At 52.4% G+C, this 136,136-nt stretch overlaps 1 protein-coding gene across 1 annotated transcript; it reads left to right on the forward strand.

Moving 5' to 3' along the window:
• Positions 1 to 9,381: 9,381 nt before the first annotated feature.
• FHIP1B (FHF complex subunit HOOK interacting protein 1B) lies at positions 9,382 to 113,225 on the forward strand. Its single transcript, XM_063950798.1, has 13 exons — positions 9,382 to 9,468; positions 38,015 to 38,307; positions 44,556 to 44,777; positions 45,416 to 45,808; positions 68,220 to 68,378; positions 68,460 to 68,546; positions 68,626 to 68,793; positions 84,389 to 84,468; positions 95,900 to 96,069; positions 96,738 to 97,814; positions 108,304 to 108,482; positions 109,307 to 109,469; positions 109,783 to 113,225. Exons 2-13 carry the CDS (start codon positions 38,179 to 38,181, stop codon positions 110,076 to 110,078), a joined length of 3,123 nt encoding a protein of 1,040 aa, XP_063806868.1. The 5' UTR covers positions 9,382 to 9,468; positions 38,015 to 38,178; the 3' UTR covers positions 110,079 to 113,225.
• Positions 113,226 to 136,136: the final 22,911 nt, after the last annotated feature.

The raw sequence follows: 136,136 nt of genomic DNA on the forward strand, positions 1-136,136 counted from the left end.
CATCTATTTTGCATCTTTTGCCACAAAAAAATGTTTTCGATGCAATGTAATGCAATCGGATGCACAAGCAGCTTCTGTCGATTAAAATGATATGCAGTATGCCTATATTCTGTGTGACTGCGTCTGTATCTGCATACAAAATGTTGTGCTACAGTGTTTCCTGGAAAACACTGTAACGTTTAATTTCGGATGCAGACAGAGTCGCTATCACACAAAGAATATAGGCATGCCGCATATCATTCTAATCAGCAGAAGCTGTTCGTGTGTCCTATTACATTACATTGCACCTAAGGCGCATTTTCTTGGCAAAAAAAAAACCGCCAAAAAAAAGCTTGCCGCTACCGAGTCCTGCCACGGTATGGCGCGACTTGAAGGGCTGTTTAGCATGACTGCAGCAAGGATGAAAGAGGACACATCTGTAGGTGAAGATAAATTCTATGTACTTATATGTTGTAATATCTGCTGTCCCTTATGTGCAGAGCAGTGAATAAGGGATGAGAGTCTCACAGCAAAGGCTCAGTAAGGGAAAAAGTCAGCTGCATGTGCCGTCAGATCTCTGTCCACTATAAATCCCCTGCAGTGCAGGGTAATAAATCCAGGGGAGCTCCTGAAGAGAGTGCAGGGAAAATAAATAATACCTGATAGTGTCAGCCGCAATCGCCAAGGTTGTGGTGCAGGAGGCGGGTCTTTTGTGCGCACAAGAGTGCCTCTGGGGGAAGTAACGACAGCTGTTTCGCCAGTGTCTCAGAAGTGTCTCATATGCTGGGACTGAAGTTGTGGGTAGCAGTGAAAACACAGGAACTCTGGGATGCAAACCATAAACCATGTGCAACAGAGAAGAAGAGGATGACTCATGATAACGATGAATGTGTGAACTCTGGCCAAGGAAGCAGATTCTCATTTTGAGAAGTTTAGAAACAGATTTGAAGAAATATTTCCAAGTCCTCATTCACTCTCAGTTTTCCCATTGGATTGAGGATGGTATGCTGAGGAGATATTAAGTTTAAGACCTTGACACAGAGACCACTTGGCTACAAACTGAACTCATCTATCTAAGATAAACTCCTCAGGCAGACGTGCAGATGGAATTTTTCTTTGATGAATAACCGGGTGCAGATGGAAGAGCTTGGAGAGGGATAAAATGAGCCACTTTGGTAAAATGGTCAGCAATGACCCAAATAGTGGTGAAGTTATCAGATTTAGGCATGTCGGTAATGAAGGCCATGGAGATATGAGTATAAGGTTTGACAGGAACAGGCAGGGGCAGGAGTTGCCCATCAGAGGACTGTTGAGGACTTTCATGTTGGGTGCATTTAGCGCAAGCTGCAACAAATAGTTAGATGTCTTGAAGAAGAGTGGGCCACTAGTAGCTTCTTTGAAGAAATGATCTTGGAACAGTGGGCCCACTTGAGGAGTTTCCTCCTTGGTTTCTCTGGAACAAATTTTTCCTTTGGGATATTATCAGCCTTTGTGACTGCCATATTGAGAGGACTGAGGAAGGGATGTGGATCAGTGGTAACAGAATCATCAGCCTCCGGCATAGAATGTGACAGAGCAAAAGCCTTGCGATTCTGCAACCAAGATGAAACATAACATGGATATCGAACCTGGAAAAGAATGGTGCCCATTGGGCAAGATGCGGATTCATGCACTGATCATTTTTTAGATAGATAAAGTTCTTATGATCAGTATACTGGATACCAGGCTCCTATCTCCATTCTTCAAGTGCTAGCTTGATGACAAGTTAATCTTTTTCTTATGGCGTACTTTCATTTTACTGGTGGGAACCTCCAAATAAAACGGACTGGATAAGTCAGGTGTCTGAGAATAGATGCAAAGATAAAGGCTTGTGTCAAAGTATGGCCAGTTGAGCTTCTTCTGATCATCTGGTGGCATTAGCTCCTTTTTGGGTCAGGGCACTGAGTGGAGCTACTACAGTAGAGTAATCCTGATGGACTTACTGTAGTAGTAACGAAGACTAGAAGGCACTTCAATGCTCTTGAAGTGGAAGACAGAGGTCAGTCAAGAAAGGCTTGTACTATCTCTGGGTCCATGCAAAGACCTGTTTCTGAAATTATGTTCCCTAAGAAGGTGGAGACAGTCCACCTCAAAAGTAATTTTTTTCATTTTACAGAATAGCTTGGTCTTCATGAGGTGAAGACGTCCCTCCTGTACATGTACATGGCACTGAACGTCTGCAGAAAAATAAGAATTTACTTACCGATAATTCTATTTCTCGTAGTCCGTAGTGGATGCTGGGGACTCCGTAAGGACCATGGGGAATAGCGGCTCCGCAGGAGACTGGGCACAAAAGTAAAGCTTTAGAACTACCTGGTGTGCACTGGCTCCTCCCCCTATGACCCTCCTCCAAGCCTCAGTTAGGATACTGTGCCCGGACGAGCGTACACAATAAGGAAGGATTTTGAATCCCTGGTAAGACTCATACCAGCCACACCAATCACACCGTACAACTCGTGATCTAAACCCAGTTAACAGCATGATAACAGAGGAGCCTCTAGAAAAGATGGCTCACTACAGCAATAACCCGATTTTTTTTTTGGTAACAATAACTATGTACCAGTATTGCAGACAATCCGCACTTGGGATGGGCGCCCAGCATCCACTACGGACTACGAGAAATAGAATTATCGGTAAGTAAATTCTTATTTTCTCTAACGTCCTAAGTGGATGCTGGGGACTCCGTAAGGACCATGGGGATTATACCAAAGCTCCCAAACGGGCGGGAGAGTGCGGATGACTCTGCAGCACCAAATGAGAGAACTCCAGGTCCTCCTCAGCCAGGGTATCAATATTGTAGAATTTTACAAACGTATTTGCTCCTGACCAAGTAGCTGCGCGGCAAAGTTGTAAAGCCGAGACCCCTCGGGCAGCCGCCCAAGATGAGCCCATCTTCCTTGTGGAGTGGGCATTTACAGATTTTTGGCTGTGGCAGGCCTGCCACAGAATGTGCAAGCTGAATTGTACTACAAATCCAACGAGCAATAGTCTGCTTAGAAGCAGGAGCACCCAGCTTGTTGGGTGCATACAGGATAAACAGCGAGTCAGATTTTCTGACTCCAGCCGTCCTGGAAACATATATTTTCAGGGCCCTGACAACGTCTAGCAACTTGGAGTCCTCCAAGTCCCTAGTAGCCGCAGGCACCACAATAGGTTGGTTCAGGTGAAACGCTGAAACCACCTTAGGGAGAAACTGAGGACGAGTCCTCAATTCCGCCCTGTCCGAATGGAAAATCAGATAAGGGCTTTTACAGGATAAAGCCGCCAATTCTGACACGCGCCTGGCCCAGGCCAGGGCCAACAGCATGACCACTTTCCATGTGAGATATTTTAACTCCACAGATTTAAGTGGTTCAAACCAATGTGACTTTTGGAACCCAAAAACTACATTGAGATCCCAAGGTGCCCCTGGAGGCACAAAAGGAGGCTGTATATGCAGTACCCCTTTTACAACGTCTGAACTTCAGGGACTGAAGCTAGTTCTTTTTGGAAGAAAATTGACAGGGCCGAAATTTGAACCTTAATGGACCCCAATTTCAGGCCCATAGACACTCCTGTTTGCAGGAAATGTAGGAATCGACCCAGTTGAATTTCCTCCGTCGGGCCTTACTGGCCTCGCACCACGCAACATATTTTCGCCAAATGCGGTGATAATGTTTTGCGGTTACATCCTTCCTGGCTTTGATCAGGATAGGGATGACTTCATCCGGAATGCCTTTTTTCCTTCAGGATCCGGCGTTCAACCGCCATGCCGTCAAACGCAGCCGCGGTAAGTCTTGGAACAGACAGGGTCCTTGCTGGAGCAGGTCCCTTCTTAGAGGTAGAGGCCACGGATCCTCCGTGAGCATCTCTTGAAGTTCCGGTTACCAAGTCCTTCTTGGCCAATCCGGAGCCACGAATATAGTGCTTACTCCTCTCCATCTTATCAATCTCAGTACCTTGGGTATGAGAGGCAGATGAGGGAACACATACACTGACTGGTACACCCACGGTGTTACCAGAGCGTCTACAGCTATTGCCTGAGGGTCCCTTGACCTGGCGCAATACCTGTCGAGTTTTTCCCAACGGTTTATAATCATGTGGAAGACTTCTGGGTGAAGTCCCCACTCTCCCGGGTGGAGGTCGTGTCTGCTGAGGAAGTCTGCTTCCCAGTTGTCCACTCCCGGAATTGCTGACAGTGCTATCACATGATTTTCCGCCCAGCGAAGAATCCTTGCAGCTTCTGCCATTGCCCTCCTGCTTCTTGTGCCACCCTGTCTGTTTACGTGGGTGACTGCTGTGATGTTGTCCGACTGGATCAACACCGGCTGACCTTGAAGCAGAGGTCTTGCTAAGCTTAGAGCATTGTAAATTGCCCTTAGCTTCAGGATATTTATGTGAAGTGATGTCTCCAGGCTTGACCATAAGCCCTGGAAATTCCTTCCCTGTGTGACTGCTCCCCAGCCTCGCAGGCTGGCATCCGTGGTCACCAGGACCCAGTCCTGAATGCCGAATCTGCGGCCCTCTAGAAGATGAGCACTCTGCAACCAACACAGGAGGGACACCCTTGTTCTTGGTGACAGGGTTATCCGCTGATGCATCTGAAGATGCGACCCGGACCATTTGTCCAGCAGGTCCCACTGGAAAGTTCTTGCGTGGAATCTGCCGAATGGGATTGCTTCGTAGGAAGCCACCATTTTACCCAGAACCCTTGTGCATTGATGCACTGAGACTTGGCTCGGTTTTAGGAGGTTCCTGACTAGCTCGGATAACTCCCTGGCTTTCTCCTCCGGGAGAAACACCTTTTTCTGGACTGTGTCCAGGATCATCCCTAGGAAACGAAGACGAGTCGTCGGAACCAGCTGCGATTTTGGAATATTGAGAATCCAATCGTGCTGCCGCAACACTACCTGAGATAGTGCTACACCGACCTCCAACTGTTCCCTGGATCTTACCCTTATCAGGGAATCGTCCAAGTAAGGGATAACTAAAATTCCCTTCCTTCGAAGGAATATCATCATTTCGGCCACTACCTTGGTAAAGACCCGGGGTGCCGTGGACAATCCATACGGCAGCGTCTGAACTGATAGTGACAGTTCTGTACCATAAACCTGAGGTACCCTTGGTGAGAAGGGTAAATTTGGACATGAAGGTAAGCATCCTTGATGTCCCGAGACATCATGTAGTCCCCTTCTTCCAGGTTCGCAATCACTGCTCTGAGTGACTCAATCTTGAATTTGAACCTCTGTATGTAAGTGTCCAAAGATTTTAGATTTAGAATCGGTCTCACCGAGCCGTCCGGCTTCGGTACCACAACAGTGTGGAATAATACCCCGTTCCCTGTTGCAGGAGGGGTACCTTGATTATCACCTGCTGGGAATACAGCTTGTGAATGGCTTCCAAAACTGTCTCCCTGTCAGAAGGAGACATCGGTAAAGCCGACTTTAGGAAACAGCGAGGGGGAGACGTCTCGAATTCCAATTTGTACCCCTGAGATATCACCTGAAGGATCCAGGGGTCTACTTGCGAGTGAGCCCACTGCGCGCTGAAATTCATTGAGATGGGCCCCCCACCGTGCCTGATTCTGCTTGTAAAGCCCCAGCGTCATACTGAGGGCTTGGCAGAGGCGGGAGAGGGTTTCTGTTCCTGGGAACTGGCTGATTTCTGCAGCCTTTTTCCTCTCCCTCTGTCACGGGGCAGAAATGAGGAACCTTTTGCCCGCTTGTCCACGAAAAGACTGCGCCTGATAATACGGCGTCTTCTCATGTTGAGAGGCGACCTGGGGTACAAACGTGGATTTCCCAGCTGTTGCCGTGGCCACCAGGTCTGAAAGACCGACCCCAAATAACTCCTCCCCTTAATAAGGCAATACTTCCAAATGCCGTTTGAAATCCGCATCACCTGACCACTGTCGTGTCCATAACCCTCTACTGGTAGAAATGGACAACGCACTTAGACTTGATGCCAGTCGGCAAATATTCCGCTGTGCATCACGCATATATAGAAATGCATCTTTTAAATGCTCTATAGGCAAAAATATACTGTCCCTATCTAGGGTATCAATATTTTCAGTCAGGGAATCCGACCACACCAACCCAGCACTGCACATCCAGGCTGAGGCGATTGCTGGTCGCAGTATAACACCAGTATGTGTGTAAATACATTTTAGGATACCCTCCTGCTTTCTATCAGCAGGATCCTTAAGGGCGGCCATCTCAGGAGAGGGTAGAGCCCTTACAAGCGTGTGAGCGCTTTATCCACCCTAGGGGGTGTTTCCCAACGCACCCTAACCTCTGGCGGGAAAGGATATAATGCCAATAACATTTTAGAAATTATCAGTTGTTATCGGGGGAAACCCACGCATCATCACACACCTCATTTAATTTCTCAGATTCAGGAAAACTACAGGTAGTTTTTCCTCACCGAACATAATACCCCTTTTTGGTGGTACTCGTATTATCAGAAATGTGTAAAACATTTTTCATTGCCTCCATCATGTAACGTGTGGCCCTACTGGAAGTCACATTTGTCTCTTCACCGTCGACACTGGAGTCAGTATCCGTGTCGGCGTCTATATCTGCCATCTGAGGTAACGGGCGCTTTAGAGCCCCTGACGGCCTATGAGACGTCTGGACAGGCACAAGCTGAGTAGCCGGCTGTCTCATGTCAACCACTGTCTTTTATACAGAGCTGACACTGTCACGTAATTCCTTCCAACAGTTCATCCACTCAGGTGTCGACCCCCTAGGGGGTGACATCACTATTACAGGCAATCTGCTCCGTCTCCACATCATTTTTCTCCTCATACATGTCGACACAAACGTACCGACATACAGCACACACACAGGGAATGCTCTGATAGAGGACAGGACCCCACTAGCCCTTTGGGGAGACAGAGGGAGAGTTTGCCAGCACACACCAGAGCGCTATATATATACAGGGATAACCTTATATAAGTGTTTTTCCCCTTATAGCTGCTGTATTGTTAATACTGCGCCTAATTAGTGCCCCCCTCTCTTTTTTAACCCTTTCTGTAGTGTAGTGACTGCAGGGGAGAGCCAGGGAGCTTCCCTCCAACGGAGCTGTGAGGGAAAATGGCGCCAGTGTGCTGAGGAGATAGGCTCCGCCCCCTTATCGGCGGCCTTATCTCCCGTTTTTCTATGTATTCTGGCAGGGGTTAAATGCATCCATATAGCCCAGGAGCTATATGTGATGCATTTTTTGCCATCCAAGGTGTTTTTATTGCGTCTCAGGGCGCCCCCCCCCAGCGCCCTGCACCCTCAGTGACCGGAGTGTGAAGTGTGCTGAGAGCAATGGCGCACAGCTGCAGTGCTGTGCGCTACCTTGTTGAAGACAGGACGTCTTCTGCCGCCGATTTTCCGGACCTCTTCTGTCTTCTGGCTCTGTAAGGGGGCTGGCGGCGCGGCTCTGGGACCCATCCATGGCTGGGCCTGTGATCGTCCCTCTGGAGCTAATGTCCAGTAGCCTAAGAAGCCCAATCCACTCTGCACGCAGGTGAGTTCGCTTCTTCTCCCCTTAGTCCCTCGATGCAGTGAGCCTGTTGCCAGCAGGTCTCACTGAAAATAAAAAAAACCTAAAACTAAACTTTTCACTAAGCAGCTCAGGAGAGCCACCTAGTGTGCACCCTTCTCGTTCGGGCACAGAAATCTAACTGAGGCTTGGAGGAGGGTCATAGGGGGAGGAGCCAGTGCACACCAGGTAGTTCTAAAGCTTTACTTTTGTGCCCAGTCTCCTGCGGAGCCGCTATTCCCCATGGTCCTTACGGAGTCCCCAGCATCCACTTAGGACGTTAGAGAAAAACTAGGATATCATCCGAATACACTACAACAGAATGGTAAAGCAGGCCTTGGAATATTTCATCGACACAGTTCTGAAAAACCGCTGGGGCACTGCTCAAACCAAAGGGCACGACAGACTACTCCTAGAGCCCATCCCTAGTATTAAAAGCGGTCTTTCATTCACCTTTCTGTCTGATATGAATGATATTGTATACCCTGCTGAGGTCAAGTTTAGAAAATATTGTGGGTTTTTTCCCCCTGTCAGAGAGTTCTGTGATTAAAGGCATAGGGTAATGACTATTAATGGTCATTGAGTCCACGGTAGTCACAGGGACATTAAAAAGATGGTGACACCTGCAGGCAAAAATGAAGGACGGATAATTCCTCTCTCTAGGTTTTCTTTGATATAGTCGGACATGGCTTGTGTCTCAGGGATGGAAAGCGTAGAGACTCTGCCATGAGGTGGTGTCTTGCATGGAATAAGGCCAATAGGACAATCCCATTCATGATGAGGTGGGAAGGTTTCAGCGGCCCGCTTACTAACGACACATAGAAAGTGTCTGTATGGTGGAGGAACTGTCTGAACTATCGCTCATCCTCATGCAAAACGAGGTACAGCTGGGAGGTGCGGTAAGGGACCCCTCATTATCACTGAGGTGATGGAGGCCGTACCCGCACAATGGAACAAGACTTTCAAAGCTCTTACTCTAAAGTGAATGTCTACACAATTACATACAGTGATTACCTCATCCAGACTGCCTGGAAACACTTGTCTAGTATGTACTGTATAACATGTAAAGACAGTATATAATATTAGGGCAGTATATAGTGTAAGGAGTGGACAGTATATATTATAAGATATATTGTAAGAGCAGCTCCTATATAAAAGCAGTATAAAATGCAAAGACAGTATCTAGTGTAAGGACAGTATATTATACAAAGGCATTATATAAGGGCAGTATAAAGCTGCATAAGGACAGTATATAAGGAGAGTTTAGAATATAGTATATAGTGTAATGCAGTATATAATACGAAAACAGTATATGAGGGCTGTATATAATATTGGGGAAAATATATGAGGACAGTATATAATATGGGAATTATATAATATGAGGGCAGTATATAATAACAGTGTATAATATAAGGGCAGAATATAATATGTGGAATATACATGAGGGCCGCATATAACATGGGAAATATATATGAGGGCAGTATATAATACAAGGGTAGCATATAATATAAGGGCACTATATAATATGAGGGCAGTATATAATATAAGGGCACTATATAATATGAGGGCAGTATATAATATGAGGGCAGAATATAATGTATGGACACTGGACACTGACAGGATCTATAACACACTACGTTAATATGGACACTTCCCCCAGCAGCCGGCAGGTGGCAGCGTTACCTCCAGTCTGGGTGAGTACCTGTCTCACCGCACAGCACGCCGGGAGATGTAGTTCTCAGACGGTCGGAGACAGCTGCGCTGGCAACCAGGAAACTACAACTCCCGCCGTCCTCCCTGGTCACCCTGTGACTGAATTTAGAACTCCATCTCCCGGCATGCCACATACGCCGCGCCTGCGCAGTAGGGAGTGGGTGGTCCGTCTGCCTGCACCTACAGGGAGCAGAGGAAGATGGTGGCCGGGAGCTGCTAAGGGGACAGGTGAGATCCCCACTTCTCTCATGGCCCGGAGCCCGAGCTGTGGTGTTGGGGCATGTTACTGGGGCGACTTACCTGTCAGGCATGCGTTATATGGAGGCTGCCCTGTGTGTATGTGCATGTGAGGGTCACCTGTCAGGGCATGTATTATATGGGGGAGGGTATATGTTGTATGGGGGTCACCTGTCAGGGTATATATTGTATGGGGGTCACCTGTCAGGGTATATATTGTAAGTGGGTTACCTGTCAGGGTATGTATTATATGGGGGAGGGTATATATTGTATGGGGGTCACCTGTCAGGGTATATATTGTATGGGGGTCACCTGTCAGGGCATGTATTATGTGGGGGAGGGTATATGTTGTATGGGGGTCACCTGTCAGGGTATATATTGTATGTGGGTTACCTGTCAGGGTATGTATTATATGGGGGAGGGTATATATTGTATGGGGGTCACCTGTCAGGGTATATATTGTATGGGGGTCACCTGTCAGGGCATGTATTATGTGGGGGAGGGTATATATTGTATGGGGGTCACCTGTCAGGGTATATATTGTATGTGGGTTACCTGTCAGGTTATGTATTATATGGGGGAGGGTATATATTGTATGGGGGTCACCTGTCAGGGTATATATTGTATGTGGGTTACCTGTCAGGGTATATATTATATGGGGGAGGGTATATATTGTATGGGGGTCACCTGTCAGGGTATATATCGTATGGGGGAGGGTATATGTTGTATGGGGGTCACCTGTCAGGGTATATATTGTATGTGGGTTACCTGTCAGGGTGTGTATTATATGGGGGAGGGTATATATTGTATGGGGGTCACCTGTCAGGGTATATATTGTATGGGGGTCACCTGTCAGGGCATGTATTATGTGGGGGAGGGTATATATTGTATGGGGGTCACCTGTCAGGGCATGTATTCTATGGGGGATGGTATATATTGTTTGGGGGTCACCTGTCAGGGTATATATTGTATGGGGGATGGTATATATTATATGGGAGTCACCTGTCATGATATATGGTACATGGGGGGTAACCTGTCGGGGTATGTATTATATGAGGGAGGGTATATATTATATGGTGGCCAGCTGTCAGGGTATGTATTATATGGGGGTAACCTGTCAGGGTATGTATTATATTGGGGGGGGGGGCACCTGTCAGAGTATATAGTATATGGGAGCTACCTGTCAGGATATGTATTATATGGTGGAGGGTATATATTGTATGGGGGTCACCTGTCAGGGTATATATTGTATGTGGGTTACCTGTCAGGATATATATTATATGGGGGAGGGTATGTATTGTATGGGGATCACCTGTCAGGGAATATATTGTATGGGGGTCACCTGTCAGGGTGTGTATTATATGGGGGAGGGTATATATTGTATGGGGATCACCTGTCAGGGAATATATTGTATGGGGGTCACCTGTCAGGGTGTGTATTATATGGGGGATCACTTGTCAGGTTATGTATTATATGGGGAGAGGGTCATCTCTTAGGGTATTTAGTACATGGAGTGTCACCTGTCAGGGTGTGTATTATATGTGGGGGTCACCTTTCAGGGTGTGTATTATATGTGGGGGTCACCTGTCGGGGTATGTATTATATAAGGGGGGTGGGGGTTACCTGTCGTGTTATATAGTAATATAAGGGAGGGACGGTCACCTGTAAGGATATGTTTTATTTGGGGCGTGTCACCCTCAGGGTATGTATTGTATGGGATAGCCAGGAAAGATATGTTTACTGTACAGAAAAGGTGACTGAGGGGATCTGACTGATATTTATAAATGCATTGGGGGGTAATATAGGAAATGAATCGGGTGATCTGTTTATTGAGAGATATGTACACAGAAGGTGTGGCCCCTCTTAGGGTTAGAGGAGGTGTCGCACCCAGGGAAGGAAGGGTTCCTCGCAGTCAGGGCGGTGAGGATATGGAATTCTTTGCTGGGGATGGCTGTCATGGCTGACTCAATTGATAAGTTAAACAAGGGTTGGACACACTTTTATCCAGAAGAAGAATTCCAGGGATACAGCCTCTAATAATGAGATTGTATGTAGGGTCAACCCGATGGACAAACTCTCTTTTTCAACCTCCACAATATGTATGTATGTAACTATGTATGTATGTATGTATGTCACCTATAATGGTATAGAGTATATAGGGGGGGGGGGGGTCACCTGTCAGGTTATGCATTGTGTGTGGGGAGGTTTCCTGGTACAATGAGGTTATTCTTTAGCTGGGGTAATGCTCTGCTTATTACATACCTCCCAACATGACCCATTCCTGGAGGGACAGAGACCCTCATTCAGGTTCAATCTTAAATTGCAAAAATCGAAGACGGGCGCTTTTCAGCCATCTGCGCATATGCGACGTCGGCGCTGAGCGGACTTTCTGCATTGCGATTGTATCCTTGAAGGATGCAATCGCAATTTGATTGACATTGGCGTGCGGCGTTGTTGGGGCGTTGTCCGGACAACGTAGACGTGTCCAGACCGTTTTAGGGGCGTCCGTGTGATGTCACATGTGGCAGCTGTGCCTGCATACGCAGCCTGTTTCTGATTATGCGATCGCAATTGATTTGTGATCGCAGCGCAGAGATTAGCATGATGGGCGGCCGCCAGCAGTAGCAGAATCTGCTACTGAAGCTGAATAGGGGCCAACGTGCTCTCTACCTGGACTTTCCTCTTCATGTATGATTGCAGTCACCTGTGATGAGACACCTTTCTTATCCACTACCTAGTTCTACACAGGTGACGCCAATCATGTACTAAGAGGGAAGTCCAGGTAGAGAGAGAGCACTTGTCCCTCAGTAAGTGGAAGTCCAGGTAGAGAGAGAGAGCACTTGTCCCTCAGTAAGCGGAAGTCCAGGTAGAGAGAGAGAGCACTTGGCCCTCAGTAAGCGGGAAGTCCAGGTAGAGAGAGAGAGCACTTGTCCCTCAGTAAGCGGAAGTCCAGGTAGAGAGAGAGAGCACTTGTCCCTCAGTAAGTGGAAGTCCAGGTAGAGAGAGAGAGCACTTGTCCCTCAGTAAGTGGAAGTCCAGGTAGAGAGAGAGAGCACTTGTCCCTCAGTAAGTGGAAGTCCAGGTAGAGAGAGAGCACTTGTCCCTCAGTAAGTGGAAGTCCAGGTAGAGAGAGAGAGCACTTGTCCCTCAGTAAGTGGAAGTCCAGGTAGAGAGAGAGCATTTGTCCCACAGTAAGCGGGAAGTCCAGGTAGAGAGAGTGCATTTGTCCCACAGTAAGCGGGAAGTCCAGGTAGAGAGAGAGAGCACTTGTCCCTCAGTAAGCGGGAAGTCCAGGTAGAGAGAGAGCACTTGTCCCTCAGTAAGCGGGAAGTCCAGGTAGAGAGAGAGCATTTGTCCCTCAGTAAGTGGAAGTCCAGGTAGAGAGAGAGAGCACTTGTCCCTCAGTAAGTGGAAGTCCAGGTAGAGAGAGAGCATTTGTCCCACAGTAAGCGGGAAGTCCAGGTAGAGAGAGTGCATTTGTCCCACAGTAAGCGGGAAGTCCAGGTAGAGAGAGTGCATTTGTCCCACAGTAAGCGGGAAGTCCAGGTAGAGAGAGAGAGCACTTGTCCCTCAGTAAGCGGGAAGTCCAGGTAGAGAGAGAGCACTTGTCCCTCAGTAAGCGGGAAGTCCAGGTAGAGAGAGAGCATTTGTCCCTCAGTAAGTGGAAGTCCAGGTAGAGAGAGAGAGCACTTGTCCCTCAGTAAGTGGAAGTCCAGGTAGAGAGAGAGCATTTGTCCCACAGTAAGCGGGAAGTCCAGGTAGAGAGAGTGCATTTGTCCCACAGTAAGCGGGAAGTCCAGGTAGAGAGAGAGAGCACTTGTCCCTCAGTAAGCGGGAAGTCCAGGTAGAGAGAGAGCACTTGTCCCTCAGTAAGCGGGAAGTCCAGGTAGAGAGAGAGCACTTGTCCCTCAGTAAGTGGAAGTCCAGGTAGAGAGAGAGAGCACTTGTCCCTCAGTAAGCGGGAAGTCCAGGTAGAGAGAGAGCATTTGTCCCTCAGTAAGTGGAAGTCCAGGTAGAGAGAGAGAGCACTTGTCCCTCAGTAAGTGGAAGTCCAGGTAGAGAGAGAGAGCACTTGTCCCTCAGTAAGTGGAAGTCCAGGTAGAGAGAGTGCATTTGTCCCACAGTAAGCGGGAAGTCCAGGTAGAGAGAGAGAGCACTTGTCCCTCAGTAAGCGGGAAGTCCAGGTAGAGAGAGAGCACTTGTCCCTCAGTAAGCGGGAAGTCCAGGTAGAGAGAGAGCACTTGTCCCTCAGTAAGCGGGAAGTCCAGGTAGAGAGAGAACACTTGTCCCTCAGTAAGCGGGAAGTCCGGGTAGAGAGAGAGCACTTATCCCTCAGTAAGCGGGAAGTCCAGGTAGAGAGAGAGAGCACTTGTCCCTCAGTAAGCGGAAGTCCTGGTAGAGAGAGAGCATTTGTCCCTCAGTAAGCGGAAGTCCAGGTAGAGAGAGAGCATTTGTCCCTCAGTAAGCGGGAAGTCCAGGTAGAGAAAGAGCATTTGTCCCTCAGTAAGCGGGAAGTCCAGGTAGAGAGAGAGCATTTGTCCCTCAGTAAGCGGGAAGTCCAGGTAGAGAGAGAGCATTTGTCCCTCAGTAAGCGGGAAGTCCAGGTATAGAGAGAGCATTTGTCCCTCAGTAAGTGGAAGTCCAGGTAGAGAGAGAGAGCACTTGTCCCTCAGTAAGCGGGAAGTCCAGGTAGAGAGAGAGCATTTGTCCCTCAGTAAGTGGAAGTCCAGGTAGAGAGAGAGAGCACTTGTCCCTCAGTAAGTGGAAGTCCAGGTAGAGAGAGAGAGCACTTGTCCCTCAGTAAGTGGAAGTCCAGGTAGAGAGAGAGAGCACTTGTCCCTCAGTAAGTGGAAGTCCAGGTAGAGAGAGTGCATTTGTCCCACAGTAAGCGGGAAGTCCAGGTAGAGAGAGAGAGCACTTGTCCCTCAGTAAGCGGGAAGTCCAGGTAGAGAGAGAGCACTTGGCCCTCAGTAAGCGGGAAGTCCAGGTAGAGAGAGAGCACTTGTCCCTCAGTAAGCGGGAAGTCCAGGTAGAGAGAGAACACTTGTCCCTCAGTAAGCGGGAAGTCCGGGTAGAGAGAGAGCACTTGTCCCTCAGTAAGCGGGAAGTCCAGGTAGAGAGAGAGCACTTGTCCCTCAGTAAGCGGAAGTCCAGGTAGAGAGAGAGCATTTGTCCCTCAGTAAGAGGGAAGTCCAGGTAGAGAGCGAGAGCATTTGTCCCTCAGTAAGCAGGAAGTCCAGGTAGAGAGCGAGAGCATTTGTCCCTCAGTAAGCGGGAAGTCCGGGTAGAGAGAGAGCATTTGTCCCTCAGTAAGCGGGAAGTCCGGGTAGAGAGAGAGCATTTGTCCTTCAGTAAGAGGGAAGTCCGGGTAGAGAGAGAGCATTTGTCCCTCAGTAAGCAGAAGTCCGGGTAGAGAGAGAGCATTTGTCCCTCAGTAAGCGGAAGTCCGGGTAGAGAGAGAGCATTTGTCCCTCAGTAAGCGGGAAGTCCGGGTAGAGAGAGAGCATTTGTCCCTCAGTAAGCGGGAAGTCCAGGTAGAGAGAGAGCATTTGTCCCTCAGTAAGCGGAAGTCCAGGTAGAGAGAGAGCATTTGTCCCTCAGTAAGCGGAAGTCCAGGTAGAGAGAGAGCATTTGTCCCTCAGTAAGCGGGAAGTCCAGGTAGAGAGAGAGCATTTGTCCCTCAGTAAGCGGGAAGTCCAGGTAGAGAGCGAGAGCATTTGTACCTCAGTAAGCGGGAAGTCCAGGTAGAGAGCGAGAGCATTTGTCCCTCAGTAAGCGGGAAGTCCGGGTAGAGAGAGAGCATTTGTCCCTCAGTAGGCGGGAAGTCCAGGTAGAGAGAGAGCATTTGTCCTTCAGTAAGCGGGAAGTCCAGGTAGAGAGAGAGCATTTGTCCCTCAGTAAGCGGGAAGTCCAGGTAGAGAGAGAGCATTTGTCCCTCAGTAAGCGGGAAGTCCAGGTAGAGAGAGAGCACTTGTCCCTCAGTAAGCGGGAAGTCTAGGTAGAGAGAGAGCATTTGTCCCTCCGTAAGCGGGAAGTCCGGGTAGAGAGCGAGAGCATTTGTCCCTCAGTAAGCGGGAAGTCCAGGTAGAGAGCGAGAGCATTTGTCCCTCAGTAAGCGGAAGTACAGGTAGAGAGAGAGCATTTGTCCCTCAGTAAGCGGGAGGTCCAGGTAGAGAGAGAGCATTTGTCCCTCAGTAAGTGGGAAGTCCAGGTAGAGAGAGAGCACTTGTCCCTCAGTAAGCGGAAGTCCAGGTAGAGAGAGAGACCACTTGTCCCTCAGTAAGAGGGAAGTCCAGGTAGAGAGAGAGCATTTGTCCCTCAGTAAGCGGAAGTCCAGGTAGAGAGAGAGCATTTGTCCCTCAGTAAGCGGGAAGTCCAGGTAGAGAGAGAGAGCATTTGTCCCTCAGTAAGCTGGAAGTCCAGGTAGAGAGAGAGAGAGCACTTGTCCCTCAGTAGGCGGGAAGTCCAGGTAGAGAGAGCGCATTTGTCCCTCAGTAAGCGGGAAGTCCAGGTATAGAGAGAGCATTTGTCCCTCAGTAAGCGGGAAGTCCAGGTAGAGAGAGAGAGCATTTGTCCCTCAGTAAGCGGGAAGTCCAGGTAGAGAGAGAGAGAGAGCACTTGTCCCTCTGTAAGAGGGAAGTCCAGGTAGAGAAAGATAGAATTTGTCCCTGAGTAAGCGGGAAGTCCAGGTAGAGAGAGAGCACTTGTCCCTCAGTAAGCGGGAAGTCCAGGTAGAGAGAGAGCACTTGTCCCTCCTGGAAAGGGCCATGTAGGGAGGTAAGTAATTATTATTATTTATTATCCTTTATTTATATGGCGCCACAAGGGTTCCGCAGCGCCCAATTACAGAGTACATTAACAAATAATAAAACAGGAAACCAGCAACTTACAGTTGATGACAGTATAGGACAAGTACAGGGTAAATACACATAGTTACATCAGCAGATGACACTGGAATAAGTATCGGGTGGCAGAAGACTGCTGGATGTGGTACAGTTGAAGATTATTAAAGTAAGACAAAGGATAAGCACATGAGGGAAGAGGGCCCTGCTCGTGAGAGCTTACATTCTAAAGAGGAGGGGTAGACAGACAGTGGTGACACAGATGGGGTAGGAACAGAGGGTTAGGATGAGATTTGGCTGGGTTTGGTGAAGAAGCGTGTCTTGAAAGCCTGTTTGAAGCTGTTATTATCATATACATATGTCATTGCTCTGTCTGCCTCCACGTTATATAGGAAGAGGCACTGACGGATCTATATCTGTATAAACACATAGAGTTGTGTGTCAGGACGAGTATATGACCCGCGATTCGCAGCTCTCTGAAAGGGGTGGAGCCAAGTGCCGGAAGGGGCAGGGCTTAAATCACGGGGCGCTGCAATGGCTCCTTTACATAACAAAAAAAAATTGGTTTGTCAGGGAGGTTTCTGGGTACTCAGAAACCCCCCCTGCGTGCACCAGTGGCTGTACCCTACGTGTGACATCTGAGGATAGGCACTGTGCATGTAACATTCAGATGTAGGGATCACTGGGGGTAATGTGTAATAGATCAGAGTATACGGTCGCACATCCGTCCTCTGACACAGGGCATTCATTTTCAGTGACGCTGGCTGAGTCCTCACTCATTTCCGAGTGATTCCTCATAGAACCCCAACAATGCATGTTTTCTAGATCACCTAGCTGGAGCACAGGTGTGTTAATTGACTAACACAATTGATCTACAGGTGGTACTAATTATCCCTGAGTATACCTTGAAAACATGGACTGTGCAGGGTCCATAAGGAGTGAGAAACACTGATCAGTGGCTGCTATGGGAGGTGCGCTATTTCCAGACACACACATACGCCGGGCACACATTTGAGCGATGCCGGCACGATATGCCGCTTCGTAACGACATATTGCCTGCATCGCTCAGTGTGTACGGGGGATTGCGCGCTCCCGCGGTCGCTAGTGACGGACGTTTGGCTGAATGTGCTGCACATCCAACCAAGCGTTGTCACTAGCGTCCTGTAGTGTGGTAATGAAGGACGGAACATGTTTGTGCCGACCTTCATTAGCGTCGCCCCAGTGTGTACACGCCATCTAGGGCTGACAGGGATTCATTCCAACGTCGGCACGAATCCCCGTCGCTCTAGTGTGTTCCCGGTATTAGTGTTATAAACATTTACTATCTGTGATCTGGGCGTGGATTGTTAGGTCAACGGTCGGCAGGGTCAAAAGGTCAACATTGAATAGGTAGATAGTAGAAAAGGTTGATAGTGTCAGAAGGTCGACACAAAAAAGATAGAATTACAATTGGAAATAACAATGATATAACATACTGGGTAATAAACAGTCATAGAGGTAGGAGGGCCCTGCTCGCAAGCTTACAATCTATAGGTTTTTTTAATACTTTTTTGGGGGAGTTTTTGTCACTTTTTTGCCACAAACAAGTCCTATTAGTGTACCACGTCCCCTGGCCATGCCCCGCTATTTCCAATCATAGTTCACGTGGATTGTAAAGTAGGAAAAGTTGAAAAAAACAGAAAAACTTGTGTTGACCTTTTGACCCCGTCCCTTTGACCTTAATGCATGCAGGCCATTAGTGGCGGGCCTATAGACTGTAGCCGCCCAGTGATCTATAGTGCGGTGATCTGGACACGTGCAGGGCGTTACTAGGCCCATGTGTCTTCACTGATGTGGACGAGACGTGGGCTACCCGGGTGTGGTAAGTCCGGGCATAGAATCCAGACGTGTCATCCACTGATGTGTACAGCCAGGTGCGCTGTAGATCCGGCGTCCTTTTCCTTAGCGATGGAGCGTTATGCTCCTCTGTGTAATCTTATTACATATGTACATGTATTTATCTCACGTATTCGCATTTATTGACATAGCGCCAGGATATTCTGTCTCGCTGTACAATCCGGACCCCTGGGTATTTACACCCCGGCACCAGCTTCCAAAACGTCTACTCTGAGGCACCAAGCACTGTACAACTCTTACAGCTGTGTGTACAGAATGCGCACCTCCCGGTACAGTAATACCCCGTTACCACTAGCTCGCACGGGGGCGCACATTTAACCAGGTTTTTTGGCAGTGGAAAAGGCTCCCTCTGAAAACACCTGGGTTAAGTGACCCGGGAATCCTACCCAGGTAGCTACCTGGGTTGGACCCGGGAATGACCCGGGTAAGGGTAGTGTAGTGTAATCGGGATACCTGGGACATGTGACCCGAGACCCGTTTACAGTATGTTAAGAGCCCATACCTCCCTTACTGCAGGGTCTCGCGGGCAGTCGGGAGGTTGGGGGGGACAGAGCATGCTATGCAGACAGTAGCGCTGGCCGGGAAAGTGTGTGCCGGAGCGGTTGGCAGCCCAGCAGCTTCCAGAGTGCTGGCCTTGCCCCCAGTGTAACGGTGGGCAGCATCGCATTGGGGGCCTAACGGGATCGAGGCCATGTACCGAGGGTCCCAAACGGCCAGTTTTTTGGTGATGATGTCATCTCCAAGCGCCGGCCAGAAGACACTGCACCCGTGTACATTGTAAATGGCGCCGACCTGGGATATTCCCGGGTCGGCGCCGTTGTGGAAAAGGGGTCCGTCTCGGGTCTGACCTGGCTTGGAACCGTGTTCCAAATCCCGGGTCAGACTTGAGACTTCTAGTGAAAAAGGAGGTATAATGGTGACTGAGGTCATATGGAGGTCGCTGAGGTTCAAGAGGCACTTGTGTAGGCTGTGTGGTTTATGGGTGATGAGATTGGGGTGTTGTGCTGGTCGCTCCTGTCCTGTACATCCATTGATGCCAGTGTTACGCCGTGCCAGGCACCTGTTACATAGAAACATAGAATTTGTCGGCAGATAAGAACCACTTGGCCCATCTAGTCTGCCCCTTTTTTTTTTTTATATTATTTTTTATCACTAACCTTATTTGATCCTTATTTCTTTGTAAGGATATCCTTATGTCTATCCCATGCATGTTTAAATTGCTCTACTGTCTTAGCCTCTACCACCTCTGATGGGAGGCTATTCCACTTGTCCACTACCCTTTCTGTGAAATAATTTTTCCGCAAATTTCCCCTGAACCTCCCCCCCTCCAGTCTCAGTGCATGTCCTCGTGTCCTATTGCTTCTCTTCATTTGGAGAATGTTTCCCTCCTGGACTTTGTTAAAACCCTTCATATATTTGAAAGTTTCTATCATGTCTCCCCTTTCCCTTCTCTGCTCCAAACTATACATATTGAGATTTCTTAGTCTTTCTGGGTATGTTTTGTGATGTAGGCCATGCACCATTTTAGTTGCCCTCCTTTGTACAGTTTCTAATGTATTAATATCCTTTTGAAGATATGGCCTCCAGAACTGAATACAGTATTCTAGATGAGTTACCAGACTGATGTTCAGATACTCCTGATTTAATCTGTAGAAGTTACTAGGAGTGGGCATGGGCTCGCTCTGTGGATGCCATCAGGTGTGCCCGCTGGTGCCAGATCTACATACTGACAGCTCTATGTCATATATAACACGTGTGTGTGGGTATGTATGTATATATATGTGCGTGGACTGTTGCCATTTCCATCTTGTAATACCTGTGCTTGGTGGAGGTTGGTACCTTGCAGGGTGCTGTTCAGCTTGGGGCTCTTCCCCTGGGCATGCCACGTTCTGTGCAGGGGGGGTGGTGGGCACATTTTGGGAAATGTAGCTTGTACAGGAACATCTCCTATATAATAGCCCAGATCTGTGACTCTGTGCCTGTGTGGATAATGTTGGGTGTGGCTAGGAGCTCTCATTGGGTTAGCAGCAGGTCTATCACACCCAGTCCACAGCTGATTGGGCGAGAAACGCCCTCCCACACAGGTTACATCCAATGGGAGGCTCTGCCCTTTGCCTGCTGTGTTTTCACAGAGCAGTATTAGCAATGGGGCTGATGGAGCTGCAGCTCCAGGTCCACACCCCAAAATAGCCCCACTGCATCTGCAGCATCACACCCTCCAACAATTTACACATAAACATTGATACACATTCGAAAAGGGCCACGCCTTTTTTCCTATACTTTCAATGGATGCTTGGAGAGCCAAAAATCGGTGCAGACCATAAAAAAAAAAAAGGGACTGTACCTGACAAAAAGGTGCAGCTGGAGGGTGTGCCACTGCATCTGCAGCAAGTCTCTGCACTGGAGATAGGGGGAAACATCCTTTTACTGCAGCGTCCTATGGGGGTCATTCCGTGTTGTTTGCTCGCTAGCTGTTTTTAGCAGCCGTGCAAACGCTAAGCCGCCGCCCTCTGGGATTGTATCTTAGCAGAAGTGCGAATGAAAGGATCGCAGAGCGGCTACAAAAAAAAAATTGTGCAGTTTCTGAGTAGCTCCAGACCTACTCCTATCTTGCGATCACTTCAGACTGTTTAGTTTTGGATTTGATGTCACAAACACGCCCTGCGTTCTCCCAGACACGCCTGCGGTTTTCCTGGCACGCCTCCCTGAAAACGGTCAGTTACCTCCCAGAAACACCCACTTCTTGTCAATCATTCTGCGGCTGCCATTGCGACTGAAAAGCTTCACTAGACCTTGTGTAAAATTACTTAGGCCGTTGTGAAAGTACATCGCGCGTGCGCACTGCGCCGCATGCGCAGAAGTGCCGCTTTTTAATTTAATCGCGGCGCAGCGAACATTTTTATCTAGCGATGAACTCGGAATGACCCCCTATATCCTGCTGCCAGTCCGCCTGCCCCCTCCGGCATCAACAATCCCCACTCCCTAGCCGCGGCGCAGGTGGAACAAAAGCTGCTGCGGCCACCGGCATAGATGTGTATGAAAGCAGCGCAGCGGAAGGCTTTCATAGGCCTCCCTGCGCCACATACTCTCTGAGCCCCGGAGCCTCCTCTGCGCGTGATGTCACAGAAGTGCCTCCCCGCCACAGCCGCGCCCAGATCCACAGAGGCCCTGACTCCGCAACACAGCACCTGGGCTGCCGGCCTGGAAGCCCCGAGATGGCTAATGTAACGGATAGAGTGGGTGATATTGCGGAGGGTAATGTATGGACGCTGAATCAATGTAAAAGGTGACAGTGCTGTGCAGTACAGTGGGTGTGCAGTCAGGGCCAGTGCTAGGGTGTTCGGCGTCCCCCTACAAACTATAAATTTGCACCCTCGTATACTTTACAAAGGCACAGCGCACATAATACCGCCTGTACTAGAGACACTTACACACGTAACGCCTCCCTGTACCAGTGACACTGACACACGTAACGCCCCCCTGTACCAGTGACACTTACACACGTAACGCCTCCCTGTACCAGTGACACTGACACACGTAACGCCCCCCTGTACCAGTGACGCTTACACACGTAACGCCCCCCTGTACCAGTGACGCTTACACATGTAACGCCCCCTTGTACCAGTGACGCATACACACGTAACGCCCCCCTGTGCCAGTGACGCTTCCACACGTAACGCCCCCCTGTACCAGTGACGCTTCCACACGTAACGCCCCCCTGTACCAGTGACGCTTACATACGTAACGCCTCCTGTACCAGTGACGCTTACATACGTAACGCCCCCTGTACCATACGTAACGCCCCCTTGTACCAGTGACGCATACACACGTAACGCCCCCCTGTACCAGTGACGCTTCCACACGTAACGCCCCCCTGTACCAGTGACGCTTCCACACGTAACGCCCCCCTGTACCAGTGACGCTTCCACACGTAACGCCCCCCTGTACCAGTGACGCTTCCACACGTAACGCCCCCCTGTACCAGTGACGCTTCCACACGTAACGCCCCCTGTACCAGTGACGCTTACATACGTAACGCCCCCGTACCAGTGACGCTTACATACGTAACGTCCCCTGTACCAGTGACGCTTACATACGTAACGCCCCCTGAACCAGTGACGCTTACATACGTAACGCCCCCTGTAGCAGTGACGCTTACACACGTAACGCCCCTTGTAGCAGTGACGCTTACACACGTAACGCCCCTTGTAGCAGTGACGCTTACACACGTAACGCCCCCTGTAGCAGTGACGCTTACACACGTAACGCCCCCTGTACCATACGTAACGCCCACTGTACCAGTGACGCTTACATACGTAACGCCCCCTGTAGCAGTGACGCTTACACACGTAACGCCCCCTGTACCAGTGACGCTTACACACGTAACGCCCCCCGTAGCAGTGACGCTTACACACGTAACGCCCCCCGTAGCAGTGACGCTTACACACGTAACGCCCCCCGTATGCCCCCCTGTACACACGTAACGCCCCCCGTAGCAGTGACGCTTACACACGTAACGCCCCCCCCCCCCCGTACCAGTGCCGCTTACACACGTAACGCCCCCCCCCGTACCAGTGCCGCTTACACACGTAACGCCCCCCCGAACCAGTGCCGCTTACACACGTAACGCCCCCCCCGTAGTAGTGACGCTTACACACGTAACGCCCCCCGTAGCAGTGACGCTTACACACGTAACGCCCCCCCCCGTACCAGTGCCGCTTACACACGTAACGCCCCCCCGAACCAGTGCCGCTTACACACGTAACGCCCCCCCCGTAGCAGTGACGCTTACACACGTAACGCCCCCCGTAGCAGTGACGCTTACACACGTAACGCCCCCCCGTAGCAGTGACGCTTACACACGGAACGCCCCCCGTAGCAGTGACACTTAGACACGGAACGCCCCCCCCGTAGCAGTGACGCTTACACGCGGAACGCCCCCCCGTAGCAGTGACGCTTACACGCGGAATGCCCCCCCGTAGCAGTGACGCTTACACGCGGAACGCCCCCCCGTAGCAGTGACGCTTACACGCGGAACGCCCCCCCGTAGCAGTGACGCTTACACACGGAACGCCCCCCCCCCGTAGCAGTGACGCTTACACACGGAACGCCCCCCCCCCCCCCCGTAGCAGTGACGCTTACACACGGAACGCCCCCCCCCCCCCCCCCCCGTAGCAGTGACGCTTATACACGGAACGCCCCCCCGTAGCAGTGACGCTTACACACGTAACGCTCCCCCGTAGCAGTGCCGCTTACACACGTAACGCCCCCTGTACCAGTGCCGCTTACACACGTAACGCCCCCTGTACCATTGCCGCTTACACACGTAACTCCCCCTGTACCAGTGCCGCTTACACACGTAACTCCCTCTGTAGCAGTGCCCCTTACACACGTAACGCCCCCTGTAGCAATGCCCCTTACACACGTAACGCCCCCTGTGGCAATGCCCCTTACACACGTAACGCCCCCTGTGGCAATGCCCCTTACACACGTAACGCCCCCTGTGGCAATGCCCCTTACACACGTAACGCCCCCTGTGGCAATGCCCCTTACACACGTAACGCCCCCTGTAGCAATGCCCCTTACACACGTAATGCCCCTTACACACGTAACGCCCCCTGTACCAGTGCCCATTACACACGTTATGCCCCCCTGTACCAGTGCCGCTTACACACATTATGTCGCAGTCACTCACACACACACACACACACACATATACACACACACAACAGACACATACGTATGTATATATATATATATATACACACAAACACACACACTGTACATACATTACAAACATACACAGTCACACATATATACAGTATACACAGACACTGTATATACACACACTCACTCTCTTTCCAGACACTTACCTTATGACGTCTGACTGGCCGAAGCTGTAGCAGCTCATCCTCCTGCTGCAGCCTGGTCCCGTCTAGCTCCGCCCCTTATTCCCATCTAGATCCACCCCTTATTCCCATCTAGCTCCGCCCCCTTTGGCTCCCGCCCGGCCACTGAATGTCTCACAGGGGAGTGGGGGGAGAGAGGAAGTTTTGTGCTGCCGGCGCAGAGGGAGAGAGGAGGTTTTGTGCTGCCGGCGCCGCTGCATGTGTGACAGCAGCCGCCAGCAGTAGCAGGGATAGCAGCAGCAGCTCAGCACAGAGATGCAGAGCAGGGAGAACGCCTTTCCTTCCTGGTGCCTTCCTGCACTGCATCCCTTTGCTGAGCGGCTAGCGCCGGACCTGTGTGCAGTGTCACTGACACTGCGCATCACTCTCACCTTTTACATTGATTCAGCCAGTCACTCAGTTCTGCCGCCCACTCACTATTGTTAGCATCAGTGTCCCAACGCGCCGCATTACAGGGAAGTAGATACACTAAATAAACTACAGCTCCCAGCAGCCCTTACCACCAAAGCATTCCGGCCCTTAGGGCTGCTAGGAGCTGTAGTTTATTGAGTAAATCTTCTTGCCTGTAATGCGGCGCATTGGGACACCGGCGCTAACAATAGTGACTGGCTACCGGGGGAGCCACTGCCAAAGGGAGGACAGCAGCTTAGCCGCTGACAGGAGGAGAAGCAGGAGAAGCATTACCCGCCCCTCCCCCACTCACAGTACCTCCGGGTACCCCCACACACACCCTCCAGCACCCACGGTAGCTCCGTACCCTCTCCCCCACCTGCAGCAACCCCGCACCCGCCCCTCCCACCGCATTCGCCCCTCCCCCATCCGGGGCAACCCCGCAACTGGTCCTCACCCACTCGTGATGGCTCCGGACCCCCATCTGCGGCACCACCGCACCAGCCTCTCCCCCCACCTGCGGCACCCCCGGATCCCATCCGCGTCTTCCCCGCACCCGCCACTCCCCCAACCACAGCACCTACTAGGTGATTCATCAGGCCCTGCGTGCGCTGTTCACGCCATTGCAAGGAGCTTCCACCCCTTAACCATTGCACGCCCTTTGTCTGTGCAATATTTAACCACTCACACAATTATGATTGGTGGTAATACTCCATACAATAAAAATATTGCACACCACAAGGGTGTGCAAGGGTTACGGGGGCTTAGCCCCTTACAACGGTGTGAAGAGCGCCCGTAGGGCGCGATGAATCACCTAGTTATGTATAATTGTATTACCGCCTGTTTCTCGTTGCACAGCGTTAGACATTATTGCACAGGCTGAGGTGTGTCCTGCGTCTGATATGTGAGTTTTCCGGGCAGAATATAATGCAGGACATGCACCACAGATACCAGCGTGCCCTTACAGTGACCATATCGTTTACTAGATTATATTACTTCATCGTACCGCTAATAACTGTGCTCCTTACTTTCCAGTGTGATGTTGTGTGCTGTGTCATGTTGTGTGTGTGTAGTGTAAATGAGACGGTGGGTCACGTGTTACTCCAGCAGAACGTCCGGTGGTTGCAGCTGTCCCCTTGCCCAGGCCAGACACTGAAGCCCAGACATATAACGTGGGATGCAGCATTCCCGACCAGTGGTGACAGGCAGCCCCTCGCAGCTAGTAGATCCTGTCCGTCACATTGCACACTTACACCTCGGCCGGAGCTTGCAGCAAGTTATATTGCCGCTGGGCTGATCTCCGAGTAGTAAGGAAAAGGACGGATAGCTTCTAATATACATACTTTATATGAAGTAATATAAAGTCACTTTCCAATACAAGAACCAGCATCAGGCCCCATACATCAGTCAGCGTTCCCCCATTTCCCAATCTGATCCGCTTTACCCATCAGAAACGCAGTTCAGCTGCCATCGATGTTTGGCGGTCTGTCGGGGAATCGGGAAAATTCTGCATGTTAAAATTACACAATTTGCCAATCCTAATAATTTTTGGTTGGGATTGGCAAATCGGAGAAATTCAGCATATTGAATCTTCCAGATTCCTCGAACCAGGCATCAGTGGAATGGGAGATCGCCCCAATTATGGTGGCCGATCCCGGGATTTAGGGCCAAAAACGTCCGGGATTCAATCCCAGGAATGGAAGGTCCAATCCATTGTAGATGAATGGCAGTCTGAAGACATTCAGGCCAAATCTATGATAAAAGTCAAATGCATGAATTTATTAATGTGCTGAAAAACTTTTACCCTAGTGCCGAGGATGCAGTGTCACATATACAGTTACATAAATCGAAAACCATTCTCTAGCCCCATAGATGTGAAATATAATATAGTCCATCAATCCAGAAGCTGCTATATCCATCCAATAACTAGTCTCGTAGCTAACATTGGGCTTTATTAATGGTTGTTAGCAAACCAAAAAAGTTAGCATTTTGGCAAAACCATGTGCACTGCAGGTGGGGCAGATATAACATGTGCAGAGAGAGTTAGATTTGGGTGGGTTATATTGTTTCTGTGCAGAGTAAATACTGGCTGCTTTATTTTTACACTTTAGATTTCAGCTTGAACACACCACACCCAAATCTACCTCTCTGTCTGCACATGTTACATCTGCCCCCCCCCCCCCTGCAGTGCACATGGTTTTGCCCAATTGCTAACTTTTTTTGTTTACTAACAAACCTTTATGTGGCAGACCCTCTGGTGTCGGTGTCACTGTAGCGGGACCCTCTGCTGTCGGTGTCTCTGTAGCGGGACCCTCTGCTGTCGGTGTCTCTGTAGCGGACCCTCTGCTGTCGGTGTCTCTGTAGCGGACCCTCTGCTGTCGGTGTCTCTGTAGCTGGACCCTCTGCTGCCGGTGTCTCTGTAGCGGGACCCTCTGCTGTCGGTGTCTCTGTAGCGGGACCCTCTGCTGTCGGTGTCTCTGTAGCGGGACCCTCTGCTGTCGGTGTCTCTGTAGCGGGACCCTCTGCTGTCGGTGTCTCTGTAGCGGACCCTCTGCTGTCGGTGTCTCTGTAGCGGGACCCTCTGCTGTCGGTGTCTCTGTAGCGGGATCCTCTGCTGTCGGTGTCTCTGTAGCGGACCCTCTGCTGCCGGTGTCTCTGTAGCGGGACCCTCTGCTGTCGGTGTCTCTGTAGCGGGACCCTCTGCTGTCGGTGTCTCTGTAGCGGACCCTCTGCTGTCGGTGTCTCTGTAGCGGGACCCTCTGCTGTCGGTGTCTCTGTAGCGGGACCCTCTGCTGTCGGTGTCTCTGTAGCGGACCCTCTGCTGTCGGTGTCTCTGTAGCGGGACCCTCTGCTGTCGGTGTCTCTGTAGCGGGACCCTCTGCTGTCGGTGTCTCTGTAGCGGACCCTCTGCTGTCGGTGTCTCTGTAGCGGAACCCTCTGCTGTCGGTGTCTCGGTAGCGGAACCCTCTGCTGTCGGTGTCTCTGTAGCGGACCCTCTGCTGTCGGTGTCTCTGTAGCGGGACCCTCTGCTGTCGGTGTCTCTGTAGCGGGACCCTCTGCTGTCGGTGTCTCTGTAGCGGGACCCTCTGCTGTCGGTGTCTCTGTAGCGGGACCCTCTGCTGTCGGTGTCTCTGTAGCGGGACCCTCTGCTGTCGGTGTCTCTGTAGCGGACCCTCTGCTGTCGGTGTCTCTGTAGCGGGACCCTCTGCTGTCGGTGTCTCTGTAGCGGACCCTCTGCTGTCGGTGTCTCTGTAGCGGGACCCTATGCTGTCGGTGTCTCTGTAGCGGGACCCTCTGCTGTCGGTGTCTCTGTAGCGGGACCCTCTGCTTTCGGTGTCTCTGTAGCGGGACCCTCTGCTGTCGGTGTCTCTGTAGCGGGACCCTCTGCTGTCGGTGTCTCTGTAGCGGGACCCTCTGCTGTCGGTGTCTCTGTAGCGGGACCCTCTGCTGTCGGTGTCTCTGTAGCGGACCCTGTGCTGTCGGTGTCTCTGTAGCGGGACCCTCTGCTGTCGGTGTCTCTGTAGCGGACCCTGTGCTGTCGGTGTCTCTGTAGCGGACCCTGTGCTGTCGGTGTCTCTGTAGCGGGACCCTCTGCTGTCGGTGTCTCTGTAGCGGACCCTCTGCTGCCGGTGTCTCTGTAGCGGACCCTCTGCTGTCGGTGTCTCTGTAGCGGGACCCTCTGCTGTCGGTGTCTCTGTAGCGGGACCCTCTGCTGTCGGTGTCTCTGTAGCGGGACCCTCTGCTGTCGGTGTCTCTGTAGCAGGACCCTGTGCTGTCGGTGTCTCTGTAGCGGACCCTCTGGTGTCGGTGTCTCTGTAGCGGGACCCTCTGCTGTAGCGGACCCTGTGCTGTCGGTGTCTCTGTAGCGGGACCCTCTGCTGTCGGTGTCTCTGTAGCGGACCCTCTGTTGTCGGTGTCTCTGTAGCGGGACCCTCTGTTGTCGGTGTCTCTGTAGCGGGACCCTCTGCTGTCGGTGTCTCTGTAGCGGACCCTCTGCTGTCGGTGTCTCTGTAGCGGGACCCTCTGCTGTTGGTGTCTCTGTAGCGGGACCCTCTGCTGTCGGTGTCTCTGTAGCGGACCCTCTGCTGTCGGTGTCTCTGTAGCGGACCCTCTGCTGTCGGTGTCTCTGTAGCGGACCCTCTGGTGTCGGTGTCTCTGTAGCGGGACCCTCTGCTGTCTGTCTCTCTGTAGCGGGACCCTCTGCTTTAGCGGACCCTCTGCTGTCGGTGTCTCTGTAGCGGGATCCTCTGCTGTCGGTGTCTCTGTAGCGGACCCTCTGCTGCCGGTGTCTCTGTAGCGGACCCTCTGCTGTCGGTGTCTCTGTAGCGGACCCTCTGCTGTCGGTGTCTCTGTAGCGGGACCCTCTGCTGTCGGTGTCTCTGTAGCGGACCCTCTGCTGTCTGTGTCTCTGTAGCGGGACCCTCTGCTGTCGGTGTCTCTGTAGCGGGACCCTCTGCTGTCGGTGTCTCTGTAGCGGGACCCTCTGGTGTCGGTGTCTCTGTAGCGGGACCCTCTGGTGTCGGTGTCTCTGTAGCGGGACCCTCTGGTGTCGGTGTCTCTGTAGCGGGACCCTCTGCTGTCGGTGTCTCTGTAGCGGACCCTCTGCTGTCGGTGTCTCTGTAGTGGGACCCTCTGCTGTCGGTGTCTCTGTAGCGGGACTCTCTGCTGTCGGTGTCTCTGTAGCGGATCCTCTGCTGTCGGTGTCTCTGTAGCGGGACCCTCTGCTGTCGGTGTCTCTGTAGCGGGACCCTCTGCTGTCGGTGTCTCTGTAGCGGGACCCTCTGCTGTCGGTGTCTCTGTAGCGGACCCTCTGGTGTCGGTGTCTCTGTAGCGGACCCTCTGGTGTCGGTGTCTCTGTAGCGGGACCCTCTGGTGTCGGTGTCTCTGTAGCAGGACCCTCTGGTGTCGGTGTCTCTGTAGCAGGACCCTCTGGTGTCGGTGTCTCTGTAGCGGACCCTCTGCTGTCGGTGTCTCTGTAGCGGGACCCTCTGCTGTCGGTGTCTCTGTAGCGGACCCTCTGGTGTCGGTGTCTCTGTAGCGGGACCCTCTGGTGTCGGTGTCTCTGTAGCGGGACTCTCTGGTGTCGGTGTCTCTGTAGCGGGACCCTCTGGTGTCGGTGTCTCTGTAGCAGGACCCTCTGGTGTCGGTGTCTCTGTAGCGGACCCCCTGGTGTCAGTGTAATGCAGAATGCTTCCTTCCTCCTCGGCGATGTTGTATTTCCATCATCCTGTTTCTGCTGTCGGTGTCTGGTTGCTGGTTGGGAGTTCCATGCTGCTGCCTGAGGGATGACATTCCCCATGGGAGCCTGTAGTGTACAGTGTATGTGGTAGGACTGGCAGCACACGTTGGCATTGGGTGTGGAACATTTGCTGTACAGGTTTCTCTCTGTCCTGCTGTGAGATGAGATCCCCAGCACCTGGATAGCTGCAGAACTTCTCCAGGGAGCTGGATCGTAACCCCCCGCGTGCTCCTCATAGAATGGTGCCAGCATATGCCATGGCGCTTCACAGGTCAGAGCAAAGCAGTAATGAAACTATATAGGCAATTCATACATTAGATACTACTGACCCTATAACTGCATTGTAGACCCTAATATATCCCGTATGTAATCTGTGCCCTAAAGTGCCAGTGTTAGCTGTGATACTCACCCTGGTGCCAGCTGTTAGCTGTGATACTCACCCTGGTACCAGCTGTTAGCTGTGATACTTACCCAGCTGTTAGCTGTGATACTCACCCTGGTGCCAGCTGTAAGCTGTGATACTTACCCCGGTGCCAGCTGTTAGCTGTGATACTTACACCGGTGCCAGCTGTTAGCTGTGATACTTACCCCGGTGCCAGCTGTTAGCTGTGATACTTACCCTGGTGCCAGCTGTTAGCTGTGATACTTACCCTGGTGCCAGCTGTTAGCTGTGATACGTACCCCGGTGCCAGCTGTTAGCTGTGATACTCATCCTGGTGCCAGCTGTTAGCTGTGATACTCACCCTGGTACCAGCTGTTAGCTGTGATACTTACCCAGTTGTTAGCTGTGATACTCACCCCGGTGCCAGCTGTTAGCTGTGATATGTACCCTGGTGCCAGCTGTTAGCTGTGATACGTACCCCGGTGCCAGCTGTTAGCTGTGATACTCGCCCCGGTGCCAGGTTTTAGCTGTGATACTTACCCTGGTGCCAGCTGTTAGCTGTGATACTTACCCCGGTGCCAGCTGTTAGCTGTGATACTTACCCCGGTGCCAGCTGTTAGCTGTGATACTTACCCTGGTGCCAGCTGTTAGCTGTGATACTTACCCTGGTGCCAGCTGTTAGCTGTGATACTCACCCTGGTACCAGCTGTTAGCTGTGATACTTACCCAGCTGTTAGCTGTGATACTTACCCTGGTGCCAGCTGTTGGCTGTGATACGTACCCCGGTGCCAGCTGTTAGCTGTGATACGTACCCCGGTGCCAGCTGTTAGCTGTGATACGTACCCCGGTGCCAGCTGTTAGCTGTGATACGTACCCCGGTGCCAGCTGTTAGCTGTGATACTTGCCCCGGTGCCAGGTTTTAGCTGTGATACTTACCCTGGTGCCAGCTGTTGGCTGTGAAACTTACCCTGGTGCCAGCTGTTAGCTGTGATACTTACCCCGGTGCCAGCTGTTAGCTGGGATACGTACCCCGGTGCCAGCTGTTAGCTGTGATACTCGCCCCGGTGCCAGCTGTTAGCTGTGATACTTACCCTGGTGCCAGCTGTTAGCTGTGATACTTGAGCCGGTGCCAGCTTTTAGCTGTGATACTTACCCTGGTGCCAGCTGCTAGCTGTGATACTTACCCCGGTGCCAGCTGTTAGCTGTGATACTTGCCCCGGTGCCAGGTTTTAGCTGTGATACTTACCCTGGTGCCAGCTGTTGGCTGTGAAACTTACCCTGGTGCCAGCTGTTAGCTGTGATACTTACCCCGGTGCCAGCTGTTAGCTGTGATACGTACCCCGGTGCCAGCTGTTAGCTGTGATACTCACCCTGGTACCAGCTGTTAGCTGTGATACTTACCCAGCTGTTAGCTGTGATACTCACCCTGGTGCCAGCTGTTAGTTGTGATACTTACCCCGGTGCCAGCTGTTAGCTGTGATACTTACCCCGGTGCCAGCTGTTAGCTGTGATACTCGCCCCGGTGCCAGCTGTTAGCTGTGATACGTACCCCGGTGCCAGCTGTTAGCTGTGATACGTACCCTGGTGCCAGCTGTCAGCTGTGATACTCGCCCCGGTGCCAGGTTTTAGCTGTGATACTTACCCTGGTGCCAGCTGTTAGCTGTGATACTTACCCCGGTGCCAGCTGTTAGCTGTGATACTTACCCCGGTGCCAGCTGTTAGCTGTGATACTTACCCCGGTGCCAGCTGTTAGCTGTGATACTTACCCTGGTGCCAGCTGTTAGCTGTGATACTCACCCTGGTACCAGCTGTTAGCTGTGATACTTACCCAGCTGTTAGCTGTGATACTTACCCTGGTGCCAGCTGTTGGCTGTGATACTTACCCCGGTGCCAGCTGTTAGCTGTGATACGTACCCCGGTGCCAGCTGTTAGCTGTGATACTTGCCCCGGTGCCAGGTTTTAGCTGTGATACTTACCCTGGTGCCAGCTGTTGGCTGTGAAACTTACCCTGGTGCCAGCTGTTAGCTGTGATACTTACCCCGGTGCCAGCTGTTAGCTGGGATACGTACCCCGGTGCCAGCTGTTAGCTGTGATACTCGCCCCGGTGCCAGCTGTTAGCTGTGATACTTACCCTGGTGCCAGCTGTTAGCTGTGATACGTACCCTGGTGCCAGCTGTTAGCTGTGATACTCGCCCCGGTGCCAGGTTTTAGCTGTGATACTTACCCTGGTGCCAGCTGTTAGCTGTGATACTTACCCCGTTGCCAGCTGTTAGCTGTGATACTTACCCCGGTGCCAGCTGTTAGCTGTGATACTTACCCTGGTGCCAGCTGTTAGCTGTGATACTCACCCTGGTACCAGCTGTTAGCTGTGATACTTACCCAGCTGTTAGCTGTGATACTTACCCTGGTGCCAGCTGTTGGCTGTGATACTTACCCCGGTGCCAGCTGTTGGCTGTGATACTTACCCCGGTGCCGGGTGTCATGCGATACTCACTCCGGTGTCGGGTGTCATGCGATACTCACCCCGGTGCCGGGTGTCATGCGATTTAGTACAGTACATAACACTGGCCATATGCAGTGGATGACATGTCAGAATTGTTAGGAAATACATATTAATAAGGAATATATGCCACCCTTAATAAACCTATAAACCTCAATGAAATAAAGTAGATGATAAACCTCTTACCAGCCGCAGTGCCGTCTCCCCTGGTAACCACCTGCCGGGTACAGGGGTTCTGCTGTTGTGTAATGGGGCACAATGGGTTACACGGAATGCTGATATCACAGCTGGGGAGTTCCGCTCCCTTTATCTAATGGAACAATCAGTATCTCCATGGAGACTGATTGATTGCCGGCTACATGTAGAGTTACAGGATGGTAAGTAGTCATCCACAGTGGGCAGTTTCGGGTGTGCAGGTGGGAGGGGGAGGAATAATATATTAGGAATGACCAATCTAATGCAGATAGAGGAGCGAGAGCATTATGGGAGTTAGAATGTCTGGATATCACAGTCTTTGTATAAAGTAAATGTACAGTTACACATGGGGCTCGTTATGTTTTCTGTAAATGCTCATATTGCCAATTACTCATATTTGTCAGATCCTGGATGCTGCTGATGTAATCATTGGGGCATGGCAGGTTACCCTACTGCTCCAAGGGGCATATTACCTGTCATGCAGCTATTCCAAGGGACACATCTCGGGTCTTGCCTCCTATGACGTGTCACCCCGCCATTCTAAGGGACGTATATCAGGTCTAGCCTCCTATGATCTGTCACCAAGCCATTCCAAGGGACGTATCTCAGGTCTAGCCTCCTATGACGTGTCACCCCGCCATTCTAAGGGACGTATATCAGGTCTAGCCTCCTATGATCTGTCACCTGGCCATTCCAAGGGACGTATCTCAGGTCTAGCCTCCTATGATCTGTCACCAAGCCATTCCAAGGGACGTATCTCAGGTCTAGCCTCCTATGATCTGTCACCAAGCCATTCCAAGGGACGTATCTCAGGTCTAGCCTCCTATGATCTGTCACCCGGCCATTCCAAGTGATGTATCTCGGGTCTAGCCTCCTATGATCTGTCACCTGGCCATTCCAAGGGACGTATCTCAGGTCTAGCCTCCTATGATCTGTCACCTGGCCATTCCAAGGGACGTATCTCAGGTCTAGCCTCCTATGATCTGTCACCAAGCCATTCCAAGGGACGTATCTCAGGTCTAGCCTCCTATGATCTGTCACCAAGCCATTCCAAGGGACGTATCTCAGGTCTAGCCTCCTATGATCTGTCACCCGGCCATTCCAAGGGACGTATCTCAGGTCTAGCCTCCTATGATCTGTCACCCGGCCATTCCAAGGGACGTATCTCAGGTCTAGCCTCCTATGATCTGTCACCCGGCCATTCCAAGGGACGTATCTCAGGTCTAGCCTCCTATGATCTGTCACCCAGCCATTCCAAGGGACGTATCTCAGGTATAGCCTCCTATGACTTGTCACCCGGCCATTCCAAGTGATGTATCTCAGGTCTAGCCTCCTATGATCTGTCACCTGGCCATTCCAAGGGACGTATCTCAGGTCTAGCCTCCTATGACGTGTCACCCGGCCATTCCAAGTGATGTATCTCGGGTCTAGCCTCCTATGATCTGTCACCTGGCCATTCCAAGGGACGTATCTCAGGTCTAGCCTGCTATGACATTTCACCCCGCCATTCCAAGGGACGTATCTCAGGTCTAGCCTGCTATGACATTTCACCCCGCCATTCCAAGGGACAGATCTCAGGTCTAGCCTCCTATGACGTGTCACCCGGCCATTCCAAGGGACGTATCTCAGGTCTAGCCTCCTATGATCTGTCACCCGGCCATTCCAAGGGACGTATCTCAGGTCTAGCCTCCTATGATCTGTCACCTGGCCATTCCAAGGGACGTATCTCAGGTCTAGCCTCCTATGATCTGTCACCCGGCCATTCCAAGGGACGTATCTCAGGTCTAGCCTCCTATGATCTGTCACCCGGCCATTCCAAGGGACGTATCTCAGGTCTAGCCTCCTATGATCTGTCACCCAGCCATTCCAAGGGACGTATCTCAGGTATAGCCTCCTATGACTTGTCACCCGGCCATTCCAAGTGATGTATCTCGGGTCTAGCCTCCTATGATCTGTCACCTGGCCATTCCAAGGGACGTATCTCAGGTCTAGCCTCCTATGACTTGTCACCCGGCCATTCCAAGTGATGTATCTCGGGTCTAGCCTCCTATGATCTGTCACCTGGCCATTCCAAGGGACGTATCTCAGGTCTAGCCTGCTATGACATTTCACCCCGCCATTCCAAGGGACGTATCTCAGGTCTAGCCTGCTATGACATTTCACCCCGCCATTCCAAGGGACAGATCTCAGGTCTAGCCTCCTATGACGTGTCACCCGGCCATTCCAAGGGACGTATCTCAGGTCTAGCCTCCTATGATCTGTCACCCGGCCATTCCAAGGGACGTATCTCAGGTCTAGCCTCCTATGATCTGTCACCTGGCCATTCCAAGGGACGTATCTCAGGTCTAGCCTCCTATGATCTGTCACCCGGCCATTCCAAGGGACGTATCTCAGGTCTAGCCTCCTATGATCTGTCACCCGGCCATTCCAAGGGACGTATCTCAGGTCTAGCCTCCTATGATCTGTCACCCAGCCATTCCAAGGGACGTATCTCAGGTATAGCCTCCTATGACTTGTCACCCGGCCATTCCAAGTGATGTATCTCGGGTCTAGCCTCCTATGATCTGTCACCTGGCCATTCCAAGGGACGTATCTCAGGTCTAGCCTCCTATGACTTGTCACCCGGCCATTCCAAGTGATGTATCTCGGGTCTAGCCTCCTATGATCTGTCACCTGGCCATTCCAAGGGACGTATCTCAGGTCTAGCCTGCTATGACATTTCACCCCGCCATTCCAAGGGACGTATCTCAGGTCTAGCCTGCTATGACATTTCACCCCGCCATTCCAAGGGACAGATCTCAGGTCTAGCCTCCTATGACGTGTCACCCGGCCATTCCAAGGGACGTATCTCAGGTCTAGCCTCCTATGATCTGTCACCCGGCCATTCCAAGGGACGTATCTCAGGTCTAGCCTCCTATGATCTGTCACCCGGCCATTCCAAGTGATGTATCTCGGGTCTAGCCTCCTATGATCTGTCACCTGGCCATTCCAAGGGACGTATCTCAGGTCTAGCCTCCTATGACGTGTCACCCGGCCATTCCAAGTGATGTATCTCAGGTCTAGCCTCCTATGACGTGTCACCCGGCCATTCCAAGTGATGTATCTCAGGTCTAGCCTCCTATGACGTGTCACCCGGCCATTCCAAGGGACGTATCTCAGGTCTAGCCTCCTATGACGTGTCACCCCACCATTCCAATGGACAGATCTCAGGTCTGGCCTGCCATGACATGTCACCCCGCCATTCCAAGGGACAGATCTCAGGTCTAGCCTCATATGACGTGTTACTCCCGCCATTCCAAGTGATGTATCTCAGGTCGAGCCTCCTATGACGTGTCACCCCGCCATTCCAAGTGATGTATCTCAGGTCTAGCCTCCTATGACGTGTCACCCGGCCATTCCAAGGGACGTATCTCAGGTCTAGCCTCCTATGACGTGTCACCCCACCATTCCAATGGACAGATCTCAGGTCTGGCCTGCCATGACATGTCACCCCGCCATTCCAAGGGACAGATCTCAGGTCTAGCCTCATATGACGTGTTACTCCCGCCATTCCAAGTGATGTATCTCAGGTCGAGCCTCCTATGACGTGTCACCCCGCCATTCCAAGTGATGTATCTCAGGTCTAGCCTCCTATGACGTGTCACCCCGCCATTCCAAGTGATGTATCTCAGGTCTAGCCTCCTATGACGTGTCACCCAGCCATTCCAAGTGATGTATCTCAGGACTAGTTTCCTATGACGTGTCACCCCATCACGTATCTTAGGTATTTAAAAAAAATATATATATATATATTTGTCAATCGTGAAATTTGAAACCGTGATTCCAATCATGAAATAAGTCACAGCTGACTGAGTACAATATTGAATATATAAGAAAAGCTTTTTATTTATATGGCATCACCAAATGTCCATCGCGCTATAGGGAAATGACAGTGTTGGAACAGCGCTAATGTTCATACCGTTATGTTGTGTCCATGATACTCTCCTCTGAGTGTGTGCTCTGCGTCTCATGTATAATAAGAGAAGTAGGGTTAGCAGTCGCAGAGCCTTGTTCTACGTCAGAGGTTCCGTAGTGTGTGTACAGGGTACCCTGTCCCCCTGAGGCTCCGTCTATGGCTGTCTCTCTAGGACGGTCAGCCTCCATGTTGTGTATGAGGTGTTATGGAAGACACGCTCTCTGTGTACCTGGAGCTTTGTGACGTGTGTCATTGCTTTGGCTTCAGTGTTGTGAGCAGTGTCCCTAGCTAGTACAAAGGTCGGGAGTAGGCTGACACACCCTGTCCATATAGTAATGTGTTTTCCTGGTGATGGGGCAGAGTCCAGCCAGGGAGAAGCACCTCCTACAGTCATTGTACTGATCATACATCAGGGTCGCCCTGGTTACGTTATTCCCAGGATCATACACGTCCCAGAACGCCCCTTTCTGTAGATCGTGTCCGCACTTGTGCCTCATTGCTATCATCCGCTCCGTGCACTTTCGTGGTTCTCTTACACGCCGTGTTAATGAGCATTTTACTATTAAAGTTTACATTTTACAAATGCATCTGCTGCGTTCACTGCTGTTGTAGGATATTTTTGTAATGGGCGCAACTCGCCATACAGCCCTAGGTGCGTGTAGTGATGTCTGTGCCTCACATTTGCTCTGTGTTTTTTCCTTGCTCCTAGTTAGGGCCCATGCTGGGAAATGGCTCACCCTGGCTCCTGCTCCTTGCTAGGGCAGCTGTATCCCCTGACAATGCCACAACGCTGCAGGATCACATGCAGTTCTAACCTCCTAGGGATTACTGAAGCTCCCTTCAGTGGTCAAGCCAGGGCTGCTCTCCTAACCAATCAATGGCTTCCTTTTGGTCTCTAGCTGTGCCCGATTGATTCCTGTAACTGCATCCATAGATGAACGGTGACGGAAGCTTCAGTAAGCTGGCGGCGGGAGTGTAATGTTTTGTGTCGTTGAAACAGATTGCTAATATAAAATGTTTTGGTTCTTCTGCTATACACCACTTGTGGGCTACTGGCACATCTTATCTATCTAATGAGCTTCTGCAGAGACTGTGGGTGAATTGATGTGTGGTGATTGCCTCCCATTCCAGACTCCAGCTCATATAGGAAATGTGCACTCTTCTGCATTTCTCCAGCCAGGCTTGTGGTTGCTATTAATGAGTAATTACATCTTCCGCCTTTTCTCCAGGGTGCAAGGAGACAACATGGAGCAGCAGGCACTGCAGACAGGATGAGCTGGTCTTCTGAGGTCCTTTCTTTACCAAGATCTTCGGTCTTCTCACTCGTCTGCTTATGGGGCAACTCATCCTCAGCTACCCCTACGTTACGTGACCCCTTCATTGACACACAAGGATGAGTTGGCTCAGTAAACTGAACCCTCGAGCTTCTGGCAGCAAGGCTGGGCGCAATGTCAGCCTCCAGCCATTGGTAACAGCTGACCCCGAGACTTGCCTGATGGTATTCAAGAATCACTGGTCTCAGGTGAGCCCAGAGGAACAAAATAATACCATGTCCATGAGAATGGGAGCAGTTAGTGTAATATCATGTCCATGAGAACCGGGAGCAGTTAGTGTAATATCATGTCCATGAGAACGGGAGCAGTTAGTGTAATATCATGTCCATGAGAACGGGAGTAGTTAGCGTAATATCATGTCCATGAGAACGGGAGCAGTTAGTGTCATATCATGTCCATGAGAGCCGGGAGCAGTTAGCGTAGTGTCATGTCCATGAGAACCGGGAGTAGTTAGTGTAATATCATGTCCATGAGAACGGGAGCAGTTAGTGTAATATCATGTCCATAAGAACCGGGAGCAGTTAGTGTAATATCATGTCCATGAGAGCGGGAGCAGTTAGTGTAATATCATGTCCATGAGAACCAGGAGCAGTTAGTGTCATATCATGTCCATGAGAGCCGGGAGCAGTTAGCGTAGTGTCATGTCCATGAGAACCGGGAGCAGTTAGCGTAATATCATGTCCATGAGAATGGGAGCAGTTAGTGTAATATCATGTCCATAAGAACCGGGAGCAGTTAGTGTAATATCATGTCCATGAGAGCGGGAGCAGTTAGTGTAATATCATGTCCATGAGAACGGGAGCAGTTAGTGTAATATCATGTCCATAAGAACCGGGAGCAGTTAGTGTAATATCATGTCCATGAGAGCGGGAGCAGTTAGTGTAATATCATGTCCATGAGAGCGGGAGCAGTTAGTGTAATATCATGTCCATGAGAACCAGGAGCAGTTAGTGTAATATCATGTCCATGAGAGCAGGAGCAGTTAGTGTAATATCATGTCCATGAGAACGGGAGCAGTTGGTGTCATATCATGTCCATGAGAACGGGAGCAGTTAGTGTAATATGTCCATGCGAACGGGAGCAGTTAGTGTAATATTATATCCATGAGAACTGGAGCAGTTGGTGTAATATCATTTCCATGAGAACGGGAGCAGTTAGTGTAAAATGTCCATGAGAACTGGAGCAGTTAGTTTAATATGTCCATGAGAATGGGAGCAGTTAGTGTCATATCATGTCTATAAGAACGGGAGCAGTTAGTGTCATATCATGTCCATGAGAACGGGAGCAGTTAGTGTAATATCATGTCCATGAGAACCGGGAGCAGTTAGTGTAATATCATGTACATGAGAGCGGGAGCAGTTAGTGTAGTATCATGTCCATGTGAACGGGAGCAGTTAGTGTAATATCATGTCCATGAGAACCGGGAGCAGTTAGTGTAATATCATGTACATGAGAGCGGGAGCAGTTAGTGTAATATCATGTCCATGAGAACGGGAGCAGTTCGTGTAATATCATGTCCATGAGAACCGGGAGCAGTTAGTGTAATATCATGTAGATGAGAGCGGGAGCAGTTAGTGTAATATCATGACCATGAGAACGGGAGCAGTTAGTGTAATATCATGTCCATGAGAACGGGAGCAGTTAGTGTAATATCATGTCCATGAGAACCGGGAGCAGTTAGTGTAATATGATGTCCATGAGAACGGGAGCAGTTAGTGTAATATCATGTCCATGAGAACGGGAGCAGTTAGTGTAATAGCATGTCCATGAGAACCGGGAGCAGTTAGTGTAATATGATGTCCATGAGAACGGGAGCAGTTAGTGTAATATGATGTCCATGAGAACGGGAGCAGTTAGTGTAATATCATGTCCATGAGAATCGGAGCAGTTAGTGTAATATCATGTCCATGAGAACGGGAGCAGTTAGTGTAGTATCATGTCCATGAGAATGGGAGTAGTTAGCGTAATATCATGTCCATAAGAACCGGGAGCAGTTGGTGTCATATCATGTCCATGAGAGCCGGGAGCAGTTAGCGTAATATCATGTCCATGAGAACGGGAGCAGTTAGTGTAATATCATGTCCATAAGAACCGGGAGCAGTTAGTGTAATATCATGTCCATGAGAGCGGGAGCAGTTAGTGTAATATCATGTCCATGAGAGCAGGAGCAGTTAGTGTAATATCATGTCCATGAGAGCCGGGAGCAGTTAGCGTAATATCATGTCCATGAGAACGGGAGCAGTTAGTGTAATATGTCCATGCGAACGGGAGCAGTTAGTGTAATATTATATCCATGAGAACTGGAGCAGTTGGTGTAATATCATGTCCATGAGAACGGGAGCAGTTAGTGTAATATCATGTCCATAAGAACCGGGAGCAGTTAGTGTAATATCATGTCCATGAGAACGGGAGCAATTAGTGTAATATCATGTCCATGAGAACGGGAGCAGTTAGTGTAATATCATGTCCATGAGAACGGGAGCAGTTAGTGTAATATGTCCATGCGAACGGGAGCAGTTAGTGTAATATTATATCCATGAGAACTGGAGCAGTTGGTGTAATATCATTTCCATGAGAACGGGAGCAGTTAGTGTAAAATGTCCATGAGAACTGGAGCAGTTAGTGTAATATGTCCATGAGAATGGGAGCAGTTAGTGTCATATCATGTCTATAAGAACGGGAGCAGTTAGTGTCATATCATGTCCATGAGAACGGGAGCAGTTAGTGTAATATCATGTCCATGAGAACAGGACCAGTTAGTGTAATATCATGTCCATGAGAACCGGGAGCAGTTAGTGTAATATCATGTACATGAGAGCGGGAGCAGTTAGTGTAATATCATGACCATGAGAACGGGAGCAGTTAGTGTAATATCATGTCCATGAGAACGGGAGCAGTTAGTGTAATATCATGTCCATGAGAACGGGAGCAGTTAGTGTAATAGCATGTCCATGAGAACCGGGAGCAGTTAGTGTAATATGATGTCCATGAGAACGGGAGCAGTTAGTGTAATATGATGTCCATGAGAACGGGAGCAGTTAGTGTAATATCATGTCCATGAGAATCGGAGCAGTTAGTGTAATATCATGTCCATGAGAACGGGAGCAGTTAGTGTAATATCATGTCCATGAGAATGGGAGCAGTTAGTGTAATATCATGTCCATGAGAACGGGAGCAGTTAGTGTAATATCATGTCCATGAGAACGGGAGCAGTTAGTGTAATATGATGTCCATGAGAACTTGAGCAGTTAGTGTAATATGATGTCCATGAGAACGGGAGCAGTTAGTGTAATATCATGTCCATGAGAACGGGAGCAGTTAGTGTAATATCATGTCCATGAGAATGGGAGCAGTTAGTGTAATATCATGTCCATGAGAACCGGGAGCAGTTAGTGTAATATCATGTCCATGAGAACGGGAGCAGTTAGTGTAATATCATGAGCATGAGAACTGGAGCAGTTAGTGTAATATCATGTCCATGAGAACCGGGAGCAGTTAGTGTAATATCATGTCCATGAGAACGGGAGCAGTTAGTGTAGTATCATGTCCAAGAGAATGGGAGCAGTTAGTGTAATATCATGTCCATGAGAACCGGGAGCAGTTAGTGTAATATCATGTCCATGAGAACGGGAGCAGTTAGTGTAATATCATGACCATGAGAACTGGAGCAGTTAGTGTAATATCATGTCCATGAGAACCGGGAGCAGTTAGTGTAATATCATGTCCTTGAGAACGGGAGCAGTTAGTGTAGTATCATGTCCATGAGAACGGGAGCAGTTAGTATAATATCATGTCCATGAGAACGGGAGCAGTTAGTGTAGTATCATGTCCATGAGAACGGGAGCAGTTAGTATAATATCATGTCCATGAGAACGGGAGCAGTTAGTGTAGTATCATGTCCATGAGAACGGGAGCAGTTAGTGTAGTATCATGTCCAAGAGAATGGGAGCAGTTAGTGTAATATCATGTCCATGAGAACCGGGAGCAGTTAGTGTAATATCATGTCCATGAGAACGGGAGCAGTTAGTGTAATATTATGACCATGAGAACTGGAGCAGTTAGTGTAATATCATGTCCATGAGAACCGGGAGCAGTTAGTGTAATATCATGTCCTTGAGAACGGGAGCAGTTAGTGTAGTATCATGTCCATGAGAACGGGAGCAGTTAGTATAATATCATGTCCATGAGAACGGGAGCAGTTAGTGTAGTATCATGTCCATGAGAACGGGAGCAGTTAGTGTAATATGATGTCCATGAGAACGGGAGCAGTTAGTGTAATATCATGACCATGAGAACGGGAGCAGTTAGTGTAATATCATGTCCATGAGAATGGGAGCAGTTAGTGTAATATCATGTCCATTAGAAAAAGAGCAGTTAGTGTAATATCATGTCCATGAGAACGGGAGCGGTTAGTGTAATACCATGTCCATGAGAACCGGGAGCAGTTAGTGTAATATCATGTCCATGAGAGCGGGAGCAGCTAGTGTAATACCATGTCCATGAGAACCGGGAGCAGTTAGTGTAATATGATGTCCATGAGAACGGGAGCAGTTAGTGTAATATGATGTCCATGAGAACGGGAGCAGTTAGTGTAATATCATGTCCATGAGAATGGGAGCAGTTAGTGTAATATCATGTCCATGAGAACGGGAGCAGTTAGTGTAATACCATGTCCATGAGAACCGGGAGCAGTTAGTGTAATATCATGTCCATTAGAAAAAGAGCAGTTAGTGTAATATCATGTCCATGAGAACGGGAGCGGTTAGTGTAATACCATGTCCATGAGAACCGGGAGCAGTTAGTGTAATATCATGTCCATGAGAGCGGGAGCAGCTAGTGTAATACCATGTCCATGAGAACCGGGAGCAGTTAGTGTAATATGATGTCCATGAGAACGGGAGCAGTTAGTGTAATATGATGTCCATGAGAACGGGAGCAGTTAGTGTAATATCATGTCCATGAGAACGGGAGCAGTTAGTGTAATATCATGTCCATGAGAGCGGGAGCAGCTAGTGTAATACCATGTCCATGAGAACCGGGAGCAGTTAGTGTAATATGATGTCCATGAGAACGGGAGCAGTTAGTGTAATATGATGTCCATGAGAACGGGAGCAGTTAGTGTAATATCATGTCCATGAGAACGGGAGCAGTTAGTGTAGTATCATGTCCATGTGAACGGGAGCAGTTAGTGTAGTATCATGTCCATGAGAGCGGGAGCAGTTAGTGTAATACCATGTCCATGAGAACCGGGAGCAGTTAGTGTAATATGATGTCCATGAGAACGGGAGCAGTTAGTGTAATATCATGTCCATGAGAGCGGGAGCAGTTAGTGTAATACCATGTCCATGAGAACCGGGAGCAGTTAGTGTAATATGATGTCCATGAGAACGGGAGCAGTTAGTGTAATATCATGTCCATGAGAATGGGAGCAGTTAGTGTAATATGATGTCCATGAGAACGGGAGCAGTTAGTGTAATATCATGTCCATGAGAACGGGAGCAGTTAGTGTAATACCATGTCCATGAGAACCGGGAGCAGTTAGTGTAATATCATGTCCATGAGAACGGGAGCAGTTAGTGTAATACCATGTCCATGAGAACGGGAGCAGTTAGTGTAATATGATGTCCATGAGAACGGGAGCAGTTAGTGTAATATGATGTCCTTGAGAACGGGAGCAGTTAGTGTAATATCATGTCCATGAGAACGGGAGCAGTTAGTGTAATACCATGTCCATGAGAACCGGGAGCAGTTAGTGTAATATCATGTCCATGAGAACGGGAGCAGTTAGTGTAATACCATGTCCATGAGAACCGGGAGCAGTTAGTGTAATATGATGTCCATGAGAACGGGAGCAGTTAGTGTAATATGATGTCCTTGAGAACGGGAGCAGTTAGTGTAATATCATGTCCATGAGAACCGGGAGCAGTTAGTGTAATATGATGTCCATGAGAACGGGAGCAATTAGTGTAATATCATGTCCATGAGAACGGGAGCAGTTAGTGTAATATCATGTCCATGAGAACGGGAGCAGTTAGTGTAATATCATGTCCATGAGAAACGGGAGCAGTTAGTGTAATATCATGTCCATGAGAACCGGGAGCAGTTAGTGTAATATCATGTCCATGAGAACGGGAGCAGTTAGTGTAATATCATGTCCATGAGAGCGGGAGCAGTTAGTGTAATATCATGTCCATGAGAAACGGGAGCAGTTAGTGTAATATGATGTCCATGAGAACGGGAGCAGTTAGTGTAATATGATGTCCATGAGAACGGGAGCAGTTAGTGTAATATGATGTCCATGAGAACGGGAGCAGTTAGTGTAATATCATGTCCATGAGAAAGGGAGCAGTTGGTGTTATAGGTGTGGGGGTGTGAGGAAGAGATGTACTCTCGTCTATACCCAGTGTCCGTTCACACTAAGTCTGTCGCTGGGCAGGTCCTCCGGATACTGGAGCGTCATGGGTCCACAGAGAATGTCACCATGGATGACCTGAGCTGCGTACGTAACAATACCTACCAGATGCTGAGCCTGTTAGCAGAAGAGCGGCCTCGGGATGGAGAAGGGCCGGGAGCCATCCTGGGCTACATGGCATCGGAGGGCATACTGGAGAGGCTGCTCACGTGGCACCTACAGAGAGACTTCACTGAAGAGAAGAAGGTGATTTACACATACAGCAGACTAGTGATGTCACTGCATGACGTGTTATACACTGCGCTATAGCGAGTGTGAGAGGCGCCATTCTCCGCCCCGTTCCATTCTAGCACTATAGATGTCATTATTCCACCTATACATACGTTAGTGTATCGCTGCCTACCCACACCTAGCTGGCGTCCTGATCCCCGCTGCGCGGAGCCCTCTAATCTGCGCTGAGCGTAGCACTGCAGAGTCTAGGAGTGACGTTCCGCTTTGTATATATATATATATATATATAATCAGGTGCTGGTTATTAATAGATAATCCGGACACATGGGGCGGCGACATTCTGCTGGTTGTGTAGAGGGGTAGTTATACGACGGTGTCATTTCTGGGTGGGGCAGCAGGTGCCATGACTTTTCTAGGCTTTCCTCTTCTCATTGTGACCTGAGACCAGGACGGTGTACCAGTGGTGTAATGAGCGAGTTGTATATGGAACCTGGTTCCTGACTCTCCTCCCGGCACCTGGTATATGACACTTCAATGTCTATCACATGTTCCATTTACTGCTAATTAGGTGATAGTCTCTAGATCCATGATACATGCGAGGTATGGCAGTCCATGTAATGTTCTATGTGTGTATTCTCATCCTTCTACTCCAGGTGGAACAGCTGAAGCTGTATGAGATGTTAATCAGCCAGTCCTGCCAGCCACTGCTGCGCTACCAGCCGGTACTGCGCCCCCTCGTCACCCTCCTGGGCACCTTCTCTCCAGGCCCGGCCTCTGCTGTGCTGGAGAACAACTTGGTTCTGCTGCTTAATCAGCTCTGTGTGTCCCTGGCCCGAGAACCCTCCACTCTGGAACTTTTCTTCCAAGACTCTGCTGGAAAGGACGGACCAGCCAACCTCCTCATCTTCTCCCTGCTAGTGCCCTTCATCCACCACGAGGGTGTGATAGGGCAGCAGGCCCGGGATGCCTTGCTACTCATCATGGCAATGTCTTCCGACAATCCTACCATGGCCAGATACATCACTGAGAACTCCTTCTTCTGCCCAGTAAGTGTCCACATCGTCCCCCAACTGTGCCCTATGTGTCAGGGACTGTCCATGTGTACCACCTGATGGTCCGTGTGTCCTGCCTGTGCTCTATATGTCAGGGATGGGTGACCGGTCCGTGTGTCCTGCCTGTGCTCTGTGTGTCAGGGATGGGTGACCTGTCCGTGTGTCCTGCCTGTGCTCTATATGTCAGGGATGGGTGGCCGGTCCGTGTGTCCTGCCTGTGCTCTATATGTCAGGGATGGGTGGCCGGTCCGTGTGTCCTGCCTGTGCTCTATATGTCAGGGATGGGTGGCCGGTCCGTGTGTCCTGCCTGTGCTCTATATGTCAGGGATGGGTGGCCGGTCCGTGTGTCCTGCCTGTGCTCTATATGTCAGGGATGGGTGACCGGTCCGTGTGTCCTGCCTGTGCTCTATATGTCAGGGATGGGTGACCGGTCCGTGTGTCCTGCCTGTGCCCTATGTGTCAGGGACTGTCCATGTGTACCACCTGATGGTCCGTGTGTCCTGCCTGTGCTCTATGTGTCAGGGACTGTCCATGTGTACCACCTGATGGTCCGTGTGTCCTGCCTGTGCTCTATGTGTCAGGGACTGTCCATGTGTACCACCTGATGGTCCGTGTGTCCTGCCTGTGCTCTATGTGTCAGGGATGGGTGGCCGGTCCGTGTGTCCTGCCTGTGCTCTATATGTCAGGGATGGGTGACCGGTCCGTGTGTCCTGCCTGTGCTCTATATGTCAGGGATGGGTGGCCGGTCCGTGTGTCCTGCCTGTGCTCTGTGTCAGGGATGGGTGACCGGTCTGTGTGTCCTGCCTGTGCTCTATGTGTCAGGGATGGGTGACCGGTCCGTGTGTCCTGCCTGTGCTCTATATGTCAGGGATGGGTGACCGGTCCGTGTGTCCTGCCTGTGCTCTATATGTCAGGGATGGGTGGCCGGTACGTGTGTCCTGCCTGTGCTCTATATGTCAGGGATGGGTGACCGGTCCGTGTGTCCTGCCTGTGCTCTGTGTCAGGGATGGGTGGCCGGTCCGTGTGTCCTGCCTGTGCTCTATGTGTCAGGGATGGGTGACCGGTCCGTGTGTCCTGCCTGTGCTCTGTGTCAGGGATGGGTGACCGGTCCGTGTGTCCTGCCTGTGCTCTATATGTCAGGGATGGGTGGCCGGTACGTGTGTCCTGCCTGTGCTCTATATGTCAGGGATGGGTGACCGGTCCGTGTGTCCTGCCTGTGCTCTATATGTCAGGGATGGGTGACCGGTCCGTGTGTCCTGCCTGTGCTCTATATGTCAGGGATGGGTGGCCGGTCCGTGTGTCCTGCCTGTGCTCTATGTGTCAGGGATGGGTGGCCGGTCCGTGTGTCCTGCCTGTGCTCTATATGTCAGGGATTGGTGGCCGGTCCGTGTGTCCTGCCTGTGCTCTATATGTCAGGGATGGGTGGCCGGTCCGTGTGTCCTGCCTGTGCTCTATATGTCAGGGATGGGTGGCCGCTCCGTGTGTCCTGCCTGTGCTCTATATGACAGGGATGGGTGGCCGGTACGTGTGTCCTGCCTGTGCTCTATATGTCAGGGATGGGTGACCGGTCCGTGTGTCCTGCATATGTCAGGGATGGGTGACCGGTCCGTGTGTCCTGCCTGTGCTCTATATGTCGGGGATGGGTGACCGGTCCGTGTGTCCTGCATATGTCAGGGATGGGTGACCGGTCCGTGTGTCCTGCCTGTGCTCTATATGTCAGGGATGGGTGACCGGTCCGTGTGTCCTGCCTGTGCTCTGTGTCAGGGATGGGTGACCGGTCCGTGTGTCCTGCCTGTGCTCTATATGTCAGTGATGGGTGGCCGGACCGTGTGTCCTGCCTGTGCTCTATATGTCAGGGATGGGTGACCGGTCCGTGTGTCCTGCCTGTGCTCTATATGTCAGGGATGGGTGACCGGTCCGTGTGTCCTGCCTGTGCTCTATATGTCCGGGATGGGTGGCCGGTCCGTGTGTCCTGCCTGTGCTCTATGTGTCAGGGATGGGTGGCCGGTCCGTGTGTCCTGCCTGTGCTCTATGTGTCAGGGATGGGTGGCCGGTCCGTGTGTCCTGCCTGTGCTCTATGTGTCAGGGATGGGTGACCGGTCTGTGTGTCCTGCCTGTGCTCTATATGTCAGGGATGGGTGGCCGGTCCGTGTGTCCTGCCTGTGCTCTATGTGTCAGGGATGGGTGACCGGTCCGTGTGTCCTGCCTGTGCTCTATGTGTCAGGGATGGGTGGCCGGACCGTGTGTCCTGCCTGTGCTCTATATGTCAGGGATGGGTGACCGGTCCGTGTGTCCTGCCTGTGCTCTATATGTCAGGGATGGGTGACCGGTCCGTGTGTCCTGCCTGTGCTCTATATGTCAGGGATGGGTGACCGGTCCTTGTGTCCTGCCTGTGCTCTATATGTCCGGGATGGGTGGCCGGTCCGTGTGTCCTGCCTGTGCTCTATATGTCAGGGATGGGTGGCCGGTACGTGTGTCCTGCCTGTGCTCTATGTGTCAGGGATGGGTGGCCGGTACGTGTGTCCTGCCTGTGCTCTATATGTCAGGGATGGGTGACCGGTCCGTGTGTCCTGCCTGTGCTCTATATGTCAGGGATGGGTGACCTGTCCGTGTGTCCTGCCTGTGCTCTGTGTCAGGGATGGGTGGCCGGTCCGTGTGTCCTGCCTGTGCTCTATGTGTCAGGGATGGGTGGCCGGTACGTGTGTCCTGCCTGTGCTCTATATGTCAGGGATGGGTGGCCGGTACGTGTGTCCTGCCTGTGCTCTATGTGTCAGGGATGGGTGGCCGGTACGTGTGTCCTGCCTGTGCTCTATATGTCAGGGATGGGTGGCCGGTACGTGTGTCCTGCCTGTGCTCTATATGTCAGGGATGGGTCGCATGTCTTGTCTCTGGGATCCGGTCTGAAGATCGACAGTGCCTAGTTCAACAATGTTTAGGTCGACCACTATAGGTCGATAGTCACTAGGTCGACATGTTTTCAAGATCGACAGGATTTTTTCACTTTTTTCTCTGACGTCCTAGTGGATGCTGGGAACTCCGTAAGGACCATGGGGAATAGCGGCTCCGCAGGAGACTGGGCACAAAAGTAAAGCTTTAGGACTACCTGGTGTGCACTGGCTCCTCCCCCTATGACCCTCCTCCAAGCCTCAGTTAGATTTTTGTGCCCGACCGAGCAGGGTACAATCTAGGGGGCTCTCCTGAGCTTCTTAGAAAAAGTTAGTTTTAGGTTTCTTATTTTCAGTGAGACCTGCTGGCAACAGGCTCACTGCATCGAGGGACTAAGGGGAGAAGAAGCGAACCTGCCTGCTTGCAGCCAGCTTGGGCTTCTTAGGCTACTGGACACCATTAGCTCCAGAGGGACCGAACACAGGCCCAGCCTCGGAGTCCGGTCCCAGAGCCGCGCCGCCGGCCCCCTTACAGAGCCAGAAGCAAGAAGAGGTCCGGAAAATCGGCGGCAGAAGACATCAGTCTTCAACAAGGTAGCGCACAGCACTGCAGCTGTGCGCCATTGCTCCTCAGGCACACTTCACACTCCGGTCACTGAGGGTGCAGGGCGCTAGGGGGGGGCGCCCTGAGCAGCAATAAAAACACCTTGGCTGGCGAAAATACATCACATATAACCCTTAGGGCTATATGGATGTATTTTAACCCCTGCCAGAATACAGCAAAACGCGGGAGAAAAGTCAGCCGAGAAGGGGGCGGAGCCTATCTCCTCAGCACACTGGCGCCATTTTCCCTCACAGCTCCGCTGGAAGGACGTCTCCCTGACTCTCCCCTGCAGTCCTGCACTACAGAAAAGGGTAAAAAAGAGAGGGGGGGCACTAATTGGCGCAGTTTGATAATATCAGCAGCTATAAGGGGAAAACACATTATATAGTGGTATCCCTATATATATATAGCGCTCTGGTGTGTGCTGGCATACTCTCCCTCTGTCTCCCCAAAGGGCTAGTGGGGTCCTGTCCTCTATCAGAGCATTCCCTGTGTGTGTGCTGTGTGTCGGTACGATTGTGTCGACATGTTTGAGGAGGAAAATGATGTGGAGGCGGAGCAATTGCCTGTAATAGAGATGTCACCCCCTAGGGAGTCGACACCTGAGTGGATGGACTTATGGAAGGACTTACGTGACAGTGTCAGCTCTTTACAAAAGACGGTTGATGACATGAGGCAGCCGGCTACTCAGCTTGTGCCTGTCCAGGCGTCTCAAAGGCCATCAGGGGCTCTAAAACGCCCGTTACCTCAGATGGCAGACACAGATGCCGACACGGATACTGACTCCAGTGTCGACGATGAAGAGACGAATGTGACTTCCAGTAGGGCCACACGTTACATGATTGAGGCAATGAAAAATGTTATACATATTTCTGATAATACAAGTACCACTAAAAAGGGTATTATGTTTGGTGAGAAAAAACTACCTGTAGTTTTTCCTGCATCTGAGGAATTAAATGAAGTGTGTGATAAGGCGTGGGTTTCCCCCGATAAAAAACTGATAATTCCTAAAAGGTTATTGGCATCATACCCTTTCCCGCCAGAGGATAGGGCACGTTGGGAAACACCCCCTAGGGTGGATAAAGCGCTCACACGCTTGTCTAAACAGGTGGTATCTGAGGGGTACAAATTGGAATTCGAGACGTCTCCCCCTCGCCGTTTCCTAAAGTCTGCTTTACCGACGTCTCCCTCCGACAGGGAGGCGGTATTGGAAGCCATTCACAAGCTGTATTCCCAGCAGGTGATAATCAAGGTACCCCTCCTGCAACAGGGAAAGGGGTATTATTCCACGCTGTTTGTGGTACCGAAGCCGGACGGCTCGGTGAGACCTATTTTAAATCTAAAATCCTTGAACACTTACATACAGAGGTTCAAATTCAAGATGGAGTCACTCAGAGCGGTGATTGCGAACCTGGAAGAAGGGGATTATATGGTGTCTCTGGACATCAAGGATGCTTACCTCCATGTCCCAATTTACCCTTCTCACCAAGGGTACCTCAGGTTTGTGGTACAGAACTGTCACTATTCGTTTCAGACGCTGCCGTTTGGATTGTCCACGGCACCCCGGGTCTTTACCAAAGTAATGGCCGAAATGATGATACTCCTTCGAAGGAAGGGAGTTTTAGTTATCCCTTACTTGGACGATCTCCTGATAAGGGCAAGATCCAGGGAACAGTTGGAAGTCGGGGTAGCACTATCTCAGGTAGTGTTGCGGCAGCACGGTTGGATTCTCAATATTCCAAAATCGCAGCTGATCCCGACGACGCGTCTTCTATTCCTAGGGATGATCCTGGACACAGTCCAGAAAAAGGTGTTTCTCCCGGAGGAGAACGCCAGGGAGTTATCCGAGCTAGTCAGAAACCTCCTAAAACCAGGCCAAGTCTCAGTGCATCAATGCACAAGGGTCCTGGGAAAAATGGTGGCTTCCTACGAAGCAATCCCATTCGGCAGATTCCACGCAAGAACTTTCCAGTGGGACCTGCTGGACAAATGGTCCGGATCGCATCTTCAGATGCATCAGCGGATAACCCTGTCACCAAAGACAAGGGTGTCTCTCCTGTGGTGGTTACAGAGTGCTCATCTTCTAGAGGGCCGCAGATTCGGCATTCAGGACTGGGTCCTGGTGACCACGGATGCCAGCCTGCGAGGCTGGGGAGCAGTCACACAGGGAAGGAATTTCCAGGGCTTGTGGTCAAGCCTGGAGACATCACTTCACATAAATATCCTGGAGCTAAGGGCCATTTACAATGCTCTAAGCCTAGCAAGACCGCTGCTTCAAGGTCAGCCGGTGCTGATCCAGTCGGACAACATCACGGCAGTCGCCCACGTAAACAGACAGGGCGGCACAAGAAGCAGGAGGGCAATGGCAGAAGCTGCAAGGATTCTTCGCTGGGCGGAAAATCATGTGATAGCACTGTCAGCAGTGTTCATTCCGGGAGTGGACAACTGGGAAGCAGACTTCCTCAGCAGGCACGACCTCCACCCGGGAGAGTGGGGACTTCACCCAGAAGTCTTCCACATGATTGTGAACCGTTGGGAAAAACCAAAGGTGGACATGATGGCGTCCCGCCTCAACAAAAAACTGGACAGGTATTGCGCCAGGTCAAGGGACCCTCAAGCAATAGCTGTGGACGCTCTGGTAACACCGTGGGTGTACCAGTCGGTGTATGTGTTCCCTCCTCTGCCTCTCATACCCAAGGTACTGAGAATTATAAGACGGAGAGGAGTAAGAACTATACTCGTGGCTCCGGATTGGCCAAGAAGGACTTGGTACCCGGAACTCCAAGAGATTAAAGCCAGAAAGGATGTAACCGCAAAGCATTATCATCGCATTTGGCGTAAATATGTTGCGTGGTGCGAGGCCAGGAAGGCCCCTACAGAGGAATTTCAACTGGGTCGATTCCTGCATTTCCTGCAAACAGGAGTGACTATGGGCCTAAAATTGGGGTCCATTAAGGTTCAAATTTCGGCCCTGTCGATTTTCTTCCAGAAAGAACTGGCTTCAGTTCCTGAAGTTCAGACGTTTGTCAAGGGGGTACTGCATATACAGCCTCCTTTTGTGCCTCCAGTGGCACCTTGGGATCTCAATGTAGTTTTGGGGTTCCTAAAATCACATTGGTTTGAACCACTCACCACTGTGGACTTAAAATATCTCACAGGGCAGAATTAAGGACTCGTCCTCAATTTCTCACGAAGGTGGTTTCAGCGTTTCACCTGAACCAGCCTATTGTGGTACCTGCGGCTACTAGGGACTTGGAGGACTCCAAGTTGCTGGACGTAGTCAGGGCCCTGAAAATATATGTTTCCAGGACGGCTGGAGTCAGAAAATCTGACTCGCTGTTTATCCTGTATGCACCCAACAAGCTGGGTGCTCCTGCTTCTAAGCAGACTATTGCTCGTTGGATTTGTTGTACAATTCAGCTTGCACATTCGGTGGCAGGCCTGCCACAGCCAAAATCTGTAAAAGCCCTTTCCACAAGGAAAGTGGGCTCATCTTGGGCGGCTGCCCGAGGGGTCTCGGCTTTACAACTTTGCCGAGCAGCTACTTGGTCAGGGGCAAACACGTTTGCTAAATTCTACAAATTTGATACCCTGGCTGAGGAGGACCTTGAGTTCTCTCATTCGGTGCTGCAGAGTCATCCGCACTCTCCCGCCCGTTTGGGAGCTTTGGTATAATCCCCATGGTCCTTACGGAGTTCCCAGCATCCACTAGGACGTCAGAGAAAATAAGAATTTACTTACCGATAATTCTATTTCTCGTAGTCCGTAGTGGATGCTGGGCGCCCATCCCAAGTGCGGATTGTCTGCAATACTTGTACATAGTTATTGTTAACTAAATCGGGTTTTTGTTGTTGTGAGCCATCTATTCAGAGGCTCCTCTATTATCATGCTGTTAACTGGGTTCAGATCACAAGTTGTACGGTGTGATTGGTGTGGCTGGTATGAGTCTTACCAGGGATTCAAAATCCTATCTTATTGTGTACGCTCGTCCGGGCACAGTATCCTAACTGAGGCTTGGAGGAGGGTCATAGGGGGAGGAGCCAGTGCACACCAGGTAGTCCTAAAGCTTTACTTTTGTGCCCAGTCTCCTGCGGAGCCGCTATTCCCCATGGTCCTTACGGAGTTCCCAGCATCCACTACGGACTACGAGAAATAGAATTATCGGTAAGTAAATTCTTATTTTTTCCCTCTTTTTTTTTTTTTTTTTTTTTCCTTTTTCATACTTAATGATCCACGTGGACTACGTTTGGGAATAGTAACCAGTGTGGCGCGCAGTGGCAGCGGTGCAAGGCACCTAGCCCGAAGCCATGCAAGGGGACACGCTGCACTAATTGGGCTTCTCGGTCACTGTACGGAGAAAACGACACCAAAAAAACATAAAAAACTCATGTCGACCTTTTGTCCTGTCGATCTAGAACCTTTCGATCTTCAAACCCTGTCGACCTAGATACTGTCGATATAATGATCCACACCCCTTGTTTCTGTATAATATAGATAGGTATAGGATTAGATACGTGTGTGTGTGTGTGTGTGTGTGTGTGTGTGTGTGTGTGTGTGTGTGTGTGTAGGGGAAGCGGGCGTCCTGGCAGGGACACAGTAATGTTGTGTGTGTAGGGGAAGCGGGCGTCCTGGCAGGGACACAGTAATGTTGTGTGTGTAGGGGAAGCGGGCGTCCTGGCAGGGACACAGGTAATGTGTGTGTGTGTAGGGGAAGCGGGCGTCCTGGCAGGGACACATGTAATGTGTGTGTGTGTGTGTGTAGGGGAAGCGGGCATCCTGGCAGGGACACAGGTAATGTGTGTGTGTGTAGGGGAAGCGGGCGTCCTGGCAGGGACACAGGTAATGTGTGTGTGTGTGTGTGTAGGGGAAGCGGGCATCCTGGCAGGGACACAGGTAATGTGTGTGTAGGGGAAGCGGGCGTCCTGGCAAGGGCACAGGTAATGTGTGTATAGGGGAAGCGGGCGTCCTGGCAGGGACACAGTAATGTTGTGTGTGTAGGGGAAGCGGGCGTCCTGGCAGGGACACAGGTAATGTGTGTGTGTGTGTAGGGGAAGCGGGCGTCCTGGCAGGGACACAGGTAATGTGTGTGTGTGTGTGTGTGTGTGTGTGTGTGTGTAGGGGAAGCGGGCATCCTGGCAGGGACACAGGTAATGTGTGTGTGTGTGTATATGGGAAGCGGGCGTCCTGGCAGGGACACAGGTAATGTGTGTGTGTGTGTGTGTGTGTGTAGGGGAAGCGGGCGTCCTGGCAGGGACACAGTTAATGTTGTGTGTGTAGGGGAAGCGGGCGTCCTGGCAGGGACACAGGTAATGTGTGTGTGTGTGTGTGTGTGTGTATGGGAAGCGGGCGTCCTGGCAGGGACACAGGTAATGTGTGTGTGTGTGTAGGGGAAGCGGGCGTCCTGGCAGGGACACAGGTAATGTGTGTGTGTAGGGGAAGCGGGCGACCTAGCAGGGACACAGTTAATGTTGTGTGTGTAGGGGAAGCGGGCATCCTGGCAGGGACACAGGTAATGTGTGTGTGTGTGTGTGTGTGTGTGTGTGTATGGGAAGCGGGCGTCCTGGCAGGGACACAGGTAATGTGTGTGTGTGTGTAGGGCAAGCGGGCGTCCTGGCAGGGACACAGGTAATGTGTGTGTGTGTGTGTGTGTGTGTGTGTGTAGGGGAAGCGGGCGACCTTGCAGGTACACAGTTAATGTTGTGTGTGTAGGGGAAGCGGGCGTCCTGGCAGGGACACAGGTAATGTGTGTGTGTGTGTGTGTGTGTGTGTGTGTGTGTGTGTGTGAAGCGGGCGTCCTGGCAGGGACACAGGTAATGTGTGTGTGTGTGTGTGTAGGGGAAGCAGGCGTCCTGGCAGGGACACAGGTAATGTGTGTGTGTGTGTAGGGAAGCGGGCATCCTAGCAGGGACACAGTTAATGTTGTGTGTGTAGGGGAAGCGGGCGTCCTAGCAGGGACACAGTTAATGTTGTGTGTGTAGGGGAAGCGGGCGTCCTGGCAGGGACACAGTTAATGTTGTGTGTGTAGGGGAAGCGGGCGTTCTGGCAGGGACACAGTTAATGTTGTGTGTGTAGGGGAAGCGGGCGTCCTGGCAGGGACACAGTTAATGTTGTGTGTGTAGGGGAAGCGGGCGTCCTGGCAGGGACACAGTTAATGTTGTGTGTGTAGGGGAAGCGGGCGTCCTGGCAGGGACACAGTTAATGTTGTGTGTGTGTAGGGGAAGCTGGCATCCTGGCAGGGACACTGTTAATGTTGTGTGTGTGTGTGTAGGGGAAGTGGGCGTCCAGGCAGGGACACAGGTAATGTTGTGTGTGTAGGGGATGCTGGCATCCTGGCAGGGACACAGTTAATGTTGTGTGTGTAGGGGAAGCTGGCATCCTGGCAGGGACACAGTTACTGTTGTGTGTGTGTAGGGGAAGCGGGCGTCCTGGCAGGGACACAGGTAATGGTGTGTGTAGGGGAAGCGGGCGTCCTGGCAGGGACACAGTAATATTGTGTGTGTAGGGGAAGCGGGCGTCCTGGCAGGGACACAGTTAATGTTGTGTGTGTAGGGGAAGCGGGCGTCCTGGCAGGGACACAGTTAATGTTGTGTGTGTAGGGGAAACGGGCGTCCTGGCAGGTACACAGTTACTTTTGTGTGTGTGTGTAGGGGAAGCGGGCGTCCTGGCAGGGACACAGTAATATTGTGTGTGTAGGGGAAGCGGGCGTCCTGGCAGAGACACAGTTGGTGTTGTGTGTGTAGGGGAAGCGGGCGTCCTGGCAGGGACACAGATAATATTGTGTGTGTGTGTAGGGGAAGCGGGCATCCTGGCAGGGACACAGTAATATTGTGTGTGTAGGGGAAGCGGGCGTCCTGGCAGAGACACAGTTGGTGTTGTGTGTGTAGGGGAAGCGGGCGTCCTGGCAGGGACACAGATAATATTGTGTGTGTAGGGGAAGCGGGAGTCCTGGCAGGGGCACAGATAATGTTGTGTGTGTAGGGGAAGCGGGCGTCCTGGCAGGTACACAGTAATATTGTGTGTGTAGGGGAAGCGGGCGTCCTGGCAGGGACACAGATAATGTTGTGTGTGTAGGGGTAGCGGGCGTCCTGGCAGGGACACTGTTAATGTTGTTTGTGTAGGGGAAGCGGACATCCTGGCAGGGACACAGTTAATGTTGTGTGTGTAGGGGAAGGGGGCGTCCTAGCAGGGACACAGGTAATGTGTGTGTGTGTGTGTGTGTGTGTAGAGGAAGCGGGCGTCCTGGCAGGGACACAGTTAATGTGTGTGTGTAGGGGAAGCGGGCATCCTGGCAGGGACACAGGTAATGTTGTGTGTGTAGGGGAAGCAGGCGTCCTGGCAGGGACACAGTTAATGTGTGTGTGTGTGTGTGTGTGTGTGTGTGTGTAGGGAAAGCGGACATCCTGGCAGGGACACAGTTAATGTTGTGTGTGTAGGGGAAGCGGGCGTCCTGGCAGGGACACAGTTAATGTGTGTGTGTGTGTGTGTGTGTGTGTGTGTGTGTGTGTGTGTGTAGGGGGAGCGGGCGTCCTGGCAGGGACACAGTTAATGTTGTGTGTGTAGGGGAAGCGGGCGTCCTGGCAGGGACACAGGTAATGTGTGTGTGTGTGTAGGGGAAGCGGACATCCTGGCAGGGACACAGTTAATGTTGTGTGTGTAGGGGAAGCGGGCGTCCTGGCAGGGACACAGTTAATGGTGTGTGTGTGTGTGTGTGTAGGGGGAGCGAGCGTCCTGGCAGGGACACAGTTAATGTTGTGTGTGTAGGGGAAGCGGGCGTCCTGGCAGGGACACAGGTAATGTGTGTGTGTGTGTGTGTGTGTGTGTGTGTGTAGGGGAAGCGGGCGTCCTAGCAGGGACACAGTTAATGTTGTGTGTGTAGGGGAAGCTGGCATCCTGGCAGGGACACTGTTAATGTTGTGTGTGTGTAGGGGAAGCGGGCGTCCTAGCAGGGACACAGTTAATGTTGTGTGTGTAGGGGAAGCAGGCGTCCTGGCAGGGACACAGGTAATGTGTGTGTGTGTGTGTGTGTGTGTGTAGGGGAAGCGGGCATCCTGGCAGGGACACAGTTAATGTTGTGTGTGTAGGGGAAGCGGGCGTCCTGGCAGGGACACAGGTAATGTGTGTGTGTGTGTGTGTGTGTGTGTGTGTGTGTAGGGGAAGCGGGCGTCCTAGCAGGGACACAGTTAATGTTGTGTGTGTAGGGGAAGCTGGCATCCTGGCAGGGACACTGTTAATGTTGTGTGTGTGTGTAGGGGAAGCGGGCGTCCTGGCCGGGACACAGGTAATGTAGTGTGTGTAGTGGATGCTGGCATCCTGGCAGGGACCCAGTTACTGTTGTGTGTGTGTAGGGGAAGCGGGCGTCCTGGCAGGGACACAGTAATATTGTGTGTGTAGGAGAAGCGGGCGTCCTGGCAGGGACACAGTAATATTGTGTGTGTAGGGGAAGCGGACGTCCTGGCAGAGACACAGTTAATGTTGTGTGTGTAGGGGAAGTGGGTATCCTGGCAGGGACACAGATAATGTTGTGTGTGTAGGGGAAGCGGGTATCCTGGCAGGGACACAGGTAATGTTGTGTGTGTAGGGGAAGCGGGCGTCCTGGCAGGTACACAGTTACTGTTGTGTGTGTGTGTAGGGGAAGCGGGCATCCTGGCAGGGACACAGTAATATTGTGTGTGTAGGGGAAGCGGGCGTCCTGGCAGGGGCACAGGTAATGTGTGTAGGGGAAGCTGGCATCCTGGCAGGGACACAGGTAATGTGTGTGTGTAGGGGAAGCGGGCGTCCTGGCAGGGACACAGGTAATGTTGTGTGTGTAGGGGAAGCGGGCATCCTGGCAGGGACACAGTAATATTGTGTGTGCAGGGGAAGCGGGCGTCCTGGCAGGGACACAGTAATATTGTGTGTGTAGGGGAAGCGGGCGTCCTGGCAGGGACACAGGTAATGTGTGTAGGGGAAGCGGGCATCCTGGCAGGGGCACAGGATATGTGTGTGTGTGTGTAAGGGAAGCGGGCGTCCTGGCAGGGACACAGTAATATTGTGTGTGTAGGGGAAGCGGGCGTCCTGGCAGGGACACAGGTAATGTGTGTAGGGGAAGCGGGCATCCTGGCAGGGGCACAGGTAATGTGTGTGTGTGTAAGGGAAGCGGGCGTCCTGGCAGGGACACAGTAATATTGTGTGTGTAGGGGAAGCTGGCATCCTGGCAGGGACACAGTAATATTGTGTGTGTAGGGGAAGCGGGCGTCCTGGCAGGGACACAGTAATATTGTGTGTGTAGGGGAAGCGGACATCCTGGCAGGGACACAGTAATATTGTGTGTGTAGGGGAAGCGGGCATCCTGGCAGGGACACAGTAATATTGTGTGTGTAGGGGAAGCGGACATCCTGGCAGGGACACAGTAATATTGTGTGTGTAGGGGAAGCGGGCATCCTGGCAGGGACACAGTAATATTGTGTGTGTTGGGGAAGCGGACATCCTGGCAGGGACACAGGTAATGTGTGTGTAAGGGAAGCGGGCATCCTGGCAGGGGCACAGTAATGTGTGTGTGTAGGGGAAGCGGGCGTCCTGGCAGGGGCACAGTAATATTGTGTGTGTAGGGGAAGCGGGCGTCCTGGCAGGGGCACAGTAATGTGTGTGTGTAGGGGAAGCGGGCATCCTGGCAGGGGCACAGTAATATTGTGTGTGTAGGGGAAGCGGGCGTCCTGGCAGGGGCACAGTAATATTGTGTGTGTGGGGGAAGCGGGCATCCTGGCAGGGACACACTAATATTGTGTGTGTAGGGGAAGCGGACATCCTGGCAGGGACACAGGTAATGTGTGTGTAAGGGAAGCGGGCATCCTGGCAGGGGCACAGTAATGTGTGTGTGTGTAGGGGAAGCAGGCGTCCTGGCAGGGGCACAGTAATATTGTGTGTGTAGGGGAAGCGGGCGTCCTGGCAGGGCCACAGTAATGTGTGTGTGTAGGGGAAGCGGGCGTCCTGGCAGGGGCACAGTAATATTGTGTGTGTAGGGGAAGCGGGCGTCCTGGCGGGGGCACAGTAATGTGTGTGTGTAGGGGAAGCGGGCGTCCTGGCAGGGACACAGTAATATTGTGTGTATAGAGGAAGCGGGCGTCCTGGCAGGGGCACAGTAATGTGTGTGTGTAGGGGAATCGGGCATCCTGGCAGGGGCACAGTAATATTGTGTGTGTAGGAGAAGCGGGCGTCCTGGCAGGGGCACAGTAATGTGTGTGTGTAGGGGAAGCGGGCGTCCTGGCAGGGACACAGTAATATTGTGTGTGTAGGGGAAGCGGGCGTCCTGGCAGGGGCACAGTAATGTGTGTGTGTAGGGGAAGCGGGCGTCCTGGCAGGGACACAGTAATATTGTGTGTATAGAGGAAGCGGGCGTCCTGGCAGGGACACAGGTAATGTGTGTGTAGGGGAAGCGGGCGTCCTGGCAGGGGCACAGTAATATTGTGTGTGTAGGGGAAGCGGGCGTCCTGGCAGGGGCACAGTAATGTGTGTGTGTATAAGGGAAGCGGGCGTCCTGGCAGGGACACAGGTAATGTGTGTGTGTGTAGGGGAAGCGGGCGTCCTGGCAGGGGCACAGTAATGTGTGTGTGTAGGGGAAGCGGGCGTCCTGGCAGGGGCACAGTAATGTGTGTGTGTAGGGGAAGCGGGCGTCCTGGCAGGGACACAGTAATATTGTGTGTATAGAGGAAGCGGGCGTCCTGGCAGGGACACAGTAATATTGTGTGTATAGAGGAAGCGGGCGTCCTTGCAGGGACACAGGTAATGTGTGTGTAGGGGAAGCGGGCGTCCTGGCAGGGACACAGGTAATGTGTGTGTAGGGGAAGCGGGCGTCCTGGCAGGGACACAGGTAATGTGTGTGTAGGGGAAGCGGGCGTCCTGGCAGGGACACAGGTAATGTGTGTGTAGGGGAAGCGGGCGTCCTGGCAGGGACTCAGTTAATGTTGTGTGTAGGGGAAGCGGGCGTCCTGGCAGGGACACAGTTAATGTTGTGTGTAGGGGAAGCGGGCGTCCTGGCAGGGACACAGGTAATGTGTGTGTATAAGGGAAGCGGGCGTCCTGGCAGGGACACAGGTAATGTGTGTGTGTGTAGGGGAAGCGGGCGTCCTGGCAGGGGCACAGGTAATGTGTGTGTAGGGGAAGCGGGCGTCCTGGCAGGGACACAGGTAATGTGTGTGTGTAGGGGAAACGGGCGTCCTGGCAGAGGCACAGGTAATGTGTGTGTAGGGGAAGCGGGCGTCCTGGCAGGGACACAGGTAATGTGTGTGTGTGTGTAGGAGAAGCGGGCGTCCTGGCAGGGACACAGGTAATGTTGTGTGTGTGTGTAGGGGAAGCGGGCGTCCTGGCAGGGACACAGGTAATGTGTGTGTGTAGGGGAAGCGGGCGTCCTGGCAGGGACACAGGTAATGTGTGTGTGTGTGTGTGTGGGGGGGAAGCGGGCGTCCTGGCAGGGACACAGGTAATGTGTGTGTGTGTAGGGGAAGCGGGCGTCCTTACAGGGACACAGGTAATGTGTGTGTAGGGGAAGCGGGCGTCCTGGCAGGGGCACAGGTAATGTGTGTGTAGGGGAAGCGGGCGTCCTGGCAGGGACACAGGTAATGTGTGTGTGTAGGGGAAGCGGGCGTCCTGGCAGGGACACAGGTAATGTTGTGTGTGTGTGTAGGGGAAGCGGGCGTCCTGGCAGGGACACAGGTAATGTTGTGTGTGTAGGGGAAGCGGGCGTCCTGGCAGGGACACAGGTAATGTGTGTGTGTAGGGGAAGCGGGCGTCCTGGCAGGGACACAGGTAATGTGTGTGTGTAGGGGAAGCGGGCGTCCTGGCAGGGACACAGGTAATGTGTGTGTAGGGGAAGCGGGCGTCCTGGCAGGGACACAGGTAATGTGTGTGTAGGGGAAGCGGGCGTCCTGGCAGGGACACAGTTAATGTTGTGTGTAGGGGAAGCGGGCGTCCTGGCAGGGACACAGGTAATGTGTGTGTATAAGGGAAGCGGGCGTCCTGGCAGGGACACAGGTAATTTGTGTGTGTGTAGGGGAAGCGGGCGTCCTGGCAGGGGCACAGGTAATGTGTGTGTAGGGGAAGCGGGCGTCCTGGCAGGGACTCAGTTAATGTTGTGTGTAGGGGAAGCGGGCGTCCTGGCAGGGACACAGTTAATGTTGTGTGTAGGGGAAGCGGGCGTCCTGGCAGGGACACAGGTAATGTGTGTGTATAAGGGAAGCGGGCGTCCTGGCAGGGGCACAGGTAATGTGTGTGTGTAGGGGAAGCGGGCGTCCTGGCAGGGACACAGGTAATGTGTGTGTAGGGGAAGCGGGCGTCCTGGCAGGGACACAGGTAATGTGTGTGTGTGTAGGGGAAGCGGGCGTCCTGGCAGGGACACAGGTAATGTGTGTGTGTAGGGGAAGCGGGCGTCCTGGCAGGGACACAGGTAATGTGTGTGTAGGGGAAGCGGGCGTCCTGGCAGGGGCACAGTAATGTGTTTAGATGACATCCACCTAGTCTCCGCTGTGTGTGAGTGCCTCCTGCTCTTCTCTCTGTGCCCCCAGTGTGTCACAGTGACATGCCCAGGCACGGGATCAGTGACCAGGCAGAGGCTTGTGGTATAACACATTTCCCGGACACTCCCTGAGCCTGGAATGCAGCCTCTCCCAATGTCACTGACTGGATGTGTGCCCAGGACGTCCCTGCTACTGTCACTCCTCTGCTGCCCTCTAGTGCCCGCTGGCAGAAACACACCGCTGTACTGTGCAATGCTGTCACCGCCGCCCCTCTGCTGCCCTCTAGTGCCCGCTGGCAGAAACACACCGCTGTACTGTGCAATGCTGTCACTGCCGCCCCTCTGCTGCCCTCTAGTGCCCGCTGGCAGAAACACAACGCTGTACTGTGCAATGCTGTCACGCAGGATCACTGTGTGAGGACCCCTGTACTGTCACTGCCCCCTAGTGTTATACATGTCACCGTGCAGTGTGTGTGTGAGGACCCCTGTACTGTCACTGCTCCCTAGTGTTATACATGTCACCGTGCAGTGTGTGTGAGGACCCCTGTACTGTCACTGCCCCCTAGTGTTATACATGTCACCGTGCAGTGTGTGTGTGAGGACCCCTGTACTGTCACTGCCCCCTAGTGTTACACATGTCACCGTAGTGTTATACATGTCACCGTGCAGTGTGTGTGAGGACCCCTGTACTGTCACTGCCCCCTAGTGTTATACATGTCACCGTGCAGTGTGTGTGTGAGGACCCCTGTACTGTCACTGCCCCCTAGTGTTATACATGTCACCGTGCAGTGTGTGTGAGGACCCCTGTACTGTCACTGCCCCCTAGTGTTATACATGTCACCATGCAGTGTGTGTGAGGACCCCTGTACTGTCACTGCCCCCTAGTGTTATACATGTCACCGTGCAGTGTGTGTGATGACCCCTGCACTGTCACTGCCCCCTAGTTTTATACATGTCACCATGCAGTGTGTGTGAGGACCCCTGTACTGTCATTGGCCCCTAGTGTTATACATGTCACCGTGCAGTGTGTGTGAGGACCCCTGTACTGTCACTGCCCCCTAGTGTTATACATGTCACCATGCAGTGTGTGTGAGGACCCCTGTACTGTCACTGCCCCCTAGTGTTATACATGTCACCATGCAGTGTGTGTGAGGACCCCTGTACTGTCACTGCCCCCTAGTGTTATACATGTCACCATGCAGTGTGTGTGAGGACCCCTGTACTGTCACTGCCCCCTAGTGTTATACATGTCTCCGTGCAGTGTGTGTGTGGACCCCTATACTGTCACTGCCCCCTAGTGTTACACATGTCACCGTGCAGTGTGTGTGATGACCCCTGCACTGTCACTGCCCCCTAGTGTTATACATGTCACCAAGCAGTATGTGAGAGGACCCCTGTACTGTCACTGCCCCCTAGTGTTATACATGTCACCGTGCAGTGTGTGTGAGGACCCCTGTACTGTCACTGCCCCCTAGTGTTATACATGTCACCGTGCAGTGTGTGTGAGGACCCCTGTACTGTCACTGCCCCCTAGTGTTATACATGTCACCATGCAGTGTGTGTGAGGACCCCTGTACTGTCACTGCCCCCTAGTGTTATACATGTCACCGTGCAGTGTGTGTGAGGACCCCTGCACTGTCACTGCCCCCTAGTGTTATACATGTCACCAAGCAGTGTGTGAGAGGACCCCTGTACTGTCACTGCCCCTAGTGTTATACATGTCACCATGCAGTGTGTGTGATGACCCCTGCACTGTCACTGCCCCCTAGTGTTATACATGTCACCGTGCAGTGTGTGAGAGGACCCCTGCACTGTCACTGCCCCCTAGTGTTATACATGTCACCGTGCAGTGTGTGTGAGGACCCCTGTACTGTCACTGCCCCCTAGTGTTATACATGTCACCATGCAGTGTGTGTGAGGACCCCTGTACTGTCACTGCCCCCTAGTGTTATACATGTCACCGTGCAGTGTGTGTGAGGACCCCTGTACTGTCACTGCCCCCTAGTGTTATACATGTCACCGTGCAATGTGTGTGTGAGGACCCCTGTACGGTCACTGCCCCCTAGTGTTACACATGTGACCGTGCAGTGTGTGTGAGGACTCCGATACTGTCACTGCCCCCTAGTGTTATACATGTCACCGTGCAGTGTGTGTGAGGACCCCTGTACTGTCACTGCCCCCTAGTGTTATACATGTCACCGTGCAGTGTGTGTGAGGACCCCTGTACTGTCACTGGCCCCTAGTGTTATACATGTCACCGTGCAGTGTGTGTGAGGACCCCTGTACTGTCACTGCCCCCTAGTGTTACACATGTCACCGTGCAGTGTGTGTGAGGACCCCTGTACTGTCACTGCCCCCTAGTGTTATACATTTCTCCATGCAGTGTGTGAGGACCCCTGCACTGTCACTGCCCCCTAGTGTTATACATGTCACCATGCAGTGTGTGTGATGACCCCTGCACTGTCACTGCCCCCTAGTGTTATACATTTCTCCATGCAGTGTGTGAGGACCCCTGTACTGTCACTGCCCCCTAGTGTTATACATGTCACCATGCAGTGTGTGTGAGGACCCCTGTACTGTCACTGCCCCCTAGTGTTATACATGTCACCATGCAGTGTGTGTGAGGACCCCTGTACTGTCACTGCCCCCTAGTGTTATACATGTCACCGTGCAGTGTGTGTGTGGACCCCTATACTGTCACTGGCCCCTAGTGTTACACATGTCACCGTGCAGTGTGTGTGAGAACCCCTGTACTGTCACTGCCCCCTAGTGTTATACATGTCACCAAGCAGTGTGTGAGAGGACCCCTGTACTGTCACTGCCCCCTAGTGTTATACATGTCACCGTGCAGTGTGTGTGTGAGGACCCCTGTACTGTCACTGCCCCCTAGTGTTATACATGTCACCGTGCGGTGTGTGTGAGGACCCCTATACTGTCACTGCCCCCTAGTGTTACACATGTCACCATGCAGTGTGTGTGAGGACCCCTGTACTGTCACTGCCCCCTAGTGTTATACATGTCACCGTGCAGTGTGTGTGAGGACCCCTATACTGTCACTGCCCCCTAGTGTTACACATGTCACCGTGCAGTGTGTGTGATGACCCCTATACTGTCACTGCCCCCTAGTGTTATACATGTCACCGTGCAGTGTGTGTGAGGACCCCTGTACTGTCACTACCCCCTAGTGTTATACATGTCACCGTGCAGTGTGTGTGAAGACCCCTGTACTGTCACTACCCCCTAGTGTTATACATGTCACCGTGCAGTGTGTGTGAAGACCCCTGTACTGTCACTGCCCCCTAGTGTTATACATGTCACCGTGCAGTGTGTGTGAGGATCCCTGTACTGTCACTACCCCCTAGTGTTATACATGTCACCGTGCAGTGTGTGTGAAGACCCCTGTACTGTCACTGCCCCCTAGTGTTACACATGTGACCGTGCAGTGTGTGTGAGGACTCCGATACTGTCACTGCCCCCTAGTGTTATACATGTCACCGTGCAGTGTGTGTGAGGACCCCTGTACTGTCACTGGCCCCTAGTGTTATACATGTCACCGTGCAGTGTGTGTGAGGACCCCTGTACTGTCACTGCCCCCTAGTGTTATACATTTCTCCACGCAGTGTGTGTGAGGACCCCTGTACTGTCACTGCCCCCTAGTGTTATACATGTCACCATGCAGTGTGTGTGATGACCCCTGCACTGTCACTGCCCCCTAGTGTTATACATGTCACCAAGTAGTGTGTGAGAGGACCCCTGTACTGTCACTGCCCCCTAGTGTTATACATGTCACCGTGCAGTGTGTGTGAGGACCCCTGTACTGTCACTGCCCCCTAGTGTTATACATGTCACCGTGCAGTGTGTGTGAGGACCCCTGCACTGTCACTGCCCCCTAGTGTTATACATGTCACTGTGCAGTGTGTGTGAGGACCCCTGTACTGTCACTGCCCCCTAGTGTTATACATGTCACCGTGCAGTGTGTGTGAGGACCCCTGTACTGTCACTGCCCCCTAGTGTTATACATGTCACCGTGCAGTGTGTGTGAGGACCCCTGCACTGTCACTGCCCCCTAGTGTTATACATGTCACTGTGCAGTGTGTGTGAGGACCCCTGTACTGTCACTGCCCCCTAGTGTTATACATGTCACCGTGCAGTGTGTGTGAGGACCCCTGCACTGTCACTGCCCCCTAGTGTTATACATGTCACTGTGCAGTGTGTGTGAGGACCCCTGCACTGTCACTGCCCCCTAGTGTTATACATGTCACCGTGCAGTGTGTGTGAGGACCCCAGTACTGTCACTGCCCCCTAGTGTTATACATGTCACCGTGCAGTGTGTGTGAGGACCCCTGTACTGTCACTGCCCCCTAGTGTTATACATGTCACCGTGCAGTGTGTGTGAGAACCCCTGTACTGTCACTACCCCCTAGTGTTATACATTTCTCCATGCAGTGTGTGTGAGGACCCCTGTACTGTCACTGCCCCCTAGTGTTATACATGTCACCATGCAGTGTGTGTGATGACCCCTGCACTGTCACTGCCCCCTAGTGTTATACATGTCACCAAGCAGTGTGTGAGAGGACCCCTGTACTGTCACTGCCCCCTAGTGTTATACATGTCACCGTGCAGTGTGTGTGAGGACCCCTGTACTGTCACTGCCCCCTAGTGTTACACATGTCACCGTGCAGTGTGTGTGAGGACCCCTGCACTGTCACTGCCCCCTAGTATTACACATGTCACCGTGCAGTGTGTGAGAGGACCCCTGTACTGTCACTGCCCCCTAGTGTTATACATGTCACCGTGCAGTGTGTGTGAGGACCCCTGTACTGTCACTGCCCCCTAGTGTTATACATGTCACCGTGCAGTGTGTGAGAGGACCCCTGTACTGTCACTGCCCCCTAGTGTTATACATGTCACCGTGCAGTGTGTGTGAGGACCCCTGTACTGTCACTGCCCCCTAGTGTTATACATGTCAGTGTGCAGTGTGTGTGATGACCCCTGTACTGTCACTGCCCCCTAGTGTTATACATGTCACCGTGCAGTGTGTGTGATGACCCCTGTACTGTCACTGCCCCCTAGTGTTATACATGTCACCGTGCAGTGTGTGTGATGACCCCTGTACTGTCACTGCCCCCTAGTGTTATACATTTCTCCATGCAGTGTGTGTGAGGACCCCTGTACTGTCACTGCCCCCTAGTGTTATACATGTCACCGTGCAGTGTGTGTGAGGACCCCTGTACTGTCACTGCCCCCTAGTGTTATACATGTCACCGTGCAGTGTGTGTGTGAGGACCCCTGTACTGTCACTGCCCCCTAGTGTTATACATGTCACCGTGCAGTGTGTGTGAGGACCCCTGTACTGTCACTGCCCCCTAGTGTTATACATGTCACCGTGCAGTGTGTGTGAGGACCCCTGTACTGTCACTGCCCCCTAGTGTTATACATTTCTCCATGCAGTGTGTGTGAGGACCCCTGTACTGTCACTGCCCCGTAGTGTTATACATTTCTCCATGCAGTGTGTGTGAGGACCCCTGTACTGTCACTGCCCCCTAGTGTTATACATGTCACCGTGCAGTGTGTGAGGACCCCTGTACTGTCACTGCCCCCTAGTGTTATACATGTCACCGTGCAGTGTGTGTGAGGACCCCTGTACTGTCACTGCCCCCTAGTGTTATACATTTCTCCATGCAGTGTGTGTGAGGACCCCTGTACTGTCACTGCCCCCTAGTGTTATACATGTCACCGTGCAGTGTGTGTGAGGACCCCTGTACTGTCACTGCCCCCTAGTGTTATACATGTCACCGTGCAGTGTGTGTGAGGACCCCTGTACTGTCACTGCCCCCTAGTGTTATACATTTCTCCATGCAGTGTGTGTGAGGACCCCTGTACTGTCACTGCCCCCTAGTGTTACACATGTCACCGTGCAGTGTGTGTGAGGACCCCTGTACTGTCACTGCCCCCTAGTGTTATACATGTCACCGTGCAGTGTGTGTGAGGACCCCTGTACTGTCACTGCCCCCTAGTGTTACACATGTCACCGTGCAGTGTGTGTGAGGACCCCTGTACTGTCACTGCCCCCTAGTGTTATACATGTCACCGTGCAGTGTGTGTGAGGACCCCTGTACTGTCACTGCCCCCTAGTGTTATACATGTCAGTGTGCAGTGTGTGTGATGACCCCTGTACTGTCACTGCCCCCTAGTGTTATACATGTCACCGTGCAGTGTGTGTGATGACCCCTGTACTGTCACTGCCCCCTAGTGTTATACATGTCACCGTGCAGTGTGTGTGATGACCCCTGTACTGTCACTGCCCCCTAGTGTTATACATGTCACCGTGCAGTGTGTGTGAGGACCCCTGTACTGTCACTACCCCCTAGTGGTGTTCAGCTGTCTTCACCCCTTTACCTCTATCTCCATAATCATCTAATCTTGCAGATCCTGGCCACTGGGCTGAGTGCTCTGTACTCGTCTCTGCCACGGAAGATTGAGGTGCGCGGGGATGACTGGCACTTTCTGCGTCGGGAGGACTGGATCGGCGTCTCCTCCCTGGTCCTGTTTATGAATTCCCTGGAGTTCTGCAATGCGGTCACTCAGGTAAGTGGCTACAGAGGAGATGATGGGCGGAGCTTGTTCTGTCCTCGGGCCCTAACGGTGCGGCTGTCTTTCTCCACGCAGGTGGCTCATCCGCTGGTGCAGAACCAGCTGGTGGAGTACATACACAATGGCTTCTTGGTGCCAGTGATGGGACCGGCTCTCCATAAGGTAAGAGGACCATGATGGCCGACACCGTGACCCGTAGACTGTACTATGACTAATGCTGCCCCTCCGTTCTCTCCCGCAGACCTCCATCGAGGAGATGATTGCCAGCACCGCGTACCTGGAGCTCTTTGTGCGCAGTATCAGCGAAACCTCTCTGCTGAAGACCTTCCTCCGTTTTATCCTCCTGCATCGGCACGACAGTAGCACCATCCTGCAGACTCTCATCAGCCGCATCGCCAGCAACTCCCGGGTGAGAAACCTGACCCCATACTGCTCCCGCTACTACTCTGCACTTATCAGGCTACCCAGCTATTCTTCCATCTGTACTGTAGCCCTACTGGGTGGGGGACGGATAGGGCTGTGGTCAGTACACCAGACATTGTGCTCGGAGACAGCAGTGCTAGCTACTGTGCTGCTGAGCTGCTGCCATGTATTGTGGTATCTGCTCATTGAACACTTCTGTTCTTATATAGGGGTCATTCTGAGTTAATCGCTCGCTGGCTAGTTTTAGCAGCTGTGGAAACGCTATGCCGCCGCCCACTGCGGAGTGTATTTTTTCTTAGCAGAAGTGCGAACGCCTGTGCAGCCGAGCTCTGCAAAAACAGTCTGTGCAGTTTCTGAGTAGCTCTGACCCTACTCAGCGCTTGTGATCACTTCAGCCTATTCCTGTCCGGATTTGATGTCATACACCCGCCCAGCGAACACCCAGCCACGCCTGCGTTTTTTCAGACATGCCTGCGTTTTTCCCAAACACTGCCTGAAAACGGTCAGTTGACACCAAGAAACGCCCCCTTCCTGTCAATCTTCTTGCGGCCGCCAGTGCAAAGGAAAACCTCGCTAGAACCTGAGCACAACCACAAAGAGCTTTGTACCCGTACGTCGCGTGTGCGCATTGCAGGGCATACGCATGCGCAGAAATGCAGTTTTTTCACCTGATCGCTGCGCTGCGAAAATCGGCAGCGATCGATCAACTCTGAATGACCCCCATAGTCTCCAAACATCTTCTCATAGTTTCCTGCCATTATCCTTTCCTGTGACACCAGATACCAATGTGTGCTCATTATACAGGCTCTCTGTAAGGTCTGCTCATTAACACTTCCTGCTGCCGTGTCTCCCCAGTGCTCCTCTCTCTCTCTCTCTCTCTCTCTCTCTCTCTCTCTCCCATCCCTGCCAGTGCCTCTCTCTCTCTCCCATCCCTGCCAGTGCCCCTCTCTCCCTTCCCTGCCAGTGCCCCTCTCTCTCTCTCCCATACCTGCCAGTGCCCCTCTCTCTCTCTCCCATCCCTGCCAGTGCCCCTCTCTCTCTCTCCCATCCCTGCCAGTGCCCCTCTCTCTCTCCCATCCCTGCCAGTGCCCCTCTCTCTCTCTCCCATCCCTGCCAGTGCCCCTCTCTCTCTCTCCCATCCCTGCCAGTGCCCCTCTCTCTCTCTCCCATCCCTGCCAGTGCCCCTCTCTCCCTTCCCTGCCAGTGCCCCTCTCTCTCTCTCCCATACCTGCCAGTGCCCCTCTCTCTCTCTCTCCCATCCCTGCCAGTGCCCCTCTCTCTCTCCCATCCCTGCCAGTGCCCCTCTCTCTCTCTCATCCCTGCCAGTGCCCCTCTCTCTCTCTCATCCCTGCCAGTGCCCCTCTCTCTCTCTCCCATCCCTGCCAGTGCCCCTCTCTCTCTCTCCCATCCCTGCCAGTGCCCCTCTCTCTCTCTCTCCCATCCCTGCCAGTGCCCCTCTCTCTCTCCCATCCCTGTCAGTGCCTCTCTCTCCCATCCCTGCCAGTGCCCCTCTCTCTCTCCCATCCCTGCCAGTGCCCCTCTCTCTCTCCCATCCCTGCCAGTGCCCCTCTCTCTCTCTCCCATCCCTGCCAGTGCCCCTCTCTCTCTCCCATCCCTGCCAGTGCCCCTCTCTCCCATCCCTGCCAGTGCCCCTCTCTCCCATCCCTGCCAGTGCCCCTCTCTCCCATCCCTGCCAGTGCCCCTCTCTCCCATCCCTGCAAGTGCCCTTCTCTCCCATCCTTGCCAGTGCCCCTCTCTCTCTCTCCCATCCCTGCCAGTGCCCCTCTCTCTCTCCCATCCCTGTCAGTGCCCCTCTCTCTCTCCCATCCCTGCCAGTGCCCCTCCCTCTCTCCCATCCCTGCCAGTGCCCCCCTCTCTCTCTCCCATCCCTGGCAGTGCCCCTCTCTCTCTCTCTCCCATCCCTGGCAGTGCCCCTCTCTCTCTCTCTCCCATCCCTGGCAGTGCCCCTCTCTCTCTCCCATCCCTGGCAGTGCCCCTCTCTCTCTCCCATCCCTGCCAGTGCCCCTCTCTCTCTCCCATCCCTGCCAGTGCCCCTCTCTCCCATCCCTGCCAGTGCCCCTCTCTCCCATCCCTGCCAGTGCCCTTCTCTCCCATCCCTGCCAGTGCCCTTCTCTCCCATCCTTGCCAGTGCCCCTCTCTCTCCCATCCCTGCCAGTGCCCCTCTCTCTCGCCCATCCCTGCCAGTGCCCCTCTCTCTCGCCCATCCCTGCCAGTGCCCCTCTCTCTCGCCCATCCCTGCCAGTGCCCCTCTCTCTCGCCCATCCCTGCCAGTGCCCCTCTCTCTCTCCCATCCCTGCCAGTGCCCCTCTCTCTCCCATCCCTGCCAGTGCCCCTCTCTCTCTCTCTCCCATCCCTGCCAGTGCCCCTCTCTCTCTCTCCCATCCCTGCCAGTGCCCCTCTCTCTCCCATCCCTGCCAGTGCCCCTCTCTCTCTCCCATCCCTGCCAGTGCCCCTCTCTTTCTCTCTCTCCCATCCCTGCCAGTGCCCCCTCTCTCTCTCTCCCATCCCTGCCAGTGCCCCCTCTCTCTCTCTCCCATCCCTGCCAGTGCCCCTCTCTCTCTCCCATCCCTGCCAGTGCCCCTCTCTCTCTCCCATCCCTGCCAGTGCCCCTCTCTCTCTCCCATCCCTGCCAGTGCCCCTCTCTCTCTCTCCCATCCCTGCCAGTGCCCCTCTCTCTCTCTCCCATCCCTGCCAGTGCCCCTCTCTCTCCCATCCCTGCCAGTGCCCCTCTCTCTCTCTCCCATCCCTGCCAGTGCCCCTCTCTTTCTCTCTCTCCCATCCCTGCCAGTGCCCCCTCTCTCTCTCTCTCCCATCCCTGCCAGTGCCCCTCTCTCTCTCTCTCTCTCTCTCTCTCCCATCCCTGCCAGTGCCCCCTCTCTCTCTCTCCCATCCCTGCCAGTGCCCCTCCCTCTCTCCCATCCCAGCCAGTGCCCCTCTCTCTCTCCCATCCCAGCCAGTGCCCCTCTCTCTCTCCCATCCCTGCCAGTGCCCCTCTCTCCCATCCCTGCCAGTGCCCCCCTCTCTCTCTCCCGTTCCTGCCAGTGCCCCTCTCTCTCTCTCCCATCCCTGCCAGTGCCAGTGTCTCTCCAATCTCTTGTCAGTGCCCATCTCTCTCCCATCCCTACCAGTGCCCATCTTTCTCCCATCCCTACCAGTGCCCGTCTCTCTCCCATCCCTGCCAGTGCCCGTCTCTCTCTCCCATCCCTGCCAGTGCCCGTCTCTCTCTCCCATCCCTGCCAGTGCCCGTCTCTCTCTCCCATCTCTGCCAGTGCCCATCTCTCTCTCCCATCCCTGCCAGTGCCCGTCTCTCCCTAACCCTGCCAGTGCCCGTGTCTCTCCAGTCTCTGCCAGTCATCCTGTCTCCCGTGTCTCTCCCATCTCTACCAGTGCCCGTGTCTCTCCAGTCTCTGCCAGTCATCCTGTCTCCCGTGTCTCTCCCATCTCTACCAGTGCCCGTGTCTCTCCAATATCTGCCAGTCTCTCCCTCATCTCTGCCAGTGCCCGTCTCTCCCTCATCTCTGCCAGTGCCCGTCTCTCCCTCATCTCTGCCAGTGCCCGTCTCTCCCTCATCCCTGCCAGAGCCCGTCTCTCCCTCATCCCGGCCAGTGCCCGTCTCTCTCTCCCATCCCAGCCAGTGCCCCTCTCTCTCTCTCCCATCCCTTCCAGTGCCCCTCTCTCTACCATCCCTGCCAGTGCCCCTCTCTCTACCATCCCTGCCAGTGCCCCTCTCTCTCTCCCATCCCTGCCAGTGCCACTCTCTCTCTCCCATCCCTGCCAGTGCCCTCTCTCTCTCATCCCTGCCAGTGCCCCTCTCTCTCTCCCATCCCTGCCAGTGCCCTTCTCTCTCTCCCATCCCTGCCAGTGCCCGTCTCTCTCTCCCATCTCTGCCAGTGCCCATCTCTCTCTCCCATCCCTGCCAGTGCCCGTCTCTCCCTAACCCTGCCAGTGCCCGTGTCTCTCCAGTCTCTGCCAGTCATCCTGTCTCCCGTGTCTCTCCCATCTCTACCAGTGCCCGTGTCTCTCCAGTCTCTGCCAGTCATCCTGTCTCCCGTGTCTCTCCCATCTCTACCAGTGCCCGTGTCTCTCCAATATCTGCCAGTCTCTCCCTCATCTCTGCCAGTGCCCGTCTCTCCCTCATCTCTGCCAGTGCCCGTCTCTCCCTCATCTCTGCCAGTGCCCGTCTCTCCCTCATCCCTGCCAGAGCCCGTCTCTCCCTCATCCCGGCCAGTGCCCGTCTCTCTCTCCCATCCCAGCCAGTGCCCCTCTCTCTCTCTCCCATCCCTTCCAGTGCCCCTCTCTCTACCATCCCTGCCAGTGCCCCTCTCTCTACCATCCCTGCCAGTGCCCCTCTCTCTCTCCCATCCCTGCCAGTGCCACTCTCTCTCTCCCATCCCTGCCAGTGCCCTCTCTCTCTCATCCCTGCCAGTGCCCCTCTCTCTCTCCCATCCCTGCCAGTGCCCTTCTCTCTCTCCCATCCCTGCCAGTGCCCGTCTCTCTCTCCCATCTCTGCCAGTGCCCATCTCTCTCTCCCATCCCTGCCAGTGCCCGTCTCTCCCTAACCCTGCCAGTGCCCGTCTCTCCCTAACCCTGCCAGTGCCCGTGTCTCTCCAGTCTCTGCCAGTCATCCTGTCTCCCGTGTCTCTCCCATCTCTACCAGTGCCCGTGTCTCTCCAGTCTCTGCCAGTCATCCTGTCTCCCGTGTCTCTCCCATCTCTACCAGTGCCCGTGTCTCTCCAATATCTGCCAGTCTCTCCCTCATCTCTGCCAGTGCCCGTCTCTCCCTCATCTCTGCCAGTGCCCGTCTCTCCCTCATCTCTGCCAGTGCCCGTCTCTCCCTCATCTCTGCCAGTGCCCGTCTCTCCCTCATCCCTGCCAGAGCCCGTCTCTCCCTCATCCCTGCCAGTGCCCCTCTCTCTCTCCCATCCCTTCCAGTGCCCCTCTCTCTACCATCCCTGCCAGTGCCCCTCTCTCTACCATCCCTGCCAGTGCCCCGCTCTCTCCCATCCCTGCCAGTGCCCTCTCTCTCTCCCATCCCTGCCAGTGCCCCTCTCTCTCTCCCATCCCTGCCAGTGCCCTTCTCTCTCTCCCATCCCTGCCAGTGCCCTTCCCTCTCTCCCATCCCTGCCAGTGCCCCTCTCTCCCATCCCTGCCAGTGCCCCTCTCTCCCATCCCTGCCAGTGCCCCTCTCTCCCATCCCTGCCAGTGCCCCTCTCTCCCATCCCTGCCAGTGCCCCTCTCTCCCATCCCTGCCAGTGCCCCTCTCTCCCATCCCTGCCAGTGCCCCTCTCTCTCTCCCATCCCTGCCAGTGCCCCTCTCTCTCTCCCATCCCTGCCAGTGCCCCTCTCTCTCTCCCATCCCTGCCAGTGCCCCTCTCTCCCATCCCTGCCAGTGCCCCTCTCTCTCTCCCATCCCTGCCAGTGCCCCTCTCTCTCTCCCATCCCTGCCAGCGCCCCTCTCTCTCCCATCCCTGCCAGTGCCCCTCTCTCTCCCATCCCTGCCAGTGCTCCTCTCTCCCATCCCTGCCAGTGCCCCTCTCTCCCATCCCTGCCAGTGCCCCTCTCTCCCATCCCTGCCAGTGCCCTTCTCTCTCCCATCCCTGCCAGTGCCCTTCTCTCTCCCATCCCTGCCAGTGCCCCTCTCTCTCTCCCATCCCTGCCAGTGCCCCTCTCTCTCTCTCCCATCCCTGCCAGTGCCCCTCTCTCTCTCTCTCCCATCCCTGCCAGTGCCCCTCTCTCTCTCTCTCTCCCATCCCTGCCAGTGCCCCTCTCTCTCTCCCATCCCTGCCAGTGCCCCTCTCTCTCCCATCCCTGCCAGTGCCCCTCTCTCTCTCCCATCCCTGCCAGTGCCCCCTCTCTCTCTCTCTCCCATCCCTGCCAGTGCCCCCCCTTTCTCTTTCTCCCATCCCTGCCAGTGCCCCTCTCTCTCTCTCTCCCATCCCTGCCAGTGCCCCTCTCTCTCCCATCCCTGCCAGTGCCCCCCCTCTCTCTCTCCCATCCCAGCCAGTGCCCCCCTCTCTCTCTCCCATCCCTGCCAGTGCCTCTCTCTCCCATCCCTGCCAGTGCCCGTCTCTCTCCCATCCCTGCCAGTGCCCGTCTCTCTCCCATCCCTGCCAGTGCCCCTCTCTCTCTCTCCCATCCCTGCCAGTGCCCCTCTCTCTCTCTCCCATCCCTGCCAGTGCGCCCCCCCTCTCTCTCTCTCTCTCCCGTCCCTGCCAGTGCCCCTCTCTCCCGTCCCTGCCAGTGCCCATCTCTCCCATCCCAGCCAGTGCCCCCCTCTCTCTCTCCCATCCCAGCCAGTACCCCCCTCTCTCTCTCCCATCCCTGCCAGTGCCCGTGTCTCTCCAATCTCTCAGTGCCCATCTCTCTACCATCCCTACCAGTGCCCATCTCTCTCCCATCCCTGCCAGTGCCCGTCTCTCTCTCCCATCCCTGCCAGTGCCGTCTCTCTCTCCCATCCCTGCCAGTGCCCATCTCTCCCCATCCCTGCCAGTGCTCCTCTCTCCCATCCCTGCCAGTGCCCTTCTCTCTCTCCCATCCCTGCCAGTGCCCTTCTCTCTCTCCCATCCCTGCCAGTGCCCCTCTCTCCCATCCCTGCCAGTGCCCCTCTCTCCCATCCCTGCCAGTGCCCCTCTCTCCCATCCCTGCCAGTGCCCCTCTCTCCCATCCCTGCCAGTGCCCCTCTCTCTCTCCCATCCCTGCCAGTGCCCCTCTCTCTCTCCCATCCCTGCCAGTGCCCCTCTCTCTCTCCCATCCCTGCCAGTGCCCCTCTCTCTCTCCCATCCCTGCCAGCGCCCCTCTCTCTCCCATCCCTGCCAGTGCCCCTCTCTCTCTCCCATCCCTGCCAGTGCCCCTCTCTCTCTCCCATCCCTGCCAGTGCCCCTCTCTCTCTCCCATCCCTGCCAGCGCCCCTCTCTCTCCCATCCCTGCCAGTGCCCCTCTCTCCCATCCCTGCCAGTGCCCCTCTCTCCCATCCCTGCCAGTGCCCCTCTCTCCCATCCCTGCCAGTGCCCCTCTCTCCCATCCCTGCCAGTGCCCCTCTCTCCCATCCCTGCCAGTGCCCCTCTCTCTCTCCCATCCCTGCCAGTGCCCCTCTCTCTCTCCCATCCCTGCCAGTGCCCCTCTCTCTCTCCCATCCCTGCCAGTGCCCCTCTCTCTCTCCCATCCCTGCCAGCGCCCCTCTCTCTCCCATCCCTGCCAGCGCCCCTCTCTCTCCCATCCCTGCCAGTGCCCCTCTCTCTCCCATCCCTGCCAGTGCCCCTCTCTCTCCCATCCCTGCCAGTGCCCCTCTCTCCCATCCCTGCCAGTGCCCTTCTCTCTCCCATCCCTGCCAGTGCCCTTCTCTCTCCCATCCCTGCCAGTGCCCTTCTCTCTCCCATCCCTGCCAGTGCCCCTCTCTCTCTCTCCCATCCCTGCCAGTGCCCCTCTCTCTCTCTCCCATCCCTGCCAGTGCCCCTCTCTCTCTCTCCCATCCCTGCCAGTGCCCCTCTCTCTCTCTCTCTCCCATCCCTGCCAGTGCCCCTCTCTCTCTCCCATCCCTGCCAGTGCCCCTCTCTCTCCCATCCCTGCCAGTGCCCCTCTCTCTCTCCCATCCCTGCCAGTGCCCCCTCTCTCTCTCTCTCTCTCTCTCCCATCCCTGCCAGTGCCCCCCCTTTCTCTTTCTCCCATCCCTGCCAGTGCCCCTCTCTCTCTCTCTCCCATCCCTGCCAGTGCCCCTCTCTCTCTCCCATCCCTGCCAGTGCCCCCTCTCTCTCTCTCCCATCCCAGCCAGTGCCCCCCTCTCTCTCTCCCATCCCTGCCAGTGCCTCTCTCTCCCATCCCTGCCAGTGCCCGTCTCTCTCCCATCCCTGCCAGTGCCCGTGTCTCTCCCATCCCTGCCAGTGCCCCTCTCTCTCTCTCCCATCCCTGCCAGTGCCCCTCTCTCTCTCTCCCATCCCTGCCAGTGCGCCCCCCCCTCTCTCTCTCCCGTCCCTGCCAGTGCCCCTCTCTCCCGTCCCTGCCAGTGCCCATCTCTCCCATCCCAGCCAGTGCCCCCCTCTCTCTCTCCCATCCCAGCCAGTACCCCCCTCTCTCTCTCCCATCCCTGCCAGTGCCCGTGTCTCTCCAATCTCTCAGTGCCCATCTCTCTACCATCCCTACCAGTGCCCATCTCTCTCCCATCCCTGCCAGTGCCCGTCTCTCTCTCCCATCCCTGCCAGTGCCGTCTCTCTCTCCCATCCCTGCCAGTGCCCATCTCTCCCCATCCCTGCCAGTGCTCCTCTCTCCCATCCCTGCCAGTGCCCCTCTCTCCCATCCCTGCCAGTGCCCCTCTCTCCCATCCCTGCCAGTGCCCCTCTCTCCCATCCCTGCCAGTGCCCTTCTCTCTCCCATCCCTGCCAGTGCCCTTCTCTCTCCCATCCCTGCCAGTGCCCCTCTCTCTCTCTCCCATCCCTGCCAGTGCCCCTCTCTCTCTCTCCCATCCCTGCCAGTGCCCCTCTCTCTCTCTCCCATCCCTGCCAGTGCCCCTCTCTCTCTCTCTCTCTCTCCCATCCCTGCCAGTGCCCCTCTCTCTCTCCCATCCCTGCCAGTGCCCCTCTCTCTCCCATCCCTGCCAGTGCCCCTCTCTCTCTCCCATCCCTGCCAGTGCCCCCTCTCTCTCTCTCTCCCATCCCTGCCAGTGCCCCCCCTTTCTCTTTCTCCCATCCCTGCCAGTGCCCCTCTCTCTCTCTCTCCCATCCCTGCCAGTGCCCCTCTCTCTCTCCCATCCCTGCCAGTGCCCCCTCTCTCTCTCTCCCATCCCAGCCAGTGCCCCCCTCTCTCTCTCCCATCCCTGCCAGTGCCTCTCTCTCCCATCCCTGCCAGTGCCCGTCTCTCTCTCCCATCCCTGCCAGTGCCGTCTCTCTCTCCCATCCCTGCCAGTGCCCATCTCTCCCTAACCCTGCCAGTGCCCGTCTCTCCCTCATCCCTGCCAGTGCCCGTCTCTCCCTCATCCCTGCCAGTGCCCGTCTCTCCCTAACCCTGCCAGTGCCCGTCTCTCCCTAACCCTGCCAGTGCCCTTGTCTCTCCAGTCTCTGCCAGTCATCCTGTCTCCCGTGTCTCTCCCATCTCTACCAGTGCCCGTGTCTCTCCAGTCTCTGCCAGTCATCCTGTCTCCCGTGTCTCTCCCATCTCTACCAGTGCCCGTGTCTCTCCAATATCTGCCAGTCTCTCCCTCATCTCTGCCAGTGCCCGTCTCTCCCTCATCTCTGCCAGTGCCCGTCTCTCCCTCATCCCTGCCAGTGCCCGTCTCTCCCTCATCCCTGCCAGTGCCCGTCTCTCCCTCATCCCTGCCAGTGCCCGTCTCTCCCTCCCATCCCTGCCAGTGCCCGTCTCTCGCTCCCATCCCTGCCAGTGCCCGTCTCTCTCTCCCATCCCTGCCAGTGCCCGTCTCTCTCTCCCATCCCTGCCAGTGCCCATCTCTCTCCCATCCCTGCCAGTGCCCGTCTCTCTCCCATCCCTGCCAGTGCCCGTCTCTCCCTCATCCCTACCAGTGCCCGTCTCTCCCTCATCCCTGCCAGTGCCCGTCTCTCCCTCATCCCTGCCAGTGCCCGTCTCGCCCTCATCCCTGCCAGTGCCTGTCTCTCTTTCCCATCCCTGCCAGTGCCTGTCTCTCTCTCCCATCCCTGCCAGTGCCTGTCTCTCTCTCCCATCCCTGCCAGTGCCTGTCTCTCTCTCCCATCCCTGCCAGTGCCTGTCTCTCTCTCCCATCCCTGCCAGTGCCCGTCTCTCTCTCCCATCCCTGCCAGTGCCCGTCCTCCTCTCTCCCATCCCTGCCAGTGGCCCTCCTCTCTCACCTCACCGCCCTGCCTGGCCCTTTTCTCTCACCTCACTGCCCTGCCTGGCCCTTCTCTCTCTCTCTCTCTCTCTCTCTCTCTCTCCGCCTTGCCTGGTCCTCCTCCCTCTCTCTCTCTCTCTCTCTCTCTCTCTCTCCGCCCTGCCTGGTCCTCCTCCCTCTCTCTCTCTCTCTCCGCCCTGCTTGGTCCTCCTCTCTCTCTGCCCTACTTGGTCCTCCTCTCTCTCTGCCCTACTTGGTACTCCTCTCTCACCGCCCTGCCTGGTCCTCCTCTCACCTCACCGCCCTGCCTGGTCCTCCTCTCACCTCACCGCCCTGCCTGGTCCTCCTCTCACCTCACCGCCCTGCCTGGTCCTCCTCTCTATCCCTCTCTCTCACCGCCTTGCCTGGTCCTCCTCTCTCACCGCCCTGCCTGGGCCTCCTCCCACCACCCTGCCTGGGCCTTCTCTCTCTCTATCTCTCTCTCACCGCCCTGCCTGGGCCTCCTCTCTCACCGCCCTACCTGGGCCTCCTCTCTCACCGCCCTGCCTGGGCCTCCTCTCTCACCACCCTACCTGGGCCTCCTCTCTCACCGCCCTGCCTGGGCCTCCTCTCTCACCGCCCTGCCTGGTCCTCCTCTCTCACCGCCCTGCCTGGGCCTCCTCTCTCTCTCACCGCCCTGCCTGGGCCTCCTCTCTCTCTCTCACCGCCCTGCCTGGGCCTCCTCTCTCTCACCGCCCTGCCTGGGCCTCCTCTCTCTCTCACCGCCCTGCCTGGGCCTCCTCTCTCTCTCACCGCCCTGCCTGGGCCTCCTCTCTCACCGCCCTGCCTGGGCTTCCTCTCTCACCGCCCTGCGTGGGCCTCCTCTCTCTCTCACCGCCCTGCCTGGTCCTCCTCTCTCACCGCCCTGCCTTGTCCTCCTCTCTCACCGCCCTGCCTGGTCCTCCTCTCTCACCGCCCTGCCTGGCCCTCCTCTCTCTCACCGCCCTGCCTGGCCCTCCTCTCTCTCACCGCCCTGCCTGGGCCTCCTCTCTCACCGCCCTGCCTGGGCCTCCTCTCTCACCGCCCTGCCTGGGCCTCCTCTCTCACCGCCCTGCCTGGCCCTCCTCTCTCTCACCGCCCTGCCTGGCCTCCTCTCTCACCGCCCTGCCTGGGCCTCCTCTCTCACCGCCCTGCCTGGTCCTCCTCTCTCACCGCCCTGCCTGGTCCTCCTCTCTCACCGCCCTGCCTGGTCCTCCTCTCTCACCGCCCTGTGGTCCTCCTCTCTCACCGCCCTGCCTGGCCCTCCTCTCTCACCGCCCTGCCTGGTCCTCCTCTCTCACCGCCCTGCCTGGTCCTCCTCTCTCACCGCCCTGCCTGGTCCTCCTCTCTCACCGCCCTGCCTGGGCCTCCTCTCTCACCGCCCTGCCTGGGCCTCCTCTCTCACCGCCCTGCCTGGGCCTCTTCTCTCACCGCCCTGCCTGGGCCTCCTCTCTCACTGCCCTGCCTGGACCTCCTCTCTCTCTCTCACCGCCCTGCCTGGGCCTCCTCTCTCTCTCTCTCACCGCCCTGCCTGGGTCTCCTCTCTCTCTCACCGCCCTGCCTGGTCCTCCTCTCTCACCGCCCTGAAGAAAGGTATAAGGAATCTTTACTCCTGTACATCGGGCGCTAAAATTTTTAAGAATTTAAAAAGCACACCTGATTGACAATTAATTAATATAATATAAGAGCAGCTCCTAGAGGGCACCTGGATGCCTAATACAAGAGTATAGTAATTAATGTTCTATAGAAAACATTAAAGGAGCGCTGTTTACAGATAAAAAGTCATTTATTAATAAATATGGTGGAAAGGACCACCTAAGTAGTAAAAATAAATTTAGAGAAAACACACAGTGCAAGTACAGTTGCATATACAATAATCACATACACAATTGGTGATATGTTAGCTGTGATCGGCCTAAGCGCCAATTATAATTGATGTTACAGTCCACAGTGGTATGTTAGGCTGGTGTCATCCGTACTGATAAGAGGCATATGAAAAAAATGTCTCAACAGGTTAAAAAACTGCTAGTAATTGTAGGCGATGGGGTTTTTTGTTTGCTATATCTCACCCCTCACATTCAGGACCGTTCTCACCCGTAGTAGTGAATGCTGATTCCCGTCAGTAGCAATTAGCGGAGGTTGGTCACGGCAGCCGACAGCGGCTATATCAGATTGTCCGGCAGAGAGAGTCGTGGTTACTGCATAACACCTCAGCAGAACGGGGCTTTTCAAGCACAGCAGGGAGAGTGTAATTGCGGTGTGTCCGGTTAATGGAGGTGGTGAGAAAGCATCTCAATCTCTCAATAGCAGTGGCGGATGGTCCATAAGAGTCTCCAGCGGTGGACAAGTTACAATGGTGACCCTCTACGCGTTTCTCCGCCCACAACACCGGCGGTTTCTTCAGGAAGTGTGAATACCCATTTTGGCAGGTGTGGGTGTATTTAAATGGACAGCAGCCAATCAGCTTTAAAGTCTCTTTATTCACACCTGAGAGTTGTAATTGGGTTTCACACTATGATGGGTCCTTTGCACATGTTTCCTTCACTTGTTTTTAATCTTTAATCAGGTGTACAGGTTACATGGATTCCGAGTAACGATACAAATACAAAATACAAGAAAATAAAAACAAACACATTATATTGCCGCTGTCGGTGAAAAGAATGCCGAATAAGTAGATATAGGTGGTCTCGTAGTTTACAGAAGTATATATATATATAATGCATAACGGAATCTGATTCAAGCAAATGAATTTAAATCACCTGCAATATAAATTATGATGAATTTAGCATCAAACATAGTATATCCTTGATACTTGACCACCTTAGGTGTATCATAATTAAAATTATTTAAATATTTTTATTTTTATTTTCATTTTCATTTTATAGTAATCAGCATTGTTTCACCATCCTTATACCGAGAGCGGCAGTTAGCATGGATATGGGTATGGCATCCCAGAGGATTTAATCTACATAAGGAACCAGCACTAGTTCTCCCGGCCGTGATGGCCCAGTGGATAGGGACATGGACTGCGACCAAAAGGTCCCCGGTTCAAAACCAAAACCGAAGGAGCACATTTTCATAATCTATTTTTTATATTTTTTATATACTTTATATAATTGATTTTTTATATTATTATTAGTATTGTCATTTTTATAGATGAATAGGAAGAAGAAATATAATATTCTATAGAAGGGTTTAATACATATATTTCATTAATATAGTTATGCAAAGCCCAGGTTATGACCAGAGCTACATACTCTAGAGAGGAAAAAGAGGAAAAGGCAAATTATGAGGACAGACAGAAGATTATTACCTATAAACGTATTCTGGATCTCAACTTCAGTGTTGAGCTTAGCTAGGGTATGATTCATAGTTAAGCCTGTAGTTATATAAATACCAGAGATGTAGAACCAGTCCATCTGTATCTAATATATGTGTGGATGCCAAGGTCAACAAACACACATATATATACATATATATCTATTTCACGTTGCAGCACATAGGTATATACATATGTATCCCCACATGCATACTAAAGCCTATAGGGAGAGAGGAATTAGATACCATTAAGTTCAATATTCTCATTGAGGCCCATGGGGTGCAAGGTTTCCAGGTTACAAATCCAAAAGGCTTCTCTATTGCAGAGATAGTTATATCTATCACCACCCTGTGAGGTCGTATTGATATGTTCTATTCCCTGCAAAGATAAAACTCTGCAATCCCCATCATGTAGGGAATTGACATGTCGGGGTACACTGTGTTTCATAGATTTATTTAGGACTAATCTTCTATGTTCTGAAAACCTGGTACTAAGTTGTCTAATGGTCCTGCCTACGTATTGTATCCCGCAATTGCAGGTAATTAAGTATATTACAAAGGTTGTTTGACAGGTGATTTGACCCGAAATATCAAAGATCTTCCCAGTTTTGGATGAAGAGAATTGATCACTCTCAGTGATGAACTTACACGTCATACATCTGGATCTATTACATCTTTGGCATCCCATTCTGGATTTCCCATGTCCAGAAATGGGAGTGGATATCAATGCACTAGCTTCTAGTTTCGAAGAGTTGTAACTGGATCCCAAAGGATCATTTGATTTAACAAAGTGACTAGGGGACAGAAGGTTTTGAAGATTTCTTGTTTTCTTAAAAATAATCTTTATTTCCTTTTCTAGAGAATCTGCAAGAATTCTGTCCATTTTAAGTATGGGAAGATTTTTATTTAGAATTTTCCTTACCGAGTGCAAAGCACTATTAAATTTTGAAATAAATTATCAGTATGGATGACACCAGCCTAACATACCACTGTGGACTGTAACATCAATTATAATTGGCGCTTAGGCCGATCACAGCTAACATATCGCCAATTGTGTATGTGATTATTGTATATGCAACTGTACTTGCACTGTGTGTTTTCTCTAAATTTATTTTTACTACTTAGGTGGTCCTTTCCACCATATTTATTAATAAATGACTTTTTATCTGTAAACAGCGCTCCTTTAATGTTTTCTATAGAACATTAATTACTATTCTCTCACTGCCCTGCCTGGTCCTCCTCTCTCACCGCCCTGCCTGGTCCTCCTCTCTCTCACCGCCCTGCCTGGCCCTCCTCTCTCTATGCCCTGCCTGGGCCTCCTCTCTCACCGCCCTGCCTGGGCCTCCTCTCTCACCGCCCTGCCTGGGCCTCCTCTCTCACCGCCCTGCCTGGGCCTCCTCTCTCACCGCAGTGCCTGGTCCTCCTCTCTCACCGCCCTGCCTGGTCCTCTCTCTCACCGCCCTGCCTGGTCCTCCTCTCTCTATGCCCTGCCTGGTCCTCCTCTCTCACCGCCCTGCCTGGTCCTCTCTCTCACCGCCCTGCCTGGTCCTCCTCTCTCTATGCCCTGCCTGGGCCTCCTCTCTCACCGCCCTGCCTGGTCCTCCTCTCTCACCGCCCTGCCTGGTCCTCCTCTCTCACCGCCCTGCCTGGGCCTCCTCTCTTACCGCCCTACCTGGGCCTCCTCTCTCACCGCCCTGCCTTGTCCTCCTCTCTCACCGCCCTGCCTTGTCCTCCTCTCTCACCACCCTGCCTGGGCCTCCTCTCTCACCGCCCTGCCTTGTCCTCCTCTCTCACCGCCCTGCCTGGTCCTCCTCTCTCACCGCCCTGCCTGGTCCTCCTCTCTCACTGCCCTGCCTGGTCCTCCTCTCTCACCGCCCTGCCTGGTCCTCCTCTCTTACCGCCCTGCCTGGTCCTCCTCTCTCACCGCCCTGCCTGGTCCTCCTCTCTCACCGCCCTGCCTGGTCCTCCTCTCTCACTGCCCTGCCTGGTCCTCCTCTCTCACCGCCCTGCCTGGTCCTCCTCTCTCACCGCCCTGCCTGGTCCTCCTCTCTCACTGCCCTGCCTGGTCCTCCTCTCTCACTGCCCTGCCTGGTCCTCCTCTCTCACCGCCCTGCCTGGGTCTCCTCTCTCTCTCACCGCCCTGCCTGGTCCTCCTCTCTCACCGCCCTGCCTGGTCCTCCTCTCTCACCGCCCAGGCTCACCGCCCTGCCTGGGCCTCCTCTCTCACCACCCTGCCTGGTCCTCCTCTCTCACCGCCCTGCCTGGTCCTCCTCTCTCACCGCCCTGCCTGGGTCTCCTCTCTCTCTCACCGCCCTGCCTGGTCCTCCTCTCTCACCGCCCTGCCTGGGCCTCCTCTCTCACCGCCCTGCGTGGGCCTCCTCTCTCACCGCCCTGCCTGGGCCTCCTCTCTCACCGCCCTGTGTCTCTCTTACAGCTCTGCATGGTCTCTCTGACCCTGTTTCGCACTCTGCTAAACCTCAACTGTGAAGATGTCTTACTCCAGCTGGTACTCAGGTAAGCAATGTCCCATTGTCACTACAGCGGCCACTGCACCTGATTATTACAACATGTTTTCGGCCTCCTTAACCAACATTATAACATAGTAACACAGTAGTCCATCGAGTTCAACCTGAGTTATATTATATTCCCTATTCTATTCTGGTTAAAGGCTATATCCTCGTATATCTTTTTCTGTTAGAAATTTATCTAACCCATTTTTTAATGCATTGACCGAGTCCGCCATTACAACCTTCTCTGGCAGTGAATTCCATATTCGTACTGCCCTTACAGTGAAGAATCCCTTCCTGCGCCGAGTACGAAATTCTCTCCTCATGCCTTAGCGGGTGTCTGCGCGATTTATGTAGAGGTCTCTTAATAAACAAATCACATGATAGCTCCACATATTGCCCCTTTATGTATTTGTAAATATTAATCATATCTCCTCTTAGTCGGCTCCTTTCTAGTGTAAACATATCTAACCTAGAAAGCCTCTCCTCATAGTCCAGTTTCTCCAACCCCTTACTCAGTTTGAACCTTTTCAAGTTCTAATATGTCTCTTGTATAGTGTGGTGCCCAGAACTGTACACAATACTCTAGATGCGGCCGTACCAATGATTTATACAGAGGCAGGATTACGCTCTCATCCCTTGTCTTAATTCCCCTTATAATGCATGCTAACGCCTTATTTGCTGCACTTTGACATTGTGTGTTGCTGCTAAATCTACTTTCTCTTACGTCCTAGAGGATGCTGGGGACTCCAAAAGGACCATGGGGTATAGACGGATCCGCAGGAGCTTGGGCACACTATAAAGACTTAAACTGGGTGTGAACTGGCTCCTCCCTCTATGCCCCTCCTCCAGACCTCAGTTAGACTTTGTGCCCAGGAGTGAATGGACACTAACAGGGGAGCTCTCCTGAGTTTCTCTAAAAAGACTTTGTTAGGTTTTTTATTTTCAGGAAGACCTGCTGGCTACAGGCTCCCTGCATCGTGGGAGTGAGGGGAGAGAAGTCAGACTTCTTCTGAGTTCAAGGGCTCTGCTTCTCGGCTACTGGACACCATTAGCTCCAGAGGGTTCGATCACTTGGTGCGCCTAGCTGCTTGTTCCCGGAGCCGCGCCGTCACCCCCCTCACAGAAGCCAGAAGAAAGAAGCCGGGTGAGTATGAGAAGAACCGAAGACTTCAGGACTGCAGAAGACTTCAGTAACAGAGGTACAGCGCAGCGGTCACGCTGCGCTCCATGCTCCCACACACCGGCACTCACAGGGTGCAGGGCGCTGGGAGGGGAGCGCCCTGGGCAGCAGGTTACTGTTTTCTTAATAAGTCTGGCCTTTAAAAGCATTTCGGTGCTTGGGCACCGTGTTCCATTCCCCCGCCAGCATATTTTAGCACTACATGCCTTTGATCCCCCGTTGCCGCTTACACGGGTGCAGGGGGGGGGGAGCGCCCTGGGCAGCGAGTTAGTTGGTTTTTTTAGGCTGACAACTGGCGCTGCCGGGGGTTCCATGTACCAGACCCCCGCTGATGCGTTATAGCGCACTGCGCGCCATTTCATGCGATAACCCACCAGTAGAGAGCTGCAGGCGCGCGGCGCGCCGGGGCTCCCACACGCCGACGGTTGCCTGGGGTGCAGGGCGCACGGGAGGGGGTGTAGGGGGGGGGGGGGGGGGGGGGGAACCTGACCTGACCTGACCTGCATTGGTTTCTGAGGGTATATAGTGTCTTAACACTATATGGTGCCCGACCTGGCTATATATATATATATATATATATATATATATATATATATATATATATATATATATATATATTTATTTATTATAGTGGAGCTATAGCACGCCAGGGGGGCGGGGCTTAGCCTCACACATTCAGTCAGCGCCATTTTCTCTCTGTCCCCGCCAAGAAGTTTGTAAAGCACAAACATGGGGGGGGGGGGCACAGTGTTTTAGTGTTGTGTTGCATATATGACACTAGTTCAGTTAGGAATGAACATGATATCATTCTTGTGTGTAATTTCTGTGTGCCCCCTGTCAGATATACCAATTTTAGTACACTTGTGTCGACAGGCGTGAGTGTTCTGTTATAAACGCCTATGGGGGTCCCTGTCGGCATCGCCGACGCCCGTGGGTACTCGCTACAACATAAAAACTAAATATTATATGGGAGGCACAAATGGTATGTGGGTGAACCTGTCGGCACCGACTGTTGTCGCCGGGGTAAATGGACATGCTGTATCTGACTTATACCTGTGTATATACAGTTGTACGTTACTTCCCTCGGACCGCTTGGGGTCGCAAGACGGTAATTTTGCCTGGTTACTAATCCCTGCTGTCGACGAATACTGGGGTTTTCTGTCGACTATAATGTTTCCTGGTAAATCCACAACTGGGGCTTTTCAGTACATGGTCATACACGTTCAGACCACATTCATGTCACTGGGGACCAGAAGGCTCGGGGCAATCCGATTATATGTATGTTATATATATATATATATATATATATATATATATATATATATATATATTTTACTATATGTGTATTACAATATGTGAATTCATATTATGATTTATAATGAATACTGAAGTAATAGTATTTCTTCTCATGTGCTGGTCGCTCTGTTGATGAAGCTCTCGGTCGGCTGTGTCTCACACCCTCTCCGGAAGTACGACGGGTTATTCCTTTTCCGCCATGGATGGAATATTGTGAAAGTCAACGACTGGTCGACACGGAGCCCTGTCTCAAAGGATCGTATACAGGAAAGCTAAGTGATATGATTATTTTCTATGCTGTGAGAGTTTTGCGTTACAGGCACGTGAGGGAGTGTCTGTGGTCGGTAAGTCATAAAATAGATTTACCCTAAAGAGCGAGGGGAGGTTCCTTATGTTGGATCCTCTCTATAATTTTGCGGCAGACTGGCGTACGTATACAGGTAGTGTGGCCGGGGGACTGCTGAGGCTGACTCCGAGAGTTACTGGAATTTTTCCCTGGGACGGTGTACCGCTGGTTGGGGGGATGCCTCTGTTCAGCCGATCTCGGTGGATATTCCTTGTAAGTCTAACTTCGGGAGTTGGATTCCCTGGCAACAGGTGGTGACGCATTCTTTAGGGGATGCAGTCATTTTAATCAGTTAAATTCAGAATTTTGTTTTTCTCTTTCTGTACAGCCTGTGAAAGGTGGAAAGGTAAGAGTTCTGCAGCCTTGTTAGGTTCGCAGAAGAGGATGTCGTTTCTGTTTCTACCACATACGACACAGGTCGCAGAGTCTATATGGTGGGACCCCGCTCCGGTGAGGACTCAGTTACTACTTTCGGTTAGTCTGGGAATAGACTAGGACCGGTGAGTTACTTATGGAATCCAAAGGGGGGATGTTTTGGATTACTGATGTTTCCCCTCACTGGTTTTCTAATTGCCGTTTCCCCTCTGGAAGGGGAGGTAGTACGCGGCGCCATACCAGGGGTGTGTCCGGTTCGGGCCTTGTCCTGTCCCGGTTATAAAAAAAGAAAAAAAAGAAAAATGTTTACATGTGTTGTTCTACGCATTCAAATTACCTGGATGGATAGCCAGGATTGGCTTGGCCATTTCACTGGAGTGATGGTAGTATGATGGTTTTCTTGCAATAGTAAGAGCCATTGTTATTCTGTACTGAGATGTTCGCCTGATTGAGGCGAGGTCAAGAAACAAGTGATCCAAACCATGGTTTTTCTCTGATTGTTTTCAACACCGGGATGGGCTGTTGTTCCCAACGATGCAGATGTCGAAGGTAGTATCTGGGTAGATACTGAACGGTTGAGGTTCTGTGTTTTCCTGTGGAAAAGAGGTCTGAGGATTCTGAGTCGGATCAGATTTGTGGTGCCACTCCATCAGTATGTTCTGTCGATGAGGAAGTTGGGTGCGGCCTAAAAGGCTTTTTCGGTGAACAGGTCGAATGCCATAGTGGATTTCATGGGACCTGTTGGGGTTGTGGTGTGGGTCTCACCGGCACATGCACCGGAATATAGTTCTAATGGCCAGGATATCACTCCTGTGGTGTCTGCTCAGTTCTCACCTCCTAGAGGGACGAAGGTCCGAGATCCAGGATTAGATCCTGGTGTCCATGTATGCAGATAGCCGAGGCTGGGGAGTAGTCCTTACATGGGAAGTATTTCCAGAGGAAACGGTCAAGCGGAGAAACTTGTCTACAATAAGCTTTCTTGAATTTAAGAACGGCTTTCAACGAACAATATTCTTTGTGATCTGCCCGTATTAAGTCTGTTGGACGCCTTGACAGCAGTGGCGTAAGTAGATCGCTAGAGCGGAACAAGGACTGGAGCGCCATCGGCAGAAGCTGAAATGGTTTCCCTGAGTGGAAAGACTAGTAAAGGTTATATTAGCAGTCTTCGTTCCGTACGTAAACGAAGGAGTAATAGATTTCCTCTGCAGACGCCCTCTCCATCCGGGAGAAAGACTGTCGTCATCGTGAAGTTTCACAGTTGTGACAAGTCTTTGAGCATGTCTCAATTGGGCATGTTGGCATCTCGCCTCAAAGAGAGACCTCAGGAATAGGATTCCAGATCAAGGGTCACTCGAGATATAGCGGTGGATGACCTCGTGACACCTTGGGTGTTTTCAGTATATGTGTCCCCTCCGCTTTCACTCTGTGGAAGGCGATGAAAGTAAGAAGAACAGAGGTTCCGGCGATCTTCATTGTTCCGGTCTAGCCAAGGAGGTTTTGGTATCCAGTTCTCCAAGATTTGTTGATATAAGATCCCTGGCCTTTTCCTCTACGCGAGGAACTGTTACCACAAGATCCGGGCGTGTATCAGGACTTACCGCGGCTGCGTTTGACGGTGTGGCGGTTGTACGCCTTGTCCTAGTCCAAATGGGTATTTCCAGGGTGGTCATTTCCACACTTCTTCAGGCTAGAAAAGAATAACCGGAATAGCCTTACCACAGTATTTGGTTTTCAGGGCAGTTTTGGCCTTATAACTTTTCTTTAAAAAAAAACAAAAACATTTTGGCCACCTTTCCGGAAGTTCTGACTTTCGTGAAATGAGTACTGCACATCCAACCTCCTTTGTGCCCTATTGGCACAGTGGGATCTTGACGTGGTGTTGGGTTTCTTGGGTCTCACTGATTGGAACCTTTATTAATGGTTATGTAAAATGTTCTCTCTTGGTGAGTGATCATGCTTTTTCCACTTTGGGCGACTGCGATGCGGTGGTCGGAAGTAGCGGCTTTGTCTCACATGAGCCCTGTTTGATCTTCCAAGTGGATAGAATTGAGGACGCGGATAATCGTTCTGCCGGAAAGGGTTTTCGGTGTTCTTGGAACACCTGCCTATTTTGTGGCCTGTGGTAACTTCAGCATTGGCTGCTTCAAAGTCTCTCGAAATAGTCAGGGCTTTGAAGATTTATGTCGCCAGTTGGGTTCAGTTTGGGGTAACAGAGGCTCTGGTTGTCCTGTATGCTCCCAGCGTGCTTGGGGCGCCTGCGTCTCTGTAGTCTGTTACACACTGGATCTGTGATACGATTCGGCGTGCTAGCTCTACGGCTGGATTGCAGTGAAAAACGTTGGGGGAGACCCTTCTACTAGGAGGATGGGCTCCTATTGGGCGGATGCCCGAGGTGTCTCGGTGGGTTATCTTTGCCGAGCGGCTACTTGGTTGGGTTTCAAACACCTTTGCTAAGCTCTACAAGTTTGATACCCTGGCTGATGGGGACCTCATGTTTGCTCTTTCGGTGCTGCAGAGTCGTCCGCACTCTCCTGCCCGTTCTGGAGCTTTGGTATAGACCCCATGGTCCTTTTGGAGTCCCCAGCATCCTCTAGGACGTAAGAGAAAATAGGATTTTAGTACCTACCGGTAAATCCTTTTCTCCTAGTCCGTAGAGGATGCTGGGCGCCCGTCCCAGTGCGTACTATGTCTGCAGTATTGGTCTTGGTGACACTTGGTGGTATTTCTTATATTTCACGCTATTACTGACGTTGTTCAAGCCTTGTCATGTGCTTTCTTATTAGTGGTTGGGTTGACACACGGGTTGTGTTACATATTCTCTCAGCATATTCTGTTGAAGGCCATGTCTTGCGGTATGTTCGTGGTGTGACCTGGTGTAACACTCACTGTGTTTAACTTATAAATTCTTTCCTCGAAATGTCAGTCTCTCCTGGGCACAGTTTTCTTACTGAGGTCTGGAGGAGGGGCATAGAGGGAGGAGCCAGTTCACACCCAGTTTAAGTCTTTATAGTGTGCCCAAGCTCCTGCGGATCCATCTATACCCCATGGTCCTTTTGGAGTCCCCAGCATCCTCTACGGACTAGGAGAAAAGGATTTACCGGTAGGTACTAAAATCCTATTTTCAATGAGCACCCCCAAATCCTTTTCTAATACAGTTTCCCCTATATTTTCCCCATTTAATTGGTAATTTGCGTGATTATTCTTAGTCCCCAAGTGCATAACTTTACATTTTTCCACATTAAACCTCATACTCCATTTCGTTGTCCAAACTTCCAGTTTATATAAATCGCTCTGAAGAGACTCCACATCCACATCTGACTTGATTACCCTACATATTTAGTATAATCTGCAAAGATTAAAGAATAGAGGCCCCAGAACAGGACCCTGCTGTATTCCACTAATTACTTTGGCCCAGGTGGAAAACATCCCATTAATCGCCACTCGCTGTTCCCTGTTATTGAGCCAATTACTCACCCATGTACAAATAGTGTTTCCTATACCGAGCTCCCTTACTCTGAAAGTCAGCCTCCTGTGAGGCACTGTGTAGAAAGCTTTTGCAAAATCCAGATAAACCACATCAACTGCGTTACCCTGGTCAAGATTGTCGCTTACTTTCTCTTAGAAGCTAATCATATTAGTTTGGCATGATCTATTTCTCACAAAACTGTGCTGGTTCTTATTAATAGCATGAGAGTTCTCCAAGTAGTCCTGTATGCTGTCCCTTAGTATACTTTCCAATAGTTTCCCCACAATTAATGTCAGACTAACCGGTCTATAGTTACCAGGATGGAGTTTAATACCCTTTTTAAATATTGGGACTACATCCGCTATACGCCAGTCCTTTGGTACCATGCCTGATCTAAGTGACTCAGTGAAAATCATATACAGTGGCTTAGCATATACAGTGGCTTAGCATTTAGCTCCATCAGAACCCTAGGATGAAGTCCATCTGACCAGGAGAATTATTAGTCTTGACTTCTTTTTAATCGTTCACGTAATACTTCCTCAGACAGATAAGTATTAAGCAGTGGACCTTTATCAATACTGTTGTTATCGTTACTCACTGATCCCACCATCTGGTCCAGTAAACACTGATGAGAAAAATCTGTTCAATATTTCAGCTTTTTCTTCGTCATCATTTATCAAGAATCCCAGTTCATTTTTTAATGGTCCTATAATTCTCCTTTTTTAGCCTCTTACCATTTATGTACTTAAAGTCTTTTGTCTTTATTAAATACTGTATGTATAAAGCCTGTTCTAGGTATGTTTCATTATCTTTGTAGTAACTTTCATATATGTACACATATATATGCACATGCTTAATATGTATACTTTGTAGAGACCATCAGAGTGATATAACTGTAGTGATCAGTGTGTCCTGTGTATAGTGATCAGTGTGATACCAGTGAGTCCTGTGTATGGTGATCAGTGTGATATCAGTGTGTACTGTATATACTGTAGTGATCAGTGTGATATCAGTGAGTCTGGGCAGGTTGAAGTGACTGTGCACCCAGTAGCGGTGGGCAGGTTGTGTAAGTGACTGTGCGTCCAGTAGCGGTGGGCAGGTGGTGTAAGTGACTGTGCGTCCAGTAGGGGTGGACGAGGTTGTGTAAGTGACTGTGCGTCCAGTAGCGGTGGGCAGGTTGTGTAAGTGACTGTGCGTCCAGTAGCGGTGGGCAGGTTGAAGTGACTGTGCACCCAGTAGCGGTGGGCAGGTGGTGTAAGTGACTGTGCGTCCAGTAGCGGTGGACAGGTGGTGTAAGTGACTGTGCGTCCAGTAGAAGAGGGCAGGTTGTGTAAGTGACTGTGCGTCCAGTAGCGGTGGGCAGGTTGTGTAAGTGACTGTGCGTCCAGTAGCGGTGGGCAGGTTGTGTAAGTGACTGTGCGTCCAGTAGCGGTGGGCAGGTTGTGTAAGTGACTGTGCGTTCAGTAGCGGTGGGCAGGTTGTGTAAGTGACTGTGCGTTCAGTAGAGGTGGGCAGGTTGTGTAAGTGACTGTGCGTCCAGTAGAGGTGGGCAGGTTGTGTAAGTGACTGTGCGTTCAGTAGAGGTGGGCAGGTTGTGTAAGTGACTGTGCGTTCAGTAGAGGTGGGCAGGTTGTGTAAGTGACTGTGCGTTCAGTAGAGGTGGGCAGGTTGTGTAAGTGACTGTGCGCCCAGTAGAAGTGGGCAGGTTGTGTAAGTGACTGTGCGTCCAGTAGAAGAGGGCAGGTTGTGTAAGTGACTGCGTGCAGTAGAGGTGGGCAGGTTGTGTAAATGACTGTGCGTCCAGTAGCGGTGGGCAGGTTGTGTAAGTGACTGTGCGTACAGTAGCGCTGGGCAGGTTGTGTAAGTGACTGTGCGTCCAGTAGAAGTGGGCAGGTTGTGTAAGTGACTGTGCGTCCAGTAGAAGTGGGCAGGTTGTGTAAGTGACTGTGCGTCCAGTAGAAGTGGGCAGGTTGTGTAAGTGACTGTGCGTCCAGTAGAAGTGGGCAGGTTGTGTAAGTGACTGTGCGTCCAGTAGAAGTGGGCAGGTTGTGTAAGTGACTGTGCGTACAGTAGCGCTGGGCAGGTTGTGTAAGTGACTGTGCGTCCAGTAGAAGTGGGCAGGTTGTGTAAGTGACTGTGCGTCCAGTAGAAGTGGGCAGGTTGTGTAAGTGACTGTGCGTCCAGTAGAAGTGGGCAGGTTGTGTAAGTGACTGTGCGTCCAGTAGAAGTGGGCAGGTTGTGTAAGTGACTGTGCGTCCAGTAGAAGTGGGCAGGTTGTGTAAGTGACTGTGCGTCCAGTAGAAGAGGGCAGGTTGTGTAAGTGACTGCGTCCAGTAGCGGTGGGCAGGTTGTGTAAGTGACTGTGCGTCCAGTAGCGGTGGGCAGGTTGTGTAAGTGACTGTGCGTCCAGTAGCGGTGGGCAGGTTGTGTAAGTGACTGTGCGTTCAGTAGAGGTGGGCAGGTTGTGTAAGTGACTGTGCGTTCAGTAGAGGTGGGCAGGTTGTGTAAGTGACTGTGCGTCCAGTAGAGGTGGGCAGGTTGTGTAAGTGACTGTGCGTTCAGTAGAGGTGGGCAGGTTGTGTAAGTGACTGTGCGTTCAGTAGAGGTGGGCAGGTTGTGTAAGTGACTGTGCGTTCAGTAGAGGTGGGCAGGTTGTGTAAGTGACTGTACGTTCAGTAGAGGTGGGCAGGTTGTGTAAGTGACTGTGCGTCCAGTAGCAGTGGCCAGGTTGTGTAAGTGACTGTGCGCCCAGTAGAAGTGGGCAGGTTGTGTAAGTGACTGTGCGTGCAGTAGAAGTGGGCAGGTTGTGTAAGTGACTGTGCGTCCAGTAGCAGTGGCCAGGTTGTGTAAGTGACTGTGCGTCCAGTAGAAGAGGGCAGGTTGTGTAAGTGACTGTGCGTCCAGTAGCGGTGGGCAGGTTGTGTAAGTGACTGTGCGTCCAGTAGCGGTGGGCAGGTTGTGTAAGTGACTGTGCGTCCAGTAGCAGTGGCCAGGTTGTGTAAGTGACTGTGCGTCCAGTAGCAGTGGCCAGGTTGTGTAAGTGACTGTGCGTCCAGTAGCAGTGGCCAGGTTGTGTAAGTGACTGTGCGTCCAGTAGAAGAGGGCAGGTTGTGTAAGTGACTGTGCGTGCAGTAGAAGTGGGCAGGTTGTGTAAGTGACTGTGCGTCCAGTAGCGGTGGGCAGGTTGTGTAAGTGACTGTGCGTCCAGTAGCGGTGGGCAGGTTGTGTAAGTGACTGTGCGTCCAGTAGCGGTGGGCAGGTTGTGTAAGTGACTGTGCGTTCAGTAGAGGTGGGCAGGTTGTGTAAGTGACTGTGCGTTCAGTAGAGGTGGGCAGGTTGTGTAAGTGACTGTGCGTTCAGTAGAGGTGGGCAGGTTGTGTAAGTGACTGTGCGTCCAGTAGCAGTGGCCAGGTTGTGTAAGTGACTGTGCGCCCAGTAGAAGTGGGCAGGTTGTGTAAGTGACTGTGCGTCCAGTAGAAGAGGGCAGGTTGTGTAAGTGACTGTGCGTCCAGTAGCGGTGGGCAGGTTGTGTAAGTGACTGTGCGTCCAGTAGCGGTGGGCAGGTTGTGTAAGTGACTGTGCGTCCAGTAGCGGTGGGCAGGTTGTGTAAGTGACTGTGCGTCCAGTAGCGGTGGGCAGGTTGTGTAAGTGACTGTGCGTTCAGTAGAGGTGGGCAGGTTGTGTAAGTGACTGTGCGTCCAGTAGCAGTGGCCAGGTTGTGTAAGTGACTGTGCGCCCAGTAGAAGTGGGCAGGTTGTGTAAGTGACTGTGCGTCCAGTAGAGGTGGGCAGGTTGTGTAAGTGACTGTGCGTTCAGTAGAGGTGGGCAGGTTGTGTAAGTGACTGCGTTCAGTAGAGGTGGGCAGGTTGTGTAAGTGACTGTGCGTTCAGTAGAGGTGGGCAGGTTCTGTAAGTGACTGTGCGTCCAGTAGCAGTGGCCAGGTTGTGTAAGTGACTGTGCGCCCAGTAGAAGTGGGCAGGTTGTGTAAGTGACTGTGCGTCCAGTAGAAGAGGACAGGTTGTGTAAGTGACTGTGCGTGCAGTAGAAGTGGGCAGGTTGTGTAAGTGACTGTGCGTCCAGTAGCGGTGGGCAGGTTGTGTAAGTGACTGTGCGTCCAGTAGAAGAGGGCAGGTTGTGTAAGTGACTGTGCGTCCAGTAGCGGTGGGCAGGTTGTGTAAGTGACTGTGCGTCCAGTAGCGGTGGGCAGGTTGTGTAAGTGACTGTGCGTCCAGTAGCGGTGGGCAGGTTGTGTAAGTGACTGTGCGTTCAGTAGAGGTGGGCAGGTTGTGTAAGTGACTGTGCGTCCAGTAGAGGTGGGCAGGTTGTGTAAGTGACTGTGCGTTCAGTAGAGGTGGGCAGGTTGTGTAAGTGACTGTGCGTTCAGTAGAGGTGGGCAGGTTGTGTAAGTGACTGTGCTTCCAGTAGCGGTGGGCAGGTTGTGTAAGTGACTGTGCGCCCAGTAGCAGTGGCCAGGTTGTGTAAGTGACTGTGCGCCCAGTAGAAGTGGGCAGGTTGTGTAAGTGACTGTGCGTGCAGTAGAAGTGGGCAGGTTGTGTAAGTGACTGTGCGTCCAGTAGCGGTGGGCAGGTTGTATAATTGACTGTGCGTCCAGTAGAAGTGGGCAGGTTGTGTAAGTGACTGTGCGTCCAGTAGCGGTGGGCAGGTTGTATAAGTGACTGTGCGTCCAGTAGAAGTGGGCAGGTTGTGTAAGTGACTGTGCGTACAGTAGAAGTGGGCAGGTTGTGTAAGTGACTGTGCGTGTCCTTTTCCAGGTATTTGATCCCCTGCAATCACGTCATGTTGAGCCAGAGACGAGCCGTGAAGGATGTGGATTTATACTCAAAGACGACGGACAAGTTCCTCTCTCTCATCCCCCGATGTTGTCTGAAAGACAATCTGGTCTCACAGGAGAGAGAAGAGGAGCATGCTAGCTGGTCTAAAGGTGCGGGAGAGGGGGGAACCTTGGTCTGAAGGTGGAGGTCTCTCAGATCCAATAATGAGGCAGAACTCATGGTGTAAAGGTGAGGGGAGATCTGCCTGATCCCAGGAGTCTAACAACCTGGTTTAAAGTGAGGGAATGTTTGTCAGATTTAAGGAGACTGAGACCTTTGTAGATGAGGGGAGGTCTGTCTGATTTAAGAAGCTGTAGACCCTGGTCTATAGGTTGATGTGAGCTCTGTCTGGTTAGATGATCAGATGAGTGACCAGGGATTGTCTAGAGATGATTCGGAGGTGTCTGATTTAAGAAGCTGTAGACCTGGTCTATAGGTTGATGTGAGCTCTGTCTGGTTAGATGATCAGATGAGTGACCAGGGATTGTCTAGAGATGATGGGAGGAGAAGTTAGATGGTGCCGCTCTGGAAAGAGTATTGGATGTTGGTGATAGATGTTGCATTTCAGTCTATAAAGTGCAGGGATTATAGAGAGGGCGATTTACGTACTGTAATCCTGCTCCAGCATTTTGGAGAGACTGGAGGGGGATAGATAGTAAGTAGAAGGTCTATGCAGGAAAGGTCAGGGATTTATGTTAGGAAGAGGCATAGTCCGGCAGGGAAGACAATATGCCTGAAATAAGCAATGGTAACATTACCGCAATGTTTCTTCCCGCAGCCCACGGAAGTCCAAGCATCGACACGTCATCAGTCAACACTGTTCCGAAACCCTCCACCCCTTCCCGGATGGCTTTCTTCATGCGTCAGTCTAATACTACGCCTGAGAGTCCATCACACCGCTCGCCCAGCTTTTCTTCACCGGACGCGGCCAGTGGGAGCCCACGCCATGGCTCTTTTTCTTGGGATGAAGTAGCCGAGTTGGATGGGAATTATTTAGAGTACCTACAGGAGGCGCGGGCTGGGATAGATCAATGCACGCGCGCCTGCCGTGTCTGGTCTGCCCCTTATGATGGGGAGGAACCTAGCCCTCGCAGCATGTCACCTCCCACTCCAGAAGAAGTCACCGTGTCCCCAGATTATTTCTCCCCTCCTGCCTCGTCCACTAGGAGCCACCAGAGCAGCACTGAGCGAGAGGCGCGGCGGCATAGCGTTACCCCCCGGACTAAGAAACGCAGCTTACAGGAGGAAGGCCAGGGACGGGTGGGAGATCGGGGACACACAGAAACATCTCATGATGGGACGCCTATCCCTGTACTAATGAATGGCGCACTAACAGAGGAACAAGCGTATTTGGGCTGCACACAAAGGGCAGCTCTACATCCCGGTCGCACTGATGACATTGAAGTTAAAAAAGTAAAGCGGGAGCCACCAGGAAGCAGCGGGGTCCTGAGGGCGGAGGGGGAGGAGGTAATATTGAGAGCAGAGAATGGAACAGAAGAGAAGTCCCCAGCTCACGGGGACAAGCCGCATTGGGCATCATTACAATGGGAAACAGCAGAGTCTGTGGATAGTCTGATAGATGAGCTCCTGGACCGGGCCCCAGCCCACACCAATGGGACACACTTGAATATTGAGAAGCTTGGAGAGGAGCTGAAGGAGATGGAGGACAGTATGAGGGTGGTGGCCGTACAGGAGGAGACCACAGAAAGACACAACAGGATTCCATCTGAGGAGGAGGAGTACGGAGATGTTATTATTAATAGGGAATCGGAGGAGATGAAGAACCGAGCGGACTCTTTGACACTCCTGCTGAACAGCCCCCTGAGAGCTCAAAATGGTAGCCAGCCCTATACAGGTGAGAGCCCAGAATGGTAGCCAACCCTGTACAGGTGAGAGCCCAGAGTGGTAGCCAGTCCTATACAGGTGAGAGCCCAAAATGGTAGCCAGCCCTATACAGGTGAGAGCCTAGAGTGGTAGCAAGCCCTATACAGGTGAGAGACCAGAGTGGTAGCCAGCCCTATACAGGTGAGAGCCCGGAATGGTAGCCAGCCCTATACAGGTGAGAGCCCAGAGTGGTAGCCAGCCCTATACAGGTGAGAGCCCAGAGTGGTAGCCAGCCCTATACAGGTGAGAGCCCGGAATGGTAGCCAGCCCTATACAGGTGGGAGCCCAGAGTGGTAGCCAGCCCTATACAGGTGAGAGCCCAGAGTGGTAGCCAGCCCTATACAGGTGAGAGTCCAGAGTGGTAGCCAGCCCTATACAGGTGAGAGCCCGGAATGGTAGCCAGCCCTATACAGGTGAGAGCCCAGAGTGGTAGCCAGCCCTATACAGGTGAGAGCCCAGAGTGGTAGCCAGTCCTATACAGGTGAGAGCCCAGAGTGGTAGCCAGTCCTATACAGGTGAGAGCCGTGAGTGGTAGCCAGCTCTATACAGGTGAGAGCCCGGAGTGGTAGCCAGTCCTATACAGGCGAGAGCCGAGAGTGGTAGCCAGCCCTGTACAGGTGAGAGCCCAGAGTGGTAGTCTGCCCTATACAGGTGAGAGCCCAGAGTGGTAGCCAGCCCTATACAGGTGAGAGCCCAGAGTGGTAGCCAGCCCTATACAGGTGAGAGCCCAGAGTGGTAGCCAGCCCTATACAGGTGAGAGTCCAGAGTGGTAGCCAGCCCTATACAGGTGAGAGTCCAGAGTGGTAGCCAGCCCTATACAGGTGAGAGCCCGGAATGGTAGCCAGCCCTATACAGGTGGGAGCCCAGAGTGGTAGCCAGCCCTATACAGGTGAGAGCCCAGAGTGGTAGCCAGCCCTATACAGGTGAGAGTCCAGAGTGGTAGCCAGCCCTATACAGGTGAGAGCCCGGAATGGTAGCCAGCCCTATACAGGTGAGAGACCAGAATGGTAGCCAGTCCTATACAGGTGAGAGCCCAGAGTGGTAGCCAGCCCTATACAGGTGAGAGCTCAGAGTGGTAGCCAGCCCTATACAGGTGAGAGCTCAGAGTGGTAGCCAGCCCTATACAGGTGAGAGAGCCCAGGGTGGTAGCCAGCCCTATACAGGTGAGAGTCCAGAGTGATAGCCAGCCCTATACAGGTGAGAGCCTGGAATGGTAGCCAGCCCTATACAGGCGAGAGCCCAGAATGGTAGCCAGCCCTATACAGGTGAGAGCCCAGAGTGGTAGCCAGCCCTATACAGGTGAGAGCCCAGAATGGTAGCCAGCCCTATACAGGTGAGAGCCCAGAGTGGTAGCCAGCCCTGTACAGGTGAGAGCCCAGACTGGTAGCCAGCCCTATACAGGTGAGAGCCCAGAATGGTAGCCAGCCCTATACAGGTGAGAGCCCAGACTGGTAGCCAGCCCAATACAGGTGAGAGACCAGACTGGTAGCCAGCCCTATACAGGTGAGAGACCAGACTGGTAGCCAGCTCTATACAGGTGAGAGCCCAGAATGGTAGCCAGCCCTGTACAGGTGAGAGCCCAGAGTGGTAGCCAGTCCTATACAGGTTTGAGCCCAGAGCGGTAGCAAGCCCTATACAGGTGAGAGCCCAGAGTGGTAGTCAGCCCTGTACAGGTGAGAGCCCAGAGTGGTAGCCAGCCCTGTACAGGTGAGAGCCCAGAGTGGTAGCAAGCCCTATACAGGTGAGAGCCCAGAGTGGTAGCCAGCCCTATACAGGTGAGAGACCAGAGTGGTAGCCAGCCCTATACAGGTGAGAGCCCGGAATGGTAGCCAGCCCTATACAGGTGAGAGCCCAGAGTGGTAGCCAGTCCTATACAGGTGAGAGCCCAGAGTGGTAGCCAGCCCTATACAGGTGAGAGCCCAGAGTGGTAGCCAGCCCTATACAGGTGAGAGCCCAGAGTGGTAGCCAGTCCTATACAGGTGAGAGCCCAGAGTGGTAGCCAGCCCTATTCAGGTGAGAGCCCAGACTGGTAGCCAGTCCTATACAGGTGAGAGCCGTGAGTGGTAGCCAGCTCTATACAGGTGAGAGCCCGGAGTGGTAGCCAGTCCTATACAGGTGAGAGCCGATAGTGGTAGCCAGCCCTGTACAGGTGAGAGCCCAGAGTGGTAGCCAGCCCTATACAGGTGAGAGCCCAGAGTGGTAGCCAGCCCTATACAGGTGTGAGCCCAGAGTGGTAGCCAGCCCTATACAGGTGTGAGCCCAGAGTGGTAGCCAGCCCTATACAGGTGAGAGCCCAGAGTGGTAGCCAGCCCTATACAGGTGAGAGCCCAGAGTGGTAGCCAGCCCTATACAGGTGAGAGCCCAGAGTGGTAGTCAGCTCTATACAGGTGGGAGCCCAGAGTGGTAGCCAGCCCTATACAGGTGAGAGCCCAGAGTGGTAGCCAGCCCTGTACAGGTGAGAGCCCAGAGTGGTAGCCAGCCCTATACATGTGAGAGCCCAGAGTGGTAGCCAGCCCTGTACAGGTGAGAGCCCGGAATGGTAGCCAGCCCTATACAGGTGAGAGACCAGAGTGTTAGCCAGCCCTATACAGGTGAGAGCCCAGAATGGTAGCCAGTCCTAAACAGGTGAGAGCCGTGAGTGGTAGCCAGCTCTATACAGGTGAGAGCCCGGAGTGGTAGCCAGTCCTATACAGGTGAGAGCCGATAGTGGTAGCCAGCCCTGTACAGGTGAGAGCCCAGAGTGGTAGCCAGCCCTATACAGGTGAGAGACCAGAATGGTAGCCAGCCCTATACAGGTGAGAGCCCAGAGTGGTAGCCAGCCCTATACAGGTGAGAGCCCAGAATGGTAGCCAGCCCTATACAGGTGAGAGCCCAGAGTGGTAGCCAGCCCTGTACAGGTGAGAGCCAAGACTGGTAACCAGCCCTATACAGGTGAGAGCCCAGAATGGTAGCCAGCCCTATACAGGTGAGAGCCCAGACTGGTAGCCAGCCCAATACAGGTGAGAGACCAGACTGGTAGCCAGCCCTATACAGGTGAGAGACCAGACTGGTAGCCAGCTCTATACAGGTGAGAGCCCAGAATGGTAGCCAGCCCTGTACAGGTGAGAGCCCAGAGTGGTAGCCAGTCCTATACAGGTTTGAGCCCAGAGCGGTAGCAAGCCCTATACAGGTGAGAGCCCAGAGTGGTAGTCAGCCCTGTACAGGTGTGAGCCCAGAGTGGTAGCCAGCCCTATACAGGTGAGAGCCCAGAGTGGTAGCCAGCCCTATACAGGTGAGAACCCAGAGTGGTAGCCAGCCCTATACAGGTGAGAGCCCAGAGTGGTAGTCAGCTCTATACAGGTGGGAGCCCAGAGTGGTAGCCAGCCCTATACAGGTGAGAGCCCAGAGTGGTAGCCAGCCCTGTACAGGTGAGAGCCCAGAGTGGTAGCCAGCCCTATACAGGTGAGAGCCCAGAGTGGTAGCCAGCCCTGTACAGGTGAGAGCCCGGAATGGTAGCCAGCCCTATACAGGTGAGAGACCAGAGTGGTAGCCAGCCCTATACAGGTGAGAGCCCAGAATGGTAGCCAGTCCTAAACAGGTGAGAGCCGTGAGTGGTAGCCAGCTCTATACAGGTGAGAGCCCGGGGTGGTAGCCAGTCCTATACAGGTGAGAGCCGAGAGTGGTAGCCAGCCCTGTACAGGTGAGAGACCAGAATGGTAGCCAGCCCTATACAGGTGAGAGCCCAGAGTGGTAGCCAGCCCTGTACAGGTGAGAGCCCAGAGTGGTAGCCAGCCCTGTACAGGTGAGAGCCCAGAGTGGTAGCCAGCCCTATACAGGTGAGAGCCCAGAATGGTAGCCAGCCCTGTACAGGTGAGAGCCCGGAATGGTAGCCAGCCCTATACAGGTGAGAGCCCAGAATGGTAGCCAGTCCTAAACAGGTGAGAGCCGTGAGTGGTAGCCAGCTCTATACAGGTGAGAGCCCGGAGTGGTAGCCAGTCCTATACAGGTGAGAGCCGAGAGTGGTAGCCAGCCCTGTACAGGTGAGAGACCAGAATGGTAGCCAGCCCTATACAGGTGAGAGCCCAGAGTGGTAGCCAGCCTTATACAGGTGAGAGCCCAGAGTGGTAGCCAGCTCTATACAGGTGGGAGCTCAGAATGGTAGCCAGCCCTATACAGGTGAGAGCCCAGAATGGTAGCCAGTCCTAAACAGGTGAGAGCCGTGAGTGGTAGCCAGCCCTATACAGGTGAGAGCCCAGAATGGTAGCCAGCCCTATACAGGTGAGAGCCCAGAGTGGTAGCCAGCCCTGTACAGGTGAGAGACCAGAGTGGTAGCCAGCCCTATACAGGTGAGAGCCCAGAATGGTAGCCAGTCCTAAACAGGTGAGAGCCGTAAGTGGTAGCCAGCTCTATACAGGTGAGAGCCCAGAGTGGTAGCCAGCCCTATACAGGTGAGAGCCCAGAGTGGTAGCCAGTCCTATACAGGTGAGAGCCCAGAGTGGTAGCCAGCCCTATTCAGGTGAGAGCCCAGACTGGTAGCCAGTCCTATACAGGTGAGAGCCGTGAGTGGTAGCCCGCTCTATACAGGTGAGAGCCCGGAGTGGTAGCCAGTCCTATACAGGTGAGAGCCGAGAGTGGTAGCCAGCCCTGTACAGGTGAGAGCCCAGAGTGGTAGCCAGCCCTATACAGGTGAGAGACCAGAATGGTAGCCAGCCCTATACAGGTGAGAGCCCAGAGTGGTAGCCAGCCCTATACAGGTGTGAGCCCAGAGTGGTAGCCAGCCCTATACAGGTGAGAGCCCAGAGTGGTAGCCAGCCCTATACAGGTGAGAGCCCAGAGTGGTAGTCAGCTCTATACAGGTGGGAGCCCAGAGTGGTAGTCAGCTCTATACAGGTGGGAGCCCAGAGTGGTAGCCAGCCCTATACAGGTGAGAGCCCAGAGTGGTAGCCAGCCCTATACAGGTGAGAGCCCAGAGTGGTAGCCAGCCCTATACAGGTGAGAGCCCAGAGTGGTAGCCAGCCCTATACAGGTGAGAGCCCAGAGTGGTAGTCAGCTCTATACAGGTGGGAGCCCAGAGTGGTAGCCAGCCCTATACAGGTGAGAGCCCAGAGTGGTAGCCAGCCCTGTACAGGTGAGAGCCCAGAGTGGTAGCCAGCCCTGTACAGGTGAGAGCCCAGAGTGGTAGCCAGCCCTATACAGGTGAGAGCCCAGAATGGTAGCCAGCCCTGTACAGGTGAGAGCCCGGAATGGTAGCCAGCCCTATACAGGTGAGAGCCCAGAATGGTAGCCAGTCCTAAACAGGTGAGAGCCGCGAGTGGTAGCCAGCTCTATACAGGTGAGAGCCCGGAGTGGTAGCCAGTCCTATACAGGTGAGAGCCGAGAGTGGTAGCCAGCCCTGTACAGGTGAGAGACCAGAATGGTAGCCAGCCCTATACAGGTGAGAGCCCAGAGTGGTAGCCAGCCTTATACAGGTGAGAGCCCAGAGTGGTAGCCAGCTCTATACAGGTGGGAGCTCAGAATGGTAGCCAGCCCTATACAGGTGAGAGCCCAGAATGGTAGCCAGTCCTAAACAGGTGAGAGCCGTGAGTGGTAGCCAGCCCTATACAGGTGAGAGCCCAGAATGGTAGCCAGCCCTATACAGGTGAGAGCCCAGAGTGGTAGCCAGCCCTGTACAGGTGAGAGCCCGGAATGGTAGCCAGCCCTATACAGGTGAGAGACCAGAGTGGTAGCCAGCCCTATACAGGTCTCTCTTATGTCTTGCATGTGTCTCAGAGACGTTTCTCCAGGAGCCAGTCTATTCCTAATAAGCAATTTGTGAATTCTGCAGAACATTCTCTGGGTACACGTTGCATGTTAGTAGGTTAAGCATTAAAGCTGGATTCAGTACGGGATCCCAACGGTTATAAGAATGACACCAGAATCCCGATGGCGAGTGCAGCCTGTCCCATCGCCAGCTCGCCACGCTTCAGGCTTCGCTCACTACACTAATTTATTCCCCCTCGGGGGGTGGCGTGGGATTCCGACCGCTGGGAAACTGCTTCCCTTAAAGATAACAATGGGCTGTGTATAATATCCACAGATGATATACACATAATGCCAGCCCGTGCCCCGTCACTTACACCCCCAATGCCAGCCTGTGCCCCGTCGCTTACACACCCATTGCCAGCCCGTGCCCCGTCACTTACACCCCCAATGCCAGCCCGTGCCCCGTCACTTACACACCCATTGCCAGCCCGTGCCCCGTCACTTACACACCCAATGCCAGCACGTGCCCCGTCACTTACACCCCCAATGCCAGCACGTGCCCCGTCACTTGCACACCCAATGCCAGCCCGTGCCCCGTCACTTACACACACAATGCCAGCCCCTGCCCCGTCACTTACACACCCATTGCCAGCCCGTGCCCGTCACTTACACACACAATGCCAGCCCCTGCCCCGTCACTTACACACCCATTGCCAGCCCGTGCCCCGTCACTTACACACCCATTGCCAGCCCGTGCCCCGTCACTTACACACACAATGCCAGCCCGTGCCCCGTCACTTTCACACCCAATGCCAGCCCGTGCCCCGTCACTTACACATCCAATGCCAGCCCGTGCCCCGTCACTTACACACCCAATGCCAGCCCGTGCCCCGTCACTTACACACCCAATGCCAGCCCGTGCCCCGTCACTTACACACCCAATGCCAGCCCGTGCCCCGTCACTTACACACCCAATGCCAGCCCGTGCCCCGTCACTTACACACCCAATGCCAGCCCGTGCCCCGTCACTTACACACCCAATGCCAGCCCGTGCCCCGTCACTTACACACCCAATGCCAGCCCGTGCCCCGTCACTTACACACCCAATGCCAGCCCGTGCCCCGTCACTTACACACCCAATGCCAGCCCGTGCCCCGTCACTTACACACCCAATGCCAGCCCGTGCCCCGTCACTTACACACCCAATGCCAGCCCGTGCCCCGTCACTTACACACCCAATGCCAGCCCGTGCCCCGTCACTTACACACCCAATGCCAGCCCGTGCCCCGTCACTTACACACCCTATGCCAGCCTGTGCCCCGTCACACACCCTATGCCAGCCTGTGCCCCGTCACTTACACACCCAATGCCAGCCTGTGCCCCGTCACTTACACACCCAATGCCAGCCTGTGCCCCGTCACTTACACACCCAATGCCAGCCTGTGCCCCGTCACTTACACACCCAATGCCAGCCTGTGCCCCGTCACTTACACACCCTATGCCAGCCTGTGCCCCGTCACACACCCTATGCCAGCCCGTGCCCCGTCACTTACACACCCTATGCCAGCCCGTGCCCCGTCACTTACACACCCTATGCCAGCCCGTGCCCCGTCACTTACACACCCAATTTCCAGCATGTGCCCCGTCACTTACACACCCAATGCCAGCATGTGCCCCGTCACTTACACACCCAATGCCAGCCCGTGCCCCGTCACTTACACACCCAGTGCCAGCCCCTGCCCCGTCACTTACACACCCAGTGCCAGCCCCTGTCCCATCACTTACACACCCAGTGCCAGCTCCTGTCCCGTCACTTACACACTCAGTGCCAGCCCCTGCCCCGTCACTTACACACCCAGTGCCAGCCCGTGGCCCGTCACGCGCACGCCCCATGCCAACCCGTGGCCCGTCACGGACCCTATGCCAGCCCGTGCCCCATCACTTACGCACCCTATGCCAGCCCGTGCCCCGTCACTTACGCACCCTATGCCAGCCCGTGCCCCGTCACTTACACACCCAGTGCCAGCCCGTGCCCCGTCACTTACACACCCAGTGCCAGCCCGTGCCCCGTCACTTACACACCCAGTGCCTGCCCGTGCCCCGTCACTTACACACCCTATGCCAGCCCGTTGACCATCACGCACTATGCCAGTCTGTGGCCCGTCACGTGCACGCCCCATGCCAGCCCGTGCCCCGTCACTTACACACCCTATGCCAGCCCCTGCCCCGTCACTTACACACCCAATGCCAGCCCCTGCCCCGTCACTTACACACCCAATGCCAGCCCGTGCCCCGTCACTTACACACCCAATGCCAGCCCGTGCCCCGTCACTTACACACCCAATGCCAGCCCGTGCCCCGTCACTTACACACCCAATACCAGCCCGTGCCCCGTCACTTACACACCCAATGCCAGCCCGTGCCCCGTCACTTACACACCCAATGCCAGCCTGTGCCCCGTCACTTACACACCCAATGCCAGCCCGTGCCCCGTCACTTACACACCCTATGCCAGCCTGTGCCCCGTCACACACCCTATGCCAGCCCGTGCCCCGTCACTTACACACCCTATGCCAGCCCGTGCCCCGTCACTTACACACCCTATGCCAGCCCGTGCCCCGTCACTTACACGCCCAATGCCAGCATGTGCCCCGTCACTTACACGCCCAATGCCAGCATGTGCCCCGTCACTTACACACCCAATGCCAGCATGTGCCCCGTCACTTACACACCCAATGCCAGCCCGTGCCCCGTCACTTACACACCCAGTGCCAGCCCCTGCCCCGTCACTTACACACCCAGTGCCAGCCCCTGTCCCGTCACTTACACACCCAGTGCCAGCCCCTGTCCCGTCACTTACACACCCAGTGCCAGCCCCTGTCCCGTCACTTACACACCCAGTGCCAGCCCCTGTCCCGTCACTTACACACCCAGTGCCAGCCCGTGCCCCGTCACTTACACACCCAGTGCCAGCCCCGTCACTTACACACCCAGTGCCAGCCCCTGCCCCGTCACTTACACACCCAGTTCCAGCCCCTGTCCCGTCACTTACACACCCAGTGCCAGCCCCTGCCCCGTCACTTACACACCCAGTGCCAGCCCCTGCCCCGTCACTTACACACCCAGTGCCAGCCCCTGCCCCGTCACTTACACACCCTATGCCAGCCCGTGGCCCGTCACGCGCACGCCCCATGCCAACCCGTGGCCCGTCACGGACCCTATGCCAGCCCGTGCCCCATCACTTACGCACCCTATGCCAGCCCGTGCCCCGTCACTTACTCACCCTATGCCAGCCCGTGCCCCGTCACTTACGCACCCAGTGCCAGCCCGTGCCCCGTCACTTACACACCCAGTGCCAGCCCGTGCCCCGTCACACACCCAGTGCCAGCCCCTACCCCGTCACTTACACACCCAGTGCCAGCCCGTGCCCCGTCACTTACACACCCAGTGCCTGCCCGTGCCCCGTCACTTACACACCCTATGCCAGCCCGTGGCCCATCACGCACTATGCCAGTCTGTGGCCCGTCACGTGCACGCCCCATGCCAGCCCGTGCCCCGTCACTTACACACCCTATGCCAGCCCGTGCCCCGTCACTTACACACCCTATGCCAGCCCGTGCCCCGTCACTTACACACCCTATGCCAGCCCGTGCCCCGTCACTTATCCAATGCCAGCCCGTGCCCCGTCACTTATCCAATGCCAGCCCGTGCCCCGTCACTTACACACCCAGTGCCAGCCCGTGCCCCGTCACTTACACACCCAATGCCAGCCAGTGGCCCGTCACGCCCTATGCTAGTCTGTGGCCCGTCACACGCACGCACCATGCCAGCCCGTGCCCCGTCACTTACACACCCTATGCCAGCCCGTGCCCCGTCACTTACACACCCTATGCCAGCCCGTGCCCCGTCACTTACACACCCTATGCCAGCCCGTGCCCCGTCACTTACACACCCTATGCCAGCCTGTGCCCCGTCACTTACACACCCTATGCCAGCCCGTGCCCCGTCACTTATCCAATGCCAGCCCGTGCCCCGTCACTTACACACACTATGCCAGCCCGTGCCCCGTCACTTACACACCCTATGCCAGCCCGTGCCCCGTCACTTACACACCCTATGCCAGCCCGTGCCCCGTCACTTACACACCCTATGCCAGCCCGTGCCCCGTCACTTACACAACCTATGCCAGCCCGTGCCCCGTTACTTACACACCCTATGCCAGCCCGTGCCCCGTTACTTACACACCCTATGCCAGCCCGTGCCCCGTTACTTATCCAATGCCAGCCCGTGCCCCGTCACTTACACACCCAGTGCCAGCCCGTGCCCCGTCACTTACACACCCAATGCCAGCCAGTGGCCCGTCACGCCCTATGCTAGTCTGTGGCCCGTCACGCGCACGCCCCATGCCAGCCCGTGCCCCGTCACTTACACACCCTATGCCAGCCCGTGCCCCGTCACTTACACACCCTATGCCAGCCCGTGCCCCGTCACTTACACACCCTATGCCAGCCCGTGCCCCGTCACTTACACACCCTATGCCAGCCCGTGCCCCGTCACTTACACACCCAATGCCAGCCCGTGGCCCGTCACGCCCCATGCCAGCCCGTGGCCTGTCACGCCCACGCTTTATGCCAGCACGTGCCCTGTTGGGTGTATATATCTTTTGTGTGAGTGTAGATTACCGGTAATATTCCGAGCTGCGGTGATATAACCCCCTGACTCTCCGGCATCTGCCGCAGGTCCCTTCATCGCTGTCCTCTTCGCCAAACTGGAGAACATGGTAACGAACTCATTATATGTGAACTTCCTGCTGACTGGCATCGTGACCCAGCTGGCCTGTCACCCACAGCCCCTGCTCCGCTCCTTCCTCCTAAACACCAACATGGTATTCCAGCCCAGCGTCAAGTCCCTGGTGCAGGTGAGTCCCTGTTCTCTGTCTGCTCCCGGCCCTGATTTATATAGAATTACCGCCCAAATGTACTAAGCCTTAACAAGAGATAGAGAGTGATAAGTGACAGACAATCAGCTCCCAACTGTCATGTTACAGGCTGTGTTTGAAAAATGACAGGTAGGAGCTGATTGGCTGGTACTTTATCCATCTGCATGAGGGGATACACACAACGTCTTATTGTCTAATGGAGATTATGTTGCTCATTTGTAAATTTATTCTCCCTATATCATTTTTTAGCGATAATGTCATATATAACATTTCCATAACACATGAAGTTATGAAAGTTGTGCTAAGAACCTCCGTGTTACTCAATGTTAAATGGTAGAGTTTATTATAATTGTCTTGATTAGCAGGTTTCTTAGTGCATAGAGTGTGCACCTGCATTTTCTTTTTTCCCCAGTGAGTGTAGCACTAGAACTCTCAGCATGGTAGCCCTCATGTTTAAAATTAGGGTTCAGTTCAGACATAACCCCCACCCCCCCTGCCACCTTACTCTCCATTGCTTGATGTCTGGTTTACTGGTGTTTACTTCAGCCATGTCATCCCATCATCAGGGAGAGTTGGCTTCTGCTATGCTTTCTGCAACTAAAACAGAACGCTCTTCCTGATGATAGTGATAAATAGCTGAAAAGCACAGATGTAATCCGGAAAGCATGCACAGTAATTAGTAAAAGTTGTGAAAGGCTTGTACGAGCCGGCGCAGGACTCATCCCACGGGAGAATGTCCGTGTGAGTCAGGACTGCAGCTGGGCCTTGGCCGTCAGTGACTGTGTGCCCGGTCTCTCACACAGGTGCTTGGCTCCGTGAAGAATAAAATTGAAGCGTTTGCTGCCTCCCAGGAGGATTTCCCCACCCTGCTCTTCAAGGCCAAGAAGTTCCTGATTGCCCGGGGGAAGCTGGACTGGTGTGACGGGCAGACGTCCATTCCTGCCCTGCGTCGCTCAGACACTCTGGGTAAGATGAAGACCGTCTGATTGGCACGGACTTTCTTTGTGGTTTATTGATGTGCATGTAGTAAGATAATACCTGAGTATGTCTGCCGCGTATCTCAGCTGGAGACCAGATGGGGTAATAAGGAGGTGGTTAGGCCTAGCAGTAAGCCCTGGCACACTTGTTGTACCAGGCGGTAGCCCCAAGATGTTCACAGCACGATCCGCATTAATCTTCAGAGCGGTCGGCCAGTAGTCTGTGACCCTGACATGCTGTTTGCTATTGGCTATCTCCGCTTCCGCCCGCTACATAAACCTTTTCTATTTGTCTTCCACAGTAAAAAGCCGAAAGCCGTCCATAGGAGAACTAATCCTGCGTCACACCAACAGCCCTACGCGGGCCAGGCAGGCGGCGCAGATGGCGTTCCAACACGTGCGAGACGGGCAGGTCCTCCACGCGCTCTCTGGCACCTCCCTCTTCAAGAGCTCGGCAGATAAACAGAACGAGGCGCTGCGAGTAAAAAACGCTGTTTACTGCGCCGTGATATTCACCGAGTTCATGAAAGAGCTGGCCGCCATAACGCAGGAACACGCGGTGGCGTCTCCCTACCTGCCTGCGGATACAGAAGAGTAAGCAGGGTCCCCTCCGTGTCTGTCTGGTCATCGGCGTGATGGAGTGACTCCCGTGCCACCTGCTGTGAAGCAGAGGAACTCCGAGACTAAAGTCCTTCGTACAGGCACAAGTCAGAGATGCCTCCTCTCATGTGTGAGGACCGGATGGCCTGCACTCTGTGGAACGCAATGACCTGTCTCCGTTTTCTAAGCTTTAGGGAAGTGGAAAGACCATTGGCCGGTTGGAGATTGGCCGTCCCTGTTTTCCTAGCAAATCCTTTCATCAGCTCCAGGACATCATCCGACGGAGGGGACCTTGGTCAGCTGTAATCCACGCTCCGGCCTTGGTGGCCTCACTCGCTGCACCCCCATTTCCACATGTCATCCAGCACTCATGATGATGCATCGTTTTTTAACTTATTTAAGTGACAGTGTGCTCTTTTTATTCAGGACAGATCCGTGCCTGTGTCTGTATATATCTGTTTGTACATGTGTGTATATATACATCTATATTTATATATACACTCTCGCGCATATACTGCACCGAAGACTTCATCTCTGCGTTGTGCACATGTGTCACGGCTCTGTCCGCTGGGATTCTGGGAGATCTGTATTTTTAATCCATTGTGGCCTAAGGGGTCGGCAGCAGACTGTTCACAGCTGTACCACGGCCCCGCAGGGGTCCACACCCGCAACAGCCCCCCAGGGGGGTCCTTACCCACAACCGCCCCAGCGGGCAACATCCGTTATCGCTGCTTGTTTCTATTTGAGTGTAATTTAGGGAATCTTGATGTCTGGAACTCTAGCGATGCCTCTGTGCGAGAGGTTATGTAGGGGTCAGGTGATTTAGTAATTTGTCTTGGTGTATTTTTTGTTAGAGACTATCTGTGTGTATATCCCAAATACGCCTCTGCTAGGAGATTCGTGTGATGCCAAACTCTGGAGTGCGACACCTCAGCGCTGCCCTCTACTGGACAAGCAGCGGAAGTTCATGCCCATTCGTGTGATGCGGTTTCCCCTGATGATTTAATGTATCCCTATTTACATAGGTGTCGCGCTTCCTCAACATTACGTCTAACGCCTTGGTGGAAAGAGGGTCCTGTAGTGTACTCTGACGTGCGCTGATCTCTGTGCAGGTGCGCGGTGAATGAGCCCTGTCACCTGCGCAGACAGCGGGCGCAGCGATTAGCGCTGAGGATGTGGCCTAGCACTGCGTTGGGAACGAGTCTCGGCGGTGACGCGGGTTCCCGCAGACTGACGGCTTCCTCCGTGTCTAGGTGACCGGTCCGTTTTAATATAAACGCTAATTCATTGCATTTTATGGAACGCTAAGTTTGATATTGAGGGTATTGCACATTTTCCAACTTCATGTTTTCCTCCATCTGCCTGGACCCCTGGCTGGCCATTCAGGTGAGAAATTATTCCCACCTCCAGGATATCAACCAGTTATCTACTAAGCCGTGGCCCAGTGTCGGGGAGACGTAATGCAGTTATATTACACGTATTGTATACACTGCTCTGAGGATATACGGCTGGCCGGGAGGGAGGGGGATATATAGCCGTATAACTGCCCACTGCTGACTATATATTACAGTTATACGTCACTGTATAATAACCATGGCAGAGGGATCCCGGTACGCCGTGCAGCCATACTGCTCTGTGTACTGAGTGAGGGGGAGGCGGTGTGGGGTCTTATTATACTGTACATCTGTACGTCATTGTGTAATAAACATGGCAGAGGGATCCCGGTACGCCGTGCAGCCATACTGCTCTGTGTACTGAGTGAGGGGGAGGCGGTATGGGGTCTTATTATACTGTACGTCATTGTGTAATAAACATGGTGGGAGAGACATCACTCCGTATACTCAACATACAGAGACAGAGTTTTGTTGTCTCATAGATCCATGTATTGTGTGTCTCTGGGTGTAAAAAGGTTCAAAATGAGAAACCCCAGATCAGGCCTGACCAACCTGTGGCTCTCCAGCTGTTGTAAAACTACACATCCCAGCATGCCCTGCCTCAGTTTTAGCATTCCCTAATAGCAGGGCATGCTGGGACTTGTAGTCTCACAGCAGCCGGCGAGCCACACGTTAGCCAAGCCTACCCCAGACCATACTTTCTTTTATCCTCAGTCTCGGTTGGTAAAACCAGAAGGAGTCCCCGTGAAGTCAGTGACAGGCGACGGTGAAGGGGTTCGGCAGTTTACGTTACCTGTAATCAGACAACGCCCCTTCTGTCACTCGCATGAATACACCCCGACCAGTCATTACAGTAGAGAAACTTTTAATTTTGTACGATTTGTCATTTTAACGGCTTACCTCTTCTTCTGTTTTATGCATGTGGTTTTTATTATTTTTTATCTGATGTGTGTGTGAAAAGCCATATCCTGGGGACCCCGGTGCATCCCATTACATGTGGGACGTTTATTCTACAAACGCCATTTCCGCAGATCTCTCTCGCCCTCTCCCGGACAGTGAGAAGTCTCCCATCACGTCCGTGTCCACTACAACGTTTGCTCTGGAAACTCTTGTGACTTCGGGAGGAGATAGATGCAGGTTTTATATTAAGTTGAAGATTTTGGTTTATGCTGAATGTTTGAATCTGTCTCATGTATATGATCTTACCGTGTAGGGGGGATCCGCGGCACGCCAGGACCCCTCGCACCGTTTTGCACATCTGTCATTTTGTATTTCTTGTGTTGCCAAATAGAGTAACGAGTGCGGTCTGAAACCGAAAAGCTGCTTTCTTGTGTGATAACTCTGCCAATCAGACCCCCATGTTGTGCGTCCGAGCTGCCCGTACCGCGGCCATTTTGGACCCCTTATTCCTATTTTGCACGCCTGTTGATTTTAATTATTTTTACGGTGATTGTTAAAAAGGGAATTTATTATTATGTCAGTCTGTGTAGACACAATCGGTGGGAGTCTCCCCCACACTGGCGGTGACCACCACGCTCCAGCCACCGGCTGCTCATCGAAGACTCCGTATCTACTCGATGGGGGAGGCCGTATCTTCATTGTGCGCAATGTGTGCTATAATGAGACAATACTGTGTAGAAATAGAAGGTTGGCCTGAGCCCGATGTGGTGTCCCGCGTATATTTGTCATGACGCCTCGCTGCCAAATCATCGTGAGGCGCCCCTGGCATCTAATAAAATGTGTCAATCAGATTGGCTGGGTCTCCGTCCTGTTTTTTGTTGTTGTGTGTTCTCGGTAAAGACTTCCGAACCTGTGTATCTCCTGATACATCCCTCACATCCTCATCCACCAGTTACCCGCTCTCATATGCTGACATCTTCTATCATACAGTTAGGTCCACAAAGATTTGGATACTAAGGTAATATTTAAATTAGTTATACTGTGTAATGAATATGGGGTTAAAGGTCAGACTACCGGCTGTCATTTGAGGGTATTCACATCCCAATTGGAGGAAGGGTTTAGGAATTACGACTGTCTAACATGTAGCCCCTTCTTTCTCCAAAAGTAATTGGACAATTGACTCAAACGCTGTTGCATGGACAGGCCTGGGCTATTGCTTTGTTATTTCTACATCAACTAAGCAAGCAAAAGGTCTGGAGCTGATTCCAGGGGGTAAATGCAATAGGGTCTAAATTTCCAGGGGTGCAGGACTTTTTTTTGTGGTCAAAGGATCCTTCAGTGCAAGTGACACAGGCCATCGTTCTTCTGCAAAAAGAAATAATTTCTAGAAAGCGGAAATCTTGGGAGCGGCCAACTCAACAGTTTGGTACATTCTGAGGAACAAAGAACGCACTGGTGAGCTCGGTGACACAGAACGGCCTGGACATCAGCGGAAGACAACAGTGGTGGATGATTGTAGGATCCTTTCACAACATCCAGCCAAGTGGAGAACACTGTCCATGAGGTAGGGATATCATTATACGAGTCTTCCATAAAGAGAAGACTTGACGAGAGCAAATACAGAGGGTTCACCACAAGGTACAAACCATTCATAAGCCTCAAGAACCAAAAGGCCAGAGTAGACTTTGCCAAAAAAACATCTAAAACGGCCAGCTCAGTTCTGGAGCAACATTCTTTGGACGGATGAAACTAAGGTCAATTCGTACCAGAATCATGGTAACAATAAATAAGATTTTAAACCTACCGGTAAATCAATTTCTCCTAGTCCGTAGAGGATGCTGGGGACTCCGTAAGGACCATGGGGTATAGACGGGCTCCGCAGGAGACATGGGCACCTAAAAAGAACTTTTCCTATGGGTGTGCACTGGCTCCTCCCTCTATGCCCCTCCTCCATACCTCAGTTAGAGAACTGTGCCCAGAGGAGATGGACAATGCAAGGCAGGATGTAAAAATCCAAGGGCAAGATCCATACCAGCCCACACCAATCATACCATGTAACCTGGAACATACATAACCAGTTAACCGTATGAACAACAAACAGTGACGGTCCAAGACCGACTCTGTAACATAACCCTTATGTAAGCAACAACTATATACAAGTCTTGCAGAGTTTCCGCACTGGGACGGGCGCCCAGCATCCTCTACGGACTAGGAGAAATAGATTTACCGGTAGGTTTAAAATCTTATTTTCTCTTACGTCCTAGAGGATGCTGGGGACTCCATAAGGACCATGGGGTTTATACCAAAGCTCCCAATCGGGCGGGAGAGTGCGAATGACTCTGCAGCACCGACTGAGCAAAAGCTAGGTCCTCGTCAGCCAGGGTATCAAACGTGTAGAATTTAGCAAAGGTGTTTGACCCCGACCAAGTAGCTGCTCGGCAAAGCTGTAATGCCGAGACGCCTCGGGCAGCCGCCCAAGAAGAGCCCACCTTCCTAGTGGAATGGGCCTTAACCGAACTTGGAACCGGCAATCCAGCCGTAGAATGAGCCTGCTGAATCGTATTACAGATCCAGCGAGCAATAGTCTGCTTTGAAGCAGATGCGCCAATCTTATTAGCAGCATACAGGACAAACAGTGCTTCTGTTTTCCTAAGTCAAGCTGTTCTGGCTACATAAATTTTCAAAGCCCTGACTACGTCCAGGGACCTGGAATCCTCCAAGTCACTCGTAGCCACAGGCACTACAAAAGGTTGGTTTAAATGGAATGAAGAAACCACCTTAGGCAAAAAGTGAGGGCGTGTCCTCAATTCCGCTCTATCCACATGAAAAATCAAGTTAGGGGCTCTTGTGAGACAAGGCCGCCAATTCTGACACTCGCCTTGCCGATGCCAAGGCCAACAACATGACCACCTTCCAGGTAAGAAATTTCAACTCAACCTTGTTAAGTGGCTCAAACCAGTGTGATTTTAGGAACTGCAACACCACGTTCAGGTCCCACTGTGCCACTGGAGGCACATAAGGAGGCTGGATGTGCAGCACTCCCATTACAAACATCTGGACTTCTGGAAGAGAAGCCAATTCCTTCTGAAAGAAAATCGAAAGGGCCGAAATTTGCACCTTAACAGAACCTAATTTCAGTCCCATATCCACTCCTGTCTGTAGGAAGTGGAGAAAACACCCCAGATGAAAATCTTCCGTAGGCGCCTTCTTGGTTTCACACCAAGACACATACTTTTGCCAGGTACGGTGATAATGTTTCACCGTCACCTCCTTCCTAGCCTTTATTAAAGTAGGGATGACCTCCTCTGGAATCCCCTTCTCCGCTAGGATTCGGCGTTCAATCGCCATGCCGTCAAATGTAACCGCGGTAAGTCTTGGAATGTACAGGGCCCCTGTTGCAACAGGTCCTCCCTCAGAGGAAGAGGCCAGGGATCTCCTGTGAGCATCTTTTGAAGATCTGAGTACCAGGCCCTTCGAGGCCCGTCTGGAACAACGAGCATCGTCTGTACTCTTCTTCGCCTTATGATCCTCAACACTTTTGTGATGAGAGGAAGAGGAGGAAACACGTAGACCGAGTGGAACACCCACGGCGTTACCAGGGTGTCTACTGCTACTGCCTGAGGGTCCCGAGACCTGGCACAATACCTCTGAAGCTTTTTGTTGAGGCGTGACGCCATCATGTCTATTTGAGGAATTCCCCAAAGACGTGTTATGTCTGCAAAGACTTCTTGATGAAGTCCCCACTCTCCTGGATGGAGATCGTGTCTGCTGAGGAAGTCTGCTTCCCAGTTGTCCACTCCCGGAATGAAGACAGCCGACAGAGCACTTACGGGATTTTCCGCCCAGTGAAGAATCCTTGTGGCTTCCGCCATCGCGACTCTGCTTCTTGTCCCGCCTTGGCGGTTCACATGAGCCACTGGTGTGACATTGTCTGATTGAATTAGAACTGGTAGTTTATCAGGAGATCGTCCAAGTATGGGATAATTGTGACTCCATGCTTGCGCAGGACCACCATCATTTCCGCCATTATCTTGGTGAAAATCCTTGGGGCCGTGGAAAGCTCAAACGGCAACGTCTGAAATTGGTAATGACAATCCTGTACAGCGAATCTCAGGTACTCCTGATGGGAGGGATATATGGGGACATGAAGGTACGCATCCTTATGTCCAGAGACACCATAAACTCCCCCTCCTCCATACTGGTTATAATCGCCCTGAGCGATTCCATCTTGAATTTGAATCTTTTTATGTACAGGTTTAGGGATTTTAGATTCAAAATAGGTCTTACCGAACCGTCCGGTTTCGGGACCACAAAGAGGGTTGAGTAGTAGCCTCTTCCCTGCTGGTTCAAGGGAACCCTGATAATTACTCGCTGTAGACACAGCGTTTGAATTGCAGCTAACACTACATTCCGATCTGGTGTAGAGGCTGGTAATGCCGACTTGAAAAATCGGCGCGGGGGCACCTCTTCGAATTCCAGTTTGTAACCCTGGGAGACTATTTCCAACACCCAAGGATTCAGGCCTGAGCTGACCCAGGCCTGGCTGAAAAGTCGAAGACGTGCCCCCACCGGTGCGGAGTCCCGCGGGGGAGCCCCAGCGACATGCTGAGGATTTTGTAGTAGCCGGGGAGAACTTTTGTTCCTGGGCACCGGCCGAAGCGGGTGCTCTTTTCCCTCTAGCCTTACCTCTGGCAAGGAAGGAGGACCCCTGACCTCTTCTGGACTTTTGCGACCGAAAGGACTGCATCTGATAGGGTGGTATTTTCTTTTGCTGTTGTGGAATCAATGGTAAAAAATTTGATTTACCTGCGGTAGCTGTGGAAACCAGGTCAGTCAGCCCATCCCCAAACAATACGTCTCCCTTATAGTTTAGGACTTCCATATGCTTTTTTGAGTCCGCATCAACCGTCCATTGGCGAGTCCATAAGGATCGTGTTGCTGAGATAGACATGGCATTGGCTCTGGAAGCCAGCAATCCAATATCCCTTTGAGCATCTCTCATAAATAAGATTGCGTCTTTAATATGGGCTAGGATTAACAATACAGTATCTCTATCCATGGCATCAATTTCAGCCGTCAGATCATCTGTCCATGCTGAAATTGCGCTACATACCCATGCCGACGCAATTGTCGGTCTTAGCACAGCTCCAGTATGCGAATAAATAGACTTTAAAGTAGAGATGAGCGGGTTCGGTTTCTCTGAATCCGAACCCGCCAGAACTTCATGTTTTTTTTCACGGGTCCGAGCGACTCGGATCTTCCCGCCTTGCTCGGTTAACCCGAGCGCGCCCGAACGTCATCATGACGCTGTCGGATTCTCGCGAGGCTCGGATTCTATAGCGAGACTCGGATTCTATATAAGGAGCCGCGCGTCGCCGCCATTTTCACACGTGCATTGAGATTGATAGGGAGAGGACGTGGCTGGCGTCCTCTCCATTTAGATTATAAGAGACTGAGAGAGATTTACTGGAGCTGACTAGGAGGAGTACTGTTACTGTAGAAGTGTAGAGACTGAGTGGAGAGAGTTTACTAGTGAGGACAGTGCAGTTTACTTTATAATCCGTTCTCTGCCTGAAAAAAGCGATACACAGCACACAGTGACTCAGTCACATACCATATCTGTGTGCACTGCTCAGGCTCAGGCCAGTGTGCTGCATCATCTATTATCTATATATAATATTATATATATCTGTCTGACTGCTCAGCTCACACAGCTTATAATTGTGGGGGAGACTGGGGAGCACTACTGCAGTGCCAGTTATAGGTTATAGCAGGAGCCAGGAGTACATAATATATTATATAGTGAGTGACCACCAGACACACAGTGCAGTTTATTTAATATATCCGTTCTCTGCCTGAAAAAAGCGATACACACAGTGACTCAGTCAGTCACATACCATATCTGTGTGCACTGCTCAGGCTCAGGCCAGTGTGCTGCATCATCTATTATCTATATATAATATTATATATATCTGTCTGACTGCTCAGCTCACACAGCTTATAATTGTGGGGGAGACTGGGGAGCACTACTGCAGTGCCAGTTATAGGTTATAGCAGGAGCCAGGAGTACATAATATATTATATAGTGAGTGACCACCAGACACACAGTGCAGTTTATTTAATATATCCGTTCTCTGCCTGAAAAAAGCGATACACACAGTGACTCAGTCAGTCACATACCATATCTGTGTGCACTGCTCAGGCTCAGGCCAGTGTGCTGCATCATCTATATATATTATATATCTGTCTGACTGCTCAGCTCACACAGCTTATAATTGTGGGGGAGACTGGGGAGCACTACTGCAGTGCCAGTTATAGGTTATAGCAGGAGCCAGGAGTACATATTATATTAAAATTAAACAGTGCACACTTTTGCTGCAGGAGTGCCACTGCCAGTGTGACTGACCAGTGACCTGACCACACTGACCACCAGTATAGTTAGTAGTATACTTATATTGTGATTGCCTGAAAAAGTTAAACACTCGTCGTGTGACTTCACTTGTGTGTTTTTTTTTTTTTTTATTCTATAAAAATAAAACTCATTCTGCTGACAGACAGTGTCCAGCAGGTCCGTCATTATATAATATATAATATATACCTGTCCGGCTGCAGTAGTGATATATATATATTTTTTATATCATTTATCATCCAGTCGCAGCAGACACAGTACGGTAGTTCACGGCTGTGGCTACCTCTGTGTCTCTGCACTCGGCAGGCAGTCCGTCCATAATTGTAATACCACCTAACCGTGGATTTTTTTCATTCTTCTTTATATATACATAGTTACATAGACATCTTCTCTTTATCAACCAGTCTATATTAGCTGCAGACACAGTACAGTACGGTAGTTCACGGCTGTGGCTACCTCTGTGTCTGCACTCGGCAGGCAGTCTGTCCATAATTGTATACCACCTAACCGTGGTTTTTTTTCATTCTTCTTTATACATACATAGTTACATAGACATCTTCTCTTTATCAACCAGTCTATATTAGCTGCAGACACAGTACAGTACGGTAGTTCACGGCTGTGGCTACCTCTGTGTCTGCACTCGGCAGGCAGTCCGTCCATAATTGTATACCACCTAACCGTGGTTTTTTTTCATTCTTCTTTATACATACATAGTTACATAGACATCTTCTCTTTATCAACCAGTCTATATTAGCTGCAGACACAGTACAGTACGGTAGTTCACGGCTGTGGCTACCTCTGTGTCTGCACTCGGCAGGCAGTCCGTCCATAATTGTATACCACCTAACCGTGGATTTTTTTCTGTCTTCTTTATACATACATAGTTACATAGACATCTTCTCTTTATCAACCAGTCTATATTAGCTGCAGACACAGTACAGTACGGTAGTTCACGGCTGTGGCTACCTCTGTGTCTGCACTCGGCAGGCAGTCCGTCCATAATTGTATACCACCTAACCGTGGATTTTTTTCAGTCTTCTTTATACATACATAGTTACATAGACATCTTCTCTTTATCAACCAGTCTATATTAGCTGCAGACACAGTACAGTACGGTAGTTCACGGCTGTGGCTACCTCTGTGTCTGCAGTCGGCAGGCAGTCCATAATTGTATACTAGTATCCATCTCCATTGTTTACCTGAGGTGCCTTTTAGTTGTGCCTATTAAAATATGGAGAACAAAAATGTTGAGGTTCCAAAATTAGGGAAAGATCAAGATCCACTTCCACCTCGTGCTGAAGCTGCTGCCACTAGTCATGGCCGAGACGATGAAATGCCAGCAACGTCGTCTGCCAAGGCCGATGCCCAATGTCATAGTACAGAGCATGTCAAATCCAAAACACCAAATATCAGAAAAAAAAGGACTCCAAAACCTAAAATAAAATTGTCGGAGGAGAAGCGTAAACTTGCCAATATGCCATTTACCACACGGAGTGGCAAGGAACGGCTGAGGCCCTGGCCTATGTTCATGGCTAGTGGTTCAGCTTCACATGAGGATGGAAGCACTCAGCCTCTCGCTAGAAAAATGAAAAGACTCAAGCTGGCAAAAGCAGCACAGCAAAGAACTGTGCATTCTTCGAAATCCCAAATCCACAAGGAGAGTCCAATTGTGTCGGTTGCGATGCCTGACCTTCCCAACACTGGACGTGAAGAGCATGCGCCTTCCACCATTTGCACGCCCCCTGCAAGTGCTGGAAGGAGCACCCGCAGTCCAGTTCCTGATAGTCAGATTGAAGATGTCAGTGTTGAAGTACACCAGGATGAGGAGGATATGGGTGTTGCTGGCGCTGGGGAGGAAATTGACCAGGAGGATTCTGATGGTGAGGTGGTTTGTTTAAGTCAGGCACCCGGGGAGACACCTGTTGTCCGTGGGAGGAATATGGCCGTTGACATGCCAGGTGAAAATACCAAAAAAATCAGCTCTTCGGTGTGGAGGTATTTCACCAGAAATGCGGACAACAGGTGTCAAGCCGTGTGTTCCCTTTGTCAAGCTGTAATAAGTAGGGGTAAGGACGTTAACCACCTCGGAACATCCTCCCTTATACGTCACCTGCAGCGCATTCATAATAAGTCAGTGACAAGTTCAAAAACTTTGGGTGACAGCGGAAGCAGTCCACTGACCAGTAAATCCCTTCCTCTTGTAACCAAGCTCACGCAAACCACCCCACCAACTCCCTCAGTGTCAATTTCCTCCTTCCCCAGGAATGCCAATAGTCCTGCAGGCCATGTCACTGGCAATTCTGACGAGTCCTCTCCTGCCTGGGATTCCTCCGATGCATCCTTGCGTGTAACGCCTACTGCTGCTGGCGCTGCTGTTGTTGCCGCTGGGAGTCGATGGTCATCCCAGAGGGGAAGTCGTAAGCCCACTTGTACTACTTCCAGTAAGCAATTGACTGTTCAACAGTCCTTTGCGAGGAAGATGAAATATCACAGCAGTCATCCTACTGCAAAGCGGATAACTGAGGCCTTGACAACTATGTTGGTGTTAGACGTGCGTCCGGTATCCGCCGTTAGTTCACAGGGAACTAGACAATTTATTGAGGCAGTGTGCCCCCGTTACCAAATACCATCTAGGTTCCACTTCTCTAGGCAGGCGATACCGAGAATGTACACGGACGTCAGAAAAAGACTCACCAGTGTCCTAAAAAATGCAGTTGTACCCAATGTCCACTTAACCACGGACATGTGGACAAGTGGAGCAGGGCAGGGTCAGGACTATATGACTGTGACAGCCCACTGGGTAGATGTATGGACTCCCGCCGCAAGAACAGCAGCGGCGGCACCAGTAGCAGCATCTCGCAAACGCCAACTCTTTCCTAGGCAGGCTACGCTTTGTATCACCGCTTTCCAGAATACGCACACAGCTGAAAACCTCTTACGGCAACTGAGGAAGATCATCGCGGAATGGCTTACCCCAATTGGACTCTCCTGTGGATTTGTGGCATCGGACAACGCCAGCAATATTGTGTGTGCATTAAATATGGGCAAATTCCAGCACGTCCCATGTTTTGCACATACCTTGAATTTGGTGGTGCAGAATTTTTTTAAAAACGACAGGGGCGTGCAAGAGATGCTGTCGGTGGCCAGAAGAATTGCGGGACACTTTCGGCGTACAGGCACCACGTACAGAAGACTGGAGCACCACCAAAAACTACTGAACCTGCCCTGCCATCATCTGAAGCAAGAAGTGGTAACGAGGTGGAATTCAACCCTCTATATGCTTCAGAGGTTGGAGGAGCAGCAAAAGGCCATTCAAGCCTATACAATTGAGCACGATATAGGAGGTGGAATGCACCTGTCTCAAGTGCAGTGGAGAATGATTTCAACGTTGTGCAAGGTTCTGATGCCCTTTGAACTTGCCACACGTGAAGTCAGTTCAGACACTGCCAGCCTGAGTCAGGTCATTCCCCTCATCAGGCTTTTGCAGAAGAAGCTGGAGGCATTGAAGAAGGAGCTAAAAGGGAGCGATTCCGCTAGGCATGTGGGACTTGTGGATGCAGCCCTTAATTCGCTTAACAAGGATTCACGGGTGGTCAATCTGTTGAAATCAGAGCACTACATTTTGGCCACCGTGCTCGATCCTAGATTTAAAGCCTACCTTGGATCTCTCTTTCCGGCAGACACAAGTCTGCTGGGGTTGAAAGACCTGCTGGTGACAAAATTGTCAAGTCAAGCGGAACGCGACCTGTCAACATCTCCTCCTTCACATTCTCCCGCAACTGGGGGTGCGAGGAAAAGGCTCAGAATTCCGAGCCCACCCGCTGGCGGTGATGCAGGGCAGTCTGGAGCGACTGCTGATGCTGACATCTGGTCCGGACTGAAGGACCTGACAACGATTACGGACATGTCGTCTACTGTCACTGCATATGATTCTCTCAACATTGATAGAATGGTGGAGGATTATATGAGTGACCGCATCCAAGTAGGCACGTCACACAGTCCGTACTTATACTGGCAGGAAAAAGAGGCAATTTGGAGGCCCTTGCACAAACTGGCTTTATTCTACCTAAGTTGCCCTCCCACAAGTGTGTACTCCGAAAGAGTGTTTAGTGCCGCCGCTCACCTTGTCAGCAATCGGCGTACGAGGTTACATCCAGAAAATGTGGAGAAGATGATGTTCATTAAAATGAATTATAATCAATTCCTCCGCGGAGACATTGACCAGCAGCAATTGCCTCCACAAAGTACACAGGGAGCTGAGATGGTGGATTCCAGTGGGGACGAATTGATAATCTGTGAGGAGGGGGATGTACACGGTGATATATCGGAGGGTGAAGATGAGGTGGACATCTTGCCTCTGTAGAGCCAGTTTGTGCAAGGAGAGATTAATTGCTTCTTTTTTGGGGGGGGTCCAAACCAACCCGTCATATCAGTCACAGTCGTGTGGCAGACCCTGTCACTGAAATGATGGGTTGGTTAAAGTGTGCATGTCCTGTTTTGTTTATACAACATAAGGGTGGGTGGGAGGGCCCAAGGACAATTCCATCTTGCACCTCTTTTTTCTTTTCTTTTTCTTTGCATCATGTGCTGATTGGGGAGGGTTTTTTGGAAGGGACATCCTGCGTGACACTGCAGTGCCACTCCTAGATGGGCCCGGTGTTTGTGTCGGCCACTAGGGTCGCTAATCTTACTCACACAGCTACCTCATTGCGCCTCTTTTTTTCTTTGCGTCATGTGCTGTTTGGGGAGGGTTTTTTGGAAGGGCCATCCTGCGTGACACTGCAGTGCCACTCCTAGATGGGCCCGGTGTTTGTGTCGGCCACTAGGGTCGCTAATCTTACTCACACAGCTACCTCATTGCGCCTCTTTTTTTCTTTGCGTCATGTGCTGTTTGGGGAGGGTTTTTTGGAAGGGACATCCTGCGTGACACTGCAGTGCCACTCCTAGATGGGCCCGGTGTTTGTGTCGGCCACTAGGGTCGCTTATCTTACTCACACAGCGACCTCGGTGCAAATTTTAGGACTAAAAATAATATTGTGAGGTGTGAGGTATTCAGAATAGACTGAAAATGAGTGTAAATTATGGTTTTTGAGGTTAATAATACTTTGGGATCAAAATGACCCCCAAATTCTATGATTTAAGCTGTTTTTTAGTGTTTTTTGAAAAAAACACCCGAATCCAAAACACACCCGAATCCGACAAAAAAAATTCGGTGAGGTTTTGCCAAAACGCGTTCGAACCCAAAACACGGCCGCGGAACCGAACCCAAAACCAAAACACAAAACCCGAAAAATTTCAGGCGCTCATCTCTACTTTAAAGTAGTCTCCTGCCTGCGATCCACAGGATCCTTGAGGGTCGCTGTGTCTGGAGACGGTAGCGCCACTTTCTTGGACAGGCGCGTTAAGGCCTTGTCCACAGTGGGAGAGGATTCCCAACGCACCCTGTCCTGTTAAGGGAAGGGGAATGCCATATAAATTCTTTTGGGAATCTGCGGTCTCTTTTCCGGAGTCTCCCAAGCCTTTTCAAAGAACTCATTTAGTTCATGAGATGTGGGAAAATTTATAATCTGTTTCTTTCCCTTACACATGTATACCCTTGTGTCTGGAACAGAGGGTTCATCAGCGATATGCAACAAAACTCTTATTGCTACAATCATACACTGAATGCTTTTGGTCACCTTAGGGTGCAATTTTACTTCATCATAGTCGACACTAGAATCAGAGTCCGTGTCGGTAGTAGTGTCCACAATTTGCGCCAAGGGACGTTTTTGAGACCCCGACGGGCCCTGTGAGTCGGTCCAATCCGAGGATTGACCCCCTGATGCCTCCCTGGATTCAGCCTTCGGTCCCAGTGTAATTGTAATAAAATGGCTGGGGATCTGTGATTTACTGCCTCTGCAGCCTAATCATACTTTATTGCCCAAAATTGAGGAGTATTGCTGCCCAGGGCGCCCCCCCCTGCGCCCTGCACCCATCAGTGCTGCCTCTGTGTGTTGTGTCTGGGAGCAATGGTGCGCAGCGTACCGCTGCGCGCCTTACCTCACGAAGATCTGAAGTCTTCTCCCGCCTGAGATGTCTTCTTTCTTCTTATACTCACCCGGCTTCTATCTTCCGGCATCTGTGAGGAGGACGGCGGCGCGGCTCCGGGAAGAACCCCAGGGTGAGACCTGTGTTCCGACTCCCTCTGGAGCTAATGGTGTCCAGTAGCCTAAGAAGCAGAGCTTATCATTTAAGTAGGTCTGCTTCTCTCCCCTCAGTCCCACGATGCAGGGAGTCTGTTGCCAGCAGTGCTCCCTGAAAATAAAAAACCTAACAAAATTCTTTTTCTACAGAAAACTCAGGAGAGCTCTCTGCAGTGCATCCAGTCTCCTCTGGGCACAGAATCTAACTGAGGTCTGGAGGAGGGGCATAGAGGGAGGAGCCAGTGCACACCCATAGGAAAAGTTCTTTTTAGGTGCCCATGTCTCCTGCGGAGCCCGTCTATACCCCATGGTCCTTACGGAGTCCCCAGCATCCTCTAGGACGTAAGAGAAAAGTATGTAGAAGGCTTGGAATGGCTCATGGTCCGAAGCATACTACATCATCTGTAACACCTGGTGGAGACAGCGTGGTGGCATGTTTCTGCATGGCTTCCAGTGGCGCTGGGTCACTAGTGTGTATTGATGTGACGGAAGCAGCCGGATGAATTCTGACGTGTAGAGATCGATATACGGTATGCTCAGATCCTGCCACATGCAGCAAGGGTGATTGGACGTTGGCGTCACAGTACAGATGGACAATGACCCATAACCTACTGTGAAAGCAACTCAAGGCAGATAAGTGGCGTATTCGGCAATGGGCGAGTCAGTCACCTGATCTCCACCCAACCGAGCAGCAGGTCACTGGAAAATACTAAGAGCAGCAAGTCAGAGGAAGACACAGTAACAAGACATTTGCAGTAAAGGCCTGGCACAGCATGGCAAAGGAGGACACCCAGCATTTCTCTTACGTCCTAGCGGATACTGGGAATCCATTTAGTACCATGGGGTACAGACGGGTCCACTTGGAGCCATGGGCACTATAGAAGTTTGATAACGTGTGCTGGCTCCTCCCTCTATGCCCCTCCTAGCAGACTCAGTTTAGAAAATGTGCCCGCAGTAGCCGGTCACATCTCTGGAAGCTCCTGGAGAGTTTTCTGCATTTATTTTCAAAGTTTGTTATTTTCAGGCAGGACTGGATGGCACCAGCCTGCCTGCTTCATGGGACTTAGGGGGGAGAACGGCCCAACCCCACGAAGGGGTTTATGGTACCGTTCCCCGCTGACAGAACGCTAGCTCCTGAGGGAACTATTTGCAAGCCACACCACGGCGAGCGTACATTCCCGCAGCACGCCGCCACCGCTAACAGAGCCAGAAGATAGAAGAGTGGTGAGTACTAAGCCGGCCTCCCGGCTAGCGGGTCGCCGGCCAATATGGTGGCATTAGGGTACGGAGACGCACGGCTTCTAACGGGGCAGACTGAGTCTCCAGACATAGTACACAGTAGTGTACACAGTGCCCAGACTGGCAATACAGGCTTAAAAGGGGACTGTCTCCATTTTATGCACTCAGACACATAAAGCCAGTATAAAGAAGAGCGGGAAGACCATGCGCCATTGAAGGGGCGGGGCTTCACTATGACCGGATCCAGCAGCTCACAGGCGTAGTTTTACCCTACTTAAGCTACACAGACGCTGACTGACAGGGACGCACAACTCCTACGGGGAGCCACCAGATTACCTCAGCAGAACCAGGGGGGAGCTATATACTAAGTCCCTAATCTAGGTACTTAGTCTGCGACCCAGCTAAGCTTGGCTTTAGCAATGAGGGCGCCTTGTCCTGGTTCCATTCTCTCTGTCGCTCTCGGGAAGGGCTCTTTGTGGGTTAATTGTGCATTTAACCTTTTTGCTGCAGTATGTCAGGCAAAGAGCGTGTTTCATGTAAGGCACAGTGTTCCTCTTCTCCAGGGGGTTCACTAGTGTGTACTCAGTGTAGTGCACCTTCCCAGGCTAGTGGGGTGGAGCCAGCATGGCTGGACCCCATTAGGGGGATGATTTCCTCCATTTCTACAAAATTATCTTGTAATGAGAAAGAGACACAATATTTAAGGCAGTTTATGACTGAGTTTATGCAAAAGGACTCCGTACTCAGACCAGCGTCTCAGTCCTCTACCATTTGTCCGCAAAAACGTACTTTGGCCCATATCCTGCATTCTGACTCTGATAATGAAGGGTCAGAAAGGGAGGAAGGTTAGGTGGACATAGAGGTAGGGGAGGGTAGTCTGTCGCAAGGTGTAGAGGCTCTCATAGATTCTATCAGAGAAGTCCTAAATATTCCTGATAAGGTGACAGAGTGTGAGGAATCTTTCTTTAATATAAAGTAAAAATCCTCATCACTTTCCCTGTGTCAAAGGAACTAAATACCCTGTTTGAAGAACCGTGGGTTAATCCAGGTAAGAAATTTCAAATTTCTAGACGGCTATCATCTTTTCCTCCTGAGGATAGAAAAAAATGGGAAAATCCACCGATAGTGGATACATCAGTCTCCAGGCTCTCACGTAAAATAGTACTACCTGTTCCTGGTACAGCCTCTCTAAAGGATACAGCTGACTACACTCAAATCTTTGTATACAGCTGCAGGGGTGGCCCAGAGACCCACTATAGCATGTGGGTGGATTACTCGAGCCATTGCTAAATGGTCTGGTAATTTAATTGAGGGGTTAGACACCTTACCTCAAGAGGAAATTGTTTTACTCCTGCAACACATACAAGACTCTGCAAATTTTATGGTGGAAGACATTAAAGAGATAGCTTTGCTTAATGCACGCACTGCAGCTATGTCAGTGTCGGCACGCAGGGGATTATGGCTACGTCAGTGGACTGCTGACGCAGACTCCAAAAAAGGTGTGGAAGGCCTGCCTTTTACAGGTGAGGCCTTATTTGGCGACAAACTCGACAAGTAAATCTCACAAGCTACTCTGGGTAAGTCCACCAATCTACCTTCTGCAGCTCCGCCAGCTAGGAAGGCCTAGTCAGGACCCATTTTACAGTCCTTTTCGGACTGCCAAGTTTAGGGGGAAGGCCAGAGGTGATTCTCCCGCCGCTAGAGGTAAACCACGCAAACCAGCGACTGCTGGTTCACAGGAACAGAGCTCCGGCTCTGCCTCCTCAAAACCTTCCGCATGACGATGGACTGCAATGCATGGGAGACAGGCAGGTGGGAGCCCGGCTAAAATTCTTCAGTCACATCTGGACAAGATCTTCCCAGAAACACTGGGTCATAGACCTTATATCCCAGGGCTACAGATTGGAGTTCCAGGATCTCCCACCTCACAGATTCTTCAAATCAGGCTTACTAGTTTCACAAGAGGCAAGAATAACCTTACAGGACGCCATTCAGAAACTGTTACAGACCCAGGTCATTGTTCCAGTTCCACCTCATCTACAAAACAAGGGTTACTATTCCAGCTTGTTTGTAGTACCGAAACCGGACGGTTTGGTAAGACCGATTCTGAACCTCAAGTCATTGAACCCAAATTTACGAGTGTTCAAATTGAAGATGGAGTCTCTGAGAGTGGTGATCTCAGGTCTGGAGGAAGGGGAATTCCTAGTGCCTCTGGATATCAAGGATGCGTACCTTCACATTACGATCTGGCCGCCTCATCAGGCTTATCTACGGTTTGCACTGCAGGACTGTCACTGCGAGTTCCAGGCCCTGCCATTTGGTCTCTCCACGGCACCAAGGGTGTTCACCAAAGTGATGGCAGAGATGAAGTTACTACTCCGCAAACAAGGAGTGAACATAATTCTTTACCTGGACGATCTTCTGATAAAGGCTGTGTCCAGGGAACAGTTGTCAGAGAACATTGGTCTCACAACCAGATTACTCCTGGATCATGGGTGGATTCTGAACCTACTAAAATCTCCGCTAGAACCAACGCAGAAGCTTCATTTCCTGGAAATGATACTGGACACAGCGTCTCAGAGAGTGTTCCTTCCCTTGGAAAAGGCAATGGTAATACAGTCGATGGTTCGGGCCATCTTGAAGCCGACCCGAATCTCAGTACATCTATGCATCCGCCTTCTGGAAAAAATGGTGGCTCCTTACAAAGCAATTCAGTACGGAAGGTTTCATGCGAGGCCCTTCCAGCTGGATCTGTTGGACAAATGGTCCGGATCGCATCTTCACATGCACCAGAGGATTCGTCTGTCGCTGAAAGCCAGGATCTCCCTCCTGTGGTGGCTACAAACCTCACCAAGTGAAGGGTCGAAGGATCGGAATTCAGAATTGATCCTTCTAACCACAGACACAAGCCTCAGAGGTTGGGGTGCAGTTTCAGCGAAGATGGTCAAGTCAGGAAGTCAGTCTTCCAATAAATATCTTGGAGCTCAGGTCTATCTTCAACGCCCTTCTGCAGGCCTCATCTCTTCTTCAGAATCAGGCCATTGAAGTCCAGTCGGACAATGTGACGGTGGTAACGTACCGACAGTGAAGAACGAAAAGCAGAGCCGCAATGTCAGAGGCGTCAAGAATTCTCCTCTGGGTGGAAAAACACGCCGTTGCCTTGTCGGCGATTTTCATTCCGGGAGTAGACGACTGGGAAGCAGAGTTCCTCAACAGAAACAACCTGCACCCGGGGAAATGGGGCCTCCACCCAGAGGTGTTCCAGTGGCTGACATGTCGGTGGTGGTATCCACAAATTGACATGATGGCCTCTAGACTCAACAAGAAGCTCAAGCGGTATTGTTCCAGGTCAAGGGACCCACAAGCTGTAGCGGTCGACGCCCTGACTACTCCGTGGGTATACCAGCTGGTGTACTTGTTTCCTCTCATTCCTTTTATCCCAAGAATTCTCAAAAGAATAAAAAGGGAAAAAGTTCAAGCAATCCTCATTGCTCCGTACTGGCCACGAAGGGCCTGGTATGTGGATCTTCTCGAGATGTTAATTGAAGATCCGTGCCCTCTGCCTCTTCGAGAGGATCTTCTGCAGCAGGGTCCATTCGTTTATCAAGACTTACCATGGCTAAGTTTGACGGCATGGAAGTTGAATGGCTGATTCTAGCCAGGAGAGGGCAAGGTCATCCCGACTATGATCCAGGCCAGGAAGGGGGTAACGTCGAAGCATTACCATCGTGCTCCTGCGGGCACATTTTCTAAACGGAGTCTGGTAGGAGGGGCATAGAGGGAGGAGCCAGCACACGTTATCAAACTTCTATAGTGCCCATGGCTCCAAGTGGACCCGTCTATACCCCATGGTACTAAATGGATTCCTAGTATCTCATGGACTACGAGAAAAGGATTTACCGGTAGGTAATTAAAATCCTATTTTTATTGTTCAACACCTTGCATTAAAGCTGAAAGTCTGCACTGCAATTCCATCTGCGTTGTTTAGCTTCAAATCAATTGTGGTGGGGGACAGAGCCCAAATTAGGAAAACTGTGTCTTGTCCAAATATATATGTTCCTAACTGTAGGACTAATTCAGCATGAGACGCATCCGCGATGTGGTTGCATGCTGAAGCCCCTGTGCAGTGTGCACACACAGTGAGCTGTGACGGCATCTGCCTGATTGACATTGGGTGGGGGCGTAAACATTTTGTTTTCTGGGCGGCGTTGGGGGGGTGCAGTCCGGACCACGCAGGCGTGTCCATACCGTTTGTGGGGCGGGCCACGGCGGCTGCGTGACATCACATGCAGCAGCGGAGACCCAAAAGATGGCAGCCCAGCGAATGCTAGGCTGCGGCAGCAGGGGGCTACTATAAACATGCGAGCGCTTCACTGTGTAGCGAAGCATTTGCATTTTTGCGCGGAAGGGGGGCAGGACCTGGTATGCGGGGGCAGTCTTGCCCTGTGCTGGGCGGTCCCCCGCATGCTAGACAAAGGAGTTGTAGTTTTGCGATTTTTCGCATAACTACAACTCATACTGAATTAGGCTCTGCATGCCACCGTGTTGTAATGGCAGCGGCCGCATTATACCTAAGGTACAGTAAAAGGTGGTGATTTATAAACATAACTTACAGCCTGGGCAAGGCAGATCTACAGCATGTGATGATGCCTCAGGTCAGGTACGTCACAATCATGTAATAAGTCTCACCACAGCGGCTGAAGGAGACTGACAGACTAGCTAGTTGGTTCAGCATTGAGCGAAGCCTCATTAGACATTTGTAGCAATGCCCTGGCACCACAACACATGAAGATACAATGATGGAACGGTAGTGTCACAGTGCCCATGTGATGTAACTCACAGCGATCACACACGCAGGTAGATTTACTAAAGCTTTTAAAACACAAGTGAATGTGGTATCGGTTCTGAATTGCATTCTGCAGAATGATGGGCAGAATCAGATTGGCTGCTATTTTGCCTGTTTTGGAAGCTTTAGTAATCCTATCCCACAGTTTTCATTTCACCAAAGTAGCTGATACCTCTAACTTATGTCAGCAATTCAACCAGTCTGTTCCATCCCTCTTTCTGTAAGACGGTGTTCTGTTACCTCTGTCTTCCTCTAATATCCATGTCCCCATGTTCTAGATATCCTCTTATTTATATACATACTGCTTTCCTGGGTCCAGCACCCAAGCAGAGGTGGCAGCAGCAGCAATGATAGCTGAGCTTACTGGGTCCAGCATCCAAGCAGAGGTGGCAACAGCAATAATGGCTGAGCTCACTGTGTCCAGCATCCAAGCAGAGGTTGCAACAGCAATAATGGCTGAGCTCACTGTGTCCAGCACCCAAGTAGAGGTGGCAACAGCAATGACAGTTGAGCTTACTGGGTCCAACATCCAAGCAGAGGTGGCAACAGCAATGATAGCTGAGCTTACTGGGTCCAGCATCGAAGAAGAGGTGGCAATAGCAATGACAGCTGAGCTCACTGGGTTCAGCAGCCACGTAGAGGTGGCAACAGCAATGATGCCTGAGCTCACTGGGTCCAGCATCCAAGAAGAGGTGGCAACAGCAATGACATCTGAGCTCACTGGGACTAGAATCCAAGCAGAGATAGCAACAGCAATAACGGCTGAGCTCACTGGGTCCAGAATTTAAGAAAAGATGGCAATTACGGCTGAGCTCACTGGGTCAAGCATCCAAGCAGAGGCAGCAACAGCAATGATGGCTGAGCTCACTGGTCCAGCATCCAAGCAGAGGTGGCAGCTGAGCTCACTAGGTCCAGCATCCAAGTAGAGGTGGCAACAGCTGAGCCCACTGGTTCCAGCAGCCAAACAGGTGGCAACAGCAATTATCGCTAAGCTCATTGGGTGCAGCATCCAAGCAGAGGTGGCAACAGCAATGATAGCTGAGCTTACTGGGTCCAGCATCGAAGCAGAGGTGGCAACAGCAATGATAGCTGAGCTTACTGGGTCCAGCATCGAAGAAGAGGTGGCAATAGCAATGACAGCTGAGCTCACTGGGTTCAGCAGCCACGTAGAGGTGGCAACAGCAATGATGCCTGAGCTCACTGGGTCCAGCATCCAAGAAGAGGTGGCAACAGCAATGACATCTGAGCTCACTGGGACTAGAATCCAAGCAGAGATGGCAACAGCAATAACGGCTGAGCTCACTGGGTCCAGAATTTAAGAAAAGATGGCAATTACGGCTGAGCTCACTGGGTCAAGCATCCAAGCAGAGGCAGCAACAGCAATGATGGCTGAGCTCACTGGTCCAGCATCCAAGCAGAGGTGGCAGCTGAGCTCACTAGGTCCAGCATCCAAGTAGAGGTGGCAACAGCTGAGCCCACTGGTTCCAGCAGCCAAACAGGTGGCAACAGCAATTATCGCTAAGCTCATTGGGTGCAGCATCCAAGCAGAGGTGGCAACAGCAATGGCAGCTGAGCTCACTGGGTCCAACATCCAAGCAGAGGTGGCAACAGCAATGGCAGCTGAGCTCACTGGGTCCAGCATTCAAGCAGAGGTGGCAACAGTAATGATAGCTGAGCCGACTAGGTCCAGCAGCCAAGCAGATGTGGCAACAGCAAAGACAGCTGAGCTCACAGGGTCCAGCATCCAAGAAGAGGTGCAAGAGCTGAACTCACTGGGGTAGCATTCAAGCAGAGGTGGCAACAGTAACTATAGCTGAGCTCACTAGGTCCAACATCCCAGCAAGAGCAATGACAGTTGAGCTCACTGGGTCCAACATCCAAGCAGAGGTAGCAACAGCAATAACAGCTGAGCTCACTGGGGCCAGCATTCAAGCAGAGGTGGCAAGAGTTGAGCTCACTCGGTCCAGCATCCAAGCAGAGGTAGCAACAACTGAGCTCACAGGGTCCCGCATTCAAGCAGAGGTGGCAAGAGCTGAGCTCACTGGGGCCAGCATCCAAGTAGAGGTGGCAACAGCAATTATCGCTAAGCTCATTGGGTGTAGCATCCAAGCAGAGGTGGCAACAGCAATGACAGCTGAGCTCACTGGGTCCAGCATTCAAGCAGAGGTGGCAACAGTAATGATAGCTGAGCCGACTAGGTCCAGCAGCCAAGTAGAGGTAGCAACAGCTGAGCTCACTGGGTCCAGCATTCAAGCAGAGGTGGCAAGAGCTGAGCTCACAGGGTCCAGCATTCAAGCAGAGGTGGCAAGAGCTGAGCTCACTGGGGCCAGTATTCAAGCAGAGGTGGCAACAGTAATGATAGCTAAGCTCACTGGGCCCAGCAGCCAAGCAACTGCAATGACGGCTGAGCTCACTGGGTTCAGCATCCCAGCAGAGGTAGCAACAGCAATGAGGCTGAGCTCACTGAGTCCAGCATCCAAGCACAAGTGGCGGCTGAGCTCACTGGGTCCAGCATCCAAGTAGAGTTGGCAACAGCTGAGCTCAATGGGTCCAGCATCCAAGTAGAGTTGTCAACAGCTGAGCTCACTGGTTCCAGCAGCCAAACAGGTGGGATCAGCAATTATCACTAAGCTCATTGGGTGTAGCATCCAAGTAGAGGTGGCAACAGCAATGACAGCTGAGCTCACTGGGTCCAGCATTCAAGCAGAGGTGGCAACAGTAATGATAGCTGAGCCAACTAGGTCCAGCAGCCAAGCATAGGTAGCAACAGCTGACCTCACAGAGTCCAACATTCAAGCAGAGGTGGCAAGAGCTGCGCTCACTGGGGCCAGTATTCAAGCAGAGGTGGCAACAGGAATGATAGCTGAGCTCACTGGGTCCAGCATCCAAGCAGAGGTAGCAACAGCTGAGCTCACAGGGTCCAGCATTCAAGCAGAGGTGGCAAGAACTTAGCTCACTGGGGCCAGCATCCAAGCAGAGGTAGCAACAGCAATGACAGCTGAGCTCACAGGGTCCAGCATTCAAGCAGGGACACATAGTGGGTGCGGGGACACTAAAGCCAGAGCCAAGGGGAGGCAAAGGAACCCTGCGCAACTCAATTACTCCTCCTCCTGTTCTAATCTACATTCACCCCCCTCTGTGACATCAGTCCTCCATGCAGATATGTAATGTACCTTCTACTAATGTTCTCCACATTTCCCTCCCAGCAACTCCTCTCCGGCTGATCTCCCTCGTTATTATTTCCTCCTCGCTGCTTCCTTTGTCACTAATCTTCCTGCTTTGACTGTTTTGTTTCCTGTTCCCACCACGCTCACCAGCCTATATCATCAGAAACTAACCTCACAAATCATCCTTCTTCCTGACCTACAGCTTCTCCTGGTTCTGATGACAACTTCCCCAGTTCTGGGCCCTACGCAATCCCCACCATCTGCTCATTGGACCTAATTCAGAGTTGATCGCAGCAGCAAATTTGACAGCAGTTTGGCAAAACCATGTGCACTGCAGGGGGGCAGATGTAACATGTGCAGAGAGAATTAGATGTGGGTGGGGTGTGTTCAAACATATCTAAATTGCAGTGTAAAAATAAAGCAGCCAGTATTTACCCTGCACAGAAACAATATAACCCACCCAAATCTAACTCTCTGTGCACATGTTACATCTGCCCCACATGCAGTGCACATGGTTTTGCCCAACTGCTAACAAATTTGCTGCTGCGATCACCTCTGCATTACCCCCATAGTCCTACTAACTTTCCATCCACCTCAGACTTCCAATCCTCCGACCTTATTCATATATCACTATCATCGCTCCCCTTTTTCTGTCCAGTTTGGAATGAAAAATTTGGGGTAACCTTACCTGTAGAGAAACCTGAACTATACTCAGAGACCCGGAAACAGATCAGATGGTGGATAGGCATTCCACGTTCTCCATGCTGCACCCTCCAATGCATACCAGCGTAGCTAGGTGACATCAACTGTACATTGTCTCCATTCCACCCCAGCGACACTGCTATTGTTCACCCCCAGGAGCAGATTCCCAAATCCTTGACAGCTTTCTGCCTGGCTCACTGCAGTTTTTGTGTAGTAATGTGCGAGAAAACGAACTGATTTACATTTCACGCAGAATCAATAGGTTAGCGAGTGTTAATACAGTGATTACCGGGCAGGAGAAAAGCTAATTGATTGAATAGAGTTTCACTGTGTGGTGTGGACAATTAGCTGTGGGGTAACATGAGCACACCTTGTCCCCCTCTGCCTAGCACAGGTAACATGAGCACACCTTGTGTCGCTGTCCCCCCCTATCTAGCACAGGTAACATGAGCACACCTTGTGTCGCTGTCCCCCCCCTATCTAGCACGGGTAACATGAGCACACCTTGTGTCGCTGTCCCCCCCCCCCCTATCTAGCACAGGTAACATGAGCACACCTTGTGTCGCTGTCCCCCCCTATCTAGCACAGGTAACATGAGCACACCTTGTGTCGCTGTCCCCCCCTATCTAGCACAGGTAACATGAGCACACCTTGTGTCGCTGTCCCCCCCCCCCTATCTAGCACAGGTAACATGAGCACACCTTGTGTCGCTGTCCCCCCCTATCTAGCACAGGTAACATGAGCACACCTTGTGTCGCTGTCCCCCCCTATCTAGCACAGGTAACATGAGCACACCTTGTGTCGCTGTCCCCCCCTATCTAGCACAGGTAACATGAGCACACCTTGTGTCGCTGTCCCCCCCCCCTATCTAGCACAGGTAACATGAGCACACCTTGTGTCGCTGCCCCCCCCCCCCCCTATCTAGCACAGGTAACATGAGCACACCTTGTCCCCCTCTGCCTAGCACAGGTAACATGAGCACACCTTGTGTCGCTGTCCCCCCTATCTAGCACAGGTAACATGAGCACACCTTGTGTCGCTGTCCCCCCCCCCTATCTAGCACAGGTAACATGAGCACACCTTGTGTCGCTGTCCCCCCCCTATCTAGCACAGGTAACATGAGCACACCTTGTGTCGCTGTCCCCCCCTATCTAGCACAGGTAACATGAGCACACCTTGTGTCGCTGTTCCCCCCTATCTAGCACAGGTAACATGAG

This window comes from Pseudophryne corroboree, chromosome 2 (assembly GCF_028390025.1).
Source record: "Pseudophryne corroboree isolate aPseCor3 chromosome 2, aPseCor3.hap2, whole genome shotgun sequence".
Lineage (NCBI taxonomy): Eukaryota > Metazoa > Chordata > Amphibia > Anura > Myobatrachidae > Pseudophryne > Pseudophryne corroboree.

Excerpts from the sequence above, each read along its gene's own strand:
- FHIP1B (XM_063950798.1), top strand. The coding sequence starts at position 38,179 with ATGAGTTGGCTCAGTAAACTGAACCCTCGAGCTTCTGGCAGCAAGGCT. Across the intron at positions 44,778-45,415 it reads ACTTCACTGAAGAGAAGAAG|GTGGAACAGCTGAAGCTGTA; the intron begins GTGATTTACACA and ends CTTCTACTCCAG. Across the intron at positions 84,469-95,899 it reads TTACTCCAGCTGGTACTCAG|GTATTTGATCCCCTGCAATC; the intron begins GTAAGCAATGTC and ends GTCCTTTTCCAG.